General features: G+C 44.5%; 2 protein-coding genes across 2 annotated transcripts in view; one reads left to right on the top strand and one right to left on the bottom strand.

Annotated features, from left to right (window-relative positions):
* Positions 1 to 30,948: 30,948 nt before the first annotated feature.
* TNNI3 (troponin I3, cardiac type) lies at positions 30,949 to 85,024 on the bottom strand. Its single transcript, XM_082274155.1, has 7 exons — positions 84,950 to 85,024; positions 80,718 to 80,759; positions 80,027 to 80,158; positions 73,929 to 74,018; positions 39,797 to 39,982; positions 36,938 to 37,055; positions 30,949 to 30,985 (listed from the first exon to the last, which is right to left on the bottom strand). Exons 3-6 carry the CDS (start codon positions 80,150 to 80,152, stop codon positions 36,954 to 36,956), a joined length of 504 nt encoding a protein of 167 aa, XP_082130281.1. The 5' UTR covers positions 80,153 to 80,158; positions 80,718 to 80,759; positions 84,950 to 85,024; the 3' UTR covers positions 30,949 to 30,985; positions 36,938 to 36,953.
* Positions 85,025 to 129,719: 44,695 nt separating this feature from the next.
* DNAAF3 (dynein axonemal assembly factor 3) overlaps positions 129,720 to 144,179 on the top strand; it is a 56,738-nt gene continuing 42,278 nt past the window's right edge. Inside the window, exons 1-2 of the mRNA XM_082273825.1 lie at positions 129,720 to 129,808; positions 139,277 to 139,416. Of these exons, the coding sequence (XP_082129951.1) occupies positions 129,733 to 129,808; positions 139,277 to 139,416 (216 nt within the window). The 5' untranslated portion in view covers positions 129,720 to 129,732. The remainder of the gene's footprint in view (positions 129,809 to 139,276; positions 139,417 to 144,179) is intronic.

Below are 144,179 nucleotides of genomic sequence, written 5' to 3'. Positions count from 1 at the left end.
GGAGGGGAGAGGAGAGAATACTCAATAACGGCTGTTTATTCCTATGGCCCATCGGTTGTTAGCACTCCCTCCTCACTTCTGCAACTGCCATTGACTGATAAAGGGAAGATCACATGACCAAATTGCAGCGGCCTGTAAATAGATAAGTACAGTGCCTTGCGAGAAGTATTCGGCCCCCTTGAACTTTGCGACCTTTTGCCACATTTCAGGCTTCAAACATAAAGATATAAAACTGTAATTTTTTGTGAAGAATCAACAACAAGTGGGACACAATCATGAAGTGGAACGAAATTTAATGGATATTTCAAACTTTTTTAACAAATAAAAAACCGAAAAATTGGGCGTGCAAAATTATTCACCCCCCTTAAGTTAATACTTTGTAGCGCCACCTTTTGCTGCGATTACAGCTGTAAGTCGCTTGGGGTATGTCTCTATCAGTTTTGCACATCGAGAGACTGAAATTTTTGCCCATTCCTCCTTGCAAAACAGCTCAAGCTCAGTGAGGTTGAATGGAAAGCGTTTGTGAACAGCAGTTTTCAGTTCTTTCCACAGATTCAGGTCTGGACTTTGACTTGGCCATTCTAACACCTGGATATGTTTATTTCTGAACCATTCCATTGTAGATTTTGCTTTATGTTTTGGATCATTGTCTTGTTGGAAGACAAATCTCTGTCCCAGTCTCAGGTCTTTTGCAGACCCCATCAGGTTTTCTTCAAGAATGGTCCTGTATTTGGCTCCATTCATCTTCCCATCAATTTTAAACATCTTCCTTGTCCCTGCTGAAGAAAAGCAGGCCCAAACCATGATGCTGCCACCACCATGTTTGACAGTGGGGATGGTGTGTTCAGGGTGATGAGCTGTGTTGCTTTTACGCCAAACATAACGTTTTGCATTGTTGCCAAAAAGTTTGATTTTGGTTTCATCTGACCAGAGCACCTTCTTCCACATGTTTATTGTGTTTCCCAGGTGGCTTGTGGCAAACTTTAAACAACACTTTTTATGGATATTGTACAGGACGCCAAGGTTGGGTCCTGGACAGTCGCTATATATCTCCTATATTTGGGTTATGGTCCCTTTAAGGGAAGTTTAATGTTCAGGGGGTCACCCAGGACGGGTGAAAAATTCCTGGGAATAGTAAAAATCAGGAGGACTGACTCGCAGTTCTCTCTGTATAGTAAAGAGAGATATTTGGGACCCGGAATTTGGGGGGCTCTGTAGTGATATTCGGGTGGGAAAGAGCCCCCACCCCTGACCAAAAGGGATTCCAGTGCACACAGGGTTAAGACCCAGGAGAAGCAGACCTTAAGAGACAGGAAGCAGCAATAGGTGAGTGTGGGGGAGGAGTAGTTTGGTGTTTGCACCTGTCTGAAGGAGCTGCAAGTTTGCTGGAAGCTGCTGAGAGGTCTATTAAGGACTGTTACAAACCTTGGGGTGAAGACCCATCCACAAAACCGTATGTGCCTTTTTTCTTGCTTTATTCCTTTGTGCTGAAGAAAAGCGGACTTTATTTTGTGTTTGATTTATGCACTGCTGGAAGCCTGTTTAAGTTTGCTGAAATAAAGCCTTTTTGTTTATGTTTTAAACGGTTGTGCACTCAATCCGGTGGAGCTAGAACCCCCAAACTTTACAACTGGTGGAGGATGCGGGCAGAGTGCATTTTGCAGCCGCAAAAGCCGTTTAAAACCAAAAACTGACATTTAAAGAGACAGTATACCTATGGCATGTCTTGGGTGAAAACAGCTCAGACACTGCAAACAGCAGGCATGGAGGAGGTTATTAAAGCACTGGTGCAAGCCACTGTGACCCAGCAGCAAGCCTCAGTAGAGGCAAACCGTCGCCATGAGGAAGCAATGGCTCAGCAGCAGCAAGCCCTGGCACAGGCTGTAAAGGCACAACAGGAAAGCACACGGTTGCTAGCTGCTCAGTTTACTGCCCAGCAGGAGTCCACTCAAGCACAGGTGGCTGCCTTGCAGGAGGCAGTACAGCGTTTGGCTCAGGGACGAGAGCAAGCAGTCATTGCCGATGGCAACCCAGTATCTGTGAGAGCCAGCCATTACTTGCAAAAACTGACCCCCAGTGATGATGTGGAGGCTTTTCTCACAACTTTTGAGAGGATAGCGGAGAGAGAGGGGTGGCCCCGTGACCAATGGGCTGGCATTATCTCCCCTTTCCTTACTGGTGACCCGCAAAAAGCCTACTTTGACCTTCCAACTGAGCACATCAGCGACTATGAGCGTCTGAAGGCAGAGATCTTGGCCCGCCTGGGGGTGACCACAGCTGTCCGGGCTCAGAGGGTGCACCCACCGCTGGAGGTACAAACCTAATCGGCCACCCAGGTCCCAGATGCACGAACTGGTACAGCTGGTGAAAAAATGGCTGCAACCAGAGAAGCTGACAGGCCCGCAAATGGTGGAACGGGTAGTGATGGACTGGTACCTGCGGTCCCTACCAGATGACCTACAGCGCTGGGTAAGCCATGGCGACCCTGCAACCGCTGACCAGCTGGTAGAGTTGGTCGAAAGATACACTGTGGTGGAAGACCTGCTCGGGCCTGCCAAGCATCGGGAACCCACACATAGGGCAACCAGGCCAGCCACAGCACCTAGGAGAGAAGCTCTGCCAGACGTTGTCACCCACAAACCGGTATCTTCTTCAGCAGAACCACGGATGTTGGTTCCTGTCCCAAGGATGGGAGACATACAGTGCTGGCGATGTCGGTCCTGGGGGCATACCCGGGCACAATGCCCACTTCAGGAGGAGCCTATGGAGTGCGGGACTGTTCGGAGAAGCTCTTTTTATGTGCAAAGAGCATGTGCCACCCATCTTGATATAGCGGCCGGACAGTTTGAATGTGAACTATGGGTGAACCACCTTCCTGCCAAGGCTCTGCTGGACTCTGGTAGCATGGTAACGCTGGTACATACCAGGGTGATCGGAAGACTCGGCCCAGTAAGTAAGACTCTACGGGTAGTATGTATCCATGGGGACACCAGAGAGTACCCCCTGGTGCCAGTGACTGTTGCCTATGGTGGTACCTCTGTGACACAAGAAGTCGGGGTGGTACGAAATTTGATACATGATGTCATAGTGGGGCGGGACTGCCCACTGTTTTTTGAACTATGGAACCAGGTACAGTGTGAACAGCCTGGACAACCAAGGGGACTAGGGACCCTCGGCCTCGAAGGAACAGAGTCTGAGGGGTCCGGGCCTGAAATCCCCACAACACAACCCCTGATGGGGAGGTACCTGTCACTAACAATGACATTGCAGAAAATGTTAAAGTGGACGATATTGTTTCTGTTTCAGGTCACAAGACCGAGCTGACCTCTGAGGGGGGGGAAGTCTCCCCGTTACAGGTTATGCTGGGAGAGGATGATGAGGAACTCTCCCCACCACAGTCCCAGGTTGAGGAGAGTGAAGGGGAAACCTCCTCAAGGCCAGTGCATCCAGACCTGGACGTATACAGGGGTGCGTTTGGCACCGCTCAATTGCAGGATCTTACCTTGGTCAATGCTAGAGAGCAGGTTTCTGTTATTGATGGGATCCCACAAATACCAGGTGCAGACCAGAGGTTTCCTCATTTTGCATTGAAAGATAACTTGGTTTATCGAGTGGCTGAAAGCCGAGGGGAAACTGTTGAGCAGTTGCTGGTTCCCCAGCCTTATAGGCGGATGCTTCTCGATCTAGCCCACAATGATGCACTGGGAGGACACCTGGGGGCAGAAAAAACAGAGGCCAGGGTAACTGACCGGTTTTACTGGCCAGGGGTAAAGGCCGAGGTTAAAAGGTATTGTGCGTCCTGTCCGACTTGCCAGTTAACTGCCCCGGTGTCCCATTACAGAAACCCCCTGGTACCCTTGCCAATTATCGAGGTACCATTTGAACGAATTGCAATGGATCTCGTAGGACCCCTGGTGAAGTCAGCAAGGGGGTACCAATATATACTAGTCATCCTAGACTATGCCACTAGATATCCAGAAGCAGTCCCTTTAAGGAAAACTTCCTCTAAGGCCATTGCCAGGGAACTATTTCAAATGTTTTCCCGAACGGGGTTCCCCAAAGAAATATTGACGGACCAGGGCACCCCTTTTATGTCCAAAGTGATGGCGGACTTGTGCAAACTGTTCCAGATTAAGCAGTTGCGGACGTCCGTCTATCACCCGCAGACTGATGGCCTAGTCGAGAGGTTCAATAAAACTTTAAAATGCATGTTAAAAAGAGTGGTCCAGAAAGATGGGAAGGATTGGGATATGTTACTCCCTGCCCTGTTGTTTGCCATCCGGGAGGTTCCACAAGCATCAACGGGTTTCTCACCGTTTGAGTTAGTGTATGGGCGAAGGCCCCGGGGGTTGCTAGATCTAGTAAAGGAGACATGGGAAAGTGAATCTTCCCCACACAAAACTGTGGTAGAGCATATCTCCCAAATGCGAGAGAGAGTGGCTAAGGTAATGCCGTTGGTGAGGGAGCATCTGCAGAAGGCTCAAGATGCCCAAAGAAGGGTGTACAACCGGTCGGCTAAAATCAGACAATTTCAAATAGGAGACCGGGTGGCCGTCCTAATACCAACGGTGGAGAGCAAGTTCTTGGCCAAGTGGCAAGGTCCGTTTGAGATAGTGGAAAAAATGGGGGAAGTGAACTACAAGGTACACCAGCCTGGGAGAAGAAAGCCATACCAGATCTACCACATAAATTTGTTGAAACCCTGGAGAGACAGAGAACAGGTGTCTGCAGTGATAGGTGTCCAGTCAGGGGACCCTGCAGGGATTGACCTGGTGCAGGTTGCTGCTACCCTGTCTAGGCCCCAAACCCAACAGGCAAAAGAATTTCTGCAAAGAAATAGGGACATGTTTTCAGGGTTACCTGGTCTCACCAATGTCATCGAGCATGACATTGTAACCGAGCCCAATGAAAAAATACGGTTAAAGCCGTATCGTATCCCAGAAGCTCATAGGGTGGCAGTGTCTGAGGAGGTAAAAAGAATGCTTGAGCTTGATGTCATTGAAGAGTCGCAGAGCGAGTGGTCGAGTCCAATTGTGTTGGTGCCTAAACCCAACGGCACTCTTCGCTTCTGCAATGACTTCAGAAAGCTTAATGAAATCTCCAAGTTCGATGCATATCCTATGCCCCGGATAGACGAGTTAATTGAGAGGTTGGGTCCAGCCAGGTATATCACCACGCTTGACCTCACAAAAGGGTACTGGCAGATTCCCCTAACCAAGGAGGCCAGGGAGAAAACAGCCTTCTCCACCCCGGAAGGCCACTTCCAGTACAAAAGGATGCCATTTGGTCTGCACTCTGCCCTGCCACATTCCAACGGGCCATGGATAAAACTTTACGTCCACATCAAAGATATGCTTCCGTCTACCTGGATGACATAGTCGTCTTCAGCACTGATTGGGAGTCCCATCTTCCCCGGGTTCAGGCAGTCGTAGACTCCTTGAGAAGAGCAGGGTTCACCATCAATCCAGAGAAATGTGCAATTGGGATGGAGGAAGCCAAGTACCTAGGGTACATTGTGGGTAGAGGGCTGGTTAAACCCCAAATGAATAAGGTAGAAGCCATACAGGGCTGGCCCCGTCCCCTAACCAAAAAGCAGGTCAGAGCATTTTTGGGCATAGTTGGCTACTACCGGAGGTTTGTCCCCAACTTTGCCACCATTGCTGCACCATTGACTGACTTGACCAAAGGTAGAAAGTCAGTGATGATAAAGTGGAGCGCGAATGCCGAAGAAGCTTTTCAGAAGCTTAAGGCGGCATTATGCCAACATCCGGTGCTCGTAGCTCCCGATTTCTCCAAGGATTTTGTAGTGCAGACAGATGCTTCGAGTGAAGGATTAGGAGCGGTCCTCTCTCAAGTGGTCAATGGGGAAGAACACCCCGTGGTTTTTCTGAGTAGGAAGCTAACGACAGCAGAGAGAAACTACGCTGTGGTGGAGCGGGAGTGTCTTGCCATCAAGTGGGCTTTGGACTCCCTACGGTATTTTGTCCTAGGTAGGAGGTTTCGCCTGGTGTCAGACCATGCCCCATTGACCTGGATGAGACAGAACAAGTACACCAATGCCAGGGTGACAAGGTGGTTCCTTTCTCTCCAGGAGTTTAATTTTGTGGTAGAACACAGACCTGGGAGACAGCATCAGAATGCCGATGCCCTCTCCCGAGTCCACTGTATGCTATCGAGTGGTGCCTCCAACACCTCCGCGTTGAGGCAGAGGGGGGGGATATGTACAGGACGCCAAGGTTGGGTCCTGGACAGTCGCTATATATCTCCTATATTTGGGTTATGGTCCCTTTAAGGGAAGTTTAATGTTCAGGGGGTCACCCAGGACGGGTGAAAAATTCCTGGGAATAGTAAAAATCAGGAGGACTGACTCGCAGTTCTCTCTGTATAGTAAAGAGAGATATTTGGGACCCGGAATTTGGGGGGCTCTGTAGTGATATTCGGGTGGGAAAGAGCCCCCACCCCTGACCAAAAGGGATTCCAGTGCACACAGGGTTAAGACCCAGGAGAAGCAGACCTTAAGAGACAGGAAGCAGCAATAGGTGAGTGTGGGGGAGGAGTAGTTTGGTGTTTGCACCTGTCTGAAGGAGCTGCAAGTTTGCTGGAAGCTGCTGAGAGGTCTATTAAGGACTGTTACAAACCTTGGGGTGAAGACCCATCCACAAAACCGTATGTGCCTTTTTTCTTGCTTTATTCCTTTGTGCTGAAGAAAAGCGGACTTTATTTTGTGTTTGATTTATGCACTGCTGGAAGCCTGTTTAAGTTTGCTGAAATAAAGCCTTTTTGTTTATGTTTTAAACGGTTGTGCACTCAATCCGGTGGAGCTAGAACCCCCAAACTTTACAATATCTTTAAGAAATGGCTTTCTTCTTGCCACTCTTCCATAAAGGCCAGATTTGTGCAGTATACGACTGATTGTTGTCCTATGGACAGAGTCTCCTACCTCAGTTGTAGATCTCTACAGTTCATTGGGAGTGATCATGGGCCTCTTGGCTGCATCTCTGATCAGTCTTCTCCTTGTATGAGCTGAAAGTTTAGAGGGACGGCCAGGTCTTTGTAGATTTGCAGTGGTCTGATACTCCTTCCATTTCAATATTATCGCTTGCACAGTGCTCCTTGGGATGTTTAAAGATTGGGAAATCTTTTTGTATCCAAATCCGGCTTTAAACTTCTCCACAACAGTATCTCAGACCTGCCTGGTGTGTTCCTTGTTCTTCATGATGCTCTCTGGGCTTTAAACAGACCTCTGAGACTATCACAGTGCAGGTGCATTTATACGGAGACTTGATTACACACAGGTGGATTCTATTTATCATCATTAGTCATTTAGGTCAACATTGGATCATTCAGAGATCCTCACTGAACTTCTGAAGAGAGTTTGCTGCACTGAAAGTAAAGAGGCTGAAAAATTTTGCACGCCCAATTTTTCAGTTTTTTATTTGATAACAAATTTTGAAATATCCAATAAATTTCGTTCCACTTCATTATTGTGTCCCACTTGTTGTTGATTCTTCACAAAAAATTACAGTTTTATATCTTTATGTTTGAAGCCTGAAATGTGGCAAAAGGTTGCAAAGTTCAAGGGGGCCGAATACTTTCGCAAGGTACTGTATACATATTACATAGCAGAGGAGAGTAAAACCCAAGGAATTTTTGGGATATATTGCCAGTAAAAAAGCAAGATTAGAGCACATTTCCCACATAAAAGACGATGAAGGGAGGATGGTTACAGATGACACAGAAAAGGCAACTGTACTAAATGCTTTCTTCTCCTCCGTTTTTACTGACAGGAATTGTACCAGCTGATTGGAGAAAAGCCAATGTGGTACCAATATTCAAAAAAGGGTAGAGACTGATATTCTTGGAAACTACAGGCCAGTCAGCCCAACATCAATAGTAGGTAAATTATTGGAGGGGATGATAAGGGACTATATCAAAGAATTTGCTAAAGAAAACAGTATTTTTTTTTCTTTAAAGCCCCTTGGTGTGTGAAACACACTCAAAAGACTTAACACCCGGTGCATAAAAAAGTGCACACACGCAAAACGTGAGACACACAAAAAGTGCACAAGGCGTACACATAGCCCTCCTCCGAAGAGGAAGGGCCTAGACCCTGATCCCCCGGGGCGCAAAGCTCCTGACGGGGACTGAGGTACTCACTTAGGTCCGCCCAGCCGAAGCCAGGCAGACCCCGTTCTCCAGGGGGACTGCCGAAAAAGCCCACCCCAAGTACTAGGTGGGGCTCCCCCGAAGGGAGACCCCATGAGAGAGGGCGAACTAAGCCACAAGGCCATATCCACCCCCTCCCAAGACTTTCAGGGCAGGCCCGAGGACCTACGCCGTACTAATCGTGCAAGTGACTAACAACCAAAAAGGGACAAACGTGAACACACGACAAAGAAAAACAGAGTGGGGAAAGGGGAAGTGGAGAAGTGCTGGGTAGTGCAGGACCTTGGCAGGCCCCCCGGCCAGGAATAAAAAATTCCTCTGGTGCTGGCCAAAAGGCCCGCCCCAAGAGGCAGGTGCAGGAAAAGTGTGATGGTGCAGTGACCAAGGTGCCGAAAAACTCAGGTGTGCTGCCCCTCACCAGTGAGAATTAAGGCACCCCTGGGCTGCCACAACAGGGGCACGTACACCACGGGCTTTTTCGGTCTCGGCCCCTGGCCAGACCCAGTGTAGCCCATCCCTACCAGGAGGCTTGGAACGTGAATAACATTAGGGAGAGCTTGCCTTCAACTAGGGACTAGGCCCTCTATCCTAAGGCCCAGTTCCACCAGGAGAAAAAAGCCCTCCCACTGCCATCCCAATTCCTTACCAATTACATCCAGGAGCAGTACTAACCGATGTGCGTGCCTACACCGGCTTTCCCACTCCCTTCAAACTGATAGGGGCGGACCCATTCAAACCAGAAGGCAACAGACCCATCCTGCTTTCTCTGACATGGCTTACTTCCCGGTCCTCCAGTTATGCCCAGAGTGCCCCGGTTCCTTTCAGCCCCTGCCGATACTAACCATCAAGGTCCATACCAACTGATAAGAACAGATACTACACTTGATCTTAGCCAAAAGGCCGAGAAGCTAAAGAAAACAGTATTATTAGAAGTAATCAGCATGGGTTTATGAAGGGTCATTCCTGCCAGACCAATCTGTTAATATTCTACGAGGAAGTGAGCTGCCATCTAGATAGGGGGAGACCTGTGGATGTGGTGTATCTGGATTTTTCAAAAGCATTCTATACAGTTCCCCATAAACGCTTAATCTACAAGCTGAGGTCTGCAGGCATGGACCAAAGGGTTTGTTCTTGGATAAAAAACTGGTTACAGGGGAGTACTCAGACTGGTCTGGGGTGGTAAGTGGGGTGCCCAAAGGCTCTGTATTGGGACCAATTCTGTTTAATTTATTCATAAATGATATAGAGGATGGGATACATAGCTCAATCTCAGTTTTTGCAGACAGCACAAAAATAAGCAGGGCAATAAATTCACACCAGGATATAGACATTTTACAGAAAGACCTGAACAAAATAATGGAGTGGTAAACTACATGGCAAACAAGGTTTAATGTGGAGAAATGTAAGGTAATGCACTTGGGGCTAAAAACATAAAAGAAAACTACTCATTCCCCCTCTAGGGTAATCAAGGATGGAGAAAGATCTGAGGGTTCTAGTAGAAGACAGACTGAGCAATAGTATGCAATGTCAAGCTGCCAAAGCCGGCAGAATATTAGCACGCATAGAAAAGGGGATATACTCTAGAGATAAAACTATAATCCTGCCACTTAATAAAACTCTGCTTAGTAAATATCTGGAGTATTCCATCAAGTTCTGGTCACCAGTCCCCAGAAAAGATGTGCTTAAGGGGACACGGGCAACACAATGAGACTGGAGGAGAAGTGGTTTAATCTTAAGCTGCGCAGGGGGTTTTCACTTTCAGGGCGATAAGAATGTGGAACGCTCTTCCACAATTGGTGGTGTCAGTGGGGAGTGTTGATATTTTTAAAAGACTCTTGGATGTGCATTTTAAAGAACACAACATATAAGGATATGGGAAATATTTATCGAAAATCGTTGAACTGGATGGACTATTGTCTAAATTCAACCTTGCCTACTATGTAACTATTTAACTATCTTTATTACACAGGTTAGGCAGAATAGGTGTTAGAAAGGGAAGGGTACATATTTAAGAGTAATTAGGATTTGCTGGAATTCTACTTCAAAACTACACATGGTGTTAAGAAACAGTACAATTTTTCATGGACCACCTCAGTGATGGCTTACTCTGGCAGTGGAATTGATTTTTGCAATCATCTTGGTTTACATATTACAGAAACACCCCAAACAGATTAATTGCAGTAAAAAAAAAAAAAAGTATTTTTTCAGCTAATGTTAGTAGCTATAAATAATTTTTCATCAAGCAGTATTGTGCCTGGGGTATAGAAATTAGCCAGTGATTTGCTCAAAATGTCAATTTTCTTGCTCATGCAAATGTAGCACCCTCCTAGGTAGGTGCTAGAAAGATAGAGTATAGTTTTGGATCCTTTCTGCTTACCAGAAGGATTGCCAAGTAAATCTATATTGTTCTCTGCCTACCAGAGAGCAGGATCTTCTAGTGAGGTCTGCTCAATGTGCTCAGGTGCAACTCGGTTTGTCTGAAGTGTTTTACACTGGTCCAATAAGGAGGCATATTGGACAGTGGGAGGAAACTTGACAATTGAGTGCACAAGCATTTAGTACAGCCCTGGTGGTTGGCAGAGGAAAGTGTAAGGTTCTGGCACTCTCAGTGCCTCCTATCACATTTATTCCGGGTGATTTCCATCTACCTAGACAGAAGAAACACATATAGGTGTGTTTCCCTTTAAGGCTGAAGCTGTCATCACCCAGCGCCGGACTAGATGGCTATTTAGGGCGTCGGTTCTCACTCACATGTGTTCGTTCAAACACCAGTACCTGGATACTAATCTTGCTTGAAGCTTCCATGCTTGCAAGCTCTCCTCGCTGACGAACCTCGCTGCGCTGATCCCTGCATCCTGCTACTGGATCATCCGCATCTCCTGAGCGATCCTTCGGCTATCGCTATTAGTGCTAAGTACCCCACAGGGGAAATCTCTATAGACTTGTACTAGGCTTACACTATTTAGCTCTGCATAGCAAGGACTGTCTTTTACATCTGCATAACTAGATTGCTAGCTCTTGAGGCTACTGCTACTATTTCCTGCACTGGGTTGATCTCTCCTGTATGCACCTGCTACTCTGTCATCTGTTATCATACATGATCGCTAACCCTTCCTGCATCCATCTGCACTGTCTCACCTCAAGTGTCTGTCACCTACCACTTCCACTCAAACCTATCCCTAAGACCTTTATCATTGTCTTACCACATGTATATAAAGTCACACTAGGAACCAGCTTAATTACTGTGTGTATTTACTGGCTGAAATAAGACCTTCCATACATGATGAGTCATTGAGGTTGGGATTGGTATCTCAGCATATCTCCTACATGACTACTGACGTGGAACTACTTCTGCAGCTGAAAATCCACACCTTATAAGAAACGCAAGGAGCGTTACAGAAAGTGCCTCGGTGCATGCTGGGATACTGTAAAAATGCCATGAGAACTGAGTCCCGGAGGGAGGGGTGGCTGCCTCCTCCTCTGTAGAAGTTGCCATGCAGCCTTGGGTAGTCGACCTGAGGGCCTAAAGACATAGAGAGGAACTGAACTCCGAGGTCCTGTAAAGCTGACTGGAAGTGTGATACTGGAAGGATCTGATTCTGCATACAGTGAGTACAGATCTGTGTCAAGGTGCCTGACCTGAGGGGGGCCATCCCTGCAGCTAGAAGAGTCAGTGGAATGGTGTCAGTAAAGGGGATGCTAGAGAGTGTCCTGAAGATAATGTAGTTTACCAAGTCTGTTGCTGGAGAGAGAGAGCAAGGAGACTTAACCCTTTCCATACATGTGGCAGTATGGTTAAAGCAGTGTGACTGCTTCCACAAGTAACCTAGTGAGCCAAGTGAGAGTTTTCCTTATCAACTGTAAATAGTCCCATTTGGAGTATCCCATTATTCCCTTCTCCCATCCAAGTTCCACAATAAATACAAATAAACCAAAACCCCTGCACTGTTTATTGAGCAACGAGCCTTTGGGAGTAAGGATGAATGTGTGAACTTTACCCTAAGTGACTGTCTGCAGGTAATCAGAGGAGGTGCAACAAGTCATCACACAGCAAGCCCTACCAGGTGGGTGCTACACAAAACTGCCCTGCCACTGGCCAAAATTTATCAAACTCTCATCAACAAGTAAGAGACCACCGAGGATGCAACAATGTAAAATTGGCCAGCCGCAGGACAATTTTATTGAGTAAAGCTAATCCCAAATTTTGGCTGTACCAGGCATGTAAGTGAACCCGCATCACTGAGCTACCGAATCTCTCCCTGGCCTCTTTACCACTCAAAACTGGCACCGATCCACTCAGCTCCTTGTTAGGAATACAGCAGTACTCTCTGATCCACAGCTCCTTAAGCCATGACCCACAAAAATAAGGAGGAAGCAGCAGCCCCAGAGCGACAACATGACATGGCTGCAGCTCTGCCTCAAAGAACACAACGAGGCACTGACAAATCCCGGTACACAGGGACCAAGAGTAAGTCCACCCGCCCTGAGGATAATGACAATCCTGGGGACATTCTCTATTACACCAGGAAGCTGACTCAGAAACAAGGGCAGAGTTCTGCTGCTGAGGAAGCTGATCCTTCAGAGGCACAGCAGGATAAGTGGGTCAGATGCCATTTCTCTTCCACACTCTGAGCACCCACATTGACCTGAGGAATTAGTTGAGGGAGAGGAGCAGCCTACTTTGAGCCAGATTGTACAGGCTGTACATAAATGCACTGCTTCTGTGAATTCAGTCAAAGGCTGTTTGGGAGGACTGACAGAAGAAGTTTCACTTACAAGACAAGATTTGCAAAAACCTAGAGGAAGAACACTTTCTGGATACTTTTGGCAAAGATGCATTTACACCCCTGTTTGCTGTTGAGAGGGCCCACCCTTTTCCCACCAGAGCTTTGCCGGGCAATGTTCCCAAACAAGTTCCGGCTCACCGTCTCCACTTCTGTGACTCGAAAAAGGTGCTACGCCTGGCAAGAGAAAGACCCAACATTCAATATAATGGGACAAAGGTCTCCTTTTATCCTGACTTTTCTGCTGAGGTGCAAAGCAAAAGAGCCAAGTTCATGGATGTCCCCAGAGTTTTTTTAGCAGCAAAAATTGGTGAGACTATAAGTATATAAAAAAATTCATCTTTATTGAAAAATTGTTAATAATATTGATTTAAAATTCAGAAGCGTAAGCTATGAGCTCTGGTTACAGAAAAGTTAAAAAGCTAAAAAAAGCAAGGATCAAAATCACAGATCATCACATTCAGTGGCGAGGACCCCAACGCGTTTCGACCTGTACAGTAAGGTCTTCTTCAGGGAGTATGTGATGTCATCGGGGAGTGTTATACAGTTAGGAACATAAGTAATTCAAGTATAAGTCATCACATAAATGTAAAACTTTACCCTATAGGTGATAGATGGCTAATAACCAGAGAACATTTCCATGGCTAAAGGATCTTCCCAAGGAAAAAGGGGGGGGGGGGGTTCCTCCCATGTTCCTGCAAAGGGCAAGCAGGACGTGCATTGGACTACAAGGAGTCACACATATGGCACACCATGCATTGGGGTGTGCAGCCTCTCCATATTATGTGTTGTCTTTTCCTAATTCATGGATGTCAAGCAAAGGCTGCAGCACCTGGGTTTGCCATACACCATGCTATATCTGGCTTGCTTGTGAGTCACTGCTTGGAGCCAAGTGTATTTTTTCAATACAGCAACAGAGGCGGCAGATTGGCTAGATGTGAATGAGCCCTCCATGCGGGCACGACAACCAGAGGATGCAGACACTTGACTCCAGACTCTCTATGACCACTGCAATGCTAATCTGTACCCTGTGGATGCCTAAGTAGTGCAAGATCACCCTGACTAGGGACATGAACAGATTGTTCTTTTTTTTTCTGCTCCCTACTATTTAAGTGTGTTTGTGCATGTGTTTTTGAAGAGAATTCACCAGTATGATGATAGCATTGGGACTATCTGCAGGGTGGTACAAGATGTGTATGTAGACCCATCTCTGCATTGGTGTTCTGCCAGGCCTTATTATTTCCCAGCTGTTTTCTGTTTTTTTGAGGCACAGTTGTGCCTCACCAGGTTTTTGTTTATAATATTGTTTTTGCTGGAGATGTCCTACAACTGTTGTTTTACACTAGTACTAATGGGAATGCTTTACTCAAGATTGGAATTCCTATCTGGGGTTCCCCCCTGAACTTGCACTGACATTGGCTCCTGGTCTTTTTTAAACCGTGGATGATACACCAGTAGTACCCTGGAATGTTAGAGGCCTAAATAGCCCCCTAAAAAGAGCAATGGTGAACTCTGTCCTACACAAGTATCAACCAGCAACTATTGGGATGCAAAAATAAATCTTACAAGAGATACTTTGTGGTGTCTGCAATACTCCTGAGTAGGACACATACTGTATATCACTCAACTCACACATCCTACTTCAGGTGTGTGAGTGTGCTTGTGCAATAATATTATGATCTTCAGGAATTTCAGTCAGCTGTGGACACTAAAGGCTGTTATAGATTTCTCTACTGTAGATTGTATGCGATCACTTGTATAACTACAGTGCAAAAGGAGTTGATGTCTTTTATGCTGGCTAATCCAGATGTCCCTCTTCACGTGATAGGGGACTTTTTTTTTTTTTTTTTTTTTTTTTTTTTTGAAAAAGATTTTTATTGAAGTCCAGCATAATCACACAGTGCTACACAAACATTGCATAACCAGGATATCACAACAGCCTCCAAGGGGTGAACATCCAAAAACAACAAAAGTTCCAGAACAGATATGGTATAGAAAAAAAAAAAAAAAAAACAACACCCCTCAGACAGCCTCCGATCAGATCGCACCAACCATGCAACCAGCAGGACCCCAAGTTTTGTATTTTTAACGAAAACAACATCCCGAACCCCCCCCCCCCACCCCCCAGCCCAGAACCAAGAACCAGGCCTCCCCACCCACACTCCCATAGGAGGAGCAGGCGAGGCGGCCAACTGAACCAACCCCCCTCAGGTGACAACCCAGAGAAACCCCCCATGCCAAACCACCAGGCCCGTGGCAGAACACGTCAATCACTCAACAGTCGCACGTCAGGGGAATGATCTAAACCTCAATCCACCCCCCACATCGCTCCAGACCCACCCTATCCATTAACCGGCGCGTCCACCAAAGTAGCCTCCGAGTCCACCCATCTGTACCACACCTTCCTAAATTTCTTACGGGACCCCCTAGCCTCATAAGTCATCCTGTATAGTACAATGTCGGCATTCACCACCCGTATCCACATCTTGAGAGTCAGCTCCGCAGTATAGATCCAATTCCTGGCGATCAATTTCCTAACGCAGAAAAAAAGAATGCGGAGAAATAGCTTGGTGGCCATATCTAGACCATCCACCTCCACAACCCCCAGTAAACACACCAGGGGAGAACAAATATTCGGGAGCCCAAAGCTATCCGCAATAAATTTCGTGACCTGAGACCACAGTGGCCGCACCTTAGGGCAGTCCCAGACCATGTGCAGAAAGGAGCCTCGATCTCCCGAACATTTGTGGCACAAATCAGTATCCCTCTTACGCATAGAGAACAGACGGACCGGAGTATAGTAGGTCTGATGTAGATATCTCAACTGTATCATCTTATCTGTCGAAGAAATAACCGTGCCCAAGTAATTCTCCAGTACCTCCTCCCACTGCTCATCAGTCAAATCGGGAATAAAGGTCACCCACCTGGCCCTGGCCCTATCCATTACCCCAGAACCCCCAGGACACAGCGCCCCATAATATCTGGAGATCCGTTTCATCGGCTCCGGATCCAGTAACAGAGCTTCGAGCGAGGGGTTAGTCAAAACCACAACCCCCCCCCCAAACTGCACCTGCACCGCGTGCTGAAGTTGTAAGTACCTGAAGCGCCACGTCCCGGGGATCCCAAAGGTCTCCCTCAGCTGTGCGAAGGACACCAACCTACCCTGATAGAACAACTGATGTAGGTACTTCAGACCATATCTAGCCCAACTACCCCCATCTTGCATACCGACCAACTCTTTCAGTGCCGGATTAAACCACAAAGGATTATTCGGCGAAGTCACCAAAGAATCGTCCCCGATCCTCGTGGCACAAAGCCGAAAGACTTTCCCCGGCAAACACATCACCGACCCCAGATCCCGCCCAGGAGCCCCTCCCCGATAAAGAACATTAATCAACGATTCAAAGGAGGAGGCCAGTGCCGCCTCCACCTCAACCGTTGCGTTAGGCACCTGCGGAAAAAATCTCCAATGCAGGAAAACCAACTGTGCAGCAAAATAATAAGAACGCAGATCCGGCACCGCCAGTCCCCCTCTCGCCACCGGGCATTTGAGCACCGACAAGGCCACTCTAGAAGGTTTATTACCCCAAAGCAGAGTAGTAAGAATAGCATCTATCCTCCGAAACACCCCCCTAGGAACATAGACCGGGGCGTTAGAGAGTACATACAAAAATTTGGGCAAAAATATCATTTTAAAAATGTTAACTCTGCCCAGCAGCGAAAGGGGGAGTGACCGCCACCGCTCCACTCTATCCCTAAAAGCCTTCACCAGCGGAACAAGATTATTTTCCAGAAACTTGGAGATCGGGAGCTGAAACACAATCCCCAAGTACTTAAACGAATCGGTCAAAGGGATTGGGCACCCAGCCGGGGCCACAACCCCCTCGTCCAAGGGAAACAAGGAAGATTTGGTCCAATTGATGCAAAAGCCCGAGAACTCCCCGAACTCCCGAATCACTCGGATGGCATAATTCAAAGAAGGCCCCGGATCCTGCAAATACAATAGCATGTCGTCCGCATATAGGGAAACACGCTCTTCCATGTGACCCACCCGCAAACCACGAAAGACCATACTCTCCCTCAACCTCATAGCTAAGGGTTCCATAGCCAGGGCGAACAGCAGGGGTGACAAAGGGCACCCCTGCCTGGTCCCCCTATGCATCCGGAAGGGTTCAGAAATCTGCCCATTCACCCTAACCCTCACCGTAGGCTCCGTGTACAATAACCGCACCCACGACCGAAAGATAGGGCCAAAACCGTACGCCTCCAATACCCTAAAAAGATACTGCCATTCGACAGAGTCGAAGGCCTTTTGTGTATCCAGAGAAGCCACCACCCTCTCCCCAACCACATCGTGTTGTGCCTGAAGGTTAACAAAAAGCCTCCGCACATTCATTTGCGCACACCGCCCCGGCATAAAGCCCGTCTGATCCGCCTTAATCAATTTCAGGATAACCGTCTGTAACCTTAAAGCCAGGACCTTCGCCAAAATTTTGGTGTCTACATTAATCAGCGAGATCGGTCTATACGCCCCACATTCCCGGAGATCCTTCCCGGGCTTCGGAATAAGGACCACCAGTGCTTCCCTCATAGAAGGGGGAAGAACCCCTCCCTCCCTCGCAGAGTTATACAGATGAAGCAAACGGGGAGACAAAACATCCCGGAAGGTGTGATACCATTCCGACGGCAGACCGTCCATGCCAGGGGATTTCCTGGGGGAGAAGGACGCAACTGCCTTCTCAATCTCCCCCACCGAAAACCCCCTGTCCAAAAAGCCCCTGTCCTCCTCTGACAACTGCGGGAACTCAACACCCTGCAGATAATCATCAAGCTCCGACTGATCCCTGATCGAGCAGGACTTGTACAAGTCCTCATAATATTTGGTAAACTCCCGGAGGATACCAGCAGGATCCGTCACCTCCCGCCCCTGTTCTCCCAGAACACACCCCACATGCACCGAAACACGATCCGAGCGGGCCAGGAAAGCCAACAGTCGCCCATTCTTGTCCCCAAACTCAAATACCCTCCTCCTCTGTGCCAACATCACCCTAGTCGTCTGGTCAGTCAGGAACAGTTGTAAGTCCCTAGTCGCCTGTCTCCACCTAAGCAACCCCGCAGGGTCCGGAGCAGCCACATAGCCCTCTTCCGCCCCGGAAACTTCCAACTCCTTCTCCACCCTCGTAGAGGCCAGCTGACGTTGAAAGCTTTTTAATTCAGTCATATAAACCCCCCTCAAAGTGGCCTTAAACGCCTCCCATTGAAGCGGGACCTCCCCATACCCCCCATTCTCCACCCAATAAGCGGCTATGGCTTTGGAACATGCTATCTTTATGTATTCCTCCTGCAACCAACTGGCCTCCATCCTCCACTGACGAACCCCTTCCCGAAATCCCACCCGAAGAGTGAGGGTCAGGGGGGAATGATCCGAGTGGACTCTAGGTAAATACTCCACCGAGTCCACCAGGCCCAACCCCGCCTCCTCAGCGAGTACAGTGTCCACCCGAGACAACGATTTATGCGTCTCCGAGTAGCACGAATACTCCTTAGCCAACGGGTGCGCATATCTCCACACATCCCGAAAGCCATAAGTGGTCAACCACCCCGCAAGGGGAGCCGGAGAACCAGCCGCAGCTCTCAGTCTGTCTAGTTCAGGATTCGAGACAGTATTGAAATCCCCCATAAAAAAAACCAGGCCCTCTGCCACCTCCATTGTTGCTTTAAAAATCTCATCAAGTAGAGCCAGGGAGAATGGAGGAGGCAGATACACATTCACAATAGTCAGCACCCTCAGACATACCTTAAAGACCAGAATGACATATCTCCCAAATACATCCGTTTTAACAGTGTGCACCGTTATGGGCAAGGCTTTTGTAACTAAAATGGAGACCCCCCTAGCATAAGAAGAATAAGTAGAGTGGTATCCATGAGCAATATGTGCTCTTTTCAGGGAGAGGATCCTGGAGCCCTGCAAATGAGTCTCCTGCAACAGAATCAAATGAGGCTTATGCGTTTTCAGATAATCAAAAATCAACGAACGTTTGAACTTAGAGTTCAAGCCCCGGACATTCCAGGACACCAATTTCAGACGCTCAGCCATCACCCGAAGGTACCACAAGCAGAAGGCTCCCGCCCCAGACCCCGTCCAGGGCCCTACTTTCAAGCAGAAGCTCCAGGATCCCCACCCCCGAGCCCCAGAGAACCCCCCAACATAGCATCACATCAAACACATGCCCCCCCACAAGTGCTGGCCACAGTAGAGCCTCCCTGGTCACCTGAAATGAAAAAAACAAAAACCTGTCCCAATTCCCCTCCCACCCCCCACCCTGCACCCAGCCCCAACCCGCCAAGTGCCTCATCCCGTAACACCCAACAGTACAAACAGGCAGAGTCCCTCTCCTAAAAGAGGACCATACACCCCAGCTCCAGTCCCAAGGACCTAGTAACCCAACATAGGCAGTCTCTCAGTCTCTGAAAAAACAAAAACACACAACCGGCCCCCTCCCCCCTGCAAAAAAACCTACAGGGAGACCAGGGGCGGTAAAGGAAAGAGCCAGAAAAAGAAGTTCCCGACCAAAAAAAAACACAAAACCCCAAAAAAAAAAAGGGAAGGGGAGCAGCAAAAAACAAACCAACCAAAAAGAGTCCATCCGTCCGCCTGCCAAAAAAAAACAGTTCCACATGTATGTGCACAAACTCCAGTTGACAAGCTTCAGTCCCAATCAGCCTCCAGACCAAAACTCTTTCAGGATCCCCTCGGGGACCCGCCGCAGGCACGAGGTCCCCTCGCATCCAGCCACTCAGACGCCTCCATAGGGTTGTTGAAGAAATGGGACTTGCCCCCATCCAGCACCCGCAACTTAGCCGGGTATATCATGCTGTACACCAAGTTGAGCTCCCTAAGGCGCCTCTTCACCGGTTGATAGCTAGCACGCTGCTTCTGCGTAGTCGCCGAAAAGTCAGGATAGATAGAAATGCGGTAGCCATTATACTCCAACGGAGGGCCAGTGCGTGCCACCCTCAGAATGTTCTCTCTGTCCCTGAAGTGTAACAACTTCGCAATCAAAGAGCGAGGTATAGCCCCCTTCGGGGGTGCCCTGGCAGGTATCCTATGGGCCCTCTCAATGGCAAACAGTCTGGTAAAAGTAGCTGAATCCATGTTCGCCTTCAACCATCCTTCCAGAAAGTCCTCCGGCTTCCCAGCTTCCGCACCCTCAGGAAAACCCACAAATCTGAGATTATTGCGGCGCATGCGATCCTCCATGTCAGCCAGTTTCAAAGTATGATCAGAGATAGACTGTTTAGAGACCTGCACCGTCGTCTCCATAGGTCTCAGTACAGCTTCCACATCAGTAAGCCTCCTCTCTGCAGCATGAGTCCTGTCCCTCACTTTTGCCAAATCTTGTTTGAGAAACGAGAATTCAACCTTGAGGCCATCAATATGTTCAGTAAGGGAGGACCTGCAGAACTGTATGGCCTCCATGATCTGGGATAAGGATGGTTCCACGGGGGCCGAGGGGGGGGAACCCGGCAGCCCTGCACTCACCGACTCCACGTGTCTGTCCAGCGATCGTCCCCTCTGCCTCAATCCCTTCCTGGGAGGCATAGGAGCGGGTACAGGAGCCACCGGGTCGTCCCAGACATCCCTGCCAGGGCTCGCATCGTCCCGCGCCAGCAGCGCCTCCCCCGCCTGATGTCCGGCGCCATCTTGGGCTCCCCATGCAAACCGAGCCAGCCTGTCCCCCGGGGTCGCTGGAGGTACCTTCCCGTATTTCACCATCACAGGAGTCACCCCACCGATTCCAGGGATCCCTCCCGAGCAGCCAACAGCAAATGAAGCCGAGTTTGTGCACAGGATAACGGCAGGATCACAGGCACGTAGACGGAGCTCTCCCCCTGCACGTCCTCACATACTGGCCGCTGGCTCCGCCCCCGATAGGGGACTTTAAAGGTATTCTGAACCCTAGGCTGGATAAACATCCCCCAACCTCCCTGGATCCCTCCATTAGGGGCACTACCTTGTCCCACTTTATTACTTAATTGGGATGGGTGGATCTATGGCGGCTGAAATACCCAGATACCCTCCATTTCCTGCTTCTCTAAAACACATGCCTCACTTTCCCGCATTGATCTCTGTCAAGATACAGCATCTGCTCTCCCTTAGTGTCTAAATACAGTATGACTGTAGGGGGGTGTCTGTTTATTCCCCTTTCGTATTGTGGCTATAGGCTAAAATTCACAATATCTTGCCGAAGTCCTCGTAGCACCTGAATACGTTAGGGCGGAAACTGCTCACACCTTGCAATACCACTGAACAAAATATAGAAAGATTTCTTTTCACAACAATGCTCCATATAAGGATGGGCATTTTAGATGGGACGCTTTTAAGTGTTATCCAAGGGGTTTCTTTATATTGGCTATAAATGCTATCAAAACTGGCACTAAAGAACATGAATTGAAACTGACTCATCACATCTCACAGAGCCCCTGAAAGCCTGAGCCAGCCGCTCCGGCCCCCTCCCCAGCCCAGTACTCCAGCGAGCACTGGAGGGGCAGAGCAGGGAGCCAGAGACTGACAGTCACAGCTCTGCTCAGAGTGGAGGGGAAAACTGAGCGATCAGTGGTGTTTGATCACTCAGATGCTGCATCCACCTAGGTGAGCATAAATCGTTATTATTATTTTCAAAAGCCGTACTTCTCTTTTAACACCTCAAAGTGGTTGTAAATCCTAGACATGAAATATGAACAAAGCATATTCCTCTATAGTGTGTACTTATCTCAATCCAGAGGACTAAATGTAATTTTTGTTTGCTGCTTTGTACCTCTGCTATCAGCAATGAATAGAATGATCATGAATCACTTCTGACAAGTTTTTCTGACACCAAGGTGATCTCTCTGTCAATTGCTCTGCCTGCTTGGTCTGTGTCAGATCTAATTACTTTTTAACTCTCACCCATAGAACACTAGACTTAGAGACCCAGGAATTGTGGGATGTGTAGTTCTGCACAAGGTTGCTCAACCTTTTTTCAGTCAAGGCACCCTTTAAAATTATGGACAGTCTCGAGGCACCCCATTCTAAAATGTAAAAAAAACTATTATAATAGTTTTACATAATACATCAACATCGACTGTAGGACACCCAATGTTAGAGGTGATTATTCTTCCAAATCCAAAACACTTTTGCACACTGGTACTTACTCGTATTCCTGTGTTTTTCTTCTTTATCGGTTTTTCTCCATCACCTAGCTAATGTGACCACAGCGCTGACAAAGAGGGGAAGAGGAGGGTAATTTGTTGTTAGGAATCCAGCGGCTAGAAGGTTGTAATGGTGCACAATAAAAACCAGTGGCTTTGTGTAACTAAAAGGCAAGCTTCATCCATCTGCTGGCTTGTATACAATTTTGGAGCAATTTTTAGGCATTTTGCCAAGGCTCACCTGAAGGAACCTCAAGGCACCCTGGTTGAAAAAGGTTGCACTAAGGTTATGTGTTAACCTGTGCAGTGCATGCAGCATACCTCATGTTTAACCACTTGCTGTGTGGCTCTCATTCTGGGACAACGTCACCTGACAGCGCCCATTAAACCAGCGATCATGCGCCCCCCTGGGACAGGGCTCAACCCTGATCTCAGCAAAGAGCCGCTCTTTACCAATGTGTTCAACTGTGTCCAATCACAGCCGATCACATGTAAACACTGAAGTGCCATTTATCGGATATATACAGTATCTCAGAAAAGTTAGTACACCCCTCACATTTTTGACAATATTTTGTTATATCTTTTCATGTGACAACACTGAAGATTTGACACTTTGCTACAATTTAAAGTAGTGAGTGTTCAGCTTGTATAACAGTGTATATTTGCTGTCCCCTCAAAATAACTCAATACACAGCCATTAATGTCTAAACCGCTGGCAACAAAAGTGAGTACACCCCTAAGTAAAAACATCCAAATTGGCCCAAAGTGTCAATATTTTGTGTAGCCACCATTGTTTTCCAGAACTGCCTTAACCCTCTTAGGCATGGAGTTCACCAGTTTCGCATGTTGCCACTGGAGTCCTCTTCGAATCCTCCATGATGACATCATGGAGTAGATGGATGTTAGAGACCTTGCGCTCTTCCACCTTCCATTTGAGGATGCCCCACAGATGCTCAATATGGTTTAGGTCTGGAGACATGCTTGGCCAGTCCATCACCTTTACCCTCAGCTTCTTTAACAAGGTGGTGGTCGTCTTGGAGGTTTGTTTGGGGTCGTTATAATGTTGGAATACTGCTCTTCGGATCAGTTTCCGAAGGGAGGAGATCATGCTCTGCTTCAGTATGTCACAGTAAATTTTGGCATTCATGGTTCCCTCAATGAATTGTAACTCCTCAGTGGCAGCAGCACTCATGCAGCCCCAGACCATGACACTCCCACCACCATGCTTGACTGTAGGCAAGGCACACTTTTCTTTGTACTCCTCACCTGGTTGCCGCCACAAATGCTTGACACCATCTGAACCAAATAAGTTTATCTTGGTCTCATCAGACCACGGGACAAAGTTCCAGCAATCCATTTCCTTAGTCTGCTTGTCTTCAGAAAACTGTTTACAGGCTTTGTTGTGTATTATCTTTAGAAGAGGCTTCCTTCTGGGACGACAGCCATGCAGACCAATTTGATGCAGTTTGCAGCGTATGGTCTGAGCACTGACAGGCTGACCCCCCACCCCTTCGACCTCTGCAGCAATGCTGGCAGCACTCTTAAGTCTATTTCCCAAAGACAACCTCTGGGATGGACGCTGAGCACGTGCACTCAACTTGTTTGATCGGCCATGGCAAGGCCAGTTCTGAGTGGAACCTGTCCTGTTAAACCTATGGTCTTGGCCACTGTGCTGCAGCTCAGTTTCAGGGTGTTGGCTCATTTCTTCTAGGCTAGGCCATCTTTATGTAGAGCAATAATTCTTTTTTTCAGATTCTCAGAGAGTTCTTTGCCATAAGGTGCCATGTTTAACCACTTGCCGACCGCTCACATTGAGCGCACTGCGGCAAAGTGGCTCGTTATCGTCCAGTGACGTAGACCTACGTCGCTGGACTCCTCCCCCACCAAAAGAAAGCTCTATTTATGGGGAAAAAAAGGACATAAATTTAATTTGGGTACAGCGTTGCATGACCGCGCAATTGTTCGTTAAAATAATGCAGTGCCAAATCGCAAAATATGGCCTGGTCAGGAAGGGGGTAAAATCTTCTGGTCTTAAAGTGGATAAAAATACGCTCATTGAGAATTTTTTTGTCAAAGACATGTAGCTAAATACATTTTGGCCTAAATATATGACAAAAATTTTATATATTGGATATTTTTTAACAGTCAAAGTAGAAAATGTCAATTTTTCGCAAACTTTTTGCTCTTTTTTTATTAATATCACAAAAAATAAAAAGCGAAGAGGTGATCAAATATCACCAAAAGAAAGCTCTGTTTATGGGAAAAAAAAAGAATTTCATTTGGGTACAGCATTGCATGACCGCGCAATTGTCAGTTAAAGTAGCGCAGTGCCAAGTTGAAAAAAGTGGCCTGGTCATTGAGCAAAATCTTCCTGAGCTAAAGTGGTTAAATACCACCAAAAGAAATCTGTATTTGTGGTAAGAGAGCCGGAGCATTGTGTATATAAGACAGCATTGTGATCCAGTGGGAGGGGGCAGAAAGCTGGAGCATTGTGTGTATAAGGCATACAAAATTCATATTAGTTTCTGCTGGATTCAAACTTGTGAGTTAGTGATCTGTGCGGCTCGTTTTCAGGTGCGTGGCACCGTGTGCTTCTGTGCAGCTCGTGCCCTGCAGGTGCATTTTGGAAAAAAGGTTGGGGACTTCTTGCCTTTCCCACAGGTACAGCCGCCTGTTCTATACCTGTTCTAGTGTTACAAATCATTAAAATTAAAATCATTAATTTGTTTGCCTCTTAGATTAGTACATCGTGTGTCACTGGAAAGTGGAAACAAACTTCTACCAGAATGAATTAAAGCAGACCTTTGTAATAAAGCAATAAAGCATACATGGATTGTTTATTTATTGTTAACTGTCCTATTTCTCTCCTCCTCAGCTGTTTGATGAAGACAATTGCACTGTGCTCTTTGCAGACAGAACGCTGACAATGGTTGGTATGTGGACTCTGCCCAGGGGAACTTTCAGCACCTTATAGAAGGCTTTTCATAGTCAGGAGAGTTAATACCCAGCTAAACTGAACCAGTGGACCTCACTGTCATAGAATGAGGGTCCTGGCTTTTGTTCAGGCTTGTGCATGGCATTGTAGTGATATAAGTTTCCAAAAAAATGTCAGTAGGATTATAGCCCATATTTAGACATACTTCCCTTGGTGTGCAAAGCTATGAGGTTTGCTTGGGTGTATATCAAAAGAATATATAAAAGAAAAGTCAGCAGTAGTCCTTCTACTTAGTGTACTGTAATGGCGCTTTTCCACTGCATGGAACCGAACGGTTCGGCTCGCTTTTGTGCTTTTCCACTGCTGGTATCGCATGGTATGGTGTAGGAACGGTTCAGTATGGTACGGCGGCGCTTTCCACTGCATGGAACCGAACGGTACGGCTCTCAAAAACAGTACCACCTCGATTGTGGTTCCAAGAGGTACCATACCCGGTACCATATCCCACAATCCTTTGCATGCAGTCACTACTAGCCACTGACTGGTCAGAGAATCGTTGTTATCCCACCCACTTAACTTTAGTACTACTTTATTGGAAAAGCAAACCATACTGTACCGTACCGAACCATTCCAACACCGTACCATTCGGTACCAGCAGTGGAACAGCAAACCGGGCCAAGCAGGGCCAAGCAGGGCCGAGTAGAGCCGAGCCGGTACTTGCAGTGGAAAAGTGCCATTAGTGGGCAGTCTGTAGAAGGTTGCAATTTAAGGTTTTCCACCCCAGGAAAAATGGTGTCAATGTAGCATTTTGGGAATCCCCCACCATCCCCCAGTTATCAGTTTTGACCCAAACTTGGACCTCAATAGAATACAGTAAAATAAAAGGCATACCTGACAATAAAGGCTTTCCAAAATGTATTTTGGAGCTTTATTTTGGTTCCTTGACCTACAGGTATTTTGGGCACTCCACAAATGGGCACTCCGCTATAATGCTTTTCATACAGCATGATTGGACACAGCAGGAGCCAGACCGCAGGAGGAGCGGGCTCGATTGCCCCTGGCCTCCCGCGATCTTCACTAGAATGACAGACGAGCCACCTGCCTATGTAAACAATGCACATCTGCCTCATCTGTCAGAGAGGCAGGAAAAGATCGTGTGATTCAGCTAAGATGAATCACCAATCTCTATCTGCCTCTGTCCAACCCATCCCCCCACACAGTTAGTAAGCACAAAAGGGAACACATTTAACCCCTTTATCACCCCCAGTGTTAAACCCTTCCCTGCTAGTGTCATTTATACAGTAACAGTGTATATTATTTAGCACTGATTACTGTGTTAATGTCACTGGTCCCCAAAAAGTGTCAAAAATGTCAGTTAGTGGTCTGATCTGTCCGCCGCAATGTTGCAGTCCCGATAAAAATCGCTGATCGCTGCCATTACTAATAAAAAAATGTAAATAAATAAAAAGTCCAAAAATCTATCCTGTGGTTTGCAAACGCTATAACTTTTGCGCAAACCAATTAATATATGCTTTTTAGGATTTTCTTTAGCAAAAATATTTAGCAGAATACAAATTGGCCTAAACTGATAAAAAATTAGGTTTTTTAAAACAAAATGTATTGGGAATGTTTTAGGTTTGATCAAATACCACCAAAAGAAAGCTCTATTTTTGGGAAAAAATACAATTTGTTTTGGGGTACAGCATCGCACGACCACGCAATTGTCAGTTAAAACAACGCAGTGCAGAATCGCAAAATTGGCCTGGTCATTAAGGGGGTAAAACCTTCCGGAGCTGAAGTGGTTAAAATACATCCAATAAAAAAATGTAAGAAAAAAATCGAAATTTCTTCATCAATTTAGGCCAATATGTATTCTGCCTAATCAGTGTATATTGATTGGTTTGCGCAAACTTTATGGCGTCTACAAACTATGGAATTTTTTTTTTCTAATGTAGCACTGCCCCCTTGAGGGATGCTGGATTTTTCACCTTTTCGGGTTCCTCTGGGTTACCGGTAGCAACTGCATGCAGAATCTTAACACTTTACTTTCCGACTCAGTCAATGAACGGTCTAGGGGTTGTTGGGGATGGGAGAAGGGATGAGTGGGATACTCCAGAACTTGAACTATTCACAATGCTGAGGACTTCTATCTGAGGATGCAGCAAGGCCACAGCTTCACCTTGCCACTAGATTAATCTGAGGTAAAGTTCCTGAATAAACACTTGCTCAGCAGTTATCCTCAGGGTACTCGCTTAGCACCCCCTTTCACTCCACCAGCTGACACCTGTTCTCAGTTGGTGACCATACACCAACTGCTGCAGAAGAGGAGGCAGCCGCCATCCTCTGCTCACCAGCCAAAGACCCCGAGCACATGTGCTCCTGGCTTTTATACCACATCCCACAATGCACCGAGACGACCAGTCTGTGTCAATCACTGGGGCTGTATAAAAGCCTGTGTACCCATTGGTCAGGCTTCCTCCACTATCCAATGTGCCTCCCCATTGAAGCAGTGGGGACGCTCCCCCAGACCAGATGAATCACACACTGAGCACATTGAGCAGACCTAACTCACAGATCCTGCTCTCTGTTAAGCAGAGATTAATATAGAATTTACCTGCTGCTCCTCTGACAGACAAAGCCAAAACTATACTCACTCTCTTGCACCTACCTAGGAGGGTGCTACACTAGTAATGGTGGTGGTCAGCAACTTAAAGCCGTACTGCGACATTGCGGCAGACAAATCAGACACTAAGTGGCAATTCTGACACTTTTTTGGAGAACTAGTGACACCAATACAGTGATCATTGCTAAAAATATGCACTGTCACTGTACTAATGACACTGGCCGGGTTAACATCAGGAGTGATCAAAGGATTAAATGTGTTCCTAGGGAGTGCTTACTAACTGTGGGGGAGGTACTTGTACTGTGAGAAGGCATGGATCCATGTTCCTGCTTAGCAGAAACACAGGACTATTACCTTTCCTTCTCACAGAACAGAGATCTGCCTTGTTTACATAGGCAGACTGCAGTTCTGCTTCTCTCAGGAATGATCGGCAGGACATCGAGTCCGACAGACCCACTTATTGGCTCCTGCTGTGCTTGGACACATGTGCTTAGACACTTGGACACGCGTGCGCACCCCAGACCCAGAAGTGCACAGTCACGTACAGGTACATGTTTCTGCACAGGAGAGCCACCTTGCTGCCGTATATATATATATATATATATATATATATATATATATATATATATATATATATATATATACAGTATAAGGTCGGCAAGCAGTTAAATACCACCAAAAGAAAGCGCTATTTGTCTAAAAAAAATGATACAAAGTTTATTTGGGTACAGTGTTTGTCATTCAAAGTGTGACAGCACTGAAATCTGAAGAATGACCTGGGATGGAAGGGGGTGAAACAGTCCAGTCTTGAAGTGGTTAAAGGGGGGGGGGGTTATGTGAGGTATGATTTGTACCCCCTGGTGGAGGTCTGTTTTAAGCCATGATGCCCTTCAATAAACTGATTCTGTTACACATCCTAGTTGTATCCTCTGACTTTACCAGAATCACCTCGTAGTATAACTGTTTTGTTGGTGTCAGGTAATCGGGTTATTATTGTTTTTTTTTCTTGGTGTCTTGTGGTTCTGTCTAATTAGTCCATATTTTGCCAAAATTTTTTTCGGCAGCCTCTGACTGTATAGGTTAAAGTATATTTAAAGCCAACACAATTCTTTTTAGTTTTGGATAGAGTAGGAATATTGATAAAACCCCACCACTTATTTTTAAAGTGTTGTTGAGAAAAAAAAAAAAACATTCCCCTCCGGGTGATCTCTGTACATTACAAGGATTATAACAACTTTTGTTGCAGATTCCTATCTTTTGTTATTCTGAAGAAATCACTGTTTGTTCCTCTGTGCCACTGTGATGAATGGGTCTAATGGGAGTGGTTTCATAATTATCAATCAGCTGTGGCAGCTGCAGAGCACTAATGAAGAAATCTGCTTGGCCTGCATCCCTTTAGACGTGTTCCTATTCGGAGTATATCACCAAAATCAGCATTTTTGTTGCAGGGGATACCAGAAATCTGACTTGTATCTTAGGCAGACTTCTGGGAAAATTGGTGAGCCAATCACACACGCAGGAAATGATGTTTCTGGGGTGTGGTCAGTACACATTCTGTGTATAGTACAACTCCAGGTAGCCATATTGCATTGCATTTTCAGAAAATTACAGTGGCTGCCGATTGAAAAGGACAGGTCATTTTAAAATAATATTCAATTACAATATGACTTGTGTCAGAATTGTATACGCTATATTGTTTTTTCTTTATTTGCTATTTTTTTCCCCACGAAAGTGGAGTTACCCTTTAAATTTGTGTGTCGCTGAGAAGATTTTCCTCCCCTTTCTGTCCTTTAGACCCCATAGTAAGTGAGAGGAAATATTTCCAAATAAAAGTAAGGGAAAATCTAAAAGAGATTTTCCTTGAGTCCTTGAGACAGTGGCTACTGGCACAAAAGAGAGGGGGAAGTAAGGATATAAAAAGCAATAAATCCTGACATAGGTTCTAACATTTTAAGTAAATGCAAAAAAATAAAAAATAAATAAAATAAAAAGCTGCTGTATATCAGCCACAAAAATTCGAATGTAATATTTAATCACATAACGACCGCCCACCGCAGCTTTACTTCTGCAGGTAGCCGCTCCTGGGCAAAGCGACATTATACTACGTCGCTCGCTCAGGAGACTTTAGGGGGCAAGCGCGCGCTGCCGGCGGCGTGCTCCCGCCCCTGCTCGTTAGCTGGGGTGCCAGTGTGTGTGACCGGCGAGTCCGATGGCCGCCGGCCACTAACAATCTCCCGCAGCTGAGAGAGAAGGACAGACGGCTGATGTAAACACAGCCGTCTGTCATTCTCCCTGAAGTGATCACAGAGGCTATGTGATCCTGCTATATAGGATTGCATGTCTCTGTGATTACTTCACAAGCCACGCCCCCTGACAGTTAAAATCACACCCCAAGGGACACATTTAACCCCTTGATCACACATACTGTTAACCCATTCCCTGCCACTGTCATTTTTACAGTAACAGTACATATTTTTAGCACTGATTACTGTAGTAATGTCAATGGTCCCCCCAAAAGTGTCAAAAATTTCAGTTAGGGGTCCGATCTGTCCGCCGCAATGTTGCAGTCCCACAAAAAAAATCGCAGATCTCCGCCATTACTAGTAAAATAAAAAACAATAAAAATGACAGAAATCTTTCCCGTAGTTAGTAAACGCAATAACTTTTGCCGAAAACCAATCAAAATACGCTTATTGCAATTTTTTTACCAAAAATATGTAGCAGAAAACAAATTGGCCTAAAATGTTAAAAAATTTTGATTTTTACATTTTTTTTTTGAGAATTTCATATAAAAGAATGTGGAAAATATTGTAATTTTTTCAAAATTGTCGCTCTTTTTTTGTTTATAGCAAAAAAAATAAAAATTGCACAGGTGATCAAATACCACCAAAAGAAAGCTCTATTTATGGGGAAAAAAAAAGGACGGTCAATTTCGTTTGGGTACAGAGTCGCACGACAGCGCAATTGTCCGTTAAAGTAACGCAGTGCCGAATCGCAAAAATAGGGCCTGGTCATTGAGCAGCCAAATCCTTCGGGGCTAAAGTGGTTCATTTCATTTTATCAGCAAATAATATACTAGGATGCAGCAATATAACAAATGGAAGCAAAATGCATTTTAAAAAGTTTATTTGTTAATGACAAAGAGACAGACGTGGTATGTAAATGTAATTTGAAAAAGGTGAGTTTCTTTTGTAATAATGATCACTAAATACTAAAATGGTAAAAACACCTCCACGAAGGGGTACTGGGTCCTGCAGAATGATGTTGTCTGATCCATCTTCTGACCTGAGATAAACATACAACAAAGTAAAAAGGTTACTCTTTATTTATGCAATGCTGACATATTATACAGTTACTTAAGATGATTTCCTAAAAAAGAGATCCAAAGTACCGTAATTTACAATGTGTACCCTTCCTACTTCAAGGAAGTTGTTCTAAATCTGTGCATAAACTAACTGCAGACAGCTAAGAGAAGTAGAAGGTCATGCACAGCTCCTAGTTTTCTTTTTAAAGCGGTAGCAAACCGCATAGAAAAAAAAAAAGGCAGTTTAAGTCATGATGTACTAGTATGGTACTCCTACCCAAGATACTCTACATACTCAGGCACTCTCCGGTATATCTCCCTTTAAAAAATTGTATGCAGATAGAATCCCTCCTCAAACCGTTTGTTTGGGGTTCCAACAGGCATAAGTTATCCTGGAGAAAACTTAAGAACACCATGGATTTGGGCGGGTTGCACTTCCTGATTTTAACCTGTATTACTTGGGATTTTAACCTTTATTACTTGGCACCCCAGCTCTCACAACTCTTCCAAATTGACAAAACTGACAGGACGTGGTTTTGAGCCCTCTCATGCCCCTCCTGGGCGCACTACTCCTTGGATCCGCACTCAGTTATTGCGAGCGGGCTCCGGGAGGCTGAGGCGTGGGGTAATAGCAAGTAATTTCTATACCACTACAGGGGTGTCTGCGGTGTGGTGTCCGATAAACGTACTCTCCCCCAGTTCCATGACTTCACCCCCCTATGGCATAACACCATACTCTCTGAGTTATGCTCCATACCTGATGCACATGTTTGGGTTAATTTTGGAATCCAATATCTCTCCCACATACTGGCGCATGGGGAACTTAAGCCTTTTGACACACTAAAGATTCCGTTACCTGCAGGTCCGCCACGCCTTTCAAGCGCAATTTGCACAGGCAGCTCCAAGACTTGAACCTGTCCCGATACTGGAGATTGTTAGGGGCTCTGACCCTAAACACCTCATCTCCATATTTTATAACATGCTTCATCTTCCTACCGCCATGACGGGGGGGGGGGGGGGCGTACGTCCCCAAAGTGAGGTGGGAGGGCGACATGGGCACATTGGAGGATGAGGAATGGAGCGATGCCCTGGATGCTTGCAAAATGGTCTCTCCCAAATTGTCTGATCGCCTTACTCAATTGTATATCCTACACTGTTCTTACCTCACACCACTTACGCTTGCCAAATATAGGAGGGATATGTGTACTTTATGCCCCTATGTGTAGACTGGACCAGGGAACATTCTATAATTTGCTCTGTAGTTGCCTGAATGTTCAAGGATACTGGGAAAAAATTGTAAGATTCCTGCATGACACCATGGGCTCCCCCCTGACACTACTCCCGAGACCATGTCTTCTGGGGATAATCCCAGACACGAGTTTGGATAAATTCACCGCACTTTTCCTGCAGGAGACTTTATTCACGGCTAGAAAACTACTCGCAAGACAATGGATGCGTGATAAACCCCCACATTTAGTGACTGGTTGAAGGAGATAAATAACACTATACCATATAAGAGACTTATCTACACCCACAGAGGTTGTCCCTCTAAATTTAACAAAATATGGGATAGATGGCTTCAAGACCCGGAGAGGTGTGCTTAAAAAGGTTATATACATCGCTGTTATTCTATTTATGTTACACTGTCTATGAACAATGATCTCCCCCCGAGGGTCAATAATGCACATTACTTTTTACTGCCCAAGCTCTGCTTTCACTAAAACATCTTGTATTTCCCATACGAATTCCACTCAGGCCACCTAATCCCGAAAGGTTTTCTTTGTATGCGATGAATGTTCATTGTTTACCTGTTTACTGTACACTTCATTGTATTCACAATTTGTTTAATTTTCAATAAAGAAACTGTTTGATTCATAATGTACTAGTATGCATCGCATACTAGCACATTATGACAGACTCATCTGAAAACAAAGCCCTCCAGCGGCGCACTGTCACAGCTGAAGGTGCTTCCATCTTCACCCAGTCTTCCTTCCAGGTTTGCAGACTTTGACGATCTGAATGGCCGAGCCGACGATTACATCACTCTCGCACATATGCGTGGGAGGCGTTTATGGCACAACTCTGAAGGAACGGCATGGGTATGCTGTTCCTTCAAAGTGCATGCACCAGTGACGTCTCAGGCTGCATCTAAAGTAAATATCTCCTAAACGGTGCACATTTAGGAGATATTCACTGTATCTGTAGGTAAGCCTTATTATAGGCTTACCTATACAGTAAGTAAAAATCATACATGGGAGTTTACTCCCACTTTAATGTTTTTTCTTGTATATATTTTTCATATAGGCGTGTTGTTTTTCAAAAAATATATTGGTGTTGTGTTGAAGGCTGTTTGATATGCAGAAATGAAAAATAATCAGTGTGTTCTACGTACAAACACCTCAGATGACCCATTTGCCTTAGTTTATCAGATCTTCATACTCCTGGCATGTACAAGTTGCAAATCATTAAACCATGAACAAAGTTCCCCTTGGGGTGGGACTTTGAAGGCACTAAATACTAAATAATGTAAATAAAAATCAGTTTTATTTTAATTGGCATAAAAACACCAATTCTATATGAACATGGAATACATATACATATTACACCAATATTATTTGGAGAAAAAGGATTGACGTCCTGCTGTAACGCTCCTGCGTTTTATGTATGATGTGGATTTTCAGCTGCAGAAATATTCCACTTCAGTAGTCATGTAGAGAAATGCTGAGACACCAATCCCAACTCCCAATGACTCATCATGTGTGGATGATCTCAATTCAGCAAGTAAATACATACACTCAGTAAGATGTTTCCTAGAGTGACTTATGTATATAGTAACACAGTGATGATAGGCTGAAGAGACAGATTGGGTAGAGATGGTAGATGACAGACACTTGAAAGGAAATGTTCTTGAAAGTAAGGTAGTAGCAGATGGGATGCAGATAGGTTTAGCAATCATGTATGGTAGCAGATGACAGAGTAGCAGGTGGACATACAAGAGAGATCAACCCAGTGCAAGAACAGGTGGTAGTAGGTTCAAGAGCTAGCAATCTTAGATAATGCAGATGTAGTAATAGTCCTTAGTATGCAGAGCTAGATAGTGTAAGCTTTAGTATGAAGGTTATAGAGGTTTCCCCTGTGGGGTACTTATCACTAATAGCAATGTAGCAGAGGAGAGGTTCGGCAAGAGCAGATGATCCGGTAGTGGGATACAGGGATCAGCGCAGCGTGGTTCCGACAGCGAGGTATGCTTGCAAGCATGAGAGCTTCAAGACAGGTTAGCATCAAGGCACAAAGCAGTTTGAACGAACACATGTGAGTGAGAGCTGGCGATCTAAATAGCCATCCAGTCCGGCGCTCAGTGATGACAGCATCAGTCTTAAAGGTGTATGCGCACCTTACCAAAAGAGAATGGTGGGGCGCATACACTTATGAAAGAGTAATTAGGGTACCCAAAGGTACCAGAACATTACACCTGCATACAACGTGCTTTGGGGCCTTCACAGCTCCTTCTTCAGGTTGTGGTTGGCATCAACTTATACCTTCAAACCTCAGGAGAAACAGGTCGCATTATATGCTCACTGATAGTAGAACCTGTCTGTCAGGCCTCAGTAGCCAAGAATCACACTGGTCGGGCTAAGTATTGCTTACTAACCATATCTACCTCACAGCCTTGGATAAACATTGGGTACTAATCATATCCTTAGGCAAAGTGGCAGCTCTCCTGATATCTTGTTTTTAAATGCCGACATGGCAATGCCATATACACCAATGGAATCTATAAGGTTGATGCCAACCGCATCACTAAAGAAGGAGCTGTGAAAGCCCCGAAACGCGTTGGGTGGAGGACATCAATCCTTTTTCGCCTATTAATATTGGTGTAATATGTGCAGTATATGTATTCCAAGTTCAACCATGTCCATATAGCATTGGTGTTTTTATGTTAATTTAAATAAAACTGATTTTTATTCACATTATTTAATATTTAAAAGTCCCACCCCAAGGGGAACTTTGTTCATGGTTTATATATTAGGGATGTGGCACATTTAGGGAGGTACCTCACTGACTTTCTCTAACAGTTGCAAATCATTAGGTCAATTGTGGTATCTCCAGAAGGGGTCCAGCAAATAGGAGCCAAACTGAAGAAACCAGTAATGACCATTTTTTTAGACTAATAGACAAGGAATTGTCAAACAAATGGTGTAGGAGGCTGGTCACTGTCCTGGGAAATACGATCAAAGCAAAAAAACAAAAACTAGGAAAAAAATTTAATTTGGTAGGGAGCAGCGATATTAATAATGCTTAAAAAGAAATATTAAACATGCAAATTTTCTTTAAATAACATGCCTGAGGGATTACCTTAACCTGCTTGTGAACTGACGCAGCTGTATAATGAGTACAACCCACTATAACAAAACTGAAATTTACAGAGAAAAAAAATGTTTAAAGAATATGTAAACCCAACACTTCATATTCCTGATTTGTGCCTGCTGTACCATGAACTTGTATGAAAAAGTATCCTGTTCTCTTTGTATTTCTTCCTTTGTGTGAGATCCCTGGTGTTCCGGCCAGTCCCTATTCTTTCCTATTGAAAATTGATCACACTAGGCATGAGAGCACAGCGTGGCCAGTTTTACTAGCTGTGCTGGGAACTCAGTCTGCTGTCCTCCAATAATCAGACTTGATCTGACACGCCTCCTCTGCACAGCCATTCACTGGGATGATTAGTGTGCTGCTGTTTCTCCTTCCCTAGCTCCTATGCAGCTGAGAACAGAAGGTATGTGATCACTTAGGCTCCATTCACACTGGGCATTCTGAATTGCGGGCGGAATCTACACAATTCTGCCTGCGACTCAGAATCGAGGCAAAACGTGCAACACATTTGCGATGCCATTATTTCTCAGTGGCACCCCAAACACGGTGCAATTTTTCAATGATTGTCCCACAAAATATTGTGGCAAAATAAATTGCACAAACAAAATCTCGGAAATTCTTTTAGGCAACACGCGAACTGTCGTGCGACAACCGCCAGAGGTTTGTAACACCCTGTAAGTTCCGGTGCGCGCGCGTCATTCCCTTCTAAACAGCTTCTGGGCATGCCCAGAAGCTGTGGAGGGATGACGCGCGTGCACCGGAAGTGACGGCGGGGCCGGTGCATTGCATTGTGGGACCGAAAAAGACGGAAGAGGACGCAGAAGAGGATCGCGCTGGCTTCAAGCTGCCCACACCTGAGATGGCAGCGCTGGACAATACTTTTTCAAGGTAAGTATTTCTCCTAAAAGGTAAGTGCAATAGGGACAGATCAGAGGCTAGCCATTGTGGAATGTACTAGCCCTGACTGTCGCGGGGGTATTTTTATTAAAAAAGTATTCCCAGGGTGGAACTCCGCTTTAAGTCGTTACCTCCTTCGGACGATAGCACGCCCACACTTCTTTCTTTTCTTTACACATGCCGGCTTTTCTCTGTATTCATGTGAGTGAGTTTTTACCAAAAAACTTTTACGATTGTTGAGAAGTACTACACCATTGGGCCTTCTTATTTATTCTGACTACTTACACTTTCCAAAAAGACATGAAGATGAAATTACAGTTGCCCAAGGTATGGCTATTTTATGGGGGATTGTACACAATCAACCTATGGCACATGTGCACTCTGTTAACTGTCAGTATAAATGATAAAGCAAAATGTAATAGAGAAATGGAATACAGTAATGGAGCTGTAAGTCATTTTTTGATAGCTGAAATTCTGTATTAAGAGGCCATTATATGCAATAAAATCTGATAAGAGCAGAACAATGTAGGAATGTGGAGGATCCTGCCATGGATTTGAAGTTAGGCCATGGGCAGCTGTGGCTGTTACCATGTACAGGCCTGCACCATCCTGGGGACCAATTAATTTTGCTACCCACTGTTTGATTTTGCCATGAACTGTTTTACTTGTGATGGTACCTTTTTATGACTGCACAGCACCAGAGGATTCAAATTTCTTTTTCCTGCCCTGCATTCCGCTTAGGGCATCAACATTTTTTCTCCAGTCACCAACTTCCAATTTATCCTATGTGGCACAGGAAAACACAGATATAAGTTCTTAATAAAACATAATAAGTACAGATAACAGGACAGGTAACGGTTCACATCCACCCTTATCCACATTTTTTTTAGGTATGTATTTTAACATTTGTTATAACGCGTTTACATTATTGGTTTGGGTAACACAGTATGAAAATTCACAGAAAAATAGACAAGCCACATTTTTCAAGCTTGACACACTGCAGAGATCTGAACATGCCTTATTGAATAACACGTGAATAGGGCCTTACAGTTGATACTTTGGTTGTGATTCCTAACAACATAACATTTTTGTTATAGCTTTCAATATTTGTTAAATATATAGTAATTTTTTGGGGAAAAAAAGCAAAAACAAACTTAAGTCCCTAAATCTTTTTCACCCTATAACCCCCTAAAATCCCAGGGAGTACAGGGCGGGCTGGACAAAAAGGTAGGTATTGTTGCTCATCCTTGGAAACCGACCAGAGTTCTGTTCAGTTATCACAAGAAACCCATAGCTCTCCCAAATCAGAACACTATGTAGCAACGGTAAACATGACAACACTATACCACACGCACACACTAATAACTAAACTGTCACAACCCACAAAAACAGGCTTGTGGGTAAACATGCTCTTGAACTCTCTGGTCAGTACATTCTGCTCTTAGGGCTCCTATAGACTGTCAGTTGGGGGGGCAACAAAAACACATGGTTGAGCCACATTTTTGTCTCCCCCTACTGCGCCCCCCCCCCCCTTAAAGTGTTACTAAACCCACAACAGTAAAAACATTTTATATATGCAGTAAAAATGCTTGTTATACTCACTGTGGAAACCAAGGGGTTATTCGTCTGCATTGTGTAAAAAGGCTGTTTGATCCTATATGTACAGTTCCTCCTCTTCTTCCACTGACTCCAAAACAGGTCCGGATAAGACCGAGTAAATGGAGGCAGGCTACACATGCTCAGTTTGGTGTGTATTGCTAGAGAGTTTTTTTTTTTTTTACACTGAAGAGGAGCTGTGCTAAAGGGGAATCTATTCTGCGGCAAATCTTTATTGGGGGCTGTACTATGGAGAAGAGCTCTGAACTGGGGAGCACAATACTTAGGGTAGGAGATGCATTAAAGCAGATGTGGAATATGTAGTAATGGGGAGCTGTACTGGGAGAGATTTTTTTTAATGAAAAGGGGGAATGTATACTCAGGAGGAGCTGTATTAAGGGGGGACCTGTTCTGGGGTAGATCTGTACTAAAGGGGAAACTGTATTGAGGGGCTGTACTATGAGAAAGGGATCTGTACTGGGGAAACTATACTAAAGGGGGTAGAGATCTGCACTGGGGGGGGAGATGTAGTAAGAAGTTATCTGTACTGAGTGGGAAGATCTGTACTGGCGGGAGCTTTACTAAGGGGAGGGGGTAGAAATATTAACGGGTGAGATCTGTACAGGAGAAGCTGTACTAGAAGGGAGATTTGTAGTAGGGAGGAAGATTTAAACGTATTTGTTGAGGGATTTTAATGTTCAGAATAGGATAAATAGGAGGAAGGAATGTTTATGACCTAGAGAGAGGCAAACTGTAACAGATGTCCCCCACTCTTAGAATTGAGAGTGTGTTCTCATTGGTAAATGGGCTGTGTAGAAGACTTGGTAGGCTGTGTGGGCCTAGTCTTCCACAAAAAAAAGCCTTTGATAATCCTCAGGCTGATCTATGCTTTCTGCCCAGTGCAAATTCTACCTCATCTGTTCCACAAGATAAGGTAAAAGAAGAAGATGGTGATTTTCACTGAATCAAACTGGCCCAGAAAAACCTTGTACACAGACATACTAGGACATGGTCTCTAGCCTCTTCCCAACAGGCCAGACCTGCATCAGGGCACTCTGCCCCATCCTGATTCACAAACTCTGGCTTTAACAGTATGGCTGTTAAAAACCCAGGTCTTGGAAAACAGAAGAGTCTAAAAAGCTCTCATTTCTACCTTGCAATAAGCAAGAAAAGCCACTACCAGAAATTTCTACTATTGAACCTGGAAATTCTGGTGTGAACACAGGCACTTCAATCCCACTTCAAAAGGAACTTCCTAAAATTAGGTCTTGACCAAAACTTGGCATTAAGAACTCTGTCCATTCTGTTTAAAAAAAAAACCTATGGCTTTGCTCACCTTTTTTAAAACTTTTATTGAGGTGTAGCTCATGTCAAATGCCCTTGAAGCACCCATTACTTTGACATATTAAGTCCCCATTCACACTAGCGGGAATTGTCAGGCGACTTGGTCGCCTGACAAGTCGCGGTGGGTCGCCTGCCATTGATTAGCACAGGACCCGTTCTAATAGGAGCGACACAAGTCGCTCCGACTTAGAAAAAGGGTCCTGTACTACTTTGGGGCGACCTGGAGGCGACCTGCATTGACTTCAATGATATGCGACTTCACAGGTTGCCCCAGCAAGTAGCGTCGCCCCTGTCTGAACGGGGTCTTAGACATCATGATGCCAAAGGCATAAAGAATGATGTACTCTTTTGTAAACTTCTGAAAGTCTGTTAAACTGTACAGCTTATCCAACAAAAGAAAGATGTGGCCTCCGCAACTCTTCAATTTACAGATTTGCTAGATGCATCCTCAAATATCAAGAGATGGCAATGCAAGGAAAATGTGCAAATTAAATAACTACAATTTGTACATTGTTGACATTTCTAATGGCAATACCTGCCTTATGGAAAATGTAACAACAAATACACAGTCATACAACCCTTACCTTATCTGTATCATCTTTTTTGACTTGCTTGACTTGTTTGAGGTTGGCCCTTAGATCCATGGCTGCCTTGTGTTTTGTGCCCAGAAGTGCTCGCATCATGGCATCTGCAGACAAGCGTACCCTCCTCAGTGGTGGGCGTTTGAACTTCCCTCGGAGGTCTAAAATCTTCCGATTTAAATCCTCCTTCTGTACAATAAAAAGACAAAATTATTTGAGATTAGAACTTTAAGTTTCTTTTTACTTAAAAAGACTTGCTAATTTAGGGCAAAATAAGAATACCCTCTTATAGTTCATCCCTCACCAATCCATTCTCCCTCACCGGTCCCTGCTGCTAGCATACACCCTAAGTAAGCTCCAGTGTTGGACCATGCTACAATGATGGATGATGCTACTGCCACCCCCTAAACCCCCCCCCCCCCCCCACAAGATCACCACCATGTAACAGAGTTTAGGCCTGCGATGGGTTGTTCAGGCCCAAGCACTGTCACATGGAAGAGGTCGCATGTTTTCCCATACCAAGAATTCCTGTTCTTTTTAGAGCATCAGTGTGAAGGCTGTGATGGAGCAAAGTAGGGGCATGAAAGCTTGGATGGGTGAGCATGTTGGCAGGTGTTAATGTGGGCATTGTGTTTGTGCGTAATGTGAACTAATGCCCAGTACCTATGGGGTTAATTGCTTGCATTGGTATGTTGGCATGAGGCAATGTAGCTTACCATTGTGAGGATATATAGGGGAGTGTTCCCTGGGGCGTAGTGTTTGTACTGATTGTTCGTGGAGGAGGGACCTTTAGTCAGGAAATGTTAAGAGCCAGTTTATGTGTGGGAAGTGTGTTAGCTAAAAGATACTTGCACCATTGTACTGCCTCACTATTTTACAGCCTTACCATTGTAAAGTCTTGCCATTGCACAGCCTATACCATTGCCACAGTTAAATCCTTGAATAGCAGTCAAGCTACCAAAAAAGGGGATTGTCATTGTTAGCTATGGAGAAGTTTGGTGACTTATGTTCAACTAATGGGTTCATTGATAAATCTTCCATTGAATGGAGATGACTGCGTAAATTATACCTCCTACACAGCACAATGTAACATTTTGGACCAACATTGTGAACTACACTCAGTATATAAAGACAGCGGTTATTGCTAGCGGCTATAGCAGCCACTAGCGATAATCGTAAGTGAATCCAGCAGGCTGGTTGTACCCAAGTTGATCGATCAATCAACTGGCTACCTTCAGCCTGCCCACACACATCTCTGCTGGTCCCTGCTGAACCGGCCGAGATTAGAAATCGATCTAAGGCCTGTCTAAGTGTGTTTATTTTGCAAAGTCTGGACTAGTTACGTAATGAAGATAAGCTTGTGTATGCCATCTCAGTGTCTGTAACTAGGGGAATGAAGTGTAATTAAACCATATGTATATATAACATCGGTGTACAGAAGGAAGATCAGATCAGTGCTGAGGGGGGTAAGCTATCAGGATATAGTGTCGCTTTACCCTAAAAGGGTAAGTGTTCGTGGGGGATTTCAAAGCTGCTGCGTCACTTTTCTGGCGTTAATCCCTCTTGTTAATACAATTCAATGAGAGACACTTTCGCAAAATCTGCCTGCGCCAGTCTTAATGAATTCAAGGGAGTGTCTCTTAAATGCCATTGTATAATTATAGGTATTAACACACACCCTTGATTTCATAAAGACTGACACAAGCAGATTTTGAGAAAGTGTCTCTCATGCATTCTAAAAGTGGTGAAGAATGCACCAAACTCATGTACCTATGTAGAACTTGTACTTGAAGCTAGCTCATGCTGAGCCACCTTTAGAATGCACAATAGACACTTCTGCAAAATCTGTCTGAGCCAGTCTCTCTGTACGTCAAAAGAGAGATGTTCTTAATTAGCAGCACTTTTACATTTTGGGCATTCAGTGTGACACAATGTAAAAGTGGCAAATTAAAGAACTTCCTGAATTGGGTGCACCAGTCGCTGTCAGAACCAAAAGGGTTGCAAATGCTTCATGAATTTAGCGCAATACATTAACAAGAGTCTTTCATTTCAGATTAAAATAAAATGAGTACTTTTTTGTACTTATACATCACCGCCTGTTTGCGGGTTTGCGAGTACGCATGTGCGCCCCCCCCTGCCATCAATGGCTACCTCATAAGTTTGTCAGCAGGTCCCTAGCCAATAATGTTATGGCTGTGACCTGCTGATTGGCTGTAGCCATTTACAGAACTATCCTGATTGGCTCCAAAAATGAGGCACCTCATAAATTACCTTTCCCAAAAATTTGCAGATGTGTATATGTCCCAACAAAACATCTACATAGATACGGTAAGTCCCTTGTAAATTTTACTGAATGGTTTGCAATTAGTCAATATCTCCCAGGAAGAGGGCCAGATATGGGGGTCAAACTGTATAAGCTCTGTGAAAGCGCCACAGACTATACATATAATTTTAAAATTTAAGAGGGAAAAGACAGTCAACTGGAACCCCCCGGATGCCCAGACTTTATTGAGTGCAGTGACAAGATAGACAAGCGTGCCACTTTTTTAACACTTTTCATTAAAGAAATTGGCTGCTGTGGCACCATGCAACCCAGTTGCAGGAGCTTCCCCAAGCGGCTCGTTAATACCCCACTTAGAAAGGGGGAGAAAGCTTGCTTATGGAATAAAGACCTACTCGCAGTGAAGTGGAAGGACAAACGGAATGTATTCATCCTGTTTTCAATTCACCCAGACATGAGAGTCCAAATTTACACGCCATCTGGTGTAGTTAAAAAGCTCTGTGTCTACAACTATAATCTTTATATGGGAGGAGTGGACTTCAACGACCAAATGATGAAGCCATGTTTAGCTGTCTGTAGAGCTAGACACTGGTGGAAAAATACAGTATGTCTATATATTTATTTTAATTGACTATATACATTTTTGTATTTTGCAAAGAAACTGGAAGAAATGGAGCCTTACTAAAATTTCAGGAAGCAATTATTACAGTCCTTTAGTAGAAGGCCCTGTGACCCAAAGCCCTAAGCCAGATGCAGTTAGCCTGGCTGCATGAGAGGAATTTTCCAAATGTACTGTCAGGTACCTCAACCCAAAGGTCACCCCAAAAAGATGTTGTGTCTGTAGGAGACATTAAGACGTGACACCCTTTTTGTTTGTCCCACCTGTCCTGGCCTACCTTGCCTCTGCATCAAGGAATATTTCTGTCTATCACATTTTGGAACACCCTAAATTCAAAGGCTGGAAATGTTGGAAATGTTGGAAATGTTGTTGTTCAAAAAGTTGTTACAAAAAAGGTTAAATAAAGTAAAAAAAAACAAAAAAAAAAACAGCTGCAGCACTGATCTGTGTGTATTCTGACAGCAGCAGGATGCTGCCCTCAAAATACATAGGTCAGTGCCTGCAGCGCTGCAGGGGAAGATTTTTTCATCCAGTTAAAAAAAAAAGAAGAACACACATACCCTAGCATTAGGAGTATGGGGTGGTCAGTGGGCTGTGGCTCCTATACTTCGACATGTATTTTTTTCTTTTTTTTCTGCCACACATTTCTTCATCTAACAATACATGTATGCCCAACATTAGATGGTAGATGTGTGGTGGAAGCTTCTAATAGTGGGAATGCCATACGCTTTTTCTGGCAGAGATTTCTTCATCCATATCGATCAATGGAAATGGTGGAATCTATTAGGTTCTTTTTTCGTACATGGGCTCAACATAAAAAGAACATTACATATATGGTGTCTTCTTTCCAAAAATATTGTTTGTACTATACTGACATTTCTGGGCCTCTGAAACTGTGATAGGTGGTCAGGAAGTGAAGTAATGAAATTACGCCCTGTGAAAGCTTGAAGGTGGTCTATGATTTTGGGTCACGTACATGGCTAGGCTACCAAAAAGTCTAACACATGTGGTATCTCCATAATCGGCAGATGTAGCAGAATGTGGTTTGTGGTGTAATTCCAAATATATACATGGCATGTTTGCGAAATGTCTAAATAAAATGACAAATTTGTGTAAAAAAAGAAAGACTTTTTTTTACATTTTCCAAACACTTGCGGCAAAAAAAATCTTCCTTGGACTCAACATGCCTCTCAGTAAATACCTTGGGGTGTCTACTTTCCAAAAAGGAGTCATTTAGATGGTGTTTGTAATGCTCTTGCATTTTAGCACCTCAAAAAATGTGATAGGCAGTCAGAAAGTAAAAGCTGCGTAAATTCCAGTATATACACCATAGTTTGTAGACACTATAACCTTAACACAAACCGATTAATATACACTTATTGGGATTGTATTACCAAACCCATGCAGCAGAATACATTTTGGCCTAAATTTATGAAGATATTTGATTTCATTGAACATGTATTATAACAGAAAATATAGTTTATTTTTCCTCCATTGACGGACACAGCTCCTGATCTTCTTAACCATTGGGTTATACTGCCCCCTACAGGAGTAGGACAGTAGGAAGAAAAAAAGACTGACTATGCCTATGGGCAGTCCCAGGGGGAATACTCCCCCTCTCTGCTATAGGTAGGTTTTTTCTGCCTAGTCATGAGTAAGGACCCAGTTCCTTGCTCGGATCTCTGGTCCTGGCAATTTTTTCCTTTTAGTTAGATTTTTTCAAATTTTTCCCTGAGAGATCTACAATCAACTGCCGGATTGGGCAACCGGTGGGATAATCTAGATCCAGTGATCATCCCAGTCTGGCCAGTGAGCACGCGCAGACCTCAGCTTCGTGACATAGCCCCACTGGACGGGGGGCTGGCCTGCGAGTTAAACGCCTCGCGAGATTGCCTACGACTGGGTCTTGGCCTGCATCGCAGTGTTCCTCCTGGCCGACAGCCCCCCCCATTTAGATGGAGAGGAGGTTCTGTCTGGAGCGGTACCTGCCTGGTTCCTGGTATGGTAAGTAGTGGTACCTCCTCTCCCCCTGGAGGGTCTTGAGGTGGACGTGGGCCCCTCCATGGGACAGTCAGACCCCCGGTTTCCCCTCCATCCCTTAGGCACCCCCATCTGTGTCTGGTGGTCCCTGTGGGCCATCTAGTCCCCCTCCCTTCTCTACCTATGCTGGGGTTGTGGGGTGGTCTGGCCTACCTCCTGGGGCTGGGGTAGGGTACTATAATGGCGATGGGGGCAGGGAGTTACACCACCGGCGACTGGGCGATCAGCTATGGAGGGGCTGTACCTGGTGGGGGCTCCTGCTAGGCCCCCCTGCTTGCCTGTGCCTGTTTCTGGGGCCTGGGCGATCTCTCCTGGGTCCCTGGGAGCCTCGTGGGGCCACATTTTCCTGTAGCCTGTGTGCTGTAATGCACAGGGGCCATCTATGGTTAGTCCGGCGGCCATTTTGTTGTAGTCCGGCATTGGAATTAGCAGTGGCCATGACAGTGGAGCCTTTCTGGGTGGCGATTTCGGCTTTGGGAGCCCCTCCTCATCCCCTGGTGCTGACTCCTGGGTCTTTTCCTTCCTTGGATGCCACACGTGAAGTGCATTTAATCCTGGTGCTGCCGGTGCTTGTTCTGTGGGGTGGTGAGTCTGGTGGGGTCCTCTCCCTCGCTGCTGCAGGATCGTGGGGTGCTCTGTTGCTGGCGCCTGGGTGGTGCTGCCAGCATGGTGGGGGTGTCCCTTAGCAGTGTTTGCATTTTTTTGTGGCGGTCCCCCTATGACCCCAGCTCAGAGGCTGCAGGGCCCTCTGGGTCCCAACCATCCATTGATGCACTGACAGCGGTCCTGGAGTCCTTTGTGTCCTGTTGGAGGTGGTTTTTGGGTAAGGGGGCAAGCAAAAAGCATCCCCTTCCTTCCCCAAAAAGCGTCGCCTGCCTTCCCCTGACTCATCTGTCTCTTCAGAGCCTGAATCTGATTCAGCCGCGGCTCACCCTGCTGGGTCTGCAACCAAGCGCCCTGAATTCTCAGATAGTGAGGATAATTCCTTTACACCCGTATCTGCGTACAGAAAGGCGGAAAGGCGCGGGTGGACACGCTGATTGTGTCTGTGCGTGAAACTTTAAGGATGAAGCACGCAGCTGAAGCTGCGACAAAGGCACCAGTTCCCTTTGGCACTGGCAGAGCGGCAAAGGTGTTTCGTTTCCCCTCCTATTTTGACAGAGTTGTCGAACAAAAGAGTGGGGGTGGACAAAACGTCCCATTGTGGTCCCTAAATGCTTTGCTATGCAGTACCCTTATGTGGAGTCCCTTCTTAAAAAGTGGACTGTCCCACCGGTGGTGGACCCTCTGTTTTCCAGATTGAAAAAGGCAACCATGATTCTGGTTGAAGAGTCTCTGGCCTTTAAGGACCCGGCTGACAGGAAGGCAGAGGCTGTGGCTCACAATATGTACACTGTGGCTGGTTCGGCACTTAGACCGGTGTTCACCATTGCCTTGGTGTCACAAACTCTGACTGAGTGGGCTAAACTTTTACGCCGTGACCTGGAGCGGGAGCAGCTCTCCCCTGCCTTTGCTGAGCTAGCAGACCAGTTGGTCCAGGGGCTGTAGTTGATCTGTGATGCCTCTTTGGATGCAGGTCCCCTGCTTGCTAGACTATCTGTGTCGGCAGTGGTCCTTAGGTGTGTTTTTTGGCTCAAATGTTGGTCTGTAGACCAGACTTCTAAAAAGGCCCTAACTGATCTTCCTTTTCAAGGAGATCGCCTATTTAGAGCTACCCTGGATGACATCATTAAGGGTCTCATAGAGGGGAAGAGTACCTTTCTTCCGCAGGCTAGTAAAAGCAAGGATCCTTATTGTAGATGTGGCCCATCCTACTCGGCTCACAAGTTTTTTTGTCCCTTAGGGTTGAATGACAAGGGATCAAAGCCTTTCATGGCCTACTCAGAAGGATTTAAGCAACCTTGGTCTAGAAAGTCGAGAGCGGGCTTCTCCACATCCATGGACAAGGCTCCAAGATTTGTTTGACATGATCTCCCTGAAGTAAACCCATGTTGTTTTTCATCTTGCAATCCATGGGATTTAAGATGTTCCACAATCCTATCCTTTAATAGGGTTTCCATTAATTTGCCTACTATTGATGTCAGACTCACTGGTCTATAGTTGCTCGTTTCCTCCCTACTACCTTTCTTGTGAATGGGCACGACATTTGCCAATTTCCAATCTTCCGGGACGACTCCTGTTACTAATGATTGGTTAAATAAATCTGTTAATGGTTTTGCCAGCTCACCACTAAGCTCTTTTAATAATTTTGGGTGTATCTCATCAGGACCCTGTGACTTATTTGTCTTCACTTTAGACAGCAATCTTAGAACGTCTTCCTCTGTAAAGACACATGCATCAAACGATTCATTAGTCATCCTTTCAAGTGGAGGTCCTTCTCCTTCTTTTTCTTCTGTAAAAACTGAACAGAAGTATTCATTAAGGCAGTCGGCTAGCCCTTTATTCTCTTCTACATACCTTCCGTCCTTTGTTTTTAATTTAGTTATTCCTTGTTTTAATTTCCTTTTTTCATTTATATATCTGAAGAATGTCTTATCCCCCTTTTTCATAGACTGAGCTAGTTTTTCTTCTGCCTGCGCTTTAGAAGTTCTTATAACTTGCTTGGCCTCTTTCTGCCTAATCTTGTAGATTTCCTTATCTTCATTGCTCTGGGTTTTTTTATAATTACAAAATGCTACCATCAGGAGAGAATAACAGCACTGAGACCAACCACCATATACATTTTAAGCATGAGCTTCTCCTGCCTGTAAGCAGTCAGTAGGTGCTGTCAATGCAGGGAGGGTTGGGGTTAAAGGGAAACTCCAGTCAAAAATGAAGTTTTTACTATTAATAGTATGTTAAATGTCTTTATCTTTGATATTATTCATTTTCTGGCTAGCTGATTGTGTAGCTTAGAAAGTCTTATCTAAAATAGACAATCAGCTTCTTACTGTTCTTTACCGACAACGCTTTCTCCCTTTTTCTGAATTTGTTAAGCTGTCTTTCACTTCCTGAAAAGGTTGTCGGTCTTTCTTAGACAGGAAGGTCTAGATCTGCCCAGCCCTGTCCAGCCCCGCCCAACCCAACCCCTAACCCTCTTATCCTTCACAGAACATGATCTCTTGTCTTCATAGCCTTGTTTAGGCTAGAAGGATACAGATTAATTTTCTAGTGTTCATTACATGTGAGTAATGAGTTTTAGGCTCCGTTTCCACTAGTGCAATTTGTCATGTGACTTTGGACACAAAGTCGCACTAGTGAAAATGTAGCCACTAGGCTAGAGTACGACTTTGGAGTATCTTTGAGTGCAGCTTTGATCCAACTTTACACTCTATGGATCAAAGTCGGATCAAAAGTTGCCTCAAAGTAGTGCAGGTACTTTTTCAAAGTTGTTGATTTTCATAGTCGCATAGATGGGAACAGGTGGCACTGAAATCAATGGGTTGTGACTTGTCATGCGACTTTGTGTGTCCAAAGTCGCATGACAAGTTGCACTAGTGGAAACGTAGACTTAGTGTGATCGCCTGTACTATCATTGTAGACAGTGTGACAGCACTGAAAACTGCAAAATAAAGGTAGAAAAACTGTGATTTTTTTTTCATTTTGACACATAAGGCTGAACTTAGCTCACATTAATGATTGGGGGGGGGGGGGGGATTTAAGGTATTAGGCTTTACTTCCACTTTAAAGTTTTGACTGCTTACCTGTTTGTTTTGGTGGGTTTTTCTGTCTGCCCACTTGTTCAGAGAGTCTATTCCCCAGAGTTCCCCCGAAGGGGCCCAGGGACTTGACATCGGTCTCGCATTAAAAACTGGGTGAGAGACCTGCATGGGATGGAGATGGAAGAGGAGACCCGCAGGAGTAGGAGAGCGTCGTTTGTTATGACCCACAATAGAGACTTTTAACTTGGTGTTCGCTCTAAAGATTCCAGCACTGGAGCTTGTCTCCAAAGGACCTGCACTAGTGTGAAGGAACATGCCTGTAAAGGACTATGGAATGCACTTTTCCAGGTACTTACTATATATAGCACCATCGATTTTCATAGCACTGTACATATACGGTATATATATTGTACATTCACATCAGTTCCTAACCCTCAAGGAGCTTACAATCTAAAGTCCCTAACTCACATTCGCATACTAGGGGCCAATTTAGACCGGAGCCAACTAACCTACAAGCATGTCTTTGGAGTGTGGGAGGAAACCAACACAGGTACAAGGAGAGCATGCAAACTCCAGGTAGGTAGTGTCATAGTTGGGATTTGAACTGACAACCCTAGTGCTGTTAGACAGAAGTGCTAACCACTTAGCCACTGTGCTGCCCGCACCTGCCTGTAGTTATAGTTAGGAGTAGGGAAGTGTCATGCTTTTGCCTGTTGGACTGTAAGATGACTAACTTTGCACCTTATTAGGTAAAGCATTGAAACGTTGTTCTTGCCTGTTTTGAAGTCATTAAAGAGGTGTATCATAAGTAGCTGGCACACACATACAGTTCACAGGTGAGTCTTCCCCAAAAAAATGATCGGAGAGACGGCATGACAAGGGGGTATAGGATTGACAGCTAGGGAAGGGTTAAAGTTTGTCAGGTTAATCTGACCAGCCTTATGGGCAGTGGTCTGTGGCTGGGAGGGGTCACAGGAAGTTTAGGGGGAGTAATGTGATGTGAGGGGGGCAGTTGGGAACAGCACCGAAGAAAGAAGCTTCCCACCCACCCTCACTGTGGTTAAGACTTGCTATGTGGCTGTCATGGCAGCCTGGCAGTGGTGGGTCTTTGGAGGAGGAGAGAATACTTCATAATAGGAATGATCAGGACCCATCAGTGATATGGGGTTCTTGGGTTCATTCCTGTTAACAAGGGGCTAAATCGGAATATGTAAAATGGAGGTCGCTGTGAATAATGAGGATTGTCTCCGAGCCGGTGTGTTGCGGCTGGAGGCCTAAGTGTAAGCAGGGCCGGACTGGGTATGAAAACCAGTCCTGGAAAAAATTACATACCAGCCCCATAGCATTGCGTCATCACACCAGCACAACGTTGATTTCTTGTTCATAAAAAGTAAAATCATGCATTGCGTGCCCCGTCAATGCAGACTGACCACAGCGTGCCCCCTTTCAATGCAGACTGACCACAGCGTGCCCCCTTTCAATGCAGACTGATCACAGCGTGCCCCCTTTCAATGCAGAGAGACCACAGCGTTGCCCCCTTTCAATGCAGACTGACCACAGCGTGCCCCCTTTCAATGCAGACTGACCACAGCGTGCCCCCTTTCAATGCAGACTGACCACAGTGTGCCCCCTTTCAATGCAGACTGACCACAGCGTGTCCCCTTTCAATGCAGACTGACCACAGCGTGCCCCCTTTCAATGCAGACTGACCACAGCGTGCCCCCTTTCAATGCAGACTGACCACAACGTGCCCCCTTTCAATGCAGAGAGACCACAGCGTGCCCCCTTTCAATGCAGACTGACCACAACGTGCCCGCTTTCAATGCAGAGAGACCACAGCGTGCCCCTTTTCAATGCAGAAAGCTAGTGCACTTATCTGCAGCGGCGGCTTCTCCTCGAGTCCTCCCGCCTCTTCCTCGACCAATGGCATGAGTTCGCCTTTCGGCCAATCTGGAAGCGGGTCTCGGACCCGCTTCCTGATTAGCTAGGAGGGGGATCCGTGTGACAATAGCGAATTTTAATTCGCTATTGTCACACAAATGAGTGGACCCTTTTCTGAAGCTTTTCTGTGACTCACACTGTCAGGACTGAGCCATCGGCACCTGACAGCTACACAGGCTCAGCGGCATGGAGGGGGGGGGGGGCGGACGCAAAGATCGTGCGGGCCACAGGTTCCCCACCCCTGTATTAGGGGGAGAATGCCGGGGGGGCTGCATTGTATTAGTGGGAGAGGGCCGGGAACTGCATTGTATTAGGGGGAGGGGATCAGCATTGTATTAGGGGCCCTAATACAATGCTGATCCCCCTCCCCCTAATACAATGCAGCCCCCTCCCCCAGGCCTCTCCTCCTAATACAATGCTGACCCCCCTTCTATCCCCCTAATACACCTGACCCCAATTAATACAATGCTGTTTCCCTCCCCAGCCCCCTTCTCCTAATACAATGTTAACCCCCCTCCCCCTAATATAATGCTGTTCTCCCTGGCCCCTTCCCCCTAATGCACTGCTGATCTCCCTTATACCCCCCTAATATACCTGACCCCCCCTAATACAATGCTGTCCCCCCCAGACCCCTTCTTCTAATACAATGCTAGCCCCCCTAATAAATGATGACCCCCCCCGGCCCCCTCCCCCTAATACAATGCTGTTTCCCCCTCTCCCCCCTAAATTTGGGGGGGATCAGCATTGTATTAGGGGGAGGGGGCCCCAGGGGGGGTGGCAGATAAGCATTGTATGAGGGGGGCGGGTCAGCATTGTATTAGGGGGAGGGGGTAGGTTAGCATTGTAGTAGGGGCCCTATATGCGGATTCTCCCCCCCAAATGCAAGAGGACGAGGTCCCCCTCAGCCCATTTACTATGTAAGAGAAGTCCCCCTCAGCCCATTTACTATGTAAGAGAAGTCCCCCTCAGCCCATTTACTATGTAAGAGAATTCCCCCCCCGGCCCCAGCCCATTTACTATGTAAGAGAAGTCCCCCTCAGCCCATTTACTATGTAAGAGAAGTCCCCCTCAGCCCATTTACTATGTAAGAGAAGTCCCCCCCCCCCGGCCCCAGCCCATTTACTATGCAAGAGAGGTCCCCCCCCGGCCCCAGCCCATTTACTCTTTCTGGCCGTCTCTCTCATCTGCTCCGCATCCGCACGCAGCCGCTCATTCAGTGACAGTCTCTCTGTCTCACTCTTAGACTCTTCTTCACTCTTCAGTCTCGCCTCACCTGCGATCACATGCTGCTGGCGTGGCGCGCGTGACGTCACAGCCTGTTTTTTGTGTCGGAACAGTGGGAGGGATCGGCACAGTCACAGCTAGTCAGTTCCTCCCCGCCTTGCAGGCACAGCCGCCCGTGACGTCATGCGGATGCCGCTCACAGCGCTGACGTGTAATCGGATGGACCGTTTGTCACTCTCTGTCTGGAGACTGGAGCGCAGCGGGGCCGGGGGTGGGGCTGCAGCGGCCATCATCACAGCGGCCGGCCCGGCCCCAATGCTTAAAGCGGCCCCAGGGCCGGCGGCCCACCGGGAAATATCCCGGTATCCCGATAGGCCAGTCCGGCCCTGAGTGTAAGCAAAGGTTTTCGCAGTGAATAGTTTGTGTTGTTGCCCTCAAAGACCACCAAGCTTAATTTCTCAGTTGCTGTTATAAGAAATGTTACGTTATTTATTTGAAATTCCTGTTTTGTAATAAAAGGCTGCGATGGCCATTTTACTCCAAAAAGTTGTTGTGTCTTTAATGGTATAAGTGGGATTGGAGGGGATGGCAGGTTGGGTAGTGCTGGCAGATATTTATACTACACGTGTCATGTAACAAGCAGCCTGTTGGTAGCGTGTACCCGTTATAGGTGTCATGGCTTCTAATAGCAAGGAAGAGGTTTTTGGCACTCCTTACGCTTGCAGTCTGTCTCCCATAACAACGAGAGCGGATTGCACCGCAGAAGTTTTCCATACTGTACAGAGGTTTGAGAGTTACATTGAGTGCATATGTGGAGCCAGCGCAGATTGGTGCAGAGAAGGTGTACATTGTCATGGGGGACAGAAAGTTAACTGGAGAACAGTTACAGCACAGTGTACATGACATGTTTATTTTAAAGTGGTGTTCCAGCCACATACTGTAGCTGTTGACTTTTAATATTAGGACACTTCCCTGTCCTGGAGTTCAGTGATGTCGGCACAGCTGCCGCCATTGCCTGGTGAGGGAACCCGGCAGTGAAGCCTTGCGGCTTCACAGGCGGGTCCCCAATGCGCATGCGCGAAGCGCGCTGCGCATTTGGATTGGCTCAGCAGCGGAGGAAGGTGGAGGGGGGCAAACTTCCAAGGGACAGCGCAAAAACAGGTACCCGTTCCCCCCTCCCCCCTGAAAGGTGTTAAATGTGGTACCGGAGGGGGGGAGGAAGCAAATGAGCGGACGTTCCACTTTTAGGTGGAACTCCGCTTTAAGTATAGAGGGCCGCCTTAAGGTCGAGTATCCCCCCCACAACAGCCTCAGCCTTGTAAAGGTACCCCATGTGTGTGTAAAGTGACCTGGTAGCAAAGTGCCTAGCATAGCCCAGAAGAACCCACCCTAGTGTAGGCCTCTCATTTGACCCTTGTTTGGCACCCAATGAGCAGGGAAACATGGAGGAAGTGACTGAAAACCACCCCCCTACCTTTTAACCTGCATTGGCCCAACCATGTTGGGTACTTCTAGGCATGGGGGAGCATGATAATCACTCCTCCTTTAATATGTGACAGTGAAAGTGACCTTTAAATTAGCACTTAGATAATTAAGAGCTTCTTATTGTGGTCGATATGTATTTATGACATAGAAAACCAGTTTCTTGTACACATCAGCTATCTTACAAGAACAGAAACGTGGGAAGTTGCAATGAGAAAAGAAGATATGAAACTGGGACTCCTTTATATCATAAAAAGCAAAGGCCCTTCTGGTAAGCACTTCCCCTTCGGATGTGGTTGTAATTTTAAGAAAGACAGTGTGGCATCATATTAGAATGAGACATAGATAAGACTTACAGTTCCCAATTTTAAATTTAACCTCTCTCTACATTCATGACACAAAAACATTTGTCAGACTAATTAAATTATAGAGAATATTGTATGTTTGTGTTAGGTGATATCTTAAGACAAAAAATGGCTTTTTAAAGTGGTTCTAAAGTCAAACTGTGTTTAAGCCTAATGCATTCCCTGCATTAAGATAAACATCCCACCATCTGTTCCCCCCTCATTCCTAAACACCTAAACACTTTATTGACTTCTCTTACCAATCCTGCGCTGTCCTGGGTGTAGTACCGCTCTCTTCTTTTATTGGTCTTACAGGAATCACTGAGGACAGCAGGAACCATATGTCCCTGCTGCTGTCAGTCAAACTCCTTTGACGAGGGAGCAGAGGTGTGGCCAGGGCTGGTGCTACCACTAGGCGAACTAGGCAGCCCCCTAGGGCGCACTGCCACCTAGGGCGCAGACATGGCCAGTGCCATATTCCTCTCCTGTCACCTCCTCATCCCAGGTGGATATCAGCTCTAGAGAGGGGTGCAGTGTGTACAGGAAGGGGAGTATAGGCTTAAAGGGGGGACAGTGTGTATAGGAAGGGGGGTGTAGCATTAAAGGAGGGCAATGTGTGCAGGAAGGGGGTGTAGTATTAAAGCAGGGCAGTGTGCAGGTAGGGGGTGCAGCATTAAAGGGGGGCAGTGTGTACAGGAAGGGGAATGTAGGGTTAAAGGGGGGGCATTATGTGCAGGAAGGGGAGCAATATGTACAGTTTTTTTTTGTAGCTGGTCTTGCCTAGGGCGCAAAATAGTCTAGCACCGACCCTGGGTGTGGCTTACTAGAACTGTATGCGTCCATAGACTCTTGGCTCAGGAACACACCCGCATGAGTGTCCCCACAGCACACAGCTTGCTAAGGGGGCATCCAAAGAAAGAGTGGACAGCGCTGGTGGGGAACTCCAGAACAGAAGGTAAGGGACCACTCTGTGCAAAATCATTGCACAGAGCAGGTAAGTATGACTAAACATGTACAATTCCTTTCGATCCAAATACAAATTCGTGCAAATTTTTAGGTTATTTGGAGATTCAGATGTATCCGAATCTCTAAATGGAATAGTAACTAATTTCGTTGGAATCCGTAAAAATTTGTTTCATTTTCTAACAAATTCCAATTATTCAGAGCGATTAGAATTTGGATTGGTCCAAAAATGATCGACCAATTCGTGTGTGAAGAATAGCTGGTTGTTAAGTAGCGGGTCGGGATACCGGCTGCTGGGTCCTTAACAACCGATGACTCATCAGCTGTCAACGGGTTTCCCTACTGACAGCTAAAATGTAAACGACAATGCCAGCAATACAAAAATGTTTTAAAAAAACGGCGTGGGGGGTCCCCCTCCAAATCCATACCAGGCCCTTCGGGTGTGGAATACATTTTAAGGGAGACCCCACACCAAAATGTAAAAAAAAGGTGTGGGAACCCCACCTAAAGTGAAACAATCAAAATGAAAAATGTCTTCATATAGTGCCTGGGGGGTTCCCTTAGTCTGCCTGTAAATTGTGTATCAGTAGCATGTATAGAATATGCTGCAGCAACAATGAGTCAAATCACATTTAAATTGACTCATGGTTGCATTTGCAGGCACCCGGCTATTACATTTTTTATTTATTTTTTTATTTTGTGAGGTCCCCCCCAGTCCATTCTGGGGTGGAGGGGGGTGCTTTGAATGTTGATGGGGACAAGGGCTTCTTCCCTACTACCCTGAGCTGTGGTTGTGGGGTTCTGCAGGCAGAGGGTTTATCAAAATCTGAAAGCCCCCCTAGATCCCGCCCCCATATGTGAATGAGTAAATGAGTAAGGGTACACAGGTTTTTGACAATTTCTTTATTAAAAAAAATAAAATAATGTCCCCCAATGTAGATCCATCATCAATCATAATGCCAACCAGACCCAAAAAAACGCTCTGCCCGTGAGGAAGACTGACCGCCGAATGCCTCCTCCACAGTTTGACAGATAAAGAGCGGGGCCACCTGGTGATGTCATCTGGTGGCCCTGTCCCCTTGTGACACCACCGACCGGTGAATGCTGGGGCGGTGATGTTACAAGGGGGCGGTTACACCAGGTGATGTTGTCAGGTGGCTTCGCCCCTTACCTATAAAAGAACTGTCAAACGGCGGAGCCTGCAGCAGGTTCATGGAGGAAGGCTGTTAGCCTTCATTGCGGGCAAAGCTTTTTTTCTTCCCGGTCTGGTGGTGGGGGCAGTTCCCCCCCCCCCCCCTTTACTGGCCTGCCAGACTGCATACTCTGATAAGGTTCTGGTATGGATAATGGGGGGGAGGGGCTACGCCATTTGAAAAAAAAACGCTTTAATAGCCGGGTGCCAGCAATTGCAACTGCGAGTCAATTTAAATGTGATTTGACACATTTAAGACACATTTGACATCTTTAGAAATGTCATTTTTGCTGTATGCATGTGCTATACGAAATTTAACTAAAACGAAACGTAACTAAACACATTTCAAAACCAAACTAAACTAACTCTAAAATGAAATGAAATTAGTAACATAACGAATCTATCCGAAATGTAACTAAACAAATTTTTCCATTCTGCGCATGTCTAAGTATGATATCCTTTTTATTTTATTTAAAAAAGAAATTAGCCTTCATTATCTCTTTAAAGACATAGTCGATTTTGGGCTATCCGCTTGCTATAGCTAACCTGAAAAAGAAATGGGTAGTTAGAATTTTTTTTTTTTTTTTACTCACCTTGTAATTGCAGAAAAAAAACACTCACCTGTCTTCCACTTCCTCCCTCGGCCTCACGGCCCGGTCGTCACTTCCGCTTTGCAATGATTCCTGGGAGCTGAACGTCATCGCTCCCAGGAATCAATGCACCTGCACCGGCCCCGACGTCAGTTCCGGTGCAGGCACGTCATACCTTGCTATACAGCTTCTGGGCATGCCCAGAAGCTGTGCAAGGATGACGCTGCAGACCCGGAAGTGACGGCGGGGTCGGCGCAGTGCATCGTGGGACCGAAGAGGACGGAAGAGGACGCGGAAGAGGATCGCGCTGGCTTCCAGCTGCCCACACCTGAGATGGCAGCGCTGGAGAAGAAATTTTAAAAGTATTTCTTCTAAAAGGTAAGTGCGAACCGTGACAGAGCAGAGGCTAGCCATTGTGGAATGCACTAGCCCTGACTGTCCCGGGGGTATGTTCATTGATTTTTTTTTCTGTGGCCGGAACCCCGCTTTAATAGCAAGCCTAACATAGATGCAGCAATCAATAACCATAAGCAAGTTTACAATAAACTGAAACTAAATCAATTAGGAAATAATTAGGAAAATAATTTTTTTAACATAGCCAACGATTACACTTTTTTCATAGCATCAGATTTTGGTACTTTCTAACTACCTGAGACTTAATTCAATGAGTGTTTTGTAATCTGTACTAATAATCAGATTTTACTACAGCGATCTACCTTGCTGTTCTATTATGTTCTGACAGGGGGATGACGGACCCGGGTAGAACACTCGGGTCAGCAGACCTTTTTCGGTCATGCCCCTTTGACAGAAGCCAGCTTCTGTCGGACCTGCTGCAGTACACACGGGCTGAATGTTGGCCGGTTTCCATTGAACCGGCTGATGTCCCCTGACATTCGGCTTGTGTGTACCAGTGTTAATTTTGGCAGCAAATTTCAATTTAGTTTTAGTCTTAGTCTTAGGACTAAAATGGAATTTTAGTTTTAGTCCCATTTTTGTTTTCTGCAAGTGTTTTAGTTTTAGTTGTATTTAGTCGACTAAAACTCCAGTACATTTTAGTCGACTAAAACATCTTACATTTTAGTCTACTAAAACGTCCTACATTTTAGTCATCTAAATGGTCATGATCAGATCAGAGAGGAGGCCTGTTATGCTTCTGCCTGCAGTCAGTGCAGTGAGTGCACACAGTGCTGCTCAGAGTGCTGGATGGGGGTCTCAGGTTTAAGGGTGGTCTCTGGTCTGACTCTGAACTGAAGTTGTTGAACAGGATGGGCCGGGCGGGCCTCAGCGGCCTATATGCACGCACACAGTCCTGGATGGATGGCGGAATCGGATGCCAGTGGTGACTGGTGAGTGGTCTGAGGGGACTCAGGGAGGCAGTAATAGCTGGCCTGGCTGTTAACTCACAGTGGGTGCCCTGCTCTGTATGTGGTGGTGGCCGGGTGCCACTGCCGTGTGATGAGTCGGGCCTGGCGCGTCTGGCTGTAGTGCTGCAGCTGCAGTGCTCTGGTGAGGTCAGGTGACTGGTCTCGAGTCGACTCTCTTGTAGTAGTCCACTCCTCACGTCGGACGTCACGGGACACGCCACGCCAGACGCCACACAGGCGGAGCTCTGTGAAAACCGGAAGTTGGGTAAACGTCCCTGCTTCACATTCTCGTTTAGTTTTCGTTCGTTAACGAAAACGGATTTGATTTTCGTCATAGTTGTGGTCATTTGACGAAAATGTGCTATACTTTGCGTCACGTTTTCGTCAGTTGAAAAATGCCGGTGACGAAAGCGGTGACGAAAACTTTTCGTTGACGAAATTAACACTGCTGTAAACTCCATTGACTGTGATGTCATTGAACATATTACCTGAATATATTACCAACATTAAATATTAGGGAAAAATATAAGAAAAGCCTTTTTCTTAATTGTTTAGTTTTCAGCAGCTTAGTAGATGCTGCTTACTTATGCGTATGCGGTGGTGCAATACATTTTTAAACTTTAATGTGCTATTATTACATGCTCTGGATGGAATTGTGTTGCCGATATAGAAATGGCCAGCAGAGGAGTGTTAATTTTGATGATGTAAATTTTTTATTTAGTTTTAGTTATAGTCTTATGACTAAAATGCCATTTTAGTTTTAGTCGTATTTTAGTCTTAAGACTAAAATGCCATTTTAGTTTTAGTCGTATTTTAGTCATCTGAATTGTTTTAATTTTAGTCGTATTTTAGTAGACTAAAATTGTGTTAATTTAGTTGACGAAAACGTTTTAGTCGGTTTTAGTCGACGAAATTAACACTGGTGTGTACTAGATGTAACAAGGGGACCCTTAGCTCTAGTGGTAGATGCGTTTTTCAAGTGACTCACGTCAGTGAGCACTTCGGTTTTAGGGCATGGCAGCCCATTTTTATTAAAAGACAAAAGGAAAGTTTATAACATATAGGGTTTCCCATGCAAGGGTTCTTCTCCAGTCAATATACGATAAAAAGAAAATGCTAGCCCACCTGGCTCTTAACTTCTCACTCAGCTTTTATTTCCAGTAAATCTTCTCTTTATGCTGTAACACAGACCAAGAATTCTGTGAAGCTGACAGCTTCACTCTGGCCTTAGTCCCCAAGCCGTCACATGTCTCTTGTAGACACACATGTGCTCTGGCTGCCACCTGCAGCCTCTGACTCCTAGAGACCTCTTGCCTCTCTTGGGTGGAGCCATCTCCAACTGAGCACAATTCCCTGCTGGTCATCCACAAAACATGGACACAGGGTTGGAGATTCCATCCCACCCAAGACACTATGGAATCTCCAAACTACAGAGCAGTGGCGGCCGGTGCATAGGGGGCGCCAGGGCGCCGCCCCCCCTGAAAAAAGGAAGAAAAAAAAAAGATAAAAAAAAAAAAAAAGATTGCAAAACGAGCAATAAAGTTTGAAAAAAAAAAAAATTGCGTTCGCCGCCGCCGCCAGCCGATGTGGAGGGGGTGGGGGGGGTGGGGTTACCACCCAGAAGAGGCGCCGATTGGCTGCCTTCTGGGGGGCGTGGGGGGCATAACCTGGGCGCAAGGCAGATTCCTTGGAAACCCCCACTTCGTGGATTCCTGGCTGTGATTGGTCCAGCCTCCAGCCTGGACCAATCACAGCATCCAGGACATCCAACGCTGACCAGGCTGACGTCACTCGCAGCAGTGGACCGGACCGCGGGCGATGGAGTCGGGTGGACACCGGACGGGAGTGACGGCGGCACCGGAGAGGAGACCAGACCACCGGAGGTCATCTGCTGGAAGAAGACATCACCACCGGTGAGTCCTCGTGGTCCTCCTGTCCTGTCAGTCCTCCATGACCATCCATCCAGCTTTTCCACCGCCATCCCCCTCTGCTCTGCCTCATCCCATGAGTCATGGGATGAGGCAGAGCAGAGGGGGATGGCGGTGGAAAGGCTGGATGGATGGTCATCATGGGCCATGACCATCCATCCATCCATCCAGCCTTTCCACCGCCATCCCCCTCTGTTCTGCCTCATCCCATGACCATCCATCCATCCATCCAGCCTTTCCACCGCCATCCCCCTCTGCTCTGCCTCATCCCATGACCATCCATCCATCCAGCCTTTCCACCGCCATCCCCCTCTGCTCTGCCTCATCCCATGACCATCCATCCATCCATCCAGCCTTTCCACCACCGTCCCCCTCTGCTCTGCCTCATCCCATGACCATCCATCCATCCAGCCTTTCCACTGCCATCCCCCTCTGCTCTGCCTCATCCCATGACCATCCATCCATCCAGCCTTTCCACCGCCGTCCCCCTCTGCTCTGCCTCATCCCATGACCATCCATCCATCCATCCATCCATCCAGCCTTTCCACCGCCGTCCCCCTCTGCTCTGCCTCATCCCATGACCATCCATCCATCCAGCCTTTCCACTGCCATCCCCCTCTGCTCTGCCTCATCCCATGACCATCCATCCATCCAGCCTTTCCACCGCCGTCCCCCTCTGCTCTGCCTCATCCCATGACCATCCATCCATCCAGCCTTTCCACCGCCATCCCCCTCTGCTCTGCCTCATCCCATGACCATCCATCCATCCAGCCTTTCCACTGCCATCCCCCTCTGCTCTGCCTCATCCCATGACCATCCATCCATCCAGCCTTTCCACCGCCGTCCCCCTCTGCTCTGCCTCATCCCATGACCATCCATCCATCCAGCCTTTCCACCGCCATCCCCCTCTGCTCTGCCTCATCCCATGACCATCCATCCATCCAGCCTTTCCACCGCCATCCCCCTCTGCTCTGCCTCATCCCATGACCATCCATCCATCCAGCCTTTCCACCACCATCCCCCTCTGCTCTGCCTCATCCCATGACCATCCATCCATCCAGCCTTTCCACTGCCATCCCCCTCTGCTCTGCCTCATCCCATGACCATCCCTCCCACCGCCATCCCTTTGCCTGATCCCATCTCTCCCACCACCATCCCTCTGCCTGATCCCATCTCTCTCACCTCCATCCCTCTGCCTGATCTCATCCCGCCCACCGCCTTATCCAATCTCTCCCACCTCCATCCCTCTGCCTGATCCCATCTCTCCCACTGCCATACCTCTGCAGGGGGCATGTACGCTGGTCACTGTATTGAAAGGGGGCATGTACGCTGGTCACTACATTGAAAGGGGGCATGTACGCTGGTCACTGTATTGAAAGGGGCATGTACGCTGGTCACTGTATTGAAAGGGGGCATGCACGCTGGTCACTACATTGAAAGGGGGCATGTACGCTGGTCACTGTATTGAAAGGGGGCATGTACGCTGGTCACTGTATTGAAAGGGGGCATGTACGCTGGTCACTGTATTGAAAGGGGGCATGTATGCTGGTCACTACATTGAAAGGGGGCATGTACGCTGGTCACTACATTGAAAGGGGGCATGTATGCTGGTCACTACATTGAAAGGGGGCATGTATGCTGGTCACTACATTGAAAGGGGGCATGTACGCTGGTCACTACATTGAAAGGGGGCATGTACGCTGGTCACTACATTGAAAGGGGCATGTACGCTGGTCACTACATTGAAAGGGGGCATGTGCTAGGGGGTCTGTACTGTGGGGTTTGTACAAGGGGCCTGTACTGTGGGGTTTGTGCCACTCTGTCAGTGTATCCCATAATAGGGCCCCTGCTCCCTATTATGGGATATACTAGTACTGATGGAGCCCTTAATATGTGATATATTGGGAGAATTGGTTCACGCAAGCAAAATACAGGGGACAAAATGGGTGGGGTCTATAAGGGGTGTGGCTTCTGAGAAATGGGAGGGGCCAAAATAGAAGGGCGGGGTCTTGCGCCCCCCCATCTTAAAACTTCACCAGCCGCCACTGCTACAGAGCGCCATTCAAGTATACTAAAACCTGGAGAAAGCTGCAAAAGCAGTTTTCTCCACTGCACATCTACACTCTGTAGTTCTGCACGGAGCCAACGTGCACACTCTAAGTCCTTTAACTGACCATTTTCACCATGACAGCACCTCGTTCTATCCCATAGGCTTAGGACAGAAAGTGTTTTACTGGGTGGATCACAGGTAAAAGAATAAATAATAATATAATAAATAAGAATGAAAAAAATAAAAAAAAATAAAAGTAATGCAGTCACTACATTTAAAGGTTGGTAAGCTGTAAAATAACTTTTGTTTTTGGAAATAATGCTTATGTTAATGTTAGGTATTTGCCATGGATATTCAGGGGCCTTTAAAAGCAATTTATGTCATAGCTATAGTCAGTTATGAAGTGTTTATTTCTATGCATCCCAGCAAATAGCACGATGTTAACCACTTACCACAAAGTGACGTATATTTACGTCGGCTGACTTTGCGGGGTTATACCGGGATGATGCCTCTAGCTAGAGGCACCATCCCGTTACTGTGGTTTAGAGCCGACGGTCGGCTTTCCGTCGGTAACGACCGATGCGGCTCGGGAGCCGCTCGATCGTTACCCGGGTGAGTGGGAGGGGACGTTCCCCCCCCCTACCGCCGCCTTCCGTGACTTTGCCCAGGCCTCCCATCCCACCGGGAGACCCAAGCACCCAGCCGGCACATCCACCCGCTGCATGGAGTCCCGATCTAAGCCGGAAGCGGCTTCGATCGGGTCTCCGATGACGTAACCCGGAGGCGGCGTCCATGACGTCACTTCCGGGTTACTCTGCTGCAAAAGGCGGCAGATTTTAAAAACTACTGTATTCAAAAATGCCGTTTGCGGCGTTTTGAATACATGGAAGTGCAGCGGAGGGTTCTAGGGTCTTTTAGACCCTCAATCCCTCCATAAAGAGTACCTGTCACTGTATATTGGTGTCACAAGGGATGTTTTTAAAAACCTGTAATAAAGTAAAAAAATAAATAAATAGGAAAAAAAAAAATTGTAGCCACCCCCGTCACCGTTAGCTCGCGCATGAAAGAAAAGGTATATGGAAGTCGAGCTGCGAATGAAATCGCTGTTCAAACCACACATGTGAGGTATCGCCGCGATCACCAGAGCATGAGCAATAATTTTTAAAAAAGAGCTAACTCTAACTCTAAACTGGTAACCATTAAAACATTTTAAAGCGTCGCCTATTGAGATTTCTATTGACCGTAGTTTGTCGCCATTCCACGAATGTGCGCAATTTTAAACCGTAACATGTTGGGTATCTATTTATTTGGCGTGACATCTTTCACAATATACAAAAAAAATGGGCTAACTTTACTGTTTAGTATTCTTTAAATGCAGTGAAATGTGATTTTTCGTAATTTTTCCCAAAAAAATGGCGTTTTAAAGATTGCTGCGTAAATACCGCTGCGCAAAAAATATTGCAATGACCGACATTTTATTCTCCAGAGTCTTTGCTAAAAAATATATATATATATATATATATATATAATGTTTGGGGGTTCTAAGTAGTTTTCTAGGAAAAAATACTGATTTTAACAAAAAGTGTCCAAAATAGGCCTGGGGCTTAAGTGGTTAAAGTGAAACCATTTATTGGCCATCTCAATTACCTAAAATTGCAAACTTTTGGAAACTGTTGGGTTGGTTGATAGACAGATCTGGTTCTTTCTATATACAATATTTTTCACATGTTATATTTTAGAACTGTTGGTATTTAATTTTCTGTGTTTGTATCAATTATGTACTGTAGTATGTATGAAATATTCAATTTCATATTACCTTTCTGTATATCTACATTTATTAGGCAGAAAGCATTGGCCAGCATAATGCAAGCTTATAAACAAAGCAATAGAGCCATCTTGTGGTTCATTTCCAGAATAGTTACACATTGACAGATAAAATTAAATTTCCTGACTAGTTTGAAAACTTTGTGGGGGGGAAAAAAAAAATATTTTATGTGTAGAAATAGCTACCATACACAGATATAGATTACTGTAAAGCCTCCTTTTTTGTTTGCAAAGTATTTTTTTTTTTTTTTACCCCAAACAAAATTTACGTCCTTTTTTTCCCACAAACAGAGCTTTCTTTTGGTGGTATTTGATCACCTGTGCAATATTTACTTTTTGCGCTATAAACAAAAAAAGAGCAAAAATTGTGAAAAAATAACAATATTTTTCACATTTGTTTTATATGAAATTCCCCCCCAAAAAAATGTAAAAATCAAAATTTATCATTTTTGGCCAATTTGTTTTCTGCTACATATTTTTGGTAAACAAAAATCGCAATAAGTGTATTTTGATTGGTTTGCGCAAAAGTTATTGCGTTTACTAACTAAGGGAAAGATTTCTGTCATTTTTGGTGTTTTTTTTTTTAACGAGTAATGGCGGCGATCTGCGATTTTTTTTGCGGGACTGCGACATTGCGGCCGACAGATTGGACCCTTGACTGACATTTTTGACACTTTTGGGGGTACCAGTGACATTACTACAGTAATCAGTGCTATACATATGGGGTTAATTTTTATTGGAGAGGGAGGAGTTCATGTATGCCTGGTGCTTACTGACGTGTGTGGGGGAGGTGACTGAGTGACACAGAGACAGATCGCAGGTTCAGCTATGCTGAACCCTGCAATCTGACCCTGCCTGTCACTTAGGATCTCCACACTCGATTCCCCGACGATCACCGCCGCTCCTCCCCTGGCCCGACTCCCGCTGTAACTGAACACAGCGGGAGCGAGCCTCCGGCGGCGCGAGAGAGGGGAATGTCTGGTGACGTAGGTCTACGTCGCCAGACGATAACGAACCACTTTGCCGCAGTACAGTCAACGTGACTGGTCGACAAGTGGTTAACTAAAAAGATGTTTAATTTTGCAGATTTGTAAGAGAGATCAACAGAATACCCTGCAAGATAACTTTTTTCTTCTGTTCTTTTATACAAGTTGTATTCTTTTTTTATTCTGTTCTAACTAAAGGGCTGCATGCAGCACACATCATTTGCTGTAGGACATTTGACAGAGCCTTGTCAACTCCAAAAACTCTAATAAAAACCTAATTTTAGACTTAACCCCCTCTCTAGTGTAGACAAATGAAAAAACATAAAGAGAAAAAACGCCTTCAATCACTTACTGGAATATATACAGAAATGTACAATATACTTTATTCTATTTAGTTAAATTTAAAATAACACCCAAAAAAATCCCATACATACAAAAACACACATTAAAAACATACTGTATGTCCACCTCTCCCCAATACGGATCAACCATATTCATGATATATACAGTATTTATAAACGTCCTGTAATGTTACTCTGTAAACACAATAACGATGGTGATAATAGTGTTGGGTGAGTCCAAGGTGATTATCCAAATGGAAAGCAGCTGTATAAATACTTTCGTAAACTGAACCAATGAATGAGCTGGTAAATCCAAGGTATATGTGTGTCCACTAAAAGTATAGTACTCAAAAGTCCCAGAATCGAATGATAGTATTTACTACAGAGCCCCATATAATATACAGGCTGTGCCCTTCAGATTCTCAAAGGGCACCGGGGCCCAGAGGAGGATATTTTACAAAACATATATGCTTCCTTTAGATGTAGGGATCCAGACCCAATTTTAAATAGCTAAACGTAGGCTCCAAGGCTATAAAAACCTCCCTCACATGCCAGTGGGGTCACAATCCATAAGACCATGAACACGGGTGCTTAAAGGGGTTGTAAAGTCAGAAGTTTTTTATCGTAATGCATTCTATGCATTAAGATAAAAAGCCTTCTGTGTACAGCACTTATCTGAGGACCTCTCTGTTCAGTGATGTCTACAAGTGTGATTGGCTACCACTGCTGTCAATGAAAGTCAGCTAGCCAATCTGGGAGAGAAGGAGTGGGGCTGGTTTGGGGCAGTGGGACTGAATGGACACACAGAGCTGTGACTCAGCTCGAGTGCCCCCATAACAAGATGCTTGCTGTTGGGGCACTCAACAGGAGGGACGGGCAAGGATCACAGGAGAGGGACCCGAGAAGAGGAGGATCTGGTCTGCTCTGTGAAAATCCACTGCAACAGAGCAGGTAAGTATAACATGTTTGTTATTTTTATAGGGAAATAAAGGAGACTTTACAATCACTTAAAGTTTAAAAAAAAAAACTCTAAAAAATGAAAAATCATGTATCCATAGCTCTGGTTTGTAATGTCCCCAAGTTCATACTGGGACTATTGTTGGTGTTCCATAAAGCAAGCGTTGGCCCAGATCAAGATAGAACATCAAAGATTTTACAGTTGTCACCAGATCAAAAGGTGAAGGGAAATCTAATGGGAAAACTTGTTCCTCTGAACACTGTCTAAGAGTGGACATTTTCCCCCTCCCTGGATAGGGAGGATTGGGAGGATTCATTGAAGGATGGCCCGAATTTAGTAATTTCATCCCAGGATAAGTTTATTCAAACAAAATTTTAATTTCAGCCCGATACGACTAAAATCTATAAACCCTGACAGGGATGCCCACTGCCCCCGATGCCACTCTCAGTTGGGGACTTACATACATATGTTGCAGAGGTTCTGGTCCTCGGTCTTTAACACCCTTAACACAAGATTGGACCTGTGTATCCCCGCATCCCCGGAGCTGGCGCTGTTGGGAACACATGATGATGCCCAGAGACTCCACAATACGAAAATACTGGTGTCAACCCTCTTGTACTATGCTAAGAAGGCTATAATCTGTAAGTGGTCCTCTTCTGCCCCATCTTTTGTCTTGACCTGGGAGGATATGGGTAATACTGCATTGCCACAGTATAAATTGACCTACAGTGCCTTGCAAAAGTATTCGGCCCCCTTGAACTTTGTGACCTCAGAGGTCCGTTTAAAGCGCAGAGAGCATCATGAAGAACAAGGAACACACCAGGCAGGTCCGAGATGCTGTTGTGGAGAAGTTTAAAGCCGGATTTGGATACAAAAAGATTTCCCAAGCTTTAAACATCCCAAGGAGCACTATGCAAGCGATTGTATTGAAATGGAAGGAGTATCAGACCACTGCAAATCTACGAAGACCTGGCCTTCCCTCTAAACTTTCAGCTCATACAAGGAGAAAAATGATCAGAGATGCAGCCAAGAGGCCCATGATCACTCTGGATGAACTGCAGAGATCTACAGCTGAGGTGAGAGACTCTGTCCATAGGACAACAATCAGTCGTATACTGCACAAATCTGGCCTTTATGGAAGAGTGGCAAGAAGAAAGACATTTCTTAAAGATATCTTAAAGATATCCATAAAAAGTGTCGTTTAAAGTTTGCAACAAGCCACCTGGGAGACACACCAAACATGTAGAAGAAGGTGCTCTGGTCAGATGAAACCAAAATCAAACTTTTTGGCAACAATGTAAAACGTTATGTTTGGCGTAAAAGCAACACAGCTCATCACCCTGAACACACCATCCCCACTGTCAAACATGGTGGTGGCAGCATCATGGTTTGAGCCTGCTTTTCTTCAGCAGGGACAGGGAAGATGGTTAAAATTGATGGGAAGATGGATGGAGCCAAATACAGGACCATTCTGGAAGAAAACCTGATGGAGTCTGCAAAAGACCTGAGACTGGGACGGAGATTTGTCTTTCAACAAGACAATGATCCAAAACATAAAGCAAAATCTACAATGGAATGGTTCACAAATAAACATATCCAGGTGTTAGAATGGCCAAGTCAAAGTCCAGACCTGAATCCAATCGAGAATCTGTGGAAAGAACTGAAAACTGCTGTTCACAAATGCTCTCCATCCAACCTCACTGAGCTCGAGCTGTTTTGCAAGGAGGAATGGGCAAAAATTTCAGTCTCTCGATGTGCAAAACTGATAGAGACATACCCCAAGCGACTAACAGCTGTAATCGCAGCGAAAAGGTGGCGCTACAAAGTATTAACTTAAGGGGGCTGAATAATTTTGCACGCCCAATTTTTCAGTTTTTTATTTGTTAAAAAAGTTTGAAATATCCAATAAATTTTGTTCCACTTCATGATTGTGTCCCACATGTTGTTGATTCTTCACAAAAAATTACAGTTTTATATATTTATGTTTGAAGCCTGAAATGTAGCAAAAGTGTGCAAAGTTCAAGGGGGCCGAATACTTTCGCAAGGCACTGTATATTAGTCGGGGGTGTCCCTGGAAATTTAAGAAGGTGTGGTGGCCCTGGATACTGAAGTAATTTATGCTGATCTGTTGATGTGTGCCCCCTCTCCGCCCCCACCCTTTTCCTTCTCTTCCCTATTGCTGCCTCCTCTGTGCAGGGCTATGTTACTGCCTTCTGTTGGGGTTGTAGGGTGTGGAGAGTGGGGAGATCTAAAGCTGGTGTAAGTCTTGCTGCGTACCTCCCCCGTGGAGTTCTACTATACTAGCCCTGGGGATAACCGCTCTACCTTGTGCCAGGTTAGCACTTCAACAACCAAAGAAAGTATTTTGCTGTTTTTAATGACAACCTGTACATTCAATGTATGAATTCTTCATAGGATGCTTGGATAGCTGTGGTCAATACGGTAGCCATATTTTCTACACTAACCAGTCAAATTTAGCCAGAAATGTAATTATTGGGATGCAAATTGAAGCAGATTGTAAAACATTGAGATAGTTGGGTAGGTGCATTAAAGGATATTTACCATGTTAAATACATTTAGTTTAACCAAATGTTTTGTAATGTTAAGCAACTCCAATGTGCACTGCTACAATCCTAAATCTAAATACATTAGTGTATCTTCTTAGTGCAATATTTTTTTCATGTAAGGACTAAGGGGACTGATGTATTAAGCTAGCATGTACCATAGCTAGGGCAACCAAATAGGGGTACAAAGGCAGTCTTATCTTATTATACTACTTTTTTATGAAAATATTTGCAAATTATGTTATTGGCATGAACACAAGCAACTGAAGTAGTGTACAAGAGAGACATCCATGCAAGAAAGCCAGATTCAAATGATATTTTAACAGCCTGAAAGTTGTGCCATTCAATAGAGTTGAAGGCCTTTAAGGATGTCAAGTGACATAAATTCTGCAATTGTCATTAACCTGACCACACACTCAGCAATTGTCAGGCATATTCGACCACTATCAACCTTTTGTTAAAAAAATTATCGTAAATTTCAATCATTTCATTGTTTCAGTTGAAGCTTTTAGTAATAGTTTGCATTGATTTGTTCTGTAGTTTTTGTGAATGAAAGCTGGATTGAACTGACTGAAAATTGGCATGTGTATGACCAGAGGTAGTGTTTAATTATTTCTAACAAAATAGGACTTATGCTAGGCATAGATGTGGCAATTTTTACCTATTCCAACTAGCTTTGTATTGCAAAAATGGCTGATTGAATCATAGCAACCTTCCATCAGTGGTTTTGGTTTTGTCTATGATTAAAAAAGAGTGGACTTGTACACGTATGGACAATGTTTGTGCCTTTTCCACTCTCCCTAACATTTTCCTCTCTAGGGTTGTCACATATCCACCTCTGTGCACTTTCATTCCCAACTTTGGAACATTATAATTTTATTTAACATATTCACTGTACACTGGCAAGGGTATGCCAGAAATTTTATATTATAGGCTCTGTACTATTATATTTTAAAGCGTAACTTTAGTCTTAACAACTTAATAAAAAATAATGTTTTTTAGCAAGGAACATACATTCCACATTATTAATTATGCTACTAAAATTAGTGTGTGCTGTAAATTGCCTCCAGCATTGCTCCTGTTTCTTCTTTCTGGAGGATGCTATTTTGTTAAAGCCCCGTGCCCCTGAGCAGCAATAAATCTTTAAACTGTCAGCAGATCTGCCTATACAAATTCGGCACAGTGCCTAAAAATAGAGAGCAACTGAGCATGTGCAGAGCATGCTCAGAGACAATGTTTAGAGACAATGTATTATGCCCAATGACGAAACGTACGTAGGGTGTGAGTTGGAAGTATTACCATTACACTGAGTTGGGTCAGCTCGTGGCAGCTAAGAAGTCGGTGCTAACTCGCACATGATTACATGCCGGGTATACTTGTGTCAGTGGGGACACTTTTAAATGTGAGGGCATTATCTTTTTAATAAAGTGGGAACTAATTTTAAAAAGATTTTATGCTATGCCAAATTTTCTCTCCTTTATTGATTTTCTCCTTGTCTAAAACATCGATTGGAAGTGGGGGAAGATTGTTTTAGATGGTCCACCAAGAAACTTGCAGATGATTACTCCCTGAAGGGAAAACACCCATTCGCTAGTTTATAATATTACCAGCCATTTATTCTGTCGAATAATTTTAAACATAAGTGGTGGTGGGACAATTCACTTGGTGTGGTGACAAGACTTGAAGATAAGAGGAACATACAACTTTTTCACGTCAATTTTATACACCAGTTTTGGCACATTGTTCTTATATGAACGTTCATGAGATATTGGACTGTGAACACAAATGATTTATTTGTTTTATGTGGGAATTTTTGGAGCACTACAGCACTTTTTGTTATAATTTGCTATATGATATGTTTGTTGAAAAACTCTGTTGATATAATATTGGTTTAGCACTTTATTATGACATTATTATGATGTGGTTTACGACATTAGCACTTTAAGGACTGTAAAGATATTACATTATTTGTACATCTGTATACAGCGCTGTCACTTTTATAGTTTACACAGTATAGGCACATATTTCATGTTTTACATACTGAAACCATACCTACAAAAGGGGCCTGAAGTGATCTAGCAGGACTTCATGTTCTCACTAAAGATCCACTTTAAGTTCAGGTCAACTGAAGGCAATGCGCAAGCCAGTACTAAATATAAACTCCTGCCTACACACCCCAGGCTCATAATCAATTTCAGTATTGTATAATGTTCCAAAAGCAACTTGTTCCATGATGTTATCAGTATAGCAGCAACTTGTCTCCTACCTAGTTTGGATAAACCCCTGGTTGTTTGTGCATAATTACATTATGTCATTGTCACAGTCAGGGGTCAGGCTCAAAAACCAGTAGCTATAGCAGTAGAGAGACTCCCACCAACCAGAAGTACAAATGGAAGTCACTCTAGTGGATGATGCTGGCTTACCCAAGGCACAGGGTCTTAGCACTAACTAGTCTTCACCAGAGCTCCTGATGGTGGAGATGGGTGCTGCAGTGTGCTATTGCCAGGTCATAGTCCTCAGGATCGCCCCACCATGAGGTAAAAAGCATTTGTGGGATTCCAACTACAAGAAGTAAAACAAGTACATCCCAATTGGTAATGGGGGGGGGGGGGGGGTCTCTGCAACTTTCACTTAAAGTGCACAGTACCTAGTATCGTTATATTTTTCCTATGTATGCATGCTAAGCATTATGAAAGTACATGGGTTGGACAAAATTATGTAAACAAGTATGGTAAAAGAACAAAATAATTACTTAATATGGGTGTTGGACCACCTTTGGCATCCAAGGCGGCTGGAATTCACCTGGGAATTGACCAATATAGGTCTTCGACGGTAGATTTTGGAATCTGATACCAATCTTAATGCAAATTTACAGGTCAGAATCATGTGCAATGTCCTTTTGTCTCTTTCGGTCAGTTGACAATGTTGACTGCGCTTATCAGACAATGTTCTCCCGGAAATGGTTTATGCCGCCATAACCTTTGATACTGTACCTCACAACACTGCAAATAAATGTGCAACTTCAACAACTTTCCCTCTTTGAAAGTCAGTAGGCTCTGACATGACTCCATATTACTAGCAGCCCACTCAGTGAATACCGTAAGAAGGGCTTCCCACCTGTTAGTTAGGTGTCTCATCACACAGCAAAAGAATGTTACATCCCTTTTGCTTTTAACGCGAAACATGTCGTCACTTTCACACCTGCAAATCATGTAGTGTTTCCATAATTTTGTCCAACCCCTGTAGAACACTTGCAGGTAATGTATATAATAATTCTCACAAAGATCACACTACAGCTTCTTCTACTAATATGCTGGCCCAAGGATGACACTGTAGTCTTTATGTTCTTGGTTGTGTGTTCACAGGTTGTCTCCTACAAATCTCCTGTTTGCTGCAGCCTCTCACATAGACAATTTTAATGTTACAGAGCAGGGGTTGACTAACAACTCATGGGGCCCCCGGGCAATAGGGGATCATGGGACCCACTGTGTCCCCACCCACACCCACAGAAAGCCCCACCTACATATTGCAGCTCAGCTGCATAGAGGGCGCATTTAAATATAGTCTGCATAGAAGTTCATGGCTTCTTTCCATAAAAGCTGCTGTGCACTTCTAGGTTTAAAGATGGCTGCCGCATGGCCTGTGTGTAAGATCAAATTTGGGTCCTAACAGCAGAGAGAGACGGAGATGAGAAAGAGGAGGTGAGAGAGAGGGAAGGGTGGGAGAGAGAAGGGGGTGGAAGAGGGGGGTGAGAGAGATAGAATGGAAGGGGAGAGAGAGGGGTGTGAGAGAGAGAGAGAGGTGAGAGACGGGGGGGGGGGGGGTGGGAGGGGGTGAGAGAGAGAAAGTCGATGAGAGAAGGAGGAAGTGAGAGAGAGAGGGGGGTGAAAGAAAGAGGGGTGGGATAGGTGGGATAAGAGAGGGGGTGAGAGAGAGTAAGGGGGTGAGAGAAGGAGGAGGTGAGAGAAAGAGAGGGGTGAGAGAAAAAGGGGTAAGAGAAGAGATACGTTGCCTCCTTACCACCTGATTTAAACCCATAATTGCCCTGCTATGTATGCAATTGCAACACGGTACGACGATTAGAGGTTTCATTCCGGTGTGAGGAGGTGACACTGTGCCCAGTGATCTTTGACTTCTCCCATGCTGTTCAGGTAGATCTTCACCTCTATAAGTTTACCCCTACTCCTGATGTAGAATTATTGCTCTCACTTCAGCATGTGTAGGCGAGATAGGGGATGAGAGAGAGTAAGGGGATGAGAGAGGGAGGAGGTGAGAGAAAGGGAGGGGTGAGAGAAAGAGGGGTGAGAGAGATAGGGGAGATGAGAGAGGGGGTGAGAGAGAGGGAGGGGGTGGTAGAGAGGGGCATGAAAGCCTGAGACCACGACCCGCACCACCCCTACATAACATGTGAGCGACTTTGGGGATATGAAGCTGCCCCCGCCTCTGCTCCCCTCACTGTCACTATCAGTCCTCTGCTGATTGGGTACATGCTTCTCTCACCTCCTCATCCTCTCCCATCCTGGACTCCCCTCACCCTCCAGATAAATATACTGCCCCATGTACAACATGTGTGAAGCCTCTAATGGTGCAAGGATTTTTGTCTACACAGTCGAAGATGCATTTTGCCTGATCACACCTTCCCAGATACCCCTACCCTGAATACACCCCCAGATACCCTCTACTCTGATCACATCCCTAGATACCCTTACCCTGATTGCAACCCCCAAATACCCCCCACTCTGATCACACCCCTAGTTAACCCTCTCCCACCCTGATCACACCTCCCCAGATACCCCTTCCCTTATTACATCCCCAGATATCCCCTACTCTGATCACACCCCTAGAGAACCCTTCCACTTTGATCACAACTCCCCAGATTACCCTACCCTGATTACATCCCCAGATACCTCCACCCTGATCACACCCCTAGATACCCCCAGTCTGATCACCCTCCCCCCAGATCTCTTCCTCTGATCACCCCCCCCCCCCCACACACACACACACCTACCTCTCCCAGAACAAACCTCCCCAGACTCAGCCCCATATAGCATCCCCCAGCCTGATCACCCCCCCCCCCCATACTCCCAATCTGATCACACCCACTAGATCTCTTCACTCTACTCACAGCCCCCATCAGCAGCTGCAAAGAGCGGGAAGCCTCATCCATGCCGACCCCCTCCTCTGATCGCCTTACTTCAGCTTGCACAACCAGCGCACACCTCCGTGTTGCCTGACAGCGGGTCCCCTGCCTCCTCCATGCACACATGGGAATTCACCCACCGTTCTGCCTTCCTCTAACTCATTGGATCTGCTATGACAGCGGTACACACTCATCACCCAGCCTGTCTTCTGCTCTTTCATGCTGACAGCAGCCTGCCTACTAAACAGCAGGCAAATGAAAGTTTCCATGCTGTGCCCTCTCTTCTATGGGGCACAGGGTGGAAGTTTTAGTTTGCCTGCTGGAGGGACAGGTATTTAAAAAATCCAGATCCCCAGCGAGTGACCCTATGGCAGCTGCCTGATCTGCCTATTGCTGGTGCCGGCCCTGCCCCTACTGACATTTTTTGCTACCTGCAAAAACACTTTTTAGCCCTAAACAGTCAATTGATTGAAAATTAAGAATAGTTTTATAGGCATAAAAGGTACATTTTGTAAATTATACTGTATCTTTATATTTTGTAACGTGTATTGACATATCACTATTCAAGTAGACCTGTAAAGTTACTGATAGTGACAGTAGCATGAAAAACTGACCTGATTATTAATCAAGGTATTGTTTCCTGGATGAAAGATTGTACAGTACCTCAACAATACTTTTATTCACTTTAGCTTCCATGTCATATCTTTCTTCATCCACAACATCAATCCTGGCATGAAGCTCTCTGCACAGATCCTACAAGAACAAGAATATAAAATCATTATATAACAGCACAATTACTTCTGCTCTTAGCTGCCATTGTCACCGGTAACACCTTCAGCTCATTTAAGCTGAATACCCAAGTGTGAGATTTGAGTCAAAGACCAGTCTGGCATCTTTGGTTTGTTTTGTTTATTTTATAATGGGGATGGGAGATGGGAATGAGTGGGATACTACTCTGGCTCAACTAGGTAAACAGGGACACTTTGCAGAAAAATGCCTGTCAGCGCTGTCTTGACGCCAGATGAATGCAGACCAACGCTTACTGGCGCTTGAAAAATGCTGTCTTGCTGGACTGTGCTAGAACTTGGCTTTAAACCCTCTGGTTAACTCAGAAGATCCTGGACTGTAGTAAGGAGTAAGACTTGACTCTTGACACTTCGTTTAGCTCCGAAGTCCTGTGAACAGCTCCCTCCAGCCCTTCACTGGCTGAGGTAGCTCCTAGTAACTGCTTGTGCTGCTGCAACTCCCAACACCGTGCACTGCACACTGCACGCTCAACTCTTCAGGGCCCAACCGCTGGCGCTCCCTTTACACTTTCAGGGTCCTCTCACTAGGCACCCCTCTCTGACACTTCAGGGTCCTCTTACTAGGCACCCCCTATACCGTTAGATTGCTCCTGGATCCCTTGGGCCTTCACTGGAGTGATCCCCTCTGTCAGCAAGGCAGACCCCCAGGGGCAGTTACAGTACTCACAAACTTGCAATGCTTTCCTGAAACTGGGCCCCCCTCAACTCCGCTGGTCCTCGGCACACCGGATGCTCTCTGCAGCTCAGGTCAGCTCTCTCTCTCTGTATCCTCAGGCAAGCCACCTGAGACACCCGATCCTTCTGACTGGAGGAGAGACAGCCGTACTCTCCCACCTGGGACTCTGCTTCCCCCCAAAGACGCTGCGCCATGTGCTCCCCTCAAACTTATACCCACTCCCAGAATATTGTGCGGCAGAATCTGCCTTTCTGGGGTAGATACAGGCCTGGATGTGCCACTGATTGGGTTTCCTCCACTGCCCAATGAGAACCCTTCTCATGGAGCCAGTGGGGAGACTCCCCAGTCTCAACAGCAACACCTGGGAGACATGACAGCCCAGCTGAAAATCATGGCCCTGATGTTAGGCAGCCAAGACCCACTATACTTTGCCTAGCACCTACCTTGTAGGGTGCTACAGAACACATGTGTCAAACACAAGGCCTGCTGGCCAAATCCAGCCCGCCAGGCTATTTCATGTGGCCCTCTCACCCAGGGCTTTTTTTCAGCCCGAACATGGCAGAGCTCCATTCTTTTACCTCTGGCTCTCATCCTTTGCTCCCCGCTCACCAATGTCACTTGTAATCACAGAAGCCTTCTGTGTTCACAAGGAAAGCTTTCTTCTCAACTGCTCTTACGGATCCCTGCCTGCCCTGTACTCACGGTGGGGACAAGGGAGATATAGATGCAGTGTGGAATGGGGCATCATGTGGTAAGCTGCACTGTGATCCCCACCTGTGTCCGGGTGCACTGATACTGTAGCTGCAGACTTTTAATATATAGACACTTACCTGTCCAGGAAGCCAGCAATGTCAGCATCCCAGCCGATTTTCCAATCGGCTGCTGGGGGCTACAGCCATTCACTGTGAGGGAAACTGGCAATGAAGCCTTTCAGCTTCACAGCCAGCTCCCTACTGCGCATGCGCATGTGTATGCGCGAAGCACGCTGCACATTCTGATTGGCTCGGCGGCGGGAGAAAGATAAACTGGACGGAACTTCTGATGGATGGCGCTGCAGCGCTGTCTCCTGGAGTGGGGAAGAGTACCTGTCAAATACAGGTACCGTTCCCCCCTCCAACCGGAAAAGTGTTAAATGTGGTACCGGAGGAGGGGAGGAAGCAAATGAGCGGAAATTCCACTTTTAGGTGGAACTCCGCTTTAAGAAGGATATGATCAACATGTACAAATACATAAGGGGTCCATATAGTGAACTTGGTGTTGAGTTGTTTTGACCAGCTCAGTAGATTGCTTCAAAAAAGGGCTGGATTCTTTAATAAATGTATATATTATAAATGAATATTAATATTTATAGGTAAAGTTAATCCAGGGAATATCCGATTGCCTCTTGAGGGATCAAGAAGGAATTTTCTCCCCTGCTGGAGCAAATTGTGTCATGCTTGGCTGTTTTTTTTTTTTTTTGCCTTCCTCTGGATCAACTGTGGGTATAGGATTATGTATATAGGATTGTAAAAAATGTTTTTTCTTTTTTTTTTTCCTTTTGTTGGTTGAACTAGATGGACTTGAGTCTTTTTTTTTTCCTAAGCAGACTAACTATGTAACAATGACAGCAGAGCTTAAATATCGCAACACAGGGGAAGTTCCTATTGCCTCATGGAAGCCAATTTATAGTTTTCCTACTTTAGACAAATTCAGCTGCTTCTCACAGAGCACTGGCCAAATTTAAGTACATATAAACCTTTTCAGAGTTGTTCCTGAATGACAGGCAGATCTCAGGGATTACCTGGCATCGTATTAGTAGTCAAGAATCATCAGAGATGTATAGTAACTAAGTAGAACTACTTCACTACTGTACTTAAGTACCGAAAGGCGGTATCTGTACTTTCCTAGAGTAGAATTTTTTTCTCCTACTTCCACTTTTACTTCACTACATTTTTTCGATGATTTCAATACTTCTACTCCAATATTTTTTTTTGTGCTGCATAGTTACTCGTTACAATTATAAAAATTACCACTGCCAGAACAGTAGATGGCAGGTTTCATGAAGTTCAAAATATGTGTATTATCAGCGCATATGAAAATAAATGCTACTGTATGTATAAATAAAAGCTGCATTTGAAATAATAAAAAAAAATATGATGTTCAAACTTTTGACTTCTTTCTTTAATAACTACATAACACAGTACTTGTACTTTTACTTTCAGTACTTGAGTAGCAATTTTTTTTTCAAAACTACTGGTACTTTTACTTTCAGTACTTGAGTAGCAAAACTAAAAAAAAAAAACTACTTGCAATACTTAAGTACAAAAAATGTTGAATACTTTAGTACTTCTACTCAAGTCACTTTTTGATCAAGCACCTCCACTTCTACTCAAGTCACTTTTTGATCGAGCACTTGTACTTTTACTCAAGTATGGGTTTCGAGTACTTTATACAACTCTGAAATCATTTGGCTATATAAAATGACTTCCACATATGTCTAAACTTTTAAGGAAATAGCAAAATTTTTCAATTTCAAATAGTTGGGAACATCAGGAACCACCCCAAGACAAATTCTCCAAACTTAAAAAAATAAAATAAAAGCATTTTAAATAGTAATTTATATTTTCAATTTCGGACTAGATAGTTTAAAAGTACTTTCATATACAGCATAGTTATTGTGTGTGTGTCTATGTACTGTATGTGTATATTTATTATTTTTTTTTTTTTTAATTTCAGCTACTTATATAGCGCTATCAATTTACGCATTGCTTTACATATACAGTAACTCACAAAAGTGAGTACACACCTCATATTTTTGTAAATATTTTATTATATCTTTTCACACTGAAGAAATGACACTTTGCTACAATGTAAAGTAGTGAGTGTACAGCCTGAATAACAGTGTAAATTTGCTGTCCCCTAAAAATAACTCAACACACAGCCGTTAATGTCCAATCCGCTGGCAACAAAAGTAAGTACACCCCTAAGGCCCCTTTCACACAGGCGGACCATTCAGATCCGCCTGTAAGTTTTTTTGGCGGATCTGAGCGGTTACCCCATGCATCTCTATGGGGCATCGGATGTCAGCAGAGACATGTCCGCTGACATCTGATCCGATCCGTCAAATCTGGACGGATAGAAACCCTATTTCCCTATACAGACGGTCTGTTCCCATCTGATTCCCCCATAGAGATGCATGGGGACCTGACAGCTCTGTCTCCGCACACAGCGCGGAGATACAGCTGTCATCCTCCTGCTCAGCGGGGGATCAGCTGATCAATCCCCCGCTGAGATAAACGACGTACGCCGGCGGACTCCCTAGTGTGAAAGGAGCCTAAATGAAAATGTCCAAATTGGGCCCAATTAGCCATTTTCCCTCATGTGACTTGTTAGTGTTACAAGGTCTCAGGTGTGAATGGGGAGCAGGTGTGTTAACTTTGGTATTATCGCTCTGATTCTCTAATACTGGTCACTGGAAGTTTAACATAGCACCTCATGACAAAGAACTCTCTGAGGATCTGAAAAAAAAGAATTGTTGCTCTACATAAAGATGGCCTAGGCTATAAGAAGATTTCCAAGACCCTGAAACTGAGCTGCAGCATGGAGGAATAGACCATACAGCCATTTAACAGGACAGGTTCCACTCAGAACAGGCCTCGCCATGGTCGATCAAAGAAGTTGAGTGCACGTGCTCAGGGTCATATCCAGAGGTTGTCTTTGGGAAATAGACGTATGAGTGCTGTCAGCATTGCTGCAAAGGTTGAAGGGGTGGGGGGGTCAGCCTGTCAGTGCCCAGACCATACGCCGCACACTGCATCAAATTGGTTTGCATGGCTGTCATCCCAGAAGGAAGCCTCTTCTAAAGATGATGCACAAGAAAGCCCTACAAACAGTTTGCTGAAGACAAGCAGACTAAGGACATGGATTACTGGAACCATGCCCTGTGGTCTGATGAGACCAAGATAAACGTATTTAGTTCTGATGGTGTCAAGCGTGTGTGCCGGCAACCAGGTGAGGAGTACAAAGACGAGTGTGTCTTGACTGCAGTCAAGCATAGTGGTTGAGTGTCATGGTCTGGGGCTGCATGAGTGCTGCCGGCACTGGGGAGCTACAGTTCATTGAAGGAACCATGAATGCCAACATGTACTGTGACATACTGAAGCAGAGCATGATTCCCTCCCTTTGAAGACTGGGCCACAGGGCAGTATTTCAACATGATAACGACCCCAAACACACCTCCAAGACGACCACTGCCTTGCTAAAGAAGCTGAAGGTAAAGGTGATGGACTAGCCAAGCATGTCTCCAGACCTAAACCCTATTGAGCATCCGTGAGGCAACCTCAAATGGAAGGTGGAGGAGCTCAAGTTCTCTAACATCCACCAGCTCTGTGATGACGTCATGGAGGAGTGGAAGAGGACTCCAGAGGCAAACTGTGAAGCTCTGGTGAACTCCATGCCCAAGTAGGTTAAGGCAGTGCTGGAAAAAAAATGGTGGTCACACAAAATGTTGACACTTTGGGCCCAATTTGGACATTTTAACTTAGGGGTGTACTCACTTTTGTTACCAGCGGTTTAGATATTAATGGCTGTGTGTTGAGTTATTTTGAGGGGACAGCAAATTTACACTATTATACAAACTGTACACTCACTACTTTACATTGTAGCAAAGTGTCATTTCTTCAGTGTTGTCACTTGAAAAGATATAATAAAATATTTACAAAAATGTGAGGGTGTACTCACTTTTGTGAGATACTGTATAATGTACATTCACATCAGTCCCTGCCCTCAAAAAGCTTACAATCTAAGGTCCCTAAATCACATTCTTATATACACATAGTAAGGCCAATTTATACAGGATCCAATTAAAATGGTTGTAAACCCACCTTTATAGCTTTTACCTATAGGTAATAAGGCTTACCTATAGCTACTGTAAATATCTCCTAAACTTGCAGCATTTATGAGATATTTACATTTCATGCAGCCAAAGACGTCATCGGTGCATGCGCTCTAAAGAATGGCTGCGCATGCCATTTCTTCAGAGCCCTGTGGCGTGACCTTCGGCTCCTGCGCGCATGCGTGGGAATGATGTCACGCGGCTCTGGCCAGAAATACAGCCGGAGTCCGCAGACCCGGAAGGAAGATGGGTGAAGATGGATGCTGCCGCCAGCGGGGACAACGCGGGCTTCGTTTGCAGGTAAGTGTCACGCATCGCATACTAGCACATTATGCATTTACGGTTTATGTATGGTTCCAAGGGCTCTCAACTCTGAATTTTTATATTGCTTATTACCACTCTTTACCTGGAGCTCAGAAATTGACAATCCAGAGAGTTGAAGAGGTTCACAGCGCTCAGCCAAGAATCTCTCTTTCTCTTGGGCTCTATCTTCCTCTTCCTGTTCCATCTCATGCTTAGCAATTTGAAGCATTAGACCCTTAATCAAAATAAAGAAACATTTACATTTCCTGACTTCAGTTAGAGAAGGCAACCACCAAAGGTCTTATCTAATAAAACAGTGAAAACAGCAAAGCGCAAAGTTTGGATTTATTATGTACTTTATCAGGGTGATTTCAGTAAAGCAAATACTCAAGATTGTTTTGGGTTACTAAATTGGTTCAGAAGGATCCAATGACATATTTGCTATGGTTGCTACAAGTTACTACACTTTTTTCTTTGGGCTGTTGATTGAATACGTTGAATTCCAGGCCAAATTTTATAGATATATCATATACATCCCAAAAGAGCCAGTAACAGCATAAAAATACTAAAGGATTAAAGATTAGCTCTAGGGATGGCCAGGTTTGACCATTACAAAAGCTTTTTACCATCAATGCTGACTATTTTATAGTAGTGATTTTACAAAGCCTTACTCACCCATTCCCCATTGAAAAATATAGAGGTAACACACTGCCTCCAGTATCTTAGAACATATATTAAAATACTCTCCCAATATATTATTCATGGTTTACTTTAATAGATAAAAATCACATTACCTTCAACTGCAATTTCCGGGATGCAGTAATCTTTGGTTTTCTCTGATAAAAGAAAAAACATTTGTTACATTATTTAGGCAGTTTCAATGACACAGTAATCTGCAATTTTTAAATGGAAAGCAATATTTAAAATGATTGATGGTCAAGGAAAGAAAAGACCTCTTATTTTTTCAGTCAGTGGGAGAAAGGCCCCCTTACATTGGGGGCAGGTGGTAAGAATACCCCTATATTGGGGGTAGGCAACCAGTAGATCGCTGCCAGGTGACTGGTAGATCATGGTCTGGGCTTGCTGACCCGCTATCCCAGAACATCAGAGTGCAATGCAGAGATATTACTTGTAAAGTTGGAGCTGTAGTCGGGAGCAAAAGCCACATAAGCCGATGTCTCCAGTGCTGGCTCCTGTCCCATGCTGAGTGATGCCAGCAGGAGGAAACAAGAGATCTTCAGGTCAGTGTGAAGTAATACCCTGGGCATAATAGTATAGGGCTGCTTTCACACTGATGTGCTGGGGTTTAGCCACACCGAGGGCGCAGTGCAGTGTACCTGCAGCTTTCCTGCGGGTTTGCTACGCTTAGCTGTAGACTATTATATCCAGCGGGTTTGGTACACTTTCTGAATGCAGAGGTTTTGGTGCACTTTCAGAAAGTGCACCACACCTGCTGTATATAATAGAAAGTCTATGGCAAAGCGCAGCTAACCCAGGAATGTTGCAAATGGACGCAGTGCAGGAAAACCGCAGCACATAAGTGTGAAAGCAACCTTATAGGGGGTTCAGAATAGTAAGGGTTCATTACTATTGCCCGCCATAATAGAGACAATTAACATCCTATATAAACACAGCATCCATGTCCTCTGTTATCTGCTGATGAAGTCACGTGGGCGTGCAGTAACGCGTAGGGCAGAGGCACACCGGAAGTGACATTTTGACGAGCTTGGTGCTCGTGGATGTTTTGACTGTCTGTTGTTTTTTTAAAAGTGAGTACCCAGTTGTTACTTAATAAACACATTTTTAAAAAGGGTAATGCACTATGGAGCTTCGTCTTTTATTCACATATATTATGGAGCCTATTAAAGAAAGAGGACCATAGAGGTGACATTTTTACCCCTAGAGGTGCTGAGATTGAAGAATTTACACCAAAAGTTTATTGTCCAAAGCTGTTACCTTACAGCAGTAGGGTGAGCGGCCTGTGATCACTGAGGTGTCTCCGTACTGAAGATTTATTTTTTGGAGTCACTATATACCTATTGTTTATCACATGGTGAAGGGAGACTTTGTGATTGATGTCATATGAAAGACTTTCTTTGCACTTATATGTTTAGTATACATATTTTCTCAATAAATTATATGTGCCATTTTTTCATTTGTGTTTTCAATTTATGATTTATTTTGGGTTTGTCTATCATTTCACTACACATGGTATTTTTCAATGCAGTATTTTATCCAGGTTTTTTTATGTATTATCCCTGTGTTATTTATTTTTACACACAGACTGATATATTTAGCACTTATGCAATGCATGCGGCTTTAGAAGGAGCGCTAGGCTTCTGCATAACTCTGGATAAAAAAATGCTGGTTTTGCATGTGTAAACTGAAACTCCTGGATCAATTTGGTCATCAATCTCCTGCTCCTGCAGCTAAGTAAATGCTGAATTATTTTGTTTTCTATCTGCATTGCACTGCACTATTATCTGACTACTGTATTTGCTATAAGCTCCATGCTAATTTTTTCCTGTTATATAAGATATGTGAATCATTGCAAGGACAGCTAGTAAACAAAACACACATTAGGGTTCAAGTCCAGACTAGCAGTCCAAATGCAACCCATAAATACCATTTAAGTTTAATTTCACCGAGGTCATCTTATTCCTTATTTTTTTACAGTTCTGTACCTAATAAGCTTGCGAAACAGTCCTAAGAAGTAAACGCTACTAATAAATATTGCATAGTTTCCAACATTTGAAAAAAATTTCCAGGGCCCCTTTGCAGCACAGCTATCAATTACGTACCACACCCACTTCCCTGAAGCTCCACCCACACCACATAATTAATCTACGCCTACTTGTCATCAGATTGTAGGATCCACTCAATAAAGAGAGAACTACAGGAAATTGAAAAGGGAGGTGCACATATAATGAATTATATCCTATGTGACACATGCTCATTGAAAACCCTTTGGATACATTTGCCCTCCCCTAAGGCTGAAATTGATTTAAAAATGGCACCAGGCGGCGCAATTATGTAATTGCGCATGCGTCCGCCCGGCCGAGCTTGTATGAGCTTTCCCAAGCCCGGCAGGCGTCGGAACGGCACATGTGCAGTTACGATGTTGGCCCGCAACCATTTTTTTTACAGGCACCGGCTGCGCATAACGGGCATTTACAGATAGCAGGGACAAATTAAATTACCCAGGACAGGGTCCTATTTGACAGGACTGTCCCTGCAAAAATGAGACAGTTGGCAATTATGATATTGGTATTTCAGAATGAATACCAATTTATCAAGAAAAACTATTTAATATTGTCACATAGAATATAAATGAGAATAGTTAAAAAAATTAGCAACACCCTTCGTTTCTCACGTATTACCAGGCTGGAAGCTGTCTTGACTTGTTCGAGTAACCCTTGTAAGAAGACAGCTTTATCTCCAATTGGCACAAAATAGCAATAACAGAAATATACAATATATTTATAAACAGGTACATCTCATAAAATTAGAATATCAGCAAAAAGTTAATGTATTTCAGTAATTCAATTCAAAAAGTGAAACTCCTTTATTTTATATAGATACGCTACGCACAGAGTGATATATTTCAAGAATTTCTTTCTTTTAATGTTGATGATTATGGCTTACAGCTAGTGAAATGCATTACGATAAAAAAACCTTCTGCCTTTACAATCCCTTTAAGGTGTCACCATGCCAAGACATTTTGGACAATTTCATGCTCCCAACTTTGTGGGAACAGTTTCTGGTTGGCCCTTCCTGTTCCAACATGACTGCGCACCAGTGCACAAAGCAAGGCTCATAAAGACATGGATGAGCGAGTTTGGGGTGGAGGGAATTGACTGGCCTGCACAGAATTGTGATCTCAACCCGATAGAACACCTTTGGGATGAATTAGAGTGGAGACTGTGAGCCAGACCTTCTCTTCCAACATTAGTGCCTGATCTCACAAATGCGCTACTGAAAGATAGGTCAAACATTTCCATAGACACACTCCTAAAGCTTGTGGACAGCCTTCCCAGAAGAGTTGAAGCTGTTATAGCAGCAAAGGATGGGCCAACTCAATATTGAACCCTGCAGACTAAGACTAGGATGCCATTAAAGTTCATGTGCCTAAAAGGCAGGTGTCCCAATACTTTTGACAATATAGTGTATATACACTGCACTTATACTGCATATTAAAGGATTAGCATCTTCTGTCCATCAACACAGTAAGGCTGCTTTCACACTGCTGCACTTGTAAAATGCACTATGCGATTTAAAATATAAATAATTGGTCTTTTGTTACCCGTATATAGTAACAGATGCCTGTTTGTTGCTGCCCACATTGCCACAATTACCCTTTTTGCATATGTGTTGCAGAGATTGCTGTTTTATTGCCAATATATTATCACTATTGCCAATTTGCTGCCCGTTTTTTCATAATTGCATGCATTGCATGGCATTATTCTAATGATTCCATGTCTGTTGCCACATATGTCAGGTTTTTCTGTTTGTTTTTGTGTATTGTTACAGTTGCCTGTTTTAAGCCTGCGTATTTTTGATTACTTGGGTTTCACATATTGTACTTTTTTGATGCCCATGTATTATCATGATTGCCAATTTCAGCCATGTATTGTCAAGTTAGCATTGTTTAGTGGAACATATTACTAAAATGTATTCATCTGTAGGCCTTTGTTATAAAACCACGTTGATATTATCACTATATTTTGCCCCATCTACTATGTGCACCACTATTACACCCTTTATCTGTTGCAAGACGCTATTCACTAACTGGATGCTAAGGGTAGCTTGGGGGCAACACAATGCATGCAAAGCAACATGGAAAGATTTTCACAAGGTGGTTTAGCTTCCATTTTGAAACTAATTTCAGCTAAGCAGGGCCACAATGGGAAATTAGGGACCCATTTCATTGAAATTTTGTCAAAGGCAAAATTAGTAAATTTACAATGAAATTTATTTAGCTGCAATCATATTTCACATCGCTACCCTGGAATAGCTAACGTCTTACCTTAGCATGAGGCTCGGTGGCATAGGAACGGTAATTGGCTGATGATTTGCGTCGGATAAGTGGTGGAGCAGTGACTGGAGGAGGTGCAGGTTTGGGTGGCTCTGGTTCTTCCTCTTCAACTTCTTCTTCTTCATACTCTTCTTCCTCCTCTTCATACTAGATGAGAAAAAGTTATGTTTCTATTTTTAAATATCTGCTAAGAGAAGAGACTGTATTGGCTTTTAAATCTAATATTACACCCTACTCCGCGCTAAAGTTTTAAAAAGTGCATTTTGGCTTGCACATGATTGGATAATGGAAGACAGCAGGGCTTTCCTTCATTTTCTAAGTGCTAGAGGAACTGCACTTGCAAAGTGCACAGTCTATTTGCCTGTAATAAACCCACCCCATGGTGTAGACCAGAGCCTACGGGTTTTCTGTGTCTCTCTGTAACCCCTCATCCTCTCCCCCCTCTGGCCATTATGCTGCAGCTTAGAGGAGCGCTGGCCTGTGTGGTTCCCAGCCGATCTCTCTCTCTTCATCCCCATGTTGTCTGGACTGTAATTCTGCTGGCTGAAGGTTTTCCACATCCCTGCGGAAGGTGCCACCGCTGCATGAAAGAAAGAGTGCTGCATAGAAAGGTTTTGCTGCTGGTGACTAAAGCCCCGTACACACGTACCGATTGTCGACCGTAAAGATTCGGCCGACGACCGATCGGCCGATTGTAGGTTTGTTAGTATGATGCTTCCGACAGCCGACAGCGCACTTTCGGCCGAAAAGAATCTGTCGTGCAAGCATTAAAATTTTTGTTGGCCAACACCAGAACGGCTGATTGTTCGCCAGTCAGTACAGAATTCGGCCGACAATCAGCAGATTTGCAAGACTGGGCATGCTCAGAAAAGAAAAAAGACCAGGAAAGTTAACCATCACATGACATCACTTCTGCAGTCGGCTGTTGGCCGACAAAATTAGTGTGCAGTCTTTTGCAGTTTTCAACAGACACGACAGCCCTGGACAAAAGACGGCCGATCGTTCGGCCGACGATCGGTACGTGTGTACGGACCTTTACTGCCTACATCAGAGGGAGAATGAATCTGCTGCTGAGGATGCCAGAGACTGCATGTGTGTGGCCCAGCATTGAGACACTGAGCCTCTGGAACCTGGCAGCGGGATCTGTTAACTACCAAGCGTGTGGAACAGGAACTGTCACCTGTCAAAAGTGGTGATTTAACCCCTTGCTACACTCAGTTCACATAGACTGCTCCTTACTTAGTAGCTCTACAGCTATACATTACTTACTGTTATGGTTACAGGCTAGTGCATGCCACTGACAAAAGGGTCCCACCACAAGCCGACCAATGCTGGCATTAAGGCTCCAGGGTACTTTGCTACCACCTTTAAGGGGTACCCTGCTCAGGAATACTTACAGATACCCACATCTCGGGTATCCTAACATGCTAAATGCTCGGATAAGGGTCTGGAATAGTAGTTGGGGGGGGGGGGCTCAGAATATTGTTTGTTGTCATTTTTGCATTGGTCCCCTTTAAAATTTTTACTACACCTAAAAGGTCCTGGTATAAATTGGCAGGGGGAACAACATGCCACTTTTTTTTAACTATCCCAGCCCCTTTGCTTACATGGCCAGGAATTCCCAGCCACGTAAGTTAACTCTACTCTAGATCAACTTAACCTATAAATGTTAGTACCCAGTTATATTATGTACATTTAGGAAATAATCCAGGCCTTTTCTAAAGCAATCTATTGAGCTGGCCAGGACCACCTCTGAAGGGAGTCTTTTCAACATTTTCACAGCTCTTACTGCGAAAGAAACCTTCCCATATTTGGAGATGAAATTTATTTTACTCTAGACGTAAAGAGTGCCCCCTTGTTCTCTGTGATAACCTTAAAGTGAATAACTCAACACCAAGTTCACTATATGGACCCCTTATGTATTTGTACATGTTGATCATATCCCCCCATAATCTCTTCTCACGAGAGAATAAATTCAGTTCCCATAATCTATCCTCCTAGCTGAGCTCCTCCATGCCTCTTATCAGTTTGGTTGCCCTTCTCTGCACTTTCTCCAGTTCCTCAATATTCTTTTTGAGAACTGGTGGCCAAAACTGAACTGCATATTCCAGATGAGGTCTTACTAATGATCTGTACAGGGGCAAAAATATATATCTCTCTCTGGAGTCCATACCTCTCTTAATATACAGTAAGAAATTATTTTGCAGCTTGTCATTGCATGCTATTATTAAGCTTATGATCTACCAAAACCCCCAGATCCTTCTCCACCATTGATTCCCCCAGTTGTACTCCCCCTAGTATGTATGATGCATGCATATTCTTAGCCCCCAAGTGCATAACTTTACATTTATCAACATTAAACCTCATTTGCCACATAGCCGCCCAGATAAACAGTGCATTGAGGTTGGCTTGTAAATTGGAGACATCCTGTAAGGAAGTTAATCCACTGCATAGCTTGGTGTCATCTGCAAAAACTGAAATGGTACTTTTAATCCCAGACCCTATATCATTTATACATATATTAAAAAGTAAGGGTCCCAACACTGAACCTTGGGGTACACAACTGATAACCTTAGACCATTTAGAGTAAGAATCATTAACCACTACTCTCTGAGTTCTATCTTTTAGCCAGTTTTCTATCCATTTACAAACTGATTTTTCCATGCCTGTAGACTTTACCTTACACATTAGTTGTGTGTGGGAAACTGTGTCAAACACTTTTGCAAAATCCAAGTATACTACGTCCACAGCCACCCCTCTGTCCAAGGTTTTACTTACCTCTTCATAACGAGAAATCTGGTTTGTTTGACAACTTCCGTCTTTCATTAATCCATGCTGTCTGTTGCTTAAAATATTTTTTTCCAGGAAGAACTCATCTATGTGGTCTTTTATTAAGCTCTCCAGTATCTTCCTAACTATGGAAGTTAAACTAGCAGGTCTATAGTTACTTAGTAAAGGCTTTGATCCCTTCTTAAATATAGGCACTACTTTGGCCTTACACCAGTCCAGTGGTACTATTCCAGTCCCTAACGAGTCCCTAAAAATTCGAAACAATGGCTTTAAAATGACCATTCTTTTAGGATCTGTGGGCAGATGACATCAGGTCCACGTGCTTTATCCACCTTTATTCTGTCTAAATATTTCTGGACCATGTCACTTTTGAGCCATTGTGGATCATTTGGGGCTGTTTCAATATAATCCCTATTATGGACATGAGCTTTCCCATGCTCCTTTGTATTTTATTTAGGACTTAGTATTGACATGCTATATGGTGACATCGATGGATGGATGGATGGATGGGGTGTCATTAAATGTGCTGTTTGTATACGCAGATCAACTTGGGGGTATGATATATTCCAAGGAAGAAAGCCTGGCATGCTGAGATGAAAGTTAACATAATGACTTGAAACAGTCACCACAATGGCTATGGTCCTCAGAAGATGCTGCAGGGAAGTACTAAGGGGGCAGTTAGATCCTAGCAATGATGGAGGTGGCGATCTGTCCATACTTAGAATATGACCATATACTAAAAAGAATAAAATGAATGCAGGCACCCTTTTAATTTTTTGAGCTTGATGTTAAAACTTTAGCAGCCCATTATATACTATACACTAGTAAGCATAAGCCAGGTGGCTTAGCATGGGGGAGGACAGCCGATGCGGTTGCCCCGGGTGCAACATTTAGAGGGGTGCACCATCCCAAGTGTGCTGGGTCCAATGCCCCACTTACTGACATTTAGGGCTGCCATCAGGGGGGACAGCCGATACACCTGTAGAGGGTATGGGCATTCTGAGCCCCAGGCTGCTGTCAAAATATTGGTTGCTAGAGGACCATCTGGGTTCTAGCAACCAGTAACGTAATGCAGAGGCCATAGCATTCAGAGTGGAGGAGGATGTAATTTCCTCATCCTCCTCCTAGTGCTCAGCTTCAACCACGTCCTCCAGCTTCTGCGCCCCCCTGCTCATATAGGGAACTGAGTCTGACTGAAAGTCTAAGTTGAGGCCGGGGAACCTGTCAGGTTATATGTTAGTGAGGGAGTATGGCAGAGATGGAGGGACAGAGAATGGCAGCTGGTGCTGGAGGACAGATTACAGAGGGAGGGAGGGAAAAGGGAGGAGGAGGCCGAGAGGCCACTGCATAAGCCTTGCCTTTTTGAAAATCTGGCCCCTCATTTCATCACATAGACAACCATATTTTTCAAATTTTCAAAAAATTTCTCATCTGCAAAAATTAGCAAGCTGATCACAGACAAAGAGAGTCCCATTTCACACCATACAATGATAATAAATAAATATAAATATACTGTCCGGTGAAAATTTCTTTAACTGTAGTACTTTAGGTCCAATTAGGCATGTGGCATTTGTTTGGATAACTTGGCAAAAAAGGGGGGGGGAGGTATTGGGACTTTAGATGAGGCGCATAATACTAGACCAAGCACCTCCATCCCTTGTATAAATTAGAAAAGGAGGAGATTGAGACTTTAAATGAGGGGTGTGGTGAGGCCGGTATGGTGAAAACATGTTTATTGTTACAATGACAATACATATAGCATATGCCAAAATTGGGAATAATAATAATACTTAAAAAGAAGAAACAAATTAAATATAAGATATGAGCTGGTAAACACTTCCCAAAATCGCAGATGAATGCAACCATTGTTGCACACAGCAATAGTATGGTAATACTGTAAAAACATAATGATATAGAACTGCATCAAAGTAGGCTCGACGTGTTTCTGTGGACTTCATCAGGAGCAGGTGTATGATGCGTAACTGCAAAAAAAAATTTTGGGCTGAATCCAGCATTTCATGCTAGCGTGTGTTGCAAAGATCTGAGCTGTATTGTAAGTTGATTGGGGTTGGTTTTTTCCTCCTTTTCAAGCATTATACCACATTGGTATCCTTTTGATATACATATTTTTTGCAGATATGCATCATACACCTGCCTGAAGTGGAACACAGTCCACAGAAACGCATCGAGCCTACTTTGACGCAGTTCTATATCATTATGTTTTTACAGTTTTTCCATACAATTGCTGTGTGCAACAATGGTTGCAATCATCTGTGATTTTGGGAAGTGTACACCAGCTCATATCTTATATTTCATTTGTTTCTTCTTTTTATGTATTATTATTATTCCCAATTTTGGCATATGCTATATGTATTGTCATTGTAACAATAAACATGTTTTCACTATATTGGCCACACCACATGCCTCATTTAAAGTCTCAATCTCCTCCTTTTCTAATTTGTTTGGATAACAAACCACATCTAGATCGCATACAGACCAAAATAATGATCCATTAAAATAGCAGAACAAATCACCAAAATAGTTTTTTTTAGGTTTCTGGAAAAACAACTTTAAGGGACAGAAAAAAAAAGTTTTGGTTTACCACAAACAATATTTTTTAGTATCACTTGTGTTAATTAGTTATCACATATGTAGAAGAAATATAGATTAATTAAAAAAAAGTTCACAACTTTCTCTGAGTATTACGTGAAATACTTTGTGTTCTAAAATAGACAGATCAATGGTCCTGCGGTATACTGAACTTCAAAGACAAGTTTGTGCAAAATACTTACTGTTACTTCTTCCCTGCAAGACAAAAAAAAAATAACATTAAAAAATCAGAGTTGCTTAAGGACCTCACAGTATTAAGAAAAAAATTAATTTATACTTGTTAACGAGACTTAAAGAGAACTTAAAGCAGAGTTCCACCCAAAAGTGCAACTTCCACTTTAAGTACTCCTGACCCCCTGACATGTCATACATTTGGCATGTCGTTTTTTTTTTTTTTTGGGGGGGGGGGGGGCGGTGGGGGGTGGGTACCTAGTTTTGACAAGTACCCGCACCCACTTCTTCTCGGGCCGCCTATGCAACCCGGGCAGAAGTTCTCCTCTCCCCCTCCCTCTCTGCAATCTTCTGAGACAGGTCCCAGAAGATTGCCCAGCCATTCAGGAGGCGCAGTGCACGGCCGGCTGTGAAGCCGCAAACTGTCACAGCCAGGTGCCCACACTAGTGATGCCATTGCCCCTGAGAGGAGAGAGAAAGGAGGGAGGCTCGGGGCGGCTGCATCGCTGGACTGTGGGACAGGTAAGCATGTGTTTATTAAAAGTCAGCAGCTACACTTTTTATAGTTGCTGACTTTTAATAAACACAAAAACGGCTGGAACTCCGCTTTAAAGAGTAACTCCACTTTTGTTGAGAAAAAATTAATCCTCTCTGGGACATCTATGTACATTGCAAAGATTTTAAGAAACATTGTTGCAGATTTCTGCAGATTGTTATGCAGGCCATGCATTGGTCAAATTCCAAACAAATTTTCTTTTGAAAATCAGAAATTTTGTGCATTTTGTAATCCAATGATGGTATCATTGATTTTGAAATTCGAACAACCAAGCTTTCAATTTTACCTCATGTTGCTACAAAAATCTTGTGGCCGGGAATCTTCTTTTATTTCCAGGTCACAGATCATGTTCATTTCTTTTTCGATTACTTTTCTTGCACGATTCTCCCATCATTGATTAGAAATTTGTTTGTTTTTTCAAAAAATTTCCAACATGCCCAATCACTCAAATTCGATGTCCGCATGAAAATCAGATGTTGCTGTGGTGCACAAATGACGCAAAATTTGAACTAAAATACTTACAATTTTTGTACGAGAATTGGTTTGGAATTTACCCATGTATGGCTGGCATTAGACAATGTTGTGTGCACGTTATTCTGGGTTGGAGTAACCAATTCATTTTAATCAGCTGATGCACTTAAAGTGTTCTGATCAGAAAAGTTGCATTGTCTGCATCACTTCAGAAGTGCTTAACGCTTAGTAAATATCTCAACAAAAATTACATTTTAGCTGCAGGGGATGCCTAAAAGCTGACTTGTTTTTAAGCGCAGAATTCTTCACACAAGCAGTAAATGACAAATGACAATATGCAGAACTTCTCCAGGTTGCCATATTGCATTGAATTTTACAGAAAATTACAGCAGTGCAGTTTAAAAAGGAAAGATTTTTTATGGAGTGTGTAGCAATTGTATATACTATATTACTTTTTTTATTTTTTATATTTTTTCCCATGAAAGTGTTACCCTTTACGCAACTATAAACCTACATAGCATTTTGATTGCGTCTCTACATGTATATGGTTTAAAAGATATTCATCCAAACCTGATATTTCCATTTTTGCCAAATGTCAGTGGGCTGATTCAAAGAATATCTCTTTTCTCTCTCCCTATATAAGACTGGTTATAAATAACACAATGAAGTTTACTCTAGTGTATGATTGTTATTTACTAAAGCAGGAGCAGCGAGAAAGGTGGAGCAGTGCCATATTCTCTGGGTAAATGCCCATGCTGGTTTCTCCATAAGGCCTAAGCAGTCAAAATGTGGTTTAGTGCTAAAGAGAAGCTGTAATATTTTGTAAAAATATGTTTTTTTTTTAAATTTTAGTAAAAATGTTTATTTTCCTAGTATTCGCTTCAAAATGCATCCATAACCATCACTTTGAAAAGCATGCTATGGTTTCCTATAAGGTTATGCTCAGTGGCTTTAAAGTTAAAGAAGTAGTAAACCATAACAAAAAGAAAAAAAAAAAAAAAGTTCCCCCTGCAAGTTAAGAGCATAATGTGCTAGTATGAAACGAGTCACAGTCGTGGCACAGCTCTCTCAATGGAGGGCATGCCGTTCAATGAGAGCGCAGTGTGCATGCGCCAGTGGCGTCCCCGGCTGCTTCTACAGTAAATATCCCCTAAACAGTATGCGCTTAGGAGATATTTACTGTACCTGCAGGTAAGCCATAATATAGGCTTACCTGTAGGTATCATTAAACAAGTGGACTTTACTGCCACTTTAAACAAACCACATTCATACAGCATATGTATATGCTTGCCCAATAAGAGCTTACGGTATTGTAGAAAGATCTTGGGTTAGAAAGATCTTTAGGTGACAGGTGTTTGCATACAAAGCCAGTTGCCTTTGAATACTTATATGTAGCTTTAGACCCAATCCTTTTCACTCCATTTCATAGATCTACAAAATATAAACTTTTCTTTGAAACTTGGCACATGTGAGTGTGTATTGCAATAGGTAGGGTAATTCAGTATAAACTATTCCCTAGAAGGTCTCACACATGGAGAATTTAACTCAATAAATATGGGAACTAGCAGGAATATTTATTATATATATATATATATATATTTTTTTTTTTTTCTCAAAATAACATGACCCACTCCAGTGGCTCTATGGATGATGTCCTCCTAAATTTGGGTTTGCGCCTCCTTTATATTTACCAACAATGAACTAGTGCAAGGGCCTCTGTGACTGGATACAAATAGATGGAATGGTCTTGATATATACACTATATTACCAAAAGAATTGGGACGCCTGCCACATCCCTAAGATGCTCTATCGGGTTGAGGTCAGGACTATGGGCAGGCCAGTCAAGTCCCTCGACCCCAAACTTGCTCATCCATGTCTTTATAGACCTTGCTTTGTGCACTTCTGCGCAGTCATGTTGGAACAGGAAGGGGCCATCCCCAAACTGTTCCTACAAAGTTGGGAGCATGAAATTGTCCAAATTGTCTTGGTATGCTGATGCCTTAAGAGTTCCCTTCACTGGAACTAAGGGTCCAAACCCAACACCTGAACAACAAACCCACACCATAATCCCTCCTCCACCAAATGATTTGGACCAGTGCAGAAAACAAGGTCCATAAAGACATGGATGAGCGAGTTTGGAGTGGAGGAACTTGACTGACCTGACCTCAACCCAATAAAACACCTTTGGGATAAATTAGAGCAGAGACTGCGAGCCAGACCTTCTCACCAACATCAGTGCCTGACTTCACAAATGCACTTCTGGAAGAATAGTCGAACATTCCTATAGACACACTCCTAAACCTTGTGGACAGCCTTCCCAGAAGAGTTGAAGCTGTTATAGCTGCAAAGGGTGGACCAACTAAATATTGAACCCTACAGACTAAGACTGGGATGCCATTAAAGATCATGTGCGTGTAAAGGCAGGCGTCCCAATACTTTTGGTAATATAGTGTATATGCCCACACATCCTAGTGGTGTACCCATGTGTTGACCATTCATTATGAGACAGCATGACACCACTTCCTCCATATTCTTGGCATTCCCAAGGAGTGTTTAAAGGACAGATAGTCCAAGCTACTGGGTAAGTTAAACTAACACCTAAAGTAAATCTGTCATCACTAAAAAATGCTTGTTGGCTGTCTATTACATCATGGACTTAAAACTGACTTAGAACAAGTATGCAGATCATGAAAATTAGAGTAAATGTAGAACTTTTGTATCCACATACTTGTTTTAGATCAGTAAAGATCCGTGAAGTACAGCAAGAGTTACACCACAGCCAGGTAACTAGCATTTTCTGGGGAATTCAGTATCCTCTGCATTTTTCTCAGGACAGATTTCCCTAAAGAAAACAAAAGGTATTGTTACCCCAAATTAATTAATGTTGCCAGGAGAAATAAATATATCATGTTGCTGGTGCTGGATAGAAAATAAGTGATTAATCTGTTGGAATGGTCGATACACCGCTTTTTTACTTGGCTCCAGTCTCAATAATTTCTTAAAGACATAGACAGGCAAGAAAGACTTTAGAGTTTAAAAAAGGTTTAAATGACAGACACAAAGACAACGTAATACTTACCCATCAGACATCTTTACTTCTTTTCTAGAGAAAAAAAAAATTATGATTTAGGAATTTTTGCAACACAGAAATGATCCTTTCATTATATTAACAGTATACGTTCATGACAAATTTGATATTTTAAGGCAGAACGGAATATATATACAGTGGTGATCGAAAGTTTGGGCACCCCAGGTAAAAATTTGTATTAATGTGCATAAAGAAGCTAAGGAAAGATGGAAAAATCTCCAAAAGGCAACAAATTACAGATTAGACATTCTTATAATATGTTAACAAAAGCTAGATTTTATTTCCATCATTGACACTTTCAAAATAACAGAAAACAAAAAAATGGCGTCTGCAAAAGTTTGGGCACCCTGCAGAGTTAATATCTTGTACTGCCCACTTTGGCAAGTATCAAAGCTTGTAAACGCTTTTTGTAGCCAGCCAAGAGTCTTTCAATTCTTGTTTGAGGTATCTTTGCCCATTCTTCCTTACAAAAGTCTTCCAGTTCTTTGAGATTTCTGGGCTGTCTGTCACGCACTGCTCTTTTAAGGTCTATCCATAGATTTTCAATTATGTTGATGTCAGGAGATTGTGAACGCCATGGCAAAACCTTCAGTTTACGCCTCTTGATGTAATCCCCCGTGGATTTTGAGGTGTGTTTAGGATCATTATACATTTGTGGAAGCCATCCTCTCTTTAACTTCAGCTTTTTCACAGATGGCATCAAGTTACCATCCAAAATTTGCTGAAATTTTATTGAATCCATTTTTCCTTCTACTCATGAGATGCTCCCTGTGCCACTGGCTGCAAAACAACCCCAAAGCATGATTGATCCACCTCCATGCTTAACAGTTGGACAGAGGTTCTTTTCATTAAATTCTGTGCCCCTTCTTCTCCAAACGTAGCTTTTCTCATTCCGGCCAAACAGTTCAATTTTAACCTCATCGGTCCACAGAACTTGTTTCCAAAATGCATCAGGCTTGTCAATATGTTCATTTGCAAAGTTCAAGCGCTGATTTTTGTGGTGAGGACGTAGAAGAGGTTTTCTTCTGATGACTCTTCCATGAAGACCGTATTTGTACAAATATCTCTTTATAGTGGAATAGTGTACCACAACTCCAGTGTCTGCCAGATCTTTCTGGAGGGATCGTGCAGTCAAACGTGGATTTTGAATTGTTTTTCTCACAATCCTGCGAGCTGTTCTGTCTGATATTTTTCTTGGTCTTCCAGATCTTGCTTTAACTTCCACTGTTCCTGATGACTGCCATTTCTTAATTACATTCCGAGCAGAGGATATTGACATCTGAAAACCCTTTGCTATCTTCTTATAGCTTTCTCCAGCTTTGTGAGCGTCAACTATTTTCAGTTTCAGTTTTGACAACTGCTTAGAAGATCCCATGGTGCTGATTGTTAGGGCAAGGTCAGATGAGTCTGGGCATTTAAAACCTTTGAGATTGACATCACCTGGTCTTCCCAGACGATGATTGAGAACAATCCATGACACTGGCAGGTCTCAGCCTTGCAAAGGGGGGCAGTGCATGCTATAAATTCTGCAGGGTGCCCAAACTTTTGAGGACACCATTTTTTTGTTTTCTGTAATTTTGAAAGTGTCAATGATGGAAATAAAAACTAACTTTTGTTGACATATTATAAGAATGTCTAATCTATAATTTGATGCCTTTTGGAGGTTTTTCCATCTTTCCTTGGCTTCTTTATGCACATTAATACAAATTTTTACCTGGGGTACCCAAACTTTCGATCACCACTGTATATATGTCTTGCTCATTTAGGGCAGTAAAATCTTTAAAGCAGCCTTTCTCAATTGTTTTAATATGGAGAAACCTTTCAAATAACTTTCAGAATCCAAAGAACCCCTGCTAATTATAACTTTAATATAGCTTATGGTATATTAGCGAGAATAGTAGATTGAGATATAAGAGTAGATTAAAGATCAAGAATAGCGTAGCATACTTAGGCTTCCTTCACATCCTTGCGTTTGCATGTGCACATCACGGGTAGAATAGCTTATTCATTTTAATGGGCTGCCCTACCTGCACCATGCGGTGCACGCTATGCGGTTTAGCACGCGCAAAGTCACGCTGCGATTGATGATGCTCAGGGATGCCATTAGGAATTAATGTCACCCCCTGCGAGTCTTCTAGAGTGCAGTACATTTCTGTGTGGGTCGCAGAGATGTGAACTTAGCCTTAGAGTAGTTGACACCCAGGAGGACTGCTCTAAATGACAAAAAACGTTCAGTGAATTACATTGAAACTTAAAAATGAATAATAAAGGCCAGAAAAGAAAGGCAGTGAAATCTGTAGTGTTCCCTTAAATTGGTGGTTATTGGAGAAATATCTGCTTACATCGACGATTAGTAGAAACATACCTCCTTAGGCCCCTTTCACACAAGTTTTCCGATCAGGTCCGCCTGTCAGTTTTTGAGGCGGACTCGATCGGATCCTCCATGTATCTCTATGGGGCAGCGGATGTCAGCAGAGCCATGTCCGCTGACACCCGCTGCTCTCCAATCCTGTCTGTGCAAACCCTATTTTCCATCCATCTGGAGGATCGGATAGGATCGGATGAAAACGGACAGGCGGTCCGTTCTTATCCAATCTCCCATAGAGGAGAGTGGGGATCTGATAGCTCCGTCTCTGCAAAGTAAGTCATCCGCCTGCTCAGTGGGGAACGGCGGATCGATCCCCACTCAGCAAAATGGAGTCCATCCTGCGCACCAGTTAGGGGTTAAATATTATGTTAATAATTATTCATGCATTTTATTTATTTATGATGATTTTTAATTATTTGTGTATTTATTTTACATTGATTTATTCATATATTATTGCTATTAAATGTTTCCTTTTTTCTGAGCAGAAAATCACAATAAAAGGCGCAGATGCGCACAAAAAGCGCGAATGGCGCATTTCCATTTATTTCCATGGGAATAAAAAAGCACCAAAAATGCTCACATCTGCCCGATTTAAGCTGCAAAAAGAACTGCAAAACTTTTTTGAGCTTCAGGCGTTTGGCTTCAGGTGACTTGGAGTGGAGATGTGAACCATCTACATAGAGAATAATTATTATTTTTTTTGCTCCTCCAGCATTTTGGAGCTTCGAGCTTCAATCTACAAAACGCTGAGGTATGAATGAGGCCTTAAAGAGGCTGACAGGCAAAGACAGTGTATATGTCTGGAAACCATCCACTATGAGTCCCTTGAGCAATCAATAAAATGGGTATTGCGCACCCAGTTCTCAGATATTATGATGTCTGTAAAGAGGTCAGGTGACAGCTCAATATGATGCCAGTTAAGAGGAGCAACACTATTGCAAAATGGTCAACCAGCAAAATAGACAACCAATCACCAACAGGGAAGTGATATACGCAGATTGAAAAGGAATGCCTGCCCATTGTATATGGCTGTCAGAAATGTTTGCCTGTATCTACTGTATGTGGGAAAAAGCTTATCAATATAGAGTCTGATCACAAGCCACTGGAAAGTATTAAAAAAAATATATATTTTTGAAGTTCCAAAAAGTATCCAGAGCCTGATGTTAATATGACAAAAAAGCATCAGTATCTAGAAGAAAAATCAAAGAAGACACCCCCAACTATTAAATATTTTCAGTCCAAGCCGAAGCAGTCTTTTAAAAAAGAGATAGAGTAGATTAACTTTACTGAGTATTTAAAGTAGTTCAAAAGGCAGAAGGCTTAATGCATTAAGCCCCCCTAATACTTTCCTAAAGGCCCGTACACACAGATAAGAAAATCTGTATGGAAAATTCGTCCGATGACCGATCTGCCGATTTTTGGATTGTTAGTATGGTGCTTTCGACAGCCGACTCCGACTTTTCGGCTGATAAAATCCTGATGTGCAGGCTATAAAATATTTGTGACGCCATAATACAACGTCCGATTTTCATCTCATTAGTACAGATTTCGACTGAAAAAAATCTTAAGAGCAAGACTAGGCATGCTCAGAAATGAAAGAACACATACAAAGCAATCCAACACATGACATCACTTCTGAAGTAGAATTCTGTCGTACGGGAAAACTCGTATGAAAATAGCCTCTTCACTTTCCACATCAGACTAGCATGCCACAAAAAAATGGACGACGGATCGTTCGATAATCTTATCGTGTGTACGGGGCTTAAGCCCTATTGGGATTCATTGATGAAGCCTCGGCTCTCCAGGGACTATTCCTCCTCATTGGCTGAGAAAACACCATTGGCACCCGGTCTAGCTGCGGTCAATCACAGCTGCTTGGGCTAGGGGGCACTCGGCGGGAGGGAGGGGCCAGGAGCGCTGGCGGGGGACCTCAGAAGAGGAGGATCGGGGGTGCTCTGTGCAAAACCATTACACAGAGCAGGTAAGTATCACATGTTTGTTATTAAAAAAAAAAGAAATGATTTTCCGCAGCCAATAAAACCAAACTATTCTATCTGGATGGCCTGACTAAAAGGAAGACACCAATATGTATTAGAAACTACTGGGGTTTTTAGTGATAAAATTAGTATACAGAATGCAATTCTGTTCAAAGGACACCTGGTTATTGTAGGTATGCTAATGATGTGGTGTTCCTACTTCCTGGAGGCTGCTAGCACTGTGAACCCTAACTCCCATTACCTAAATGGATAACAGTTATTTTGTGATAAATACAATAAAGTGATGCACTCCCCCTATATACATAAATACAGTGCTCTTATAATAAAAAACATGTGAAAAAACATATGTGATCAATGATCAACTTATTTAATATGATAAATATTCCGTGAAAAAGTGAAATTAAAGTTCTTCCAATGTGTCCATTCTACAAACATAAATTATATAAACACAAAAAAAGTCTCTAAGAAATCCAGTGCCTTGTCCAAATATATATGCTCCAGCAAACTGTGCGTGGTGGACTACAAAACACCTCCTTCCCAAAACACAAATCCCTTGCTCTCCTTGCGCTCACATTCATTCACATTGTGCACTCACAAGACCTCCATGATCCTCTTAACTTAAAAAGTGGATCCACAATAGCTTAGATTTAGGGGTTCCTTCCAGACAGCCTTCCAAGTCACCTCCTTCCAGCTTCTGATCCTTTCACCTCTCCTTTTTTTTCCCCAAATGCATTTATGCCATCATGAATAAACAAAAATAGAATGTCATAGTGCCGTAGACGACTTTCAAGTGTGCATTCACAATAAAAATACTAATGCCAGCTTTCAATATGGTTCTATACCACATTGATACAAGATGGCCTGATGACAACAATTGGTCTAAACATGTTGGGTGGGGCTATTCATCTTGTCGTAATTTCCGCCTACATCACTTCTGGTTTGTAGAACACACGCAGGAAGCAAACAGGAAGTTGGGTCAGCAGTGGCCATCTTGGATCCATGTAGTATTCTCTAATGCTGGCATTTGTATTTTTAATGTAAGTGCACACTCAAGGTGTTTTTATTTTTACTATTCCAATAAAAATGACTGCACTATGGCTTTCTATTTTTGTTTATTCATTTTAACTGGCAGCTCTAGTGCTGCTACATACACTTTATTAGCAAAAATGTATTGGTACGCCTGCCTTTACACGCATATGAACTTTTATGGCATCCCAGTCTTAGTCATTAGGGTTCAGTATTAAAGGGTAACTCCACTTTCGTGGGCGAATAAAATCAGCAATATAGCGTATACAATTGCGACACAAATCATATTGTAGTTGAATGTTATTAAAAATTACTTTTCCTTTTCAATCTGCAGTTGTAGTTTTCAGAAAATGCAATGCAATATGGCTACCTGGAGCTGTTCTGTACACAGAATGTATACTGACCACACCCCAGAAACATCATTTCCTGCTTGTGTGATTGGGACACCAATTTTCCCAGAAGTCTGCACTAAGATACAAGTCAAGATTTCTGGAATCCCCTTGCAACAAAAATGTCATTTTTGGTGAGATACTCCCAATAGGAACACATCTAAAGGGATGCAGACCCAGCATATTTACTCATTAGAGCCCTGCAGCTGCCACAACTTATAGATAATTATGAAACCCACCCCATTTGACCCACTCAGCACAAAGGCACAGAGGAACAAACAATGATTTCTTCAGAATAACAAAAAGGTAGGAATCTGCAACAAAGTTTGCAAAAAAATCCCTGCAATGTACAGAGATTACCCAGAGGGGAATTCTGTTTTTTCAACAAAAGTGGAGTTACGCTTTAAGCTTTGCTGCTATAACAGCTTAAACTCATCTTGGAAGGCTGTCCACAACGTTTAGGAGTGTGTCAAGGGGAATGCTTGACCATTCTTCCAGGAGCACACTTGTGAGGTCAGGAATCGATTTTGGACCAGAAGGCCTGGCTCAGGTTGAGGTCAGGACTATTTGTAGCCCAGGTCAACTTCCTCCACCCCAAATTCCATGTCTTTATGGACCTTGCTTTGTACACTGGTGCGCAGTCATGTTGGAACAGGAAGGGGCCATCCCCAAACTGTTCCCACAAAGTTGGTAGCCTGAAATTGTTCAAAATGCCTTGGTTTTCTGATGCCTTAAGAGTTCCCTTCAATGGAACTAAGGGGCCAACCCCAACTCCTAAAAAACCAACCCCACGCCATATTCCCCCCTTCACCAAACGATTTGGGCCAGTGCATAAAGGTCCATAAAGGCATGGATGAGTGAGTTTGGGGTGGAGGAACTTGACTGGCCTGCACAGAGTCCTGACCTCAACCCGACAGAACATTTTTGGATAAATTAGAGCGGATACTGCTAACTAGGCCTTCTTGTACCCAACATCAGTACCTGACATCACACATGCGCTCCTGGAAGAATAGCCAAACATTCCCATAGACACACCCAGAAGAAATGAAGCTGTTATAGCTGCAAAGGGTGGGCCAACTCAATATTGAACCCTACGGACTAAGACTGGGATGCCATGAAAGTCCATGTGCATGTAAAGGCAGGCGTCCCAACACTTTTGGCAATATAGTCTATCTACCTTCCTCCAACTAAATATATTTACTTTCTAAAGGATTTTTTTTTTTTCTGCTGTCATTCTCTGGAAGTTCCTTTGATGCAAAAAATATGTCATGACTAATAAGGCCCCAGACCTACAGAATTGCCAGAGCCTCAATTATGCTGCATGTCAGGATAAGAGTTCTAAATACAGAATGACCTTATTTGTTTAGTGATACAGTGAATTGAGCTATCACACTTCTTAGTGTACCTTTCAAACTTCCCTGTACATCCCCATATTGGGCCAGCTGGCAGGCTTTAAAGCAGAAAAGAGATAAGAGCCATCAAGTTCCTGCTGTGTTTCTTTTATCTGCTAAATTTGGTGTTCTGGATCCTTGTTAGTGTGTACAGCCCATGGGGCACTGATGCCCTTTAAATGGCTGATAAGTCTGTGACTACTGATCATCGTTTAACCACTTTGGCCCTGGAAGGTTTTACCCCCCTTAATGACCAAGGCATTTTTTATGCGATACGGCACTGCATTATTTTAACTGACAATTGCGCGATTGTGTGACGCTGTACCCAAATAAAATTGATGTCCTTTTTTTCCCACAAATATAGCTTTCTTTTGGTGGTATTTTATCACCGCTACGGGTTTTATTTTTTGCGCTAGAAACAAAAAAAAAACGACAATTTAAAAAAAAAAAAAAACATTATTTTTTACTTTCTGTTATAAAACACATGCAATAAACTCAGTAAAAAATCCAATTTCTTCATCAATTTAGAAACAATATATATAGAGATTGCTGCCCTATATGTCAAATACATAAACCTAAAAGATACGATAATAAGCAGCTACACAAATATTCAGAAAAAATCCAATAAGCAGATATGTGGTAAAGGTGTAGCGCTAATCAAACAGGTAAATCCATATAAAACATAAAACATAAAAATAGATATCCTAATAACAATGGGCAAATTGAAGTCCATATAAATACTTGGATATCCCAAATGGTGAATCCACACAGGCAATCTTAAAGTTACAGAGTGCAATAGATCCGCCACCAGAGGAAAAGTTTTCCCAAATGCCCTTACCGGATTGTTAGACCAGAAAGGTCATCAACAGCAGAAGGTTTAAGTCTGTCAGACCACGATCTGAAGCACTGTGTCCTCGGTGTTGTACCTTCTGCTGTATTAGGATATCTCTTTTTATGTTTTATGTTTTATATGGATTTACCTGTTTGATTAGCGCTACACCTTTACCACATATCTTCATCAATTTAGGCCTGTATGTATTCTACTACATATTTTTGGTTAAAAAAAAAATCCCAATAAGCGTATATTGATTGGTTTTTGCAATAGTTATCGCATGTACAAACAATGGGATAAGCAGGTAAGTACAGTATAACATGTTTGTTTTTCCTTTTAGTTTTTTTTTTTCATAAAATTTTTAACCCATCTAAGAGTTCGTCATGTTGAGTTATATCATGCAGCACAGAAAAAACAAAATGAATCACAAGGTGAAACATCACTTTCCCAGGCAACAATAACAGATATGTTTCAGAAAAAAAACAGGTGGCTAATATTGGATGGAAGATCCCAACTGCTGGACAGAGTGATGCCAGAGATGATGGTCACTGATAACCAGCCATTTTCAATGGTGTCTGACTCTGGATTTAAGCGGTTGCTGTCCATACTTGAGCCAAGGTACACACTGAAGAGTGATAAGTATTATCGAAACCGAAATGCTGGGAAAGATTCACCAAAAGGTCGTTGAGAAAGTAAAGGCTATGCTTAAACCAGAGTATGCTGGCAACTCACTCTCATTCACGACTGACTGCTGGTCAGGACAAACAGAATCACTAATGAGTCTTACATGCCACTTCATTGACAGCGGATGGACAAGAAGGCATTTGGTGTTGAATACAAAAGTGATGCAAGGATTCCAGAATCACTTTAAAGCCGTATGTGGTGTTATGGGGCAGCATGGTTTTTAGCAGCAAATGGTGTGTATTGACAGAGCATATGTTGCTGTGGAATTTACTTTTTTCTTTTATAATTAGCTTTGCTGACAAACATTGGCAGCACCCCTTCTCCATCTACTATTATTTGATTAATTTCAGGTAAAACAAAAGTGTTCTCTGCTTTAAATGTCAGTAGTACAATTTAGCAAGTCACAGAGAGGTCTTCCTAAAAAAAATTAGGGTCAAAGCCATCAGTATGGGTGGGTAATAATTAACCAGTGGCACCACAGTTTGATGGCACAATTTGAAAGTCCCCAGCACCACTTGATATCATTTTAACCACTTTACGTCCACCTGCCGCAGATGTACTGCGGCAGGCTGGCTCTCCCAGGCAAAGTCCCGTACATGCACGGCGCTCTCCTGGGAGGAGCTCTTCAGCGAGGAAGCTGGCGCGAGTGTCAGGTGGCTCAGATGGCCGCCTGACACCGCCGATCTCTCCCCGCTGACAGAGAAGGACGGATGGCTGATGTAAACACAGCCGCCCGTCCTTCTCCCTGACATGATCACAGAGACCATGCGATCCTGCTATATAGGATCGCATGTCTCTATGGTCATCTCACAAGCCCAACCCCCCCACAGTTAGAATCACTCCCCTAGGCTTACATTTAACCCCTTGATCACCCATAGTATTAACCCCTTATCAGATCGCCGCCATTACTAGTAAAAAAAAAATAATAATAAAAATGACATAAATCTTTCCCGTAGTTAGTAAACGCAATAACTTTTGCGCAAACCAATCAAAATATGCTTATTGTTATTTCTTTTTACCAAAAATTTGTAGCAGAAAACAAATTGGCCTAAAATGTTAAAAAAATTTAATTTTTTTTTTTTGGGAATGTTATATAGCAGAATCTGAAAAATATTGTTTTTTATTTTTCAAAATTGTCGCTCTTTTTTTTGTTTATAGCGCAAAAAATAAAAATCGCACAGGTGATAAAATACCACCAAAAGAAATCTCTATTTGTGGGGAAAAAAGGACGTAAATTTTGTTTGGGTACAGCGTCGCACGACCGCGCAATTGTCCATTAAACTCACGCAGTGCTGAATCGCAAAATAGGGCCTGGTCATTAAGCAGCAAAATCTTCCGGTCTTAAAGTGGTTAAATTAAATAAATAGTAACTGTGGGCATAAAAGCCATTTTAGGCCACCACCCATCACACACCCCTATCCCCATATCTCAAGGGTCATGCACTTAATTTGTTTGATTTTGGAATTGGCGCACTGTTGAACCTGCATTGGTGTGAAAACAGCCTCAACTAGACACTGCTAAATTAACAAAAAAAACATGTACTTAATAAAACATCTCACGCTATACTCTCTCAGTCAGTGCTCCTGCTATCCAACATCTCTGGATGTGTTAGATAACATGTACCCCAATGGGCACTGCAGTTCCTCCCACCAGCTCCTACACCTATATTTCCTCCTGTAGTGAGAGAAACCACAGATTGGGAACCTGCTGTCTAGCATATCCGAAAGTAAGTAAGCATTTGACTTCTTCATTTACAAGAAGGAACTATTTGAATTTTTAAAACCAGAGAATGTTTTAATTCACTCAATGAATGCAAAGCGTTCTCTGATTGGACAGAGTGGAGAGGCATGTCAATGATTTCACACTCTAAACCTTATTCAATGCAAGAGTGCAAATCATTCTTTGAATGGCACCTGTGCTGAGCGGCTGACCTCCTGTGTATACAATGACTGGGCAGCCACTTTGTACGGACCTGGAAGCTAGTGGAGATCACGGGAGTAGTGGTGTCTATTTCAATGATTTCCAGCTTCCAGGGGTATCCCGCATGTATGGTATATACATAGTAACATTAGTCCAAGCTGAACCAATGTACCGACGTAAAAAATCTCATACCTAGAGTTTGTTTTTAACTGCTACATGAATCGCTCAGTGGTTTAGCGCATTCCATAGATCAGGACTCCAAGTGATAGCACAAGAAAATTGCTGGGAATAACTGTAGTGACGAAAGACATTTCCACTTCATGTCATTATTTTATCATGGGTGTAAGTGGTGAAACAGCTGGGCTGTGTGTGCCTTTGATGGTAAATTAAGTTCAGGGTATGTCTATTGGAGCCCAGTCACCATTTTCCCAGTTACTGTAACTGGATTAGATAAAGTGTAATGGTGGCCATACACTATACGGAACATTTGGTTGTTTGGACCGTTAATAAGTTATTAGTTTTTCAGCCAGTCAATAAGCACCAATCGGTAATTGGTTGTGACATTTTTGAGCCAAAAAACAAAGGACAAGTTTGGAAATTTTCTGCCGAACCAAAGGTTAATGTGTTTCTCACCCAAACTGTCTGCACTAGGCATATGTGACAAAACGAACAAAAACTAAATCATTTATGTCTATTGAATGATTTATCGGTCATTACATGATGGCACAATTGTTTGCTCTCACGGCTGAGTGTTTGTTTTTCGAAAATGAGTTTGAGCAATTTTTCCTATAGTGTATGGCCAGCAGCCAGCATTAGGCTCGTGGGGCTGGCGCTGCCCCTATAAATAGTGCAGTTTAAGAGCCATAAGCCCTTGTTCACACTGATGCGGATTCAAAGTCAAGCAACATTTAATCCGACATCCCTATAGGACTTTATTTTGGCTTGCTTACTACTTCTTTAACAGAAGTCAATGCAAGTTGTGTTGAGGTTGCACCAAAAGTAGTGCAGGAAGGTTGCACTGATTAGAATGGTTCCATTGCCGTTAATGGGGCTCGACTTGTCATGCGACTTTGAACTCTGAAGTTGTATGACAAGTTGTGGCTGCGTGAACCGGGGCTTATAGCCTGTAGAGAACAGTGAGTGTTTGCAGTTGTACTACTGTGCCCACAACATTATTGTTACCTTAAAACAAAAACTTTTCTAGGAAGCAACAAAAAAATGTTTTGAAGAAAAATAATGTGGTGCTTAAAAGGAGTATAGAATGGGAAAAGTAAAGTCCAAGTCCAAGTAGAGTCCAATGAGCAATATAAACTATTTGTAAAATATAAATATACTGTAGAGTTTGGAGTTTAATGAGTAAAATTATTATTTATTTTTTTAAGAAAATATGAAGCGAGGAGATTGTGTGAAGAAACTGAAGCATGTTAAAAAAGAGTGATAAGAGATTCAGGTTTCATGTTCACCCAGATCTTCATATGAATGTTTCCTCTATTAAACCATCAATATGTTTTTTAAATTCATATTTATTTTTTTTCTGTCATTGTGAAAACATTAAATTCCATAAAACAGACATAGAACATCGTGGACAGGGACCAAAATAGTTGACGCATTTCACAAATCACATTCGCTTGACCATACGTATGATTAAGTGAATGTGAATCATGAAACGCGTCAACTATTTTGGTCCCTGTCCATGATGTTCTGTTTTTGGAATTGTGAATAAATGAATCAATCCTTTCATGTCGGAGTGTGGTCCCCCTTCTTTTGTAGGTATACGTTGCTGGGATTGTGGATCTGACGTGCACCCAACCTCTGATTGCTGGATTGTTTTCACCTGAGTGGCTATCTCTCCTCTGTACCTCATTAATGAACATAAACCAGAATTCGGATTTATGTAAAATTTTGTTTGTAAATATGTCATTACAGTATTCATGAGGCCCCATCATTTTTCAGCCAGGTTTTGGCTCTTGGCCTTAAAAAGTTTGAGCATCACTGTCTTTGTAATAGTACGTGCTTCCTCCATAAAAAGTCTTCATATACAAACAGAACAGACTACAGCAGTGCCTTGGTAAATGTTTGAAAATTAACTGATGATCAGTTATAGCTTAGCAAAATCTATTCAAATTGTTAGAAATAACTTAAGTAACCCTCAGAGCTCTGACTCCTCTAGGTCATTAAAGGGCAGCATGTGTAAAGTATTGATGATAGTGGCAAATACCCAAATTGCTTGTTCAGATTAAAATGAAATATCCAAGCTGGAAATCTTCTGTGGATTTCATGACCATCCTCATAGGGAAACATTCACTGAAGGCACCATTAATAATATGCATGCAATATTCAGGTCCTACACTGGTACTTAGCAATGAAGGCTGACAAGAAGCCCAACATAGGTAAGCACTTTACTAAAAATGTAAAAGTGAAGCAGTTTCAAGTGACAAAATATTAATACATTACTTTCTATAGATTTAAACCCTAACTTAACATTAAGCTTTTGCTGACCACATACCACCCATGTACAGTGGCAGGGAGGGTGGACCTTAATGTCCATGGGGGGCAAGGTTTTTGGGTTTTCAAGTTATCCCAGATAGCTTCTGGTCTCTGTTTATGATCAGAAGCCGGGGGGTGGGCTCCTGATCATGTGACCACTGTGACAGCCAATTACATTGATCATATGATCTGGAAGTCCGTCCCTTCCCTCAGTATTAGGACCCAGTTAAAGGCCTGCAGAGAGGGAATAGGAAATGGTTACTTTTACTAAAGCACGGTTATAAACATTGATATGCTTCCTTTTTTATCAAATACAATTTTTTAAATCTTTTTTTTTTGCATCTCAGTGCCGCTAATTTTCCTGCAGTTTCTTTTAACAACTACAATTGTCTACATGTATGCCAATGTCAGCTGTCCACCATTGCAAAGAATCCTTCCTGACAGTGACAACAATGGTCCATGCATGCACAATTTATGCTGGCACAGCCCAATGTTGGCTACAAGTCTCTATAGGGGCTGCTTGTAACAGGTTAATAATGCAGGTGCAGGAACAGATGGTAGACAGTTACCACCATGTAACTGTAACAATCACGTAATTACCCGTATGGATCTCACCTGCGGAAGTCAACCACTCAGTAACGGAGCTATGTTTACCAATGTGAGGTTTGGGCATACAGGCTACAGTAACATCACAGTGAGACTTTTTTAGCAGAGGAAACAATTTAGCTCAAGGCAATATACTTTCTGTTTAGCTGAGTTAATGGGAACTGCAGTTTAGCTGAAATTGTAGTACACTGTTCTACCAGTAGATGGAACAGTGATCCAAGAAGTCGTGTAGAAAGGAGGAAGGACGGAGGCAGTCTAAGGCTCCATGTACACGGGACGTTGTTAAAAGTCCCTTTGACTGCTGGAATTTTTAGGACGTTTGAAACGTCCGTTCGGTCGCGTTTGTACCCGCGTTTAGCAGCGTTTGCGGGCGTTTGCGTTTAGAAGCGTTCCTAGAGGTCAAAAAAATTATTCCCATTTAAAATGGAAAAACGCGAACGCTAAACGCGGGTCATCGCGTTCAGACGCGTTCGGATGCGTTCAGGCGCGTTCGGACGCGTTTGTGCGTTTGAAACGCCGGGAAACACACGTTCGAACACAAATAATTGCGTTCTAAAAACAGTCCCTGAACGCAAATGCCTGCAAATGACTGTAAACGACCTGGTGTACATGGACAGATAAGATAAAATGTAGATGGGTTCAGGGGCTTCTGAAAAAAACGCCCAACTGCTCCTAAACGGCCATTTTCCAGCGTCCCGTGTACATGGAGCCTAAGTACAGTCACAGGAGATGATCGGCTTGAGGGAGCAGATCATCGGCGTCTGATGTGTTGCTGAGACACTGAGGGAATGAAGTTCACGCCTTAGGTAAAGGATGTGTGGGGCCACACATGGAACAAGGAACAGGAAGTCGGGTAACATGGAACGAGGAACAGGAAGTCAGGTAAGTCTGTTACAGTAACAGGGAGTACGTAAACAAAGACCTTCATGGCAGGATCACTATCTATTCATTCAATAAAAGCTGTGCATTGAAAATTACACTACCATAGTAAAACTATTATAATACTTTAGTGATTTATTTATAAACTAGCTATCTAATATATATATATATATATATATATATATAGCTTTTTTCTCAGAGAATAGGTGCAGAAACTCCCCCCTTCTGAGTCACTTCTTGTCTCTGGCCCTCCCTTCACTCATCTCCAAGCACTGCCCCCCCCCCCCAGCAACAATAGATTCCCCCAGTAACAATAGATTCCCCCAGTAACAATAGATTCCCCCAGCAACAATGGGCATCCACAACAAAATACCACCCCAGCAACCATAGACCTCTAGCAGCAACAGCAACAAATTTCCCAACAGCCAGCAATAATAGACTCTCCAGCAGCCAACAACAACAGACCCCTCCATCAACAGTGGATCCCTTCCAGCAACAACTGACCCACCAGCAAAAAATAGATCTCCACCAGCAACTATAGACCTCCCCAGCAACACTGAACCGCAACGGCAAAATAGATCCCCTCCAGTGACAATAGATTCCCGAGCAGGAAGCATAAATAGACCTTTCAGCACACCCCACACCCCTTGGCCCCCTTGGCCCCCTTGGCATTACATACATTCAGTGCTGGAGCGGCATTCCCCCACATTCCTGCTGAAAAAATAAAACCATATAAATATATATATATATATATATATATATATATTGTTTGTGCCATTTTTTTGTGAATGCTTGCAATAATGAATATTACCCTATAATTATTTTGCATTCAGTTTAGATGAACACTGGTTTGAAATCAATGCTTAGAAAAAACAATTGTCTCTAAGGTTTAGTAGTTGATGGGTTTTATCTTTAAAAACCTTTTTTATTAAACATAACAGTCAAGACATGAGATATGATTACCAGTATGTGTATGTGTGTAGGAGCCTACAACATAAAAAAAACCCACCAGAACGAATCTGTCATAACGTAAACTTTAATGTCCAAATTTTCTTGTGAATTTTTTTTAAAATTCAGCCGTTAAAGACAGGTGCAATTTTAGTACAATTATCCTTTTCTACGTCTCATTCCTTTTCTCCTTAGGTCCTGTTCACACCTGAGCGTATTTCAGCTCATAAAACGCTCATCTAAGCCTTAGGCTCCATTCACACCTGGGCGTTTTTCAGCGTTTTTCAGCTCCAAAAAGGCTAAAAAAAAAAAAACGTTCCATAACGCACAACAAGTAAAACCCCATTCATTTAAATGGCCCCTGTTCACATCTGAGCGTTTTAACGCCTGAAGCAAAGCGCCTGTAGCTGAAAAAAGTACATGAGCTTCTTTTTGGGCTGATTACCAGCGTTTTTGATAGATGTTAATGCCTGCCTCCAAAAATGCCTTAAAAAAACGCCTGAGAATCGCAGTAAAAATCGCGCTTAAAATCATGGTAAAAAACGCGCAAAAACGCTACGCTCAAGTGTGAATGCAGCCTTAGGCTCTCTTTCTCTTTAGTAAATGTTTTGCTTACCAATATCACCACTGCCCTTCATTGTGCACCCTGCCTGACACCGAACATGTGCCCTGTGGTTATAGATCATTTCAACAAAAAGCTACATCTCCAGCTGGATTGATTCTTAAGGATTTGGGCCAATGGGTATAGCAGAGCAGTAGTGCTAATATACAGAATGTGCTAGGGGGAGGGAAGAGGTTATAATAAGTTTACAAAAATTGCACTTAGGCTTTTAAAATTTCAAGGGAAAAAATCTATGCCTAAGGTTGCTTTCACACTGCTCAGTTGGAAAGACGAGTCGAAAAAGGCATATGCTTTTTTGATGCGTTTCTGGTGCATTTTCTGGTTGCCTGACTCCCAGTATGCACTTATGAAACCTGGACATGTGACTCAAATAATGCACCAAAAACGCAACCATGGTGCGTTCTTGACGTGTTTTCTATTCTATTCATTGGGGAGCTGCGTTTTTGATGCAGTTTTGAAAAGCGCACCAAAAATGCAGCCAGCAGGACTGTAAAAAAAACACAACTGACACACAAATTATCCAGTTCCATAGAATTTAAAGAGATGCATTTTTTTCTGCTTTTCTGAAAAACTGATCAAAAACTAATCAGTGTAAAAAGGACCCTTAGGCTGGCCATACACTATACAATTTTCTTATTCAATTTCCTTTAGATTTACCTTTAACTATGTAGTGCAAGGGCCTGCCTGATTGCATACAAATTGAAAGTGTTTAGGTTTTACCCTATATTACATGGTTTTGGTAAATCTAAAGGAAAGTTGAACAAGAAAATTGTATAGTGTATGGCCAGCCTTAGGCTAGGTTCACACCAATGCAGTTTGCAGTTTGCCTGTTTTCCATATGTGTTTTTCTGTGCATGTTGCGTTTTGGTACCTGCGATTTGCATGCGTTTTTGTGTTGGCCAGTATAATCATTTTGCAGGGCAGCATGGGAAGTCTGTTTTCAGTGGGAGGTGTTTGCAATGAAGCATAGTGAAAAACACGGGCTGTAAAACGCGGGCAAAAACACAGACAAAATGCAGGACACTCACAGCACTTGCGCTTTGTATGCGGGCGCTTCAAAGTCTTTTGGACTAAAAACACTGCGGGGAAAGAAGTGCCAGACCCTTTCTAAAAAATGTGCCCACAGAAACCAGCTTAGATGTGAATGTTACCCATAGGAAGTCATATTAAATGGCTTGCACTGCGTTTCTGCAAAACGCAAGCCGCACTAGAAAATGTGATAGTGTGAACGGCTTAGTAACACTTGATGGATAAAGCAATATTGTCAAACAACATGTAGTAATAATGCTTGATAATGCACTTTTAGCTGGTACGTGATTCAGCAGGTTGGTGAATCATGTCCATAGAATGGCAGACTCTGGGGCTGATTTACTAAAGGCAAATAGACCGTGCACTCTGCAAGAGCAGTTGCTGCAGAGCTTAGTAAATGAGCAGAAGCTCTGCCGACTTCCATCATACAATCATGTGCAAACAACAGTGCTTTATTTTTTTTTTCCTTGCACATGATTGGGTATTCTTTGCAAAGTAAAGCAAAGTGCACAGTCTATTCGCCTTTAGTAAATCAACCCTTCACTGTTAGTTCAGAAAAAAAGGTATAGTCATTGAAGAAGTAACATGCTATCTATTGATTTTGGGTACGTAGTAGGACCCTGCTGCCCCCTATACTGTTTGCCTGTAGAGGTTTTCATTTTTTTTTTTCTTTACATAGTTACATGGTCAGGTTAAAAAAAAAAAAAAGAGTCACATCTATCTAGTTCAAACAGTATAAAAGAATAAACAGAATCAATAAATAGAAATCCTCCATATACACAGTCCTATACACACAAAGTTGATCTATTTTAGAGGAAGGCAAAAAAAAAAAAAAATCCAATAAAGCATGAACCAATTCCCTGAGCGGGAGAAAAATAAATTCTGTCGCAACACTAAAACGTAATAAAATCTTGTGTAATTCTAAAACAATTTAAATGGTGATTTTAACAGGCCATAGTGAATTTGTTTTTGGTTAATTAATTACTAAAAAATAAAAAAAATGTTCTTGTTTCCTCGCTCTACCAGGTTGTACAAGCTTGTCTCCTTATTTTTATTGTGAGAAAAAGAATATAATTGCTGACTATAAGTTGTTGCAGTGAACGTCAGTGATCTCTATATTGCTATTCTCTATATATTTGTTAATCCAAAATTAATGATGATAAGCTTAGAAAATGACATAAATACGTTTGGTGGTTTCTTTCTAATTAAAGTGACTGCTGGTGTTACCTGTATATCTCAGAAGTTCCAGATAGAAGTATAAGGTATATTCTCTTTGAAGGGTTCCAGGAGAAAGAAGCTGAAGAAAATAAATCAGAAGCTCTTATAATGATTTGGAAAGCAGATCTCTCCTTGTAAGGTAAGGGCACTGAGATCTCTTCAGCTTGTTATCTTGCTGGCTTCCTTATCACCCTCCATTATGCCAGAAATTCTTTTGTCCTCTATAGTAGGAAAAGTATCTGAGCTGTGATGACAGAAAAAGGACATTAGAGATCACTGCTTAAAGGGAAATTATCAACCACAGTGAGCTTATGCAAAAACATACCTAGAATATCTGGTGACTATTTTTTGCATTTATTACATGTGCATTTAATCAGGTTTACTCTTGTCCATAAATTTCCTGTGAATTCTGCTCTCTCATATCTCCAGAAGTTTGCCCCTGTTCTAAAATTTTGTCGGACCCATGAAAATTCCGGACCTCGTCACTTCTGGCTGCTGCGAGCCCCGGTGTGCATGCGCACAAGACATTTTTAAGGTCCAATTGAGAGGAGGAGGGGCCGGGGGAAAATTGCTGTAACGGGCGAACCAAAGGTGCTGGAGACCCCAAAATTGTATCGCAGGTAGCCAAGACACTCCCCTACAGCTGATACAAATTTGGGGTCTCGGGGATGAAAGGGCGCGGAGCAGTGACCCCGAGGCCCGCTGTGTGCGTCCCACCTCAGCCCCTCCTCATCTCAGCTGACTTAGCTGTTCGCTAAGTCAGAATTTCCTCGGACCTTGAAAATGTCTTGTGCGCATGCGCACCGGGGATCGCACCAGCCGGAAGTGACGAGGTCCGGAATTTTCATGGGTCCGACAACATTTTAGAACACCCCCATAGGATCATATATTGTGTATTTTGCCACACAGGCCCCCTAAGGTCCCTTACTCAACTACCCAAGTGGGACTCATTTTCTGGATCCAAATATTCATTTTCTAGCAGCTTTGTAAATTGTTATCAGTTGTACAAAAAGAGATTTGATTTGTATTCTTTATTGTTTTTTTTTCTGTTTGTAGACTCTACAAAAGAGGTACGTAACTTCTGAGAGGTGGAAATCTACCTGGAATTCTCTTATTGGATGAGGTGGAGAACATGACATCAATGCCCCACCTCTCCACCTTGTCAAATCAGAGAACAATGCATTGATTGAGCAAATATAAAGTATCGTCTGGTGAGAGGGCCTTGTGGCCACTACTTACCACCACTGCTAGAGACTGAACCTTAGAAATTAGCTAACTAGCAACCATATATCTTTAGAACTGTTTGCAGGCTGTCACAATAAGGGGTGAGGCTCGAAGACCAGTTGCTATAGCAGTAGCAGAACTGCCACCAGCCAGCAGGATAGGTACACAGGCTGTCACCCTGATGAATGACGTGGGCCCACCTGAGGTGCGGAGTCTATGTACTAACTAGTGTTTACCAGAGCTCGTGATGGTGGAGATGGATTTTGCTGCGTGTTAGTACCAGGTCACGGTCCTTAGGATTGCCCCACCAGGAGGTGAGCAAGCCGGGGTCCAGTAACAGGTAAGCAGGTAGGGATCAAACAAAAGCATAGTCAGTAAACAGCCAAAGGTAAATAACAAGTAGCTGCAGGCTGGGATCAGGCAGAAGCGTAGTTGAGGAAAAAGCCAAAGGTCGATAACGAGTGGTAGCAAAATAGGCACGGCAGCAGGAAAGGCAGCGGAATATTGGCTGGAGAGAGCACAATAATCTGGCAAACAGGAAGTGCAGAGACATGGCTTAAATCAGGACGTTCATGGGAGGAGCAAAAAGTTCAGGGTTCAAAACAAACAGTGATCAAGACAGGATTATTCAAGGGATTGTCCAGGGAACTGTCCAGCAAACTGTCCAGCATTCCAGGTAACTCATCAAAAAAAGCCATTGCCTGACACAGCAGAGGTTCCAGGTTCAAATCCAGGCCCTGACACAGGCCTTCTTGACTGCCTCTTAAAGCATGCCGATGGTAACTGAGCCCCAATGTTTAGCTGGCCGAACAGTCATGACTAAAGACTGCCTCTTAACAGTTGCTACCCAGAGACCTTTTGCTTAGTTAAGAGGTACCTCTTAGGAGACACTGCATCCTATCCTAGCCAGTCCTTCAGAAGGCACTCCAAACCAGTGTAGTAGTAGTTTCACTCACACTGCATTTAGTATTCATTTACATTGTTTAATGCTGATTTGCCAATTAACCACTTAACATCTAGCGACATAGACCTACGTCGGCTGACTTTACGTGATTGTACCGGGGTGATGCCTCTAGCTAGAGGCATCATCCCCGTACCGTTTTTTAGAGCTGGTGGTCGGCTTTCCGGCGGTAATGACCGTTGTGGCTCGGGAGCCGCTCGATTGTTACCCCGGCGAGCGGGAGGGGATGTCTCCCCCTCATGCCGCCTTCCCTGGCTTTGCCCGGGTCTCCCGTCCCACCGGGAGACCCAAGCACCCAGCCGGCACGTCCGCCGGCTGGATGGAGTCCCGATCAAAGCCGGAAGCGGCTTCGATCGGGTCTCCGATGGCGTAACCCGGAGGCAGCGTCCATGACGTCACGTCCGGGTTACTCTGCTGCTAAAGGCGGCAGATTAAAAAAGTGACAGTATTCAAAAATGCAGTTTTCGACGTTTTGAATACATGGATATGTAGTGGAGGGGTCTAGGACCCTCGATCCCTCCATAAAGAGTACCTGTCACTGCATATTGCTGCCACAAGGGATGTTTACATTGCTTGTGACAGCAATAAAAGTGATCAGATTTTTTTTCTTTTAAAAAAACCTGTGTTAAAATTAAAAAAATAAAATAAAATAAATAGGAAAAAAAAAATGTAGCCGCCCCCGTCGCCGTTAGCTCGCGCACGAAAGAAAACGTATATGGAAGTCGCGCCGCAAATGAAATCACTGTTTAAACCACACATGTGAGGTATCGCCGCGATTGCCAGAGCATGAGCAATAATTTAAAAAAAAGATCTACACTTTAAGGGCTCTTTCACACGGGCGGTCCGATCGGATGCCCCATTCAGCCCTATGGAGCAGCGGATATCAGCGGTGACATGTCCGCTGACACCCGCTGCCATCCGCATCCGATCCTGTCCGTGAAATCCGGACGGATGGAAACCCTATTTTCCATCCGTCCTGGAGGAGGTGGACCGTGTGAAAGAGCCCTAACTCTAAACTGGTAACCGTTAAATTTTTTTAAAGCGTCGCCTATGGAGATTTTTATTGACCGTAGTTTGTCGTCATTCCGCGGGTGTGCGCAATTTTAAACCTGTATGAACAGATGAAGTGCATTCATCACTAAACAAGTGTGTGTCTATTTTCTGGTAGCAACCCACAGCCAGGTAAAATTGCAGTCATTTCTATCCAACCAGGTGTGTCGGAGGGGCTGAGGTTGTTCTTGGAGTTGAGGCGCCGAGCAGAGAACCCAAATTACAAAGCAGCTCCTTTGGGGGTGACGCCACATGTGAATTGGCACAGAATGAAAGCATCAGCAGCTGCAGATCCATTCATTCTGTTGTGACACAGTGATCTGTTTATTAACCCTTTCATGCTGCCTTCTGCTCCTACAAATGCTAGCCCTATTGCTATCTGCATGTGTCCTGCATATTAACCCTTTCATCTCCATTATCCTGCATATCTGAACATTAACCCCTTCATCTCCATCCATTGTATGTGACCAGTGCATTATCCCCTTCACTTCTTCTTCCTTTGTGTTTGTGTGGGCGGAGTAATCTGCACACGTGCATGTGAGGGTACCTCTTACAAGGAGCGCGCTCATCAATGTTAAGGACCAGGCAGAGACTGCGGACGTGTGAAAAATCTAACATTAAAGCAGTTCCCTGACCTAGAGATGAGCCTACACCATGTGCAGAGTTCCTCTGAAAAGGGACTTGTCCCATGTCACTATAAACTGTAACTTGTATGTTTGTATTAGGAGGGCAGAGGCGGCTCTAGACTTTTTGAGGCCTTAGGCAAAAAATTAAAATATGAGGCCCCCCTTGCGCGATAAAAAATTTCGACCATGTGTGTGCCCCTATTAATGCAGAGCAACCAGTGTGCGTGCCCCTATTAATGCAGAGCAACCAGTGTGCGTGCCCCTATTAATGCAGAGCAACCAGTGTGCGTGCCCCCATTAATGCAGAGCGACCATGTGCTATACAGAACGCCAATAACAAAAAAAGGCATTCCCCCAAAACTTGCCCTCATCCAATGCAGAGCGACCATTGTGCGTGCCCCCGTTAATGCAGAGTGACCATGTGTGTGCCCCTGTTAATGCAGAGCGTGTCCCCATTAATGCAGAGCGACCATGTGCATGCCCTCATTAATGCAGAGCGACCATGTGTGTGCCCCTATTAATGCAGAGCAACCAGTGTGCGTGCCCCCATTAATGCAGAGCGACCATGTGTGTGCCCCTATTAATGCAGAGCAACCAGTGTGCGTGCCCCCATTAATGCAGAGCGACCATGTGTGTGCCCCTATTAATGCAGAGCAACCAGTGTGCGTGCCCCCATTAATGCAGAGCGACCATGTGCGTGCCCCCATTAATGCAGAGCGACCATGTGTGTGCCCCTATTAATGCAGAGCAACCAGTGTGCGTGCCCCCATTAATGCAGAGCGACCATGTGTGTGCCCCTATTAATGCAGAGCAAGCAGTGTGCGTGCCCCCATTAATGCAGAGCGACCATGTGCGTGCCCCCATTAATGCAGAGCGACCATGTGTGTGCCCCTATTAATGCAGAGCAACCAGTGTGCGTGCCCCTATTAATGCAGAGCAACCAGTGTGCGTGCCCCCATTAATGCAGAGCGACCATGTGTGGGCCCCTATTAATGCAGAGCAACCAGTGTGCGTGCCCCCATTAATGCAGAGCGACCATGTGTGTGCCCCTATTAATGCAGAGCAACCAGTGTGCGTGCCCCTATTAATGCAGAGCAACCAGTGTGCGTGCCCCCATTAATGCAGAGCGACCATGTGTGTGCCCCCAATAATGCAGTGACCAGTGTGTGTGCCCCCAATAATGCAGTGACCAGTGTGTGCCCCCAATAATGCAGATTGACCAGTGTGTGCCCCCAATAATGCAGTGACCAGTGTGTGCCCCCAATAATGCAGATTGACCAGTGTGTGCCCCCAATAATGCAGATTGACCAGTGTGTGCTCCCAATAATGCAGTGACCAGTGTGTGTGCCCCCAATAATGCAGTGACCAGTGTATGCCCCCAATAATGCAGTGACCAGTGTATGCCCCCAATAATGCAGTGACCAGTGTGTGTGCCCCCAATAATGCAGTGACCAGAGTGTGTGCCCCCAATATTGCAGATTGACCAGTGTGTGTGCCCCCAATAATGCAGTGACCAGTGTGTGTGCCCCCAATAATGCAGTGACCAGTGTATGCCCCCAATAATGCAGTGACCAGTGTGTGCCCCCAATAATGCAGTGACCAGAGTGTGTGCCCCCAATAATGCAGTGACCAGTGTGTGCCCCCAATAATGCAGTGACCAGAGTGTGTGCCCCCAATATTGCAGATTGACCAGAGTGTGTGCCCCCAATATTGCAGATTGACCAGTGTGTGTGCCCCCAATAATGCAGTGACCAGTGTGTGTGCCCCCAATAATGCAGTGACCAGTGTGTGTGCCCCCAATAATGCAGTGACCAGTGTATGCCCCCAATAATGCAGTGACCAGTGTATGCCCCCAATAATGCAGTGACCAGTGTGTGCCCCCAATAATGCAGTGACCAGAGTGTGTGCCCCCAATATTGCAGATTGACCAGAGTGTGTGCCCCCAATATTGCAGATTGACCAGTGTGTGTGCCCCCAATAATGCAGTGACCAGTGTGTGTGCCCCCAATAATGCAGTGACCAGAGTGTGTGCCCCCAATATTGCAGATTGACCAGTGTGTGTGCCCCCAATAATGCAGTGACCAGTGTGTGTGCCCCCAATAATGCAGTGACCAGTGTGTGTGCCCCCAATGATGCAGTGACCAGTGTATGCCCCCAATAATGCAGTGACCAGTGTATGCCCCCAATAATGCAGTGACCAGTGTGTGCCCCCAATAATGCAGTGACCAGTGTGTGTGCCCCCAATAATGCAGTGACCAGAGTGTGTGTGCCCCCAATATTGCAGATTGACCAGAGTGTGTGCCCCCAATATTGCAGATTGACCAGTGTGTGTGCCCCCAATATTGCAGTGACCAGTGTGTGTGCCCCCAATAATGCAGTGACCAGTGTGTGTGCCCCCAATAATGCAGTGACCAGTGTATGCCCCCAATAATGCAGTGACCAGTGTATGCCCCCAATAATGCAGTGACCAGTGTGTGTGCCCCCAATAATGCAGTGACCAGAGTGTGTGCCCCCAATATTGCAGATTGACCAGTGTGTGCCCCCAATAATGCAGTGACCAGTGTGTGTGCCCCCAATAATGCAGTGACCAGTGTGTGTGCCCCCAATAATGCAGTGACCAGTGTATGCCCCCAATAATGCAGTGACCAGTGTATGCCCCCAATAATGCAGTGACCAGTGTGTGCCCCCAATAATGCAGTGACCAGAGTGTGTGCCCCCAATAATGCAGTGACCAGAGTGTGTGCCCCCAATAATGCAGTGACCAGAGTGTGTGCCCCCAATAATGCAGTGACCAGTGTGTGCCCCCAATAATGCAGTGACCAGTGTGTGTGCCCCCATTAATCTGGACCGCCGAAGTGGTCTGCTTCCTTCTGTCATCAGCGGGGGGGTTAGAATTGAGAGGATCGGAGTGGCTGTGTTTAGCGCTGCATGATTACAAAAAGCCGAGTATAAGTTCTTCTTACCCGGCGGAGAGGATGTCCTACAAAGTCCCGCCTCCTGGACACCGGCTCCTATGATAGACGTCACCAGTGTTCTGTCTATCATAGGTAAGAGCCGGCCCAGGAGGCGGGACTTTGTAGGACATCCTCTCCGCCGGGTAAGAAGAACTTGTACTCGGCTTTTTGTAATCATGCAGCGCTAAACACAGCCACTCCGATCCTCCCGATCCTCTCCATTCTGCCCCCCGCTGAGACAGAAGGAAGCAGTCCAGATTTTAATCCGTGTGGGTCCGGAGTCCGCCTATTGAGGACCCCGGATGGATCTATTCAATAAAAAAAAAAAAAAAATGTTTGGGAAAGATCATGCGAGGCCCCTTTAACTGCGAGGCCTTCCGCGGCCGCCTTACCGGCCTAATTAGAGAGCCGCCTCTGTAGGAGGGACATGCCGAGCCTGCGTCCTCTCCACCAGTCCAGTGCCCCCTGTTACCTCACTCCCAGTAACAGAATGGTGTCCCATCGTGCACCTAGTGTGGACCTCATGTGTGCTCTCACTTAACTCTGTCCTTTCCGTACTTCATGACCAGGCCATAGCTCTCTGTAGATACTGACAGCTGGGGAGGAAGCCAGATCACTGACCCCCTCACTACTAGAGCACCTGCTACCTTTACCAGGTACCATGCTTAAAGCGTTTATTACCCCAACACTTCATAATCCTGATATGTGCCTGCTGTACCATGTACTTGTATGAGAAAGGATCCTGTTCTTGTTATATTGTTTCATTTATGTGAAATCCCTGGTGTTCCTGCCAGTCCCCTTGCTTTCTGATTAAAAACTGACCGCACTAAGCAGGAGAGCACACCATAGTCAGTTCTCTAGCTATGCAGGGAAATCAGTGTGCCCTACTCCTATGGTAGGACTTGTCCTGACACGCCCCCGCTGCACAGCCATTTACTGGGAAGCTTAGTGTGCTGCTGCTTCCTCTCCCCCAAGTTCTTATGCAGCTGAGAACAGAGGGAATGTGATCACTTGTAAAAAATGGAAAAAAGGTCTTTATAATTTCTTTTTATATCAATAAAAATATGTTTTGCCTTTCAATACTATTTTAAACTGAATAGGTTGTTTTACATGGTGATCGTTTACAATCACTTTAATGACTTGGTTGGTTGAAGCTTGTTTCTTCACTTGGTTACCCATAGCAACTACATTCCTCTTCTTGTCCTTGTTGAGTTAACCCTTTGTAGTAGTGTTACTTAATACCCCATAGTGCTTTACAGACCCAAGTTCTTTTGAGAATTATTATTATTTGAATATGATTATTATTATTATTATATTATTATTATACAGGATTTATAAAGCGCCAACAGTTTACACAGCGATTAACAAAATGAAGGCTGGCATTACAGTTACAATACAATTTGGTACAAGATGAATCAGAGGCCCTGCTCTTTAGAGCTTACAATCTAAGAGGGAGGGTAGATTGATACAAAAGGTAATAGGTGTGGGGAATGAGATGATGGAGGAAGTGAAACAGTGTTTTAGTTAGAAGCTGGATAGGCTTCTTTAAAGAGAGGGGTTTTAAAGGATCGTTTAAAGATGGATAGATTAGGAGACAGCCGGACAGATTGGGGTAGAGAGTTCCAAAGAATGGGAGAAGCTCTGGAGAAATCCTGGAGGCGAGCTTGGGAGGAGATGACAAAGGAGCTAGAGAGCAGGAAGTCTTGGAAGGACCAGAGAGAGCAGCTTGGTTGATATTTTGAGATCAGGTTAGTGATGTAGCTCGGGGCAGAGTTGTGTATGGCTTTGTAAACTATTGTTAGTACTTTGAATTTTATTTATTGGGTGATTGGAAGCCAGTGGCAGAGAGGGGTGGAGGACACTGAACGGTTGGTAAGGTGGATGAGTCTTTTAGTAGCATTCATTATGGACTGGAAAGGGGGGGGGGGGTAGTCTATGTAAAGGTAATCCAATGAGGAGGGAGTTGCAGTAGTCGGGGCGAGAGATAACCAGGGAGTGAATTAGAAGCTTGGTGGTGTCATTGGTTAAAAAAGGGCAGATTCTAGAGATGTTGAGGAGGCATAATTTGGACAGGGATTGTATGTGGGCCTGAAAGGACAGTTCAGAGTGCAGGGTTACCCCTAGCACCCTGGCATGTGTAGAAGGACTGATAGTCGTGCCATTGATCTTGACAGAAAAGTCAGGGGAAGGGGCAAGTGGGGGAGGAAATATTATGAGCTCGGTTTCAGATAGATTCAGTTTGAGGAAGTGGTGTGACATCCAGATTGATATATCTGTTAGTAAATCAGTGATGTATGAGGAGACTGATGGGGTGAGCTGAGGGGCCGAGAGAAAGATTTGGGTGTCATCAGCATAGAAATTTTAGTGGAAGCTGACTCAGGGGGGAGGTGTAGATCGAGAATAGTAGAGGTCCAAAGACAGAACCTTGGGGGACCCCAATGGTAGGAGGAGTTAGAGAGGAGCAGTGGCGTAGCGTGGGAGGTGCAGGGGGGGCCGGCCGCACCGGGCGCAACATCTGGGGGGGCGCATCCGCAGTGTCACTCTGTCTGTCTGACTCTGACATACACAGTTCACACACTCTCTGCGGCTGCCTCCATCTTTAGGCTGGGAGATGTCCAGCGTGGCCGCCCTATGGCTGAAAATGGCGGGTCAGGTCGGGTCGGGGCGGGGCTGGACTGTGCCTCACCTGTCCATTGGTGTAGGGTGGGGTGGCGTTGCAAGCCAAGCCCCGCCTATACCGCCTCTCCTCACTGCTCAGTCAGTTTAGGAGCGAATGAGTCAGCAGCCTGGCGCTGTCACAAAGTGGGGGTTTTTTTTTTTTTTTTAATCACCTGATTAGAGCCAGAGGCTCTAACAGGCTTCAAAAAAGGGTGTACCCGGGGCACAGACCAGAGCGCCCCGAGCCCACCCATTGTGTGACAATAGCGAATGAAAATTTGCTATTGTCACACGGATCCTCCTCCTAGCCAATCAGGAAGTGGGTCCGAGACCCGCTTCCTGATTGGCCGAAAGGCGAACGCATGCCATTGACCGAGGAGGAGGTGGGAGGACTTGAGGAGACGCCGGGGGGGACTGAGGAGAAGCCGCAGCTGCAGGAAAGTCTGTCTGCATTGAAAGGGGGCACGCTGGTCTCTCTGCATTGAAAGGGGGAACGCTGGTCATTCTGCATTGAAAGGGGGCACGCTGGTCTCTCTGCATTGAAAGGGGGCACGCTGGTCTCTCTGCATTGAATGGGGGCACGCTGGTCTCTCTGCATTGAATGGGGGCACGCTGGTCTCTCTGCATTGAAGGGGGCACACTGGTCATTCTTCATTGAAAGGGGGCACGCTGGTCTCTCTGCATTGAAAGGGGGCACGCTGGTCACTCTGCATTGAAAGGAGGCACGCTGGTCATTCAAACTTGTATTTAGATGCATTTTACTTTAATTACATCAGTATTTTCATAACAAACAATACATGTGCTTAGGGGGTAAGGGTTTCTTTAACTAATCTAGTGGAAGAGACTCAGGTGCTAAAATCCCGCGGGTTAGGGGGCTCAAATTACTTGCCTTGCCCCCCGGTGCCCACAACTAACGCTACGCCACTGGAGAGGAGGAAGTGACACTAAAGGTGCGGTGACATACGTAAGATTCTAACCAATGGAGAGCGCAGTTACGGAGACCAAGCAGATTGAGTTTTTTGAGGTGGAGGGGGTGGTCAACTGTATTAAAGGCAGGGGAGAGGTCCAAGAGTAAGAGTACAGAATAGTGACTGTTGGTTTTAGCTGTTAGTAAGTTGTTTGCGAGTTTTAGAAGAGCAGTTTCTGTAGAGTTATGCAGGTGAAACCAAGACTGAAGGTGATCAAGAAGGTTATTCTCAATGAAGTACAATCAGAATCCCGGGACGCCTGTTGCCCAAAAAAAGTACAAGAACTTATTTTGGGCGATAGCGTCCCGCGATTCTGTTTGCGCGATTTTACCATGATTCGTCCGGTGACAATCGTGGCAAAATCATGCTGCGTTTGGGATGCTATTGCAAGTCACGGGAAACGCACAGGGGTCCCGCGATTTAAAGTGGTTTGGGATCGCAGTCAGAATCGCCGCAAATCTGCCCGCGATCCGAGACACCTACTGTATATGTGAACGGAGCCTTATGGCAAATGTAGGTGGAACTTGCAAGCAACGTAGGCAACATACAGTTTGAGAATAACAAACAACAGGGGCTTACGTACATAGTAGGTACAGCAAACAGTTAAAGGAGAAGTACAGACAAAGCTTGTTCGGCTGCACTTTCCTGTGGATCACAGGAGTGCAGTTCGTTCTATTTTCAGCAGACAGCGGACTTCAGCGGTATGTATATCCAAAGATTGAACCTTTAATCACAAGCTGATGTGCCTATCTGCTGGAGGATCTGCAGGTATCGGCAGACATTGAGTTTGTAGTACCTGCCGCTGGGCTCCGGCTGACATTACATGCGCGCCCCCTACCCAGAAGAGCCCGACCACGAATACCCCAGTACACCCCTCACATTTCTGTAAATATTTTATTATATCTTTATAAGTAGTAAGTGTATAGCTTGTATAACAGTGTAAATTTGCTGTCCCCTCAAAATAACTCAACACACAGCCATTAATGTCTAAACCTCTGGCATCAAAATTGAGTACACCCCTAAGTAAAAATGTGCAAATGGGGCCCAAAGTGTCAATGGTATGTATGGTTTTGGCCACCATACTGCAGCTCAGTTTCAGGGTCTTAGCAATCTTCTTATAGCCTAGGCCATCTTTATGTAGAGCAACAATTCTTTTTTTTCATATCCTCTTTGCCATGAGGTGCCATGTTGAACTTCCAGTGACTAGTATGAGAGAGTGAGAGCGATAACACCAAATTTAACACACCTTCTCCCCATTCACATCTGAGACCTTGTAACACTAACAAGTCACATGACACCGGGGAGGGAAAATGGCTACTTGGGCCCAATTTGGACATTTTCACTTAGGGGTGTACTCACTTTTGTTGCCAGCAGTGCTGCCCTGTAGCAGTAAAATTGCTATAGGGCAGCCCTTACGTGGTTAAAATCTGGTGGTACTGTCTAACCTTGCTTTGCACATGGCCTGTTGCTCTCCATTTTTAGGCACTACTGAGTTCGTAGAGGCCGATCTGCTGACAGCCTTAAAGTGAATTTAAACCCTCTTATCCTTTACAGCCAAGGAAGTTGCTTCTGTTTGATCTGCAACTACCATGTTGGTTGAGGACACAAGCAAATTTGACAGTTAACACTACCGACTTTCCAGGAATGTAACTTTTTTGAAACTGTTATAGTGGAACTTTATTCAGAAAATGAAGTTCTGCTAGATCACTTTAGGATGACCCATTTTGCAGGTAGAGTTATGTTAAACATTAAAAATAAGTGCATATACTGTTTAAAATCCAGTAATACTCTGTTTCACCCTGCACATGCTCATTTGCTCTCCCATTTTAGGCATTTTTAGGCACTGCCGAGTTTGTAGAGGCCGATCTGCTGACAGCCTTAAAGCAGAATTAAACCCTCCTATACTTTACAGCCAAGAAAACTGCTTCTGTTTGATCTGCAACTGCCATGATGCTGCACATGTGATCAGTTATGACACCAGCCATTTGATGGTTTGACAGTTTGGTTGAGGACACAAGCAAATGTGACAGTTATCAAACTCAGCATTCCAGGAATGTAACTGTTAAATCAATGGGTTCAGTTCCACTTTATGATTTACTGCTGTTTGGGGGCTCTGGGCTTCAGCAAAATGGCAGCCTGCAGCAAGAAGCAAGTTTTTATGGGTAAAGTTCCACTTTAAATTGATGGGTTTAGTTCCACTTAATGATTTACTTCTGCTCACGGGCTCTGGGCTTCAATAAAATGGCAGTCTCCAGCAAGAAGAAAAAGGAACAATGCTGGAGGCAATTGACAGCACACACTCATTTTGGTTGCATAATTATTAACGTGGAAGTGTTCCAATGTGGTTATTAACGCCCCTTTTACACTTGTGCGACCTAAAAGTCACGTGATTTTGCCGCGATTTTGACTGAACTGCAAGCAATGCCTGTGTAATCTTGAGGGTCAGTTCACACTGGTAGGATCCCATACATCGCACTTGATTCACACCGCATTGCTGTGCAGATCACATGCGATCTCTGAGCGATGCAAATTCCGCCATACAAACTGTATGGCTGAATTTGCATCGCATTTGGACCAAACTCGTGCAGGACCATTTTTTTGTCCTCACCAAAATCGGATCGCATGGTTGTTCACACCCTTACGTTCCTATTCCTGTCTGATTTCACAGTTCGTACTGTGTTCTGCAAACCAATATGGGGATATTGACACCTGCAGCGGTTCACAGAGCATAACGTGAACTGCCTGCGATTCTGACGTGGTGCGGAATATGCAACTAATTTGCTGTGAATTCGCACTGCATCCAGTGTGAACTGGCCCTGGGGGCTATGGACCTCAAAACGCATCAGACTCGGACCAAAGTAATGCAGGGACTACTTTGAAGTTGTTGCAACTTGAAATCGCACAGATATGAACGGCACTCATTGGAAATCATGGAGTACGACTTGTCGTGCAACTTTGCAGTCCCAAGTCGCACAAGTGTGAAAGGGGCCTAAATGCCACCAAAAGAACTGTCTAAAAAAAAAAGGAATAAAACTTATTTGGATGCAGCATTGCAGGATGGAGTAAGGCTTGGTTCACACATATGTGGCAGTGTGGCAACCTGGTGCGGTTCTGTTCACGGGTTCAGGTGCGAATTTATACCTGAAATCGCACCTGAACTGGACCCAAAATCGCACAGGACCCTTTTTAAAACCACACCGTGGCCGCCCCACACATGTGTGAACCGGCTCCATTGAAAGCCAGTCCTATTCACATGTTATGCAAATTGGATGCGGTTAAAAACACATCCAATTCGTATATATATGTGAACCCAGCCTAACTGTCAGTCAAACTATCATAGCTCTGAAGACTGGAAACGGCCTGGAAATGGATGTGTTACAGGTTGGTACTTAAAACGGAGCTCCACCCAGAAGGGGAAGCTCCGCTTGTCTGCCTCCTCCAGTGCCACATTTGACACCTTGTGGGGAGGGGAGCGGGTACCTTGCTTTGACGGGCACCCGCTTCCACTTTCTGCTGAGTCCACCGCGGCAAACTAAGCCGGAAGTTTGGCCCTCGTCGCAGCTGGCCCATTGAGAGAGTGCAGTGTGATTTGCGCATGCGCAGTATGTAGGAAACCGGCTGTGAAGCTGCAAGGCTTTACTGCCAACTTCCTTTAACCAAGATGGCGGTACAAGCACCCTAGAGCAAATTCAAGAATCGGCTCGGGTGAGGACACCGTGGGACAGGTTAGTGCCCTAATAGTAAAAGTCAGGAGCTACAGTACTTGTAGCTGCTGACATTCCATTTTTTTGGTGGGGGGATTGGAGCTCCTCTTTAACCACTTGCCAACCCCCCGCCGCAGATATACTGCGGCAGGCTGGCTCTGCTGTACGGCGATCTGCGGGAGTGATCCTTGGCCATTAGCCAGTGGGGAAGCTGATTCACGGGGCCGGCGGCCTCGATTGCCGTCAGGCACACGCGATCGCTCCCCGTGGAAAGAGAGCGGCGGTCTGCTGTTGTAAACACGGCAGACCGTTGTTCTCTTAGGAATCAGCACAGAGCACCTCTGTTCCTGCTATTTAGGATCACAGGTCTCTGTGTTTATTTCCCAAGCCCATCTTCCTCACAGTTAGAAAACACCCCCTAGGCATACACTTAAAACTTTGATCGCCCCTGGGTTAACCTCTTCCCTGCCAGTGTCATTATTACAGTAACAGTGCATATTGTTAGCACTGATTACTGTAGTAATTATACTGGTCCCCCGAAAAATATCAGTTAGGTGTCCAATCTGTTTGCCGCAATGTCGCAGTCCCGCTAAAAATCACCGCCATTACTAGTATAAAATAAATAAAAATGACATAAGTCTTTCCCCTAGTTTGTAGATGCGATAACTTTTGCCCAAACCAATCAAAATGCGCCTATTGCGATTTTTTTTTACCAAAAATATGTGGCAGAATACAAATTGGCCTAAAAGGACGAAAACATTTGATTTTTTTTTTTTTTAATGTTAATGTTATATAGCAGAAAGTGAAAAATATTGTTTTTTTTTTTTCTTTTTAGAATTGTCGCCCTTTTTTAGTTTATAGCGCAAAAAATAAAATTTGCACAGGTGATCAAATACCACCATAGGAAATCTCTATTTGTGGGAAAAATGTTTATTTGGGTACACCGTTGCATGACCGCACAATTGTCTGTTAACCACTTGTTGACCGCTCACAGTGATACTACAGCAGCAGGTCGGCTCCCCTGGGTCCAGCGAGGTAAACCTACGTCGCTGGACTCCTAGTGGTCTCGGCAGGGTGCGCGCACCGCCGGAGGCTCACTCCCACTGTGTTTAGACACTGTGTTGGGCCGCAGGAGGAGAGGCGGCGATCGCCTCCCTTCCCCGATCGTTGGGGTAAGTGTGAGAAGACCCCCCTGCTTATGTAAACAGAGCAGGCGGATCTTCTCTGTGACAGACAGGGAAAGATCACAGGATTCAGCATAGCTGAACCTGCGATCTCTGTCTGTGTCACAGAAACCCCCTCCTCCCCCACGTCAATAAGCATGAGGCATACATTTAACCCTTTGGTCACCCATAGGGTTAACCCCTTCCCTGCCAGTGTCATTATTACAGTAACAGTGCATATTTTTTAGCACTGATTACTGTAGTAATGTCACTGGTCCCCCCAAAAGTGTCAAAAATTTCAGTTAGGGGTCCGATCTGTCCGCCGCAATGTCGCAGTCCCGCAAACAAAATTGCAGATCGCAATTACTAGTAAAAAAAAAAAAAAAAAAACAATAAAAATGACATAATCTTTCCTGTAGTTAGTAATAACTTTTGCGCAAACCAATCAAAATACGCTTATTGCGATTTTTTTTAACAAAAATATGTAGCCGAAAATGTGCCTAAAATGATGAAAAATTTAGATTTTTACAATTTTTTTATTGGGAATATTATATAGCAAAATGTGAAAAATATTTATTTTTTTTTGTCAGAATTGTCGCTCTTTTTTTGTTTATAGCGCAAAAAAATAAAAATCGCAAACGTGATCAAATACCACCAAAAAAAAAAGCTCTATTTGTGGGGAAAAAAAAAGGACATACATTTTATTTGGGTACAGCGTCGCATGACTGCACAATGGTCCCTTAAAGTAACGCAGCGCAGAATTGCAAAAAATGGCCTGGTCATTGAGGGGGTAAAACCTTCCAGTCCAGAAGTGGTGAAATGGCTGAGCAGGCTGTTTGCAGGAGTTGATTGCCTGAGCTCAGTTGGTTGTAATCAGAGAGACAGATGAGGGGAGGGCTGTGTTGGAGGACCTGCAGGAGAAACCAGGCCAGGCTCAGCACGTGTCGCCTTGTGGTGCGGATATAATCATATACAGAGTCATTAATAAACAGAAACTTGGTATATTCTTTTGTCACTGCCATAGAAACAACAGGTGCAAAACAGTCAGCAGCCTAGCGTCACCATGGCGACACCAAAGCTTGACGGTACGCAGCCTAGCTTGATAGAACCTATTGCTTTACAGCCGAAGTCTCCTATTGCTCGCTCTCCCTGTCAATCATAGATACTCTGTTTTTATTGGACGGCTCTCGGCTTTGTTAGGATGAGCTGTAGGAGGATGAATTGGTCATTTAAACGATTGGTTGGAGTGGTGTAGTTGTATTGGGTGTGTGGAAGCCCTCGTTGCGCTCGGTGTGAGTATGTGTGCGGCGCAGTCCTCATATATATATATAGGTGTGAGGGTGACTGGTGTGCTAATATATATAATCATTGCTTTCCAGGCTCCATGGCTTCTGGAGGGAGTGGAGAAGTTTATCCGACTTTATGGGGCTTCAGTCCTGCCTTGGACCTGCAGATGCATTGTGAGTCCAGTTTATTCCCTATGTGCTCTGCTTCTATCACTTAGGCCCCTTTCACACTTGTGCGGCTTGGGACTGCAAAGTTGCATCCCATGATTTCCAATGAGTGTCATTCATATATGTGTGACTTCAAGTCGCAACAAATTCAAAGTAGTCCCTGTGCTACTTTGGTCCGACTTTGATGCAACTTGAGGTCCACAGACTTCAAGATTACACAGGCATTTCTTCAAGCTGCATGACTTTAAAGTCGCACAAGTGTGGAAGGGGCCTTATTGAGAAATAATGGATCTGTATACAGTGACCAGGCTCCTGGGCTGACCATACACCATACAATCTGATTGTACAACCTCCTTTACATCTACTATGTGGTGCAGGAGGCTGCCTGGTGTAATACTAATTGAAAAGATTGAATATAATTTGTTCTTAGATTACATGGCTTTGGCAGCTCTAAGGCTAGGGACTTTTGTCTAAATTGCCATGCCTCTGAAAAGTGATCTGTCAATGGAGCACCTTTTTAAAAGATTTGACAGTTTTAGCCATAGTGCGATATTTGCAGCATGTCCCTCTTGTCTTGTTTAGCAGGCGGTACCATCTCCACCATGACAAGGGGTATTGGTTTTTGGGGCGAAGTATTACGACCGCTGCATGTGAATGCCCTGGGTGCTGCCTTTGCCGCTTAAGGGGGTGCTAAAAGCACGGTTTAACCATGCATTATTTTTTATTTTGTCATCCGTGTCCCATTGGGGATATTTACCTTCACTTCCTGTCCCATAGCCAGAACAGGAAGTGAGGGCATCCCAGGTTGTCCCCAGTCCATGTTGGAAAATGTCTCATTGATTCCTGCTCTAGGTTGAATACTCATATTTTTGGGGTTTTCTTGATAAATAATTATTTGTAGCCCTACAATATAAGGCCCTGCTCACATTATGCAATTTGGAATCTCGGGAAGAATTCTGTCTGCAATTCTGAATTGCAGCAAAACGTACGATGCACATTTTGGATGCAATTATACTCAAAGAGTATGTTTCCCCCACGCTTCATATTCCTTGTTATGTGCCTGCTGTACCATGTACTTGTATGAAACAGTATCCTGTACTCATTGTATTGCTTCCTCAGTTGGAAACCCTGGTGTTCCTGCCAGTCCTTCTTCTTTATTAAAAACTGACCACACTAGGCATGAGAGCATACTGGTCAGTTTTCTGCTTGTGCTGAGAACAGCTCTTCTCTAATAATCACGCACACTTTTTTTTGTATACACAAATGTTTTTTGCCTGTCCTTTTTATGTTAACCACTTGCCGACCAGCTGCCGCAGCTATATGTCAGCAGGTTCCCGCAAATCGCCGTACCTGTACGGCACTTTGCGGGAGTAATAGTGAGGGCGCGCGCACGCCCATTCGCCAGCGAGGGAGCTGATCTGTGGGACCGGTGGCTGCGATTGCCGCCAGGCACCCGCGATCCCTCAGCGTGGAGACAGAATGGCGGTCTGCTGTTGTAAACACAGCAGGCCGTTGTTCTGTCAGTAATCAGCACCGGGCTCCTGTGTTCCTCCTATTTAGGAACACAGGTCCCTGTGTTTGATTCCATAAGCCCATCCTCCCCACATTTAGAAAACACCCCTTAGGCATACATTTAACCCTTTGATCGCCCCTGGGTTAACCCCTTCTATGCCAGTGTCATTATTACAGGAACAGGGCATATTTTTTAGCACTGATTACTGTAGTAATGTCACTGGTTTACCCCCCCCCCCCCCCCAAAGTGTCAAAAATGTTAGGGGTCTGATCTGTCCACCGCAATGTCACAGTCCCGCTAAAAATCGCTGATCGCCGCCATTACTAGTAAAAATAAATAAATAAAAATGACCTTAATCTTTCTCCTAATTTGTAGACTTAAAGCGGAGTTCCGGGCACAAAATCGATATTTTTTTTTTTGTGCCCCTCCGCTAGGTAGACATCACCTGAAAAGGAATTGAATAGTTAGGTTTTTTTTTTTTTGTTTACTCACCTTGTAATTGAAGATCGAAGATACTCACCTCAGAGTACTTCCTCCCTCAGCGCCGCGGCTCACCCCGTCACTTCCTGTCTCGCGATGATTCCTGGGAGCTGAACGTCATCGCTCCCAGGAATCAATGCGACGGCACCGGCCCCGCTCGTCACTTCCGGGCGACGCCGCATTCCCCTGCTAAACAGCTTCTGGGCATGCCCAGAAGCTGTGGAGGAATGCGGCGCTGCACCGGAAGTGACGAGAGGGGCCGTGCGGCGCATTCTGGGACAAGAAAACGCAGAAGAAGACACAGAAGAGGACCGCGCCGGCTTCAGCTGCCCACAAGAGAGATGGAAACGCCGTGGAAGAAATTTTCTAAGTAAGTATTTCTTCTAAAAGGTAAGTGCGAACCGGGACAGATCAGAGGCTAGCCATTGTGGAATGTGCTAGCCCTGATTGTCCCGGGGGTATGTTCATTGAAAAATGACTTCTGTGCCCGGAACTCCGCTTTAATAACGTTTGCGCAAACCATTCAAAATACGCTTATTGGGTTTTTTTTTTTTTTTTACCAAAAATATGTAGCAGAATAAACATTTTTCATTCTTTTAGGCCAATTTTGTATTTTTTTTTTTTTTATTTTTTTTTTTTTACGGTACTGCGACATTGGGGCGGACAGATCGGACCCTTGACTGACATTTTTGACACTTTTGGGGTTACCAGTGACATTACTGCAGTAATCAGTGCTATAAATATGCACTGTTACTGTAAAAATGACACTGGCAGGGAAGGGGTTAACTTTATTGGAGAGGGAGGGGTTAAGTGTATCCCTAGGGGCGTGTTTCTAACTGTGATTGGACATGGTTACTGGTGTAAGAACATAGATCAACGGTCCTACATAGTAGAACCGTGTGATCTCCATTTTTACACAGGGGAGAATGACAGGCGGCTTTGTTTACATTAGCCGCCTGCCTTTCTCCCTTCACGGCGAACGATCGCGCGTGACCGGCGGACATCAGGTCCGCCGGTCACACGCACTGACTTGTTGGGGAAACGAGCCGGGGCGGGCGCACGCTCGCCCGCTATTGGCTCACAAGCTAGTGACAGGCGGTTAAGGGAGGGGTTAAGTGTATCCCTAGGGGCGTGTTTCTAACTGTGATTGGCTGTGGCTACTAGTGTAAGAACGGAGATCAACGGTCCTACATGGCAGAACCGTTTGATCTCCATTCTTACACAGGGAAGAATGACAGGCGGCTTTGTTTACATTAGCCGCCTGCCTTTCTTCCGGTGTAATGGAAGATCGCGAGTGCCCGGCGGACATCGGGTCCGCCGGGCACACGCGGGGGGGGGTTGGTTGCAGGAGCGTGCCTCTGGCGGCGCGTGCTCGCTCCCTAGACCCTCACAGGCTAGCGACGTAGCCCTACGTTGCTTTGCCTGTGAGGGGCTGACTGCCGACGTAAATCGTCGTGCGGCGGTCGGCAAGCGGTTAAACACATAAAAGATACTGAGAGACAGAGCAATGGAAAACACAAAAATATTTAATTTTCAATGATTTATTTAGTAAAATAACATTACAGAAAAAAACGCAATATACCGGGACCGCAAAAACTGAACCGCGATGGAGCGGGGGTTTACTGTACTGTAATTCTGTACTTGCCAAATATGCTGCAGAAATCTCCCTCCACTAAGTCTGGCTGCATTCATCTTAACTGTGGGCAGCTGAAGCTGCTGCTGGATTTACACAGACACAACTGGAAAACTCTCAGTGAGGAGAGAGCTGTGCATGATGTCATTGGCCTAGGCATATTACCAGACAAGAAAGCAGAAGTGGGCTGTATAAGGTATCTACTGGCAGAAAAAATGTTTTACTATCTAAAGTTAAAAACAACAAGGGCAGAAGATTTAATAGATGGGAAAGATGAAAAAACGACTGAAGAGTCGCTTTAGGCTCCATGCACACAGGGCGTCATAAAAACGTGCTCCAAAGCTGTTTACATAACGCCGGGAAACAGCAGCTGTAAAAACGTGCTTTCAGTAGCTTTTTCTACTAGCGTTATTGCACGTTTTGGCCACAGTAGCTGTTAGCAGCGTTTTTTTCTGCCTCCATTCAAAATCAATGGTTCCCTATGGGAGCCTATTGATTTGAATGGAAGTCACACCGCAGGTCGGATCGGGGTGATCCGACTTGCGGTGCGACCTGCACTGTGAGAATCTTGAGGGGGAACTCCACGCCAAAATGGGGAAAAAAACGGCGTGGGGTTCCCCCCCAGGTTCCAAACCAGGCCCTTCGGATCTGGTATGGAATTTGAGGGTAGCCCCGCGCCGAAAAAACGGCGTGGGGTCCCCCCCAAAATCCATACCAGACCCTTATCCGAGCATGCAGTCCGGCATGCCAGGAAAGGGGAGGGGACGAGCGAGCGGCCCCACCCCCCCTGGATCATACCAGGCCACACGCCCTCAACATGGGGGGGGTGTGGGTGCTTTGGGGCAGGGGGGGCTCTGCACCCCGCACCTCAAAGCACCTTGCCCCCATGTTGATGAGGACAAGGGCCTCATCCCCACAACCCTGGCCGGTGGTTGTGGGGGTCTGCGGGCAGGGGGCTCATCGGAATCTGGAAGCCCCCTTTAACAAGGGGGCCCCCGATCCCGGACCCCCTCCCTATGTGAATGGGTATGGGGTACACTGTACCCCTACTCATTCACCCCATAAAATGCAGTGTATGGAAATAACGACAGGAGACGTTTCGGAAAATTTATTAAAAATCTTCATCCGGCTCTTGTCCTCTCCGGGGGTCTTCTCCTCTCCGAGGGTCTTCTGCTCTTTTGCTGTCCGCCCTTCTTGTCTTCTGCTCTTTTGCTGTCCGCCCTTCTTGTCTTCTCCTCTCCGGGGTCTTCTGCTGTCTTCTGCTCTCCGCCCTTCTTGTCTTCTCCTCTCCGGGGGTCTTCTGCTGTCTTCTCCTCTCCGGGGGTCTTCTGCTGTCCGCCCTTCTGCTGTCCAATCTTCTTGTCTTCTCCTCTCCGGTCTTCTGCTGTCGGCTGTCGGCTGTCCTTCTTCTTCCTCCGGTCCTCCTCCTCCGACGTCTTCAGCGATTGTGCCGGCCTCTGGTCTCTGCAGCTTATTATATAGCCATTAGGGGCGTGGTCGCCAGATGACGTCATCGGGAGGCCACGCCCCATTGTGTCACAGATGACGTCATCTGTGACACAATGGGGCGTGGTCTCCCGATGACGTCATCTGGCGACCACGCCCCTAATGGCTATATAATAAGCTGCAGAGACCAGAGGCCGGCATAATCGCTGAAGACGTCGGAGGAGGAGGACCGGAGGAAGAAGGACAGCCGACAGCAGAAGACCGGAGAGGAGAAGACAAGAAGATTGGACAGCAGAAGGGCGGACAGCAGAAGACCCCCGGAGAGGAGAAGACAGCAGAAGACCCCCGGAGAGGAGAAGACAAGAAGGGCGGACAGCAAAAGAGCAGAAGACCCTCGGAGAGGAGAAGACCCCCGGAGAGGACAAGAGCCGGATGAAGATTTTTAATTTTCCGAAACGTCTCCTGTCGTTATTTCCATACACTGCATTTTATGGGGTGAATGAGTAGGGGTACAGTGTACCCCATACCCATTCACATAGGGAGGGGGTCCGGGATCGGGGGCCCCCTTGTTAAAGGGGGCTTCCAGATTCCGATGAGCCCCCTGCCCGCAGACCCCCACAACCACCGGCCAGGGTTGTGGGGATGAGGCCCTTGTCCTCATCAACATGGGGGCAAGGTGCTTTGAGGTGCGGGGTGCAGAGCCCCCCCTGCCCCAAAGCACCCACACCCCCCCCATGTTGAGGGCGTGTGGCCTGGTATGATCCAGGGGGGGTGGGGCCGCTCGCTCGTCCCCTCTCCTTTCCTGGCATGCCGGACTGCATGCTCGGATAAGGGTTTGGTATGGATTTTGGGGGGGACCCCACGCCGTTTTTTCGGCGCGGGGCTACCCTCAAATTCCATACCAGATCCGAAGGGCCTGGTTTGGAACCTGGGGGGGAACCCCACGCCGTTTTTTTCCCCATTTTGGCGTGGAGTTCCCCCTCAAGATTCTCACAGTGCAGGTCGCACCGCAAGTCGGATCACCCCGATCCGACCTGCGGTGTGACTTCCATTCAAATCAATAGGCTCCCATAGGGAACCATTGATTTTGAATGGAAGAAAAAAAACGTATAACGTGGCTTAACGCACGTTAAGCAACGTTATGGAGCCTTTAGCAGCGTCAGACGTTTTTTGCAGCTTGACGCTGGAGCTCCTGAACCCACAGTTCCTGGGTTTTTTTTGGAGCTGTAAAACGCCTATGCCACTTGGAGCTCCTAAAAGCTCTATGTGTGCATGAGGCCATAGAATAACATGGATGGGCGTTCTGCAGCTGCAAAAAAAAACGTCTGACGCTGCTAACAGCAGCTGTAAAAACGTCCAGTGTGCATGAGGCCTAAAGGTTGTGTTCATCTGTGTTCCCAATGGTCTTGGCGTGTCCACCAAAATATTTTGTTTTTTGAATAAACAAGCATATGCTCACAAAACATAGATACATCTGCCTGATCCTGCTTTCATGTATTTTTTATTTCTTGTATTGAATTGCATTAGGTTTTAATCGTTTTTTTTTATAGTATGTTACTTTTTAGTGGTGGTTTTGGGCCACTATAACTTTTACTTTACTTTGATTCAGCATCTTCCTCTGTCCTCCCCTCCCGCTTACTGCTAGTTTAATTTAGTTGTACTGTGACCCAAAAAGACAAATTTTAGGTGCTGCTCAGGTAGACAGGTGAAGTCCAACTAACTAGACCGCTGTGAGTGCAGGCAGGGACAGGGCGCTCGTCCTATCTCCATGCTGCAGAAGTGTCAAAGGAAAAGATCCATAAGCCGCTCATCATAAAGTAGGCCCATGAGCATTAAGTCAGATGAATGGCAGCCTATTGTAGAATATACACTGCTCAGAAAAATTAAAGGAACACTTTTTAATCGGATTGTAACATAAAGTCAATTAAATTCCGGGGATATTGATCTGGTCAGTTAAGTAGCAGAGGGGGTTGTTAACCACTTACCAACCAGCCGCCGTCTATATACGTTGGCAGGTTCCCACAAATTGCCGTAGCGATCCTGGGCGCGCGAGTCCACTCACCAGCGGGGAAGCTGATGCACAGGGCCGTCGGCCGCGATTGTCGCCGGGCACCCGCGATCGCTCCCCATGAAGAATGTTGTAAACACAGCAGACCGTTGTTCTCAGGAATCAGCACAGAGCTCCTGTGTTCCTCCTATTTGGGATCACAGGTCTCTGTATTGATTTCACAAGCCCATCCCCCTCACAGTTAGAAAACACCCCCTAGGCTCACATTTACCCTTTTATCGCCCCTGGGTTAACCCCTTTCCTGTCAGTGTCATTATTACAGTAACAGTGCATATTTTTAGCTTACTACTTTACTGTAGTAATGTCACTGGTCCCCCCAGAAGTGTCAAAAATGTCAGTTAGGGGTCCGATCTGTCCACTGTAATGTCAGTCCCGCTAAAAATCGCAGATCGCCACCATTGTTACATAAAGCAATAAAAATGACATAAATCTTTCCCGTAGTTAGTAGACGCAATACCTTTTGCACAAACCAATCAAGATACGCTTATTGCGATTTATTTTTGGGAAAAAGAAAAATGAAGCAGAAAACAAATTGGCCTAAAATGTTAAATTTAGATATTTTTTTATTTTGAGAGTGTCCTATAGCAGAATGTGAAAAATATCATTATATATACATATATATATATTTTTTTTTTTTTTCAGAATTGTCGCTCTTCTTTTTTTGTTTATAGAGCAAAAATTAAAAATTGCACAGGTGATCAAATACCACCAAAAGAAAGCTTAATTTGTGGGTAAAAAGGACATCTTTTTTTTTTTTTTTTGGGTTCAGCGTCGCACGACCAATTGTCTGTTAAAGTAACGCAGTGCCAAATTGCAAAATAGGGCTTGGTCAGGAAGGGGGCAAATCCTTCCAGTCTTAAAGTGGATAACAGGTGCACTAGATGAGCAACAATGAGATGACCCCCAAAACAGGAATGGTTTTACAGGTGGAGGCAAATAACGTTTTTCTTTTTTTTTCCCTACTCATCTTTTCTGACGGTTTTTCATTAATTTTGCATTTGACTAGGGTCTGTGTCGCTACTGGTAGCATGAGGCAATACCCTATAGAGGTTGCACAGGCAGTCCAACTCCTCCAGGATGGAACATTAATGTGTGCCATTGCCAGAAGGTTTGTGGTGACTTCCAGCACAGTCTCGAGCATGGAGTAGATACCAGCAGACAGGCAGTTACTCTAGGAGAGCTGGACAGGGCCATAGAAGGTCCTTAACCTATTATAGGGACTGGTATCTGCTCCTTTGTGCAAGGAGGAACAAGATGAGCCCTGCCAGAGCCCTACAAAATGTCCTCCAGCAGGCCACTGGTGTGCATGTCTCTGACCAAACAATCGGAAACCGACTTTATGAAGGTGGCCTGATGGCCCGACTTCCTCTAGTTGGCCCTGTGCTCACTGCCCTGCACCATGGCGCTCGACTGACATTTGCCATTGAACACCAGATATGGCAGGTCCACCACTGGCACCCTTTTCTTTTCAGATGAGAGCAGGTTTACCCTGACAGACTTGAAAGGGCCTTGAGAAGCTGGGGAGAATGTTATAATGCTTGTAACATCGTTTAGCAGGACCGGTTTGGTGGTGGGTCAGTGATTGTCTGGGGAGGCATAACCATGGAGGGACAGACAGACCTCTACAGGCTAGGCAATAGTACTGCCATTAGTTATTAGGATGAAATCCTTGGACCCATTGTCAGACCCTACATTGGTTCAATGGGTCCTGGGTTCCTTCTGGTGCACAACAATACCTGGCCTCATGTGGTGAGGATATGCAGCCAGTTCCTGGAAGATGAAGGAATTGATGCCATTGAATGACCCCCACGCTTGCCTGATCTAAATCCAATAGAACACCTCTGGGACATTCTTTTGGTTCATCCAACGCCACCAGGTTGCACCTCGGTCTGTTCAGGAGCTCAGTGATGCCCTGGTCCAAATCTGGGAAGAAATACCCCAGGACACCATCCGTCGTCTCGTTAGGAGCATGCCCCGACATTGTCAGGCATGTATACAAGCACGTGGGGGCCATACAAATTACTGACTACCCTTTTGAGTTGCTGCAATAAATTTAAGCAAAATGGACTAACCTGCTGCATCATTTTTTTACTTTGATTTTTGGGGTGTCTTTGAATTCAGCCCTCTGTAGGTTGATTAATTTTCATTTCCATCAAATGATGTGGCATACTTTTGTTCCTAACACATTACCCAGTTTATATCAGTATAGATATCCAGCATGAGATTTTTTTTTCCCCATTGAGATCTCGTGTTTTCAAAGTGTCCTTTAATTTTTATGAGCAGTGTAGATTGTTCAGTTGTTTTTTTTTTATTTTTTTCTTGTTTTTTTCTCAGGTCGGCAGAGTACACTTCAGTATTTGACTACGTGTGATGACATCCCTGAACTAAATATTCTTCTTGTGGGATGTGGTGATGGAAGACATCTTCTCAAAACACTCTGTCAGGCTCGCAGGTGGCCACATCGAAAACTTCATGTGAGTTAAACATTTTATGTACAATCTAATGGCTTTTGCGTTAAAGGAAAAATAAAGTAATTTCTTAATTGTGTGTAGGGGGGAAAAAAAAATAAAATTTTTATATATATATTAGTGGAGAAAATATTTGACCCCCCTGAATATTTTGTAAGTTTGCCCACTTACAAGGAAATGAAGGGTCTATAATTTTTTATTATAGGTGTATTTTTAATTATCAAGGCCAAATATCAACCAAAAATCCAGAAAAACACGTGATACAAATGTTCTAAATTGAGTTGCAGTTCAGTGAGTAAAAAATGTATTTGATCCCCAAGCAAAACATGACTTGGTGGAGAAACCCTTGTTGGCAAGCACAGAGGTAAGATGGTTTTTATTGTAGTTAGTGACCAGGTTTGCACAAATCTCAGGAGGGATTTTGGTCCACTCTACTTTACAATTCTCTAAATCCTTAAGGTTTCTTGGCTGTCGCATGGCAACTCAAAGTTTCTGTAGCATTAAGGTCTGGATACTGGCTAGCCACTCGATGACCTTAATGTACTTCTTCTTGAGCCACTCCTTTGTTGCCTTGGCGTTATGTTTTGGGTCATTGTCATGCTGAAAGACCCATCCGTAACCCATTTTCAATGTTCTGGGTGAGGGAAGAAGGTTCTCATCCTTGATTTTACAATTCTTGGCTCTGTCCATTGACCCCCTCAATGCCGCAAAGTCAGTCTGTACCTTTTAGCAGAGAAACAGCCCCAAAGCATAGTGTTTCCACCTCTGTGCTTGACTGTAGAGATGGTGTTCTTAGGATCATAGTTACCATTTTTCTTCTTCTTAACATGACGAGTCCCCCTTAAGAATGCACATGTACAGTCGTGCCAATGAACATCTAAATGATTCAGAGGAGGATTGGGAGAAAGTGCTGACGAAAATTAAGCTCTTTTGCATTAACTCGACTCGCCGTGTTAAGAACACCATCCCTTAAGTCAGGCTGTTTCTCTGCTAAAGGTACAGACTGACTTTGCTGCATTGAGGGGCCAATGGACGGGGCCACGTATTGTAAAATCTTGGATGAGAACCTTCTTTCCTCAGCCAGAACACTGAAGATGGGTCATGGGTGGGTCTTCCAGTATGACAATGACCCAAAACATACTACCAAGGCAACAAAGGAGTGGCTCTATAAGAAGCACATTAAGGTCATGAAGTTGCCTAGTCAGTCTCCAGACCTTAAACCTATAGAAAATGTATTGAGGGAGCTGAAACTTCAAGTTGGCAAGAGGCAGCCAAGAAACCTTAAGGATTTAGAGAAGATCTGTAAAGAACAGTGGACCAAAATCCCTCCTGAAGATGAGTGCAAACCTGGTCACCAACTACAAGAAACGTCTTACCTATGTGCTTGCCAACAAGGGTTTCTCCACCAAGTACAAAGTCATGTTTTGCTTTGGGATCAAATACTTATTTTACTCACTGAACTGCAACCCAATTTATAGCATTTGTTTTTTTTTCTGAATTTGTGGTTGCTCTTCTGTCTCCTATTTAAAATACACCTGTCATAAATATGATAGACCCTTAATTTTTTTTAAGTGGACAAACCTACAAAATCTGCATTGGTTCAAATATTTATTTTTCTGTGTATGTCTGTGTAACACTTGAATTTAGACCCCATTCACACTAGCGCGACTTGTCAGGCGACTTGGTCGCCTGACAAGTCGCGGTGGGTCGCTCGCCATTAATTAGCACAGGACCCGTTCTAATAGGAGCGACACAAGTCACTCCGACTTAGAAAAAGGGTCCTGTACTACTTTGGGGCGACTTGCATTGACTTCAATGATATGAAGTCCGTGCAAGTCGTGCCGAGGTCGCGGTGCACACGACTTCACAGGTCGCCCCACCAAGTCATGTCGCCCCTGTCTGAACGGGGTCTTAAAGTACCTATACATTGCTTATTACAAATTAAGTTTCTGCTTCCTACAAGTTAGTGCTACACAAAGAGTGTTTTTTACTGTTCCTTCCTACAATGTAAGTCGCCCAATAACAAAAAATATATGCTCATGAAAATGTTCCTGCATGCATCGTAGTGTGGTTTTTTTTATTTTTTTTTTTTTATTTGATTGTACAATATTTTTATTAAAAATATTTTCTTGAAATCTCATCTTGTTTTGGGTCTATACATGTAGCAGTACAATCGTATAAATATCCAAAAGAAATAATAATGACTGGATAACTTTGAGATCTTTCCATGTGATCCTACAAGTTGGCAAACTGAGGTATTGGTCCTTCTACCTGTTTAGGACAGAATGCACACAGAGATGGTTACAAGTTATCTAGCCTTCAGGGCTGATGGCACTAACCCCTTTAAATGATCTCCTGGGTCAGTTCCAAGGTCGCTGTGTGTATGGTGTGTGTGTGTGTGTGTGTATGGTGTGTGTGTGTGTGTGTGTGTGTGTGTGTGTGTGTGTGTGTGTGTGTGTGTGTGTGTGTGTGTGTGTGTGTGTGTGTGTGTGTGTGTGTGTGTGTGTGTGTGTGTGTGTGTGTGTGTGTGTGTGTGTGTGTGTTTTTTTTTTTTTCTCCAAGTTTTTCATGATTCATAAGAAGCAAGCAACCAGGATTGAAAAGAAAAAAAAAAATAGGCCGTAGAGCCACAACAGCCCATATACACGTGGATTCATAAAACAGGGATGAGCTAATATTCGGGCAAAAGGCCCCTGTGGATGGAAGGTATCCCCACATCACATAAAACATATATTAACAGGCCAAGTATGTGGGAGGGTGTGCTTCAATTAGCATCCTAAGAGCAGCTACATAGTAGGGGATACAATCTACCTAAAAGAGCAGGAGTCAGCCCTTTGCCTCCATGGGATGTTGGAGTTCCTCTGTTCCAGAAAAATAAAAAGCAGGAACTGTAACAGGGGAGGGGACTGTAGGTTTCCTGGGAAAGTACCTGTTGTGGTGGCTGGTCTGATGGGTCTCCAGTGTCCTGGTTAAACAGAGTGAGGGTGTCCGTTCCTTTTTCCAGGTCAACCGGACCCAAGGGCCCCCACATCTGGCAGAAGTAGTCACGAGCCAAATACATAGGATAATTTATATAAAAGGTTTAGTCAAACCAATAGGTTGCAATTTATAGATCTACAGGGAAGGGCAATGTGGGGGGGGGGGGGGTGTCCTAATAATTGTCCTGTTTTTAAACTAAACCATTTTGTCATGTGTGCACATGAATTGTGTATAAGGCTCTGTCGCAGCCTTATAGGTGTTGATACAGCAAGACACGTGCTCCTTAATGTAAAGTGGAGCTCCAGCCAAAAGGGGAAGGACCCGCTTTAAGGACCCGTCCCCACCTCCCCCCAATCCCCCTGCTCTCTTCTGGCACATGTGACCGGTCCCAGAAGACTGCATTCTCAATGTGCAGCGCTGTTCGCACATGCGCAGTGGGCACCCAGCTGTTAAGACGGAAGCTGTCACAGCCAGGTGCCTATAGTGAAGAAGCCAGCGCCAAGGAAAGAAGACAGCGGGTGAGACGGACTGGGGTTAGCACACCACTGGATCGTAGGCCAGGTGAGTGGCTGTTTTTTTAAAAGTCAGCAGCTACAGTCTTTGTAGCTGCTGACTTTTATTATTTCCCACAGGAGACTGGAACTCTGCTCTAAAAAAGTATTGTCAGAAGACAAAGCTTTTTAAATCTCCCAGGGGGACACTTAAAGTGATTGATTATTTTTTAGGCCTTTTTCACACAAGTGTTAACTGTTGTCTGAGCTGTGGTTTTTTTCCATGCCCGGTCACTCGCGTAAAATGTAAAATACAGCCAGGGGCGGCTGTTCACATTGCCACAGCAGTGACGCATTGCATCATGAACAGAAAATTTCATGCGGCATGCTAAGTTGACAGGCAGCACAGCTCTACAATCAGAAGTCAAATACTTTGCTCGCCATTGCGATACAATAATTTGACTGTCTGTCGGCAAAAAAACAAATGGGCATTCAGGAGTTACCTTTTTTTGGATAGTGTCTGCTTGGCTGCATTTTGGAAAGTGAACCACCATAGATTGCTTTTCAGCGTAAACTGTTACCATAAGTTATATTTTGAGATTTAATAGATCTCAGATAGGATTTGGTAAATGAGAGTTCTTTGACCATGAGTAAAAGCTTTAATACAACAGAAATGTATCGGTAAATAGTATGAAAGTCTAACAAAACCACTCTATCTAGTGACATACAAGAAACCTTATTAAGAGAGCTTCAACATATTACTAAATACAAACGAGGAAAGAGAAAAGGCATAAGACAAACATTTAGATATAAGTGCAAGAGGTGTATTCCATATTTACTATGCTACTGCACATGAGGGCCCCATTCTAGTTTGGTGTTCCAGAGGGTTCTCTCTTCTGTGACTTGGACTAATATAAACCTATCTCTCAGAGACATGCATTGGGCCATCCCGATTGGTGGCGCTATTTTACCCCTCTCCTCCCTCTGGCGTTTTGTTGACTGGGCTGCCCGGATCGCACACGGGGTGGGGAGGAAGCGGATGATTCTCCATTTTGCGGGTCTGCACCTCACGTGTCTGGGTCGGGCCGAAAATGTATTCCACGGCTTTGCAGCCTACTCGTGGCTGTCCGGGTACCTGACTAAGTTGACCGGCGGATGCCGACGGATCGCCTCACGTGGCCGGATCGGGCCAAAAATGGAGGCCGCGTCTTTTGACTGACCAAGATCTCCGGGTGACTGACCAGGCTGTTTGAGTTCCTAACCGAGCTGCTGATCAAGCTGACAGAGCTGACGGCAAAC

Source organism: Pelophylax lessonae (genome assembly GCF_965119305.1).
Source record: "Pelophylax lessonae genome assembly, chromosome: 12".
Classification (NCBI taxonomy): Eukaryota; Metazoa; Chordata; class Amphibia; order Anura; family Ranidae; genus Pelophylax; species Pelophylax lessonae.
This window is presented reverse-complemented; position numbering and strand designations above follow the sequence as displayed.

Bases quoted from the DNA above. Each gene is read 5' to 3' on its own strand.
- TNNI3 (XM_082274155.1), bottom strand. From the start codon at position 80,152: ATGCTTCAAATTGCTAAGCATGAGATGGAACAGGAAGAGGAAGATAGA. The intron at 39,983-73,928 runs GTACTGTACAAT...TTTATTGTACAG, and splicing joins TGAATAAAAGTATTGTTGAG to AAGGAGGATTTAAATCGGAA. The intron at 37,056-39,796 runs GTAAGGGTTGTA...TGTGCCACATAG, and splicing joins AAAAAGATGATACAGATAAG to GATAAATTGGAAGTTGGTGA.